Source organism: Patagioenas fasciata, chromosome Z (assembly GCF_037038585.1).
Source record: "Patagioenas fasciata isolate bPatFas1 chromosome Z, bPatFas1.hap1, whole genome shotgun sequence".
NCBI classification, from domain to species: Eukaryota; Metazoa; Chordata; class Aves; order Columbiformes; family Columbidae; genus Patagioenas; species Patagioenas fasciata.
The window spans coordinates 57,788,736-57,896,048 of NC_092560.1; the positions used below are offsets into that span (position 1 = coordinate 57,788,736).

General features: G+C 39.6%; 2 protein-coding genes across 11 annotated transcripts; both read right to left on the bottom strand.

Annotated features, from left to right (window-relative positions):
* Window positions 1-2,766: 2,766 nt before the first annotated feature.
* SETD9 (SET domain containing 9) lies at window positions 2,767-12,920 on the bottom strand. Of its 4 annotated transcripts, none has more exons than XR_010653178.2 (6): window positions 12,701-12,851; window positions 11,615-11,979; window positions 9,746-9,869; window positions 8,523-8,638; window positions 7,055-7,298; window positions 2,767-5,143 (listed from the first exon to the last, which is right to left on the bottom strand). XR_010653178.2 is itself a non-coding variant. In XM_071802674.1 (6 exons), exons 1-6 carry the CDS (start codon window positions 12,903-12,905, stop codon window positions 5,056-5,058), a joined length of 1,014 nt encoding a protein of 337 aa, XP_071658775.1. In that variant the 5' UTR covers window positions 12,906-12,920; the 3' UTR covers window positions 2,767-5,055. The 4 variants fall into 4 exon arrangements, 2 of the variants coding, with proteins under 2 accessions (XP_071658775.1, XP_065717226.1); XM_071802674.1 differs by having other exon boundaries at window positions 7,193-7,298; window positions 11,615-11,982; window positions 12,694-12,920; XM_065861154.2 differs by having other exon boundaries at window positions 7,193-7,298.
* A 2,488-nt stretch (window positions 12,921-15,408) lies between these two features.
* Window positions 15,409-78,168, bottom strand: MAP3K1 (mitogen-activated protein kinase kinase kinase 1). 7 transcript variants are annotated; one of them, XM_071802822.1, is made up of 20 exons: window positions 77,974-78,168; window positions 39,306-39,456; window positions 37,480-37,686; window positions 35,506-35,706; window positions 34,501-34,617; window positions 33,851-33,999; window positions 31,363-31,484; window positions 30,555-30,636; window positions 30,245-30,422; window positions 29,190-29,480; window positions 28,628-28,749; window positions 27,518-27,609; window positions 27,080-27,269; window positions 25,493-26,771; window positions 24,445-24,597; window positions 22,905-23,067; window positions 21,538-21,669; window positions 20,440-20,582; window positions 19,831-19,962; window positions 15,409-18,102 (listed from the first exon to the last, which is right to left on the bottom strand). In XM_071802822.1, exons 2-20 carry the CDS (start codon window positions 39,447-39,449, stop codon window positions 17,953-17,955), a joined length of 4,047 nt encoding a protein of 1,348 aa, XP_071658923.1. In that variant the 5' UTR covers window positions 39,450-39,456; window positions 77,974-78,168; the 3' UTR covers window positions 15,409-17,952. The 7 variants fall into 7 exon arrangements, with proteins under 7 accessions (XP_071658923.1, XP_065716956.1, XP_065716954.1 ...); XM_065860884.2 differs by having other exon boundaries at window positions 77,930-78,168; XM_065860882.2 differs by lacking the exon at window positions 77,974-78,168 and adding an exon at window positions 76,823-77,339.
* Between the last annotated feature and the right edge of the window lie 29,145 nt (window positions 78,169-107,313).

Sequence of the window (107,313 nt, forward strand, 5' to 3'; positions counted from 1 at the left end):
AAATCTTCGATGGGACTTCAGTGTAGCTTCAGAGTAACTCATCACAGGGGTGTATTCACAGCATTCAAACCACATGGTAAGCTGTGTGGCACATGCTCCTCTGGTGTAAGAAAACTTGTCCAAATCCTTAAATCCACATCAAGCCAGGTTCCAGGTGTGAATACAAAAGTTCTGCGTAAGCTATTTGAAATGCTTTTTGTCTTGAGTTTCCTTCCCATCAAGAGAATGAACACTAGTCCTGGACACTGAAAAGCACTTTAAGATCTACATACCGATTCTGCCAAAGGCCAGAATTAGTGCTGTGCTTTCCTAGGCCCAGTGTGCTTTTTTTCCAGTGGCTGGTACAAGAATGCATCAGGCAAATAAATTACTATTTTTTAATAAGCTAGGAGTACAAGCTGATAAACTTGTGAACACCAAAAGCTGTGATTTTTCCCAGTAGTGTAATGAATTTTGCTTCCCCTGAGGTAGATACAGGTGTAACGGTGGCTGATACAAGATGCAAAATAAAATACCTGTTCAAAACTCTCTGGTAACAAGCCACACCTCACCTTTTCCAGTTGTTCAGCGTAAAGATCAGTGTTAGAACAAATCATAATGTCCGCCCCACCTTGTCATTTCTTGTTTTGATGTAACTAATTGGTAGCCTTGTGATGCTGGAGCCTTAAATGAGTATATGTATATATAATGCAAACCTTTCCGTCCAACCCAGTAGTTACTTTAACTATGTACATTTCCATTAATCTCGGGCCACATCCACTTCTGCCACTAGAAAGATGAGCAGCCCCTGGTGCTTGGCTATGTGGTACCCATGTCCTTGTTTTGTCCACAAAATGCAAGAGAGCAAAGACTAGAAGCATAAAAGCCAGCAATCTGTCTGCTAAAACACTTTTTACTAGTTCTTGTATTTCTCTGTAGGGAAAAGTAATTTAGATCTCCCAGTAAATCTTGGCCCTCAGTAACAGGACAGCTCAGCAGAAACGTCTCCGGCTGCTTTCACCCCATGCTCACAGCAGGGTCTGCTGAGCTGTATCGGAAGGAACAGTGCCTCTGAGAGTTTGAGAGCAAGGCGTGCGGGGTAAGCAGCAGCCTTCACACACAGGTACACCTTTCCCGCTCTCTTCCTGTCAGAGTGTGACACAATTTAACCCCAGCTAGCAATCAAAACCATGACAGCTACTTGCTCACTCCCCCTATCCCACTCCCGACTAGGCATGAGCATTGAAAAGGGAGAAACTGTGGATTGAGATAAAAGTAGTTTAATAAAATAACAAAATAATAGTAATTTACTAGTAGCATATATAAAATGAGAATAAAATGTAAGTGATAAGCAATGCAATTCCTCACAAACTCCATCTGTACCAAGCACCCAGTCCTGGGAAGAGGGAGCGCTCTGTTCCGGAACAGCTGATTCTTGGGTAAGAGAAATGGCCAAAAAAGGCAGAAAAGGCCTAGAGGCCAAGTGCAAAATGGCAGAACAGCTTAAGACTGGCCTAAAGGAATTCCTGAACCAAACCAAACCAAAATGGAGCAGAACCTGAATGGGTCTCCCCAGCTGGAAATCCTGACTCTCATGATGCTAATGGCATGCAATATTGTCATTGATCAGGCAGGATGTCAGCCCAGGTCTGTCACATCCATGCCCCATCTAATTCATTCCAAAATCTGAATTTACCATCTGAACAGCAGCAGCTGGCCCTCAGCATTTCCAAATCAATACTGCAGTGACAAGGGTTCCATCCTCCTGCTCCTGCTGAGGAGACACATGGATTCAGCCCAACCTGCCGAGCTCCTCAACCTTTCAGCCCTGTTCAAGCTGGTGCCTGCTATGAGGGGACCCCCCGCACCGGCAGCGCCAGGACGACGACGACACCTACCACTGGGGTAAAGAGTTCAGACAAATCCAGGAAAAACAAGCCTAAAACCCTCTAGTGCAGTGGTGAGCCACTCCATTTTGCTGGGGAGGAAGTAAGATGAAAAAGAACTCGTGGGTGGAGATAAAGACACTTTAATAAAGGAAAAGCAAAGGCTGCATGTGGAAGCAAAGGAAACAAAAATATTTTTTCTCCACTCCCTACCAAGCAGGTGATGTCCAGCCCTTGCCTAGGAAGGTGGGCCTGTGCAGTGGCTGATTGGGAAGACAAATGCCATAATAACAAACACCCCTCCCCTCCTCCTTTCTCACAGCTTTTGCTGCTGAGCGTGACATTGTGCAGTTCGGAACATCTCTTTGGTCAGCCTGTGATGGCTCTCCTGGCTGTGCCCACTCCCAGCCTCTTGCCCAACCCCAGCCTCTTGCCCAACCCCAGCCTACTGGCCTTTGGGCAGGGCGGGTTTGGCCACACAGCACTGACGCTGCAGGAGCACTGCTGGGCAGCAGCCACCACAGGGGTGTGGTACCAGCACCCCAACAGCTACCGGTACCCAGCACAGTGCTGCCAGCTCCCCCCAGCCCGGCTGGTATCGTCACTGGTCCTCAGTGAGCACCCCAGCCCGTACATCACAGCTGGCAACAGATTTAAACATACAATTTATCTCTTCGATTAGCACAGTATTTTCACACCTGTGGACTATGGGTCTGCATCTGGGAGAAGGACTTTACAGATCTCACCTACCAGTAATTGAAACTACCTTAAATTTTATTTTCCTTTCCTTCTTCTACCACTAAGTATATAGCCATATCAAGGCAGAGTTAGCCAGGTAAGTTTCTGTTTTCAGGAAATTCCAATGAAAATTACTTAGGCACATCACCTTACAAGAGAGAGATTGTACGTACTGCAAAAAATAGTTTATTAACAAACAAAAACAGACTGCGTAGAGTGTTACACTGCGTTACTATCAGACTCCACATTACATCTGAAATGCTGTCACAATGCATCCTCCTCTCAGGCACTGGTGGTATCAGTTTGGTGGTAATGAACAAGTAGACAGGGAATTAGGACTTTCACTTATAATGAAGCGACAGGAATCTAAATACAACTCTGATATACCTGAAGCCCTTTCACAGGCTGTAGCACTTCAGCAGACCATTATTTCTACTCTTTGATTCTTCTTCCTCCTGCTCAGTCCCCATGTCATTCTGCTTCTTACTCAGAAGTACCACCAGACTGCACCTCCTCCTGCTGCTTTTTGGCTTTCTACAGGCACCAACCAACAGAAATCACTTGCTACTGCCAGTTGCAGGTGAGGTCTTGCTTTCCCTCGTGCATGAGTGGTTCCTGAAGCAGGCTGTCAGGTTTCAGTATTTATTTCAGTGAGGAGATGCCCATCCCATGCACCCTGTGACAGGCATTCTGCACATCAGCACTGCAATAATCCTCCACTACCCTGCAACATTCACATCCAGGAGGCCACAAGTGCTGTGAAGTAAAACCACTCTCAACAAAATGCGTTGTAAACCTCAGTTCCATAGCTGTCAGACAGGAATACACTTTCAAATCTGGTCATTTAAGAAGTATCAACGTGTATAATGAGACAGCTGAAGTAATCTGTGTTGTCGCATGACAGCATCTCAGCCTGGAGAACATCAACAGCACCTGCCTTCCCTGATGTGCTGAGACCAGTATTCCCCACCGACCATAATATGTGACCTGCTGAGCTGAGCAACACTGCAGGCACCCTGACAATCAGCCTCCTCTTCAGACTAAGAGATGCCCAGTAACCTCCTCCCAGGTGGAGAAGGGCAGAAGGACCAGCTCAGGAGAGAAGGTTTTTCAGAGAGATGGAGGACAAGCATCCTCTTCAGCAGACTGGAGATCACCACCTGCTCTGACCTGTTACCACACAGTGAAGGCACAGGGACTGTCACTGGAAGTTGTGCCCAGCATATTCATACAACTTGTGCTCAGCCACACGCCACCATCCCATAGGTCTATTTAAATCACTCTGAAAAAGCCAGCACTCTCTGGCTGAGGATTCAAATGAATACGAAAGGCTTGGAAGGTGACAAGGTAACACACACACTGAAAAGCTCTGCATTCTGAAAAGGGGACTACAAGTTTCTGCAGCTAAGCAGGACAACACCCTGTTTTCCCCAACACTATCAGATTCCTTAGAGCACACCACTTCCCAGCTCCTCCATTATGCCAACCACAAACTCATCAGGAGGCTTGCTTAGACTTTCGCAGAAAATACTGGGATTTTTCTTTCCCAAGCTGTTTTGCGAGACCCAAATACTGACAAGCTGTCTCTCATTTACTTTCTGAAGGCAGTTTGCAGACAGCAGCAAGACTTAATGTGGGAATGGCTGGCTCTGTTTATGCCAGTAACTAATTAAAAAAAATCGAGGGCACACTCAGCTTGCATTATTTCCTCCAGCTATGCTACAATATTAAGTGCTCTCTTTTTGAGAATAAAAGCTATGAAAGTTGCCATATGCCAGGAAACTTTCACTGAACCACTGCAACTAGGACTGGACAGCACTTCAAGATCCAGACCGTCTTCCCTCCCACCCCAAGACAGGCACAGCTGAAGCAAGTGGCTCAGGGCGGCCTCTTGATGGCAGTGCATCATCCATGCATATCTGAAACAGACATTAACTCTGTTCCAAAAGGCTTCATGAAAAGATTTGGACAACTGGTTACACTGAAATACTCTCTAAAAAAGAGCAGATACCAAAGTGACCAACTCCAGGAAAACCAGAACAAGAACTAGCAACTACTGCTAACTATGAGGATCACCTGAGGAATAGTTCATGAGAGGGAAGTCATTCTTAAAGGGTCCATGAGAACTGAAATGGCAAAATATTAAAACTGAGCCACAGCTACAGACAACTGTGCAAACTAGAAGAACAAATTACATGTCCTGAACTTTGCATTTTATTTTATGAGCTACTGAATGTCTGCAACAGTAGACAGCAGAGAACCTAATGAGGTAAGCAGTTAAATCCCAACCCCTGCCATGAAATGTGCAGCACTTTCAGGGAAATACTAGCCTCCAGCTTCCTTTCTAGATAGTGAAGCTGCAGTCCTCTATTACGTAAAAATGCTCATGAAGCTTGATGTACACACGTGGTGTTTTAATAACACAAGATTTTTCAGTCTTGAATCTGTTAATTCAGTTGACAATAGTATAATAATTAGAAAAAAGTTCTTCTCCTTGCTTGATGTCTCTGAGAGTGACAAGCACTACACACCTCAGGTTGCTGTAAAAGAAGGAAAAACAAAACATGTGGAAGTGAAAAATTACATTTCTCTTTCAACTTTTTAAATTCTTCATGGCAAGGTGCTGAACAATGGCTCTATCTAGATTACTTTTGGGAGTAATATGCATAATGCCTGCCAGGGAGCCTGGAAAACCAACACTGAAATACAAATAGCAATTGCAAGCAAACCCAATATAATTACCAAAAAACACACAGCCTATGTAGGTATGCAAATAATGTTTCTACTCATGCAATTATTCAGAAATGAATTAGTCAAGACAGAGAAAAAGACACTTATACAGACAGGAGGAGAAGCTACAGCAAAGTTTCTGGAGCAGAAATCACTCCTCTAGAGATGTCTACCCACAGGTGTTATTGGCTAAACCCACTCTCAGACAGCTCTGAACTGCAGCAAGAGACCTGCTGGACTGTTTATTGATGAATGAATGCTCCCACAAACCCCAAGCTGAAGTCACTGGCTAGCAAACAGTTTTCTTACAGAGATATTTAGGGACTCATTCCCCTAAATCTCCTTTGAGTAAATGACAACACCCTAAAGCTCAAGTATCTCTTGTAGGAAGAAGAGTCTATTCTTCTGATGCTGATGGATGGGAAAGTGAAGAACAGCATCAACCCAAACAGTCCTCACTACTAAGAAATGTAGTGTGAGGCCACTTTGAAACAAATCAAACAAAAAGATCACAAAGTACTAAGAAGTTTTTTACAAGATATAAAAAGATTCAGAAGTCAGACTACCTATGCTGTTAGCACTGTAAACACCAAAAAAAAGGAAGTAGAAGTAGATGGGATCTTTTGTCTAGTGGATGTACCCTGGCAAAACTTACAACTGAAAAATTGTATTTTCTTGGATAGACTCCACAGAAGACAGCAAAATTCTCCCTTCCTGAAACAGTCCCATGGCTTAGCTCTGCTTACTGCACTTTCACACTTCAAGTACAGTAACCAGGCTTCCTTAAAGTTCAGTCTTTCCTCTTCTTTTATTAGCATTTATTTATCTGTAGATTACAAATCCGCTTTTAACCTTGCCTTGACAAAAGTCTAAGTTTAAGCAGAAAATCTCCTTTTCCCATATGCACCTAACTTTCTCCAATCAAATCTCAGAGTTTTAAAATAGTTCCAGAATTACATTAGAAGTCAAGATGAGCTGCTCTAAAATCCTTACACATCCCCTAGACAAACAGGATTATTTGGCTCCTGAAGGTAGCACCTGGATCAGAAGTGCAACTTCTTTGGTGTGTTAAATTCAGGACCAACATTACAACTTACTTTCTAACAGCTTGACAGTTATTCTTGACTACACCCCAGTACAGGACACTCACTTCCAGACATATCGCCTGTCCTTGTTGTCCATATTGCTCCTTGTCCATATTCGATGGTCACTTTTCACACATTTCCAAACAAAAATCTGAGAAAGTTTTCTAAGTGTTTTAATTTCTATAAGAAATGGATTTTCAGGTCATAATGAGGATGTTGTAATTGCATAGTGTAACTAAAAGTCATATGCCTTTATGCTGCACAGTACTTCATTTGTCTCAATACAAATTAATGTTAGGTTTCTCTTTGCAAATTCACCTGCTTATTCCTCAGATAACCAAAGACATGGAAAACAGAGGAGTAAGAACCCTAAATCTCAACTACCTTGGAAGGGCTTTGACTGGTTAAGGGTTACAAACTACCTTTGAAATACATACTGAAAAACCTCAGTACTGTAATACGAGCAAAACACAACTAGTGTTTTATGTGATTCAGAAGAAGTAAACTACAGTGTAATCACTTCTTGTAAAACTGCATCTTCAGACCTATGTTGATCTCACTTGCAAAGATGTGGAAAAAGGAACAAAAAGACATAGGCATGAAAATCACTTAAAATTTGTCTATTCAAAGAGTTACCTCTTTCATACAGATGTAGACTTCTGTGTAACTCATCTTCATATGGAATTGTATTATTCTTCAACTATGTTTGTTTTTTTATGTACACAGTATGCTTTGTATCATACAAATCTATGAGCTCTTTGATTTGCTGCTAACCTCTCTATATCATGGCTGTAGACGATGTTTGGAAGATACTGCTTCAGCTCTACTGGAAAATACCCCGGCACATCAAACTCCTGATAACACACATTGGCTGCTTTATCTAGAAATAAGGGGGGAAAAAAAAAAACGTTTCTATGATACTGAGAAATTGCATTTAGAAATGTGTAAAAATATCAAATGTATTGCTACAAAAGTACCAGATGTCTCATCAGGCCTGAAAGCCATGCCTGTTAGAAGCTACTACACTCCTCTGAAGTCCTACTTTGAATTTACACACAAGATACACAACCAACTTTAATTCATTCTTATTGCATGAAACTGTATGACTTGATTGTCAACATGAATATGAAGGGGAACAACACCTTGCATAGTGCCAGGGGTAGCTTACAGCATTGCTAAATGCTTTTAAGACATAACATTACCCTTCGCACAAAAAAAAAAGAAAAAAAAAAAAAAGAAAAAAACAGAAAAAAGGAAAAAACTTTTCCTGGTGGCAAAACATGTCATAAATACAGCCAGGGAGGAAATCATCATCTGTCTAGCAGGAAGAACTGAATTTTCTTTACAGTGACATTAGACCTGGAAGAAACAGTTTGTCTCTGTGCTTGTCAATACCTGGTTTGCTACTCAGCAACCTTTCTGGATGCTACTTGGATGCTGGGTGTCTCTAGTGCAATGGACGCTCTGAAAGCCACTTAGTGATTAGGCATGGTAGCATCTGAGCTTTCTGTATCTCATCACCACTCCCATGAGTTCTTTATTCCCCCAAAACTTTAGATGAACACACACTAAATAAATAAATAGTTCCCCTCTTCATGTCCAACAGCTATATCATACCAGCAGTTTTGTAGATTTTGCATATAAACCTATGGAAGTCAAAGTAATAGAATCCAAACTGAGCAGTGATAGAATCTTACTGTATACGTCACTGTGTGTATGGTTTTCTCATCAAGACTGCTGGAACCATACTGGGGAACTTGATCTGCAACTCTGTATACTGCCTCAGGTCCTCTGCTAGATATCCTTTCCCAACATCTCACATTTTGGGATGTGTGCATTTCATTATACATAACAGGAGGCAGACTGAGGAATCTGCAGGAGTCAGTGAGAAAAGCACAAGAATATTTGAAGTGTTGCTGTGCTGAAGGATTTTCGCACCCAGCTGTCACAAAAGGTCTCAGAAACTCTTAATCCCAGAAGTGCTTATCTTGTTTTAAACAGCATTATTGTCCCCCAATATCACTTTCTGATTCTCTGTGTCACCTCCAAAATAAGTTACATCCATAAAGACAAACTCAAGCCTGAAAATTTACCTGGAACTTACCATGTGAGCAGTTGTTGACGTACTGACCCACCGCCAGTGGGTTTTGCAGGGCAGCTGTGAGCCAACTTTCATCACTCATTTGAAATGGGCCAAGTTGATCTCTCCTGCTGCAAGACCTGAAATGACCACTGGCGTTAACATGAATCGCAGCTCTTTCACTTGACAAGTTATCTGTACTTCCTCCTGTAGAAATGGCCACAGTCCCTGGATAAAGTTCCAGTTGCCCAACTTATCTGGGAGACACGACAACATTGGGGCAGGGTGGGGTGTGCAGACCAACACTCTGGTGATACTTTAAAAAGTACATTTAAACTTCCCACCAGAGTGTGGTGTCTTTCAGACTCTGGTGGTAGAAACTGTACAAACCCATCATGTACAATTCCAGAAATGAACACCAACGTTTACCATTACAGAAGTATCAACACGTCTCATTGAGCTCTAAAGATATGAAGGCTCATTACAACCGTCACAAACATAGCAACTTCAAATTCAATCCTGGAATTAAAATCTGGTATTAGTACATACTAACACTCAAATCAGGTATTTAGATAATTTTGCTTATTTTCTTTTCATGTCATATTTAAACACAAGTTGCTAAAAATAATATTTTATGATAAACTAAACCAGTCCAGGCTAGCTGTGTCAGAATAAGTTCAGACGGGACATTAGGAAAAGGTTCTTCACTGAGAGGGTGGCCAGTCACTAGAACAGCCTCCCAGGGAAGTGGTCACGGCACAAAGCCTGTCAGAGTTGAAGGAGTGTCTGCATGATGCTCTTGGTCATATGGTTTAGTTTTGGGTAGTCCTGCAAGGAACAGGGAGTTGGACTTGGTGATCCTTACATGTGCCTTCTAACTTCATCTATTAATAATACTAACAGCAATAATAATTGTTAATAGGGTTACTGCTCCCTTCTTCTAAAGTGCTGCTCATCTGTAGACCAGAACCAGAGTTATCAGATTCACTCTTTTGGTATTAGCAAGTCCAGAAACAGCCTCTGTACATCAAAATGCATCTCACTGGTGCTACAGATTAAGACACAAGTATATAACAGATCACATCCAGCAGCTCTTACCCTTGTACTGTTTGCGTTATGACACAGACATAGGCGAAAAATATTCAAATAAAACTCAACTTAGGGTAAGACAACAGGGAACTGAGACTGTTAGTATCACCATTTTAAATCAGTTGAGTGACACTCCCCTGTTTCTTTTGACTGCTTACCTGTACACTGACCTTGATAGTCCTTTATCATTCCCATCAATAAGGATGCCATCTATGCACCTAAAAATAAAGGGATTGCCAAGGGACTGGAAAAAGATGGGCTCATGCTTTCTGTATACTGTACCTGTTGCAAGACAAATATGATTATTTCAGGAGAAAATCAATTAACTGTCAGAACAGGTTTATGGTATCATTCAGTTCCCTCTGCACAGAAACTCAAGGAAGAGAGTAGCAGAGAACTCCTCTCTCAGTTAATGTCATTAACACTTGCAAACCTACAAGTTTTACACACATCTTCGTGTGATGCAAAAAACATCTACATAAGCTGAGATATTCCAAAGAGATGAGACATTGAAGTAAATAATTAAAGAGAAGGCCAGTGTTCAGTATCCATGTGAGAGGGAAATAAAGCATCACAACGAAGTGACCTGCTTCAGAGAAGAAAATACCAAGTGATGTTTGTCCAGGAAAGCTGTTTCGTTACTATGTCAGGACACTTTGAAAACCACAGAGAGACAACAAGGAACCTGAAACAAGCACTTCACCACTCTGATCAGAGGTTTTGCTTGATACAGGTGAGAAAAAGTGCCAAGCCAAGAACAGACGAATCATTTCAGCAGGCTGTTTCCCAAACCTGACAAGGATTTAAATCAAGACAGGATCTAACTTGCCCTGCGTTCCAAGCACAGAAAAGTGACAGCAGACTGACTGGCTTGCAATTTATTATGACATTGCAGTCTTGCATCCCTCACACCCACTATACCTTTGGCATCCCTCTGCAGAAATCTTTCATTGCAATTTCATGGGCAGGCAGGTGAAGGCCCCACTGACAGGCTGCTCTCAGTGCCAAACAGGCAGAACAATGACCTACCCTCTGCAGCCACCAGCCCCGTGGTTGTCTTTGTATCCTTGAAAAAGGAAAGCATTTCAACAGCTCATCCTCGTTTTCCCAGATGAGCTGCTAGAAGAGGCTCTCAACAAGCCTACACTCACATTTAGTTATGTGCCTGAAATTTGAAGAGAGCTGCAAGGCTCATTCTCTGTGATTGTTATTTGACAATTACTCTGTTTACCAGTCAACGGTAATGGCCAGACACTCCTGACTTGACATAGCAAAACATGCTCCACTGCCCCAGCATTAGGCCTGATCCTGCAACACTGGGCCTGTAAACTAGAGGCCACGTTCAGGGGATGATTCTGGGGACAGATGAAACAGAAACAAACCCAAAGCATTTCAGCAACACTGTCCTAGACTGGTCATACTAACAAAACCACAAATCTTTTCAAGAAATAAGCAAATACAGCTCCAAGAAATGCAGAGGAACAGAGAAGGGCTGATTTTCCAAACATTCTTTACGGAAGAGAGTTCTGCTAAATAAGTGGCTTATTTTCATTCTCCAGTTCATATTTTTACGCTCTGAAAAAGTTCATAGTCTTGTCCGTTGACCTGTGTGGAGATCTCAAAACCCTACTTTTCAGATCCTAATCCAAAACAGACACCCCGAAGAACTGAACTGTATTGTTCACCTACTTGAAATTGCTGACACGTATCTGTGTTTGAAGAATCTGGAACAAGTTTTCTTACAGCTAAAAACTCAGACTTTTGAGTTCTGAAAGGGTTTTTATATATATATATATATAAACAAAATTATCCCATCAGTATAGCTTTGCTTATTTCTAAAAGAACACTAGTCAGTTTACACAGAAATATTCCCATTCACTCTAACTTGTGATTTTGTGAAGGAATGACAAAAATATAATCCATGAAGTAAAAATTAGTGTAAAACTTTGGTATTCTATAATTACAGGGTTAGAAATCACATCTAACTATATCAGGAAAAAACAAAACAAAACAAAACATTTCATTACCAGGATACATAGATACAACTGTCCCTTTTGGTACAAAACCTTTGGTAACAAAAACTCCAGTTCCAGCAGACACCAGCGAACTTCGGTCTCGAGTGATACTGAACCCTAATGTATTAAACAGAACCTCCTCTGGACTAAACACATGTTGACTCTGATGATTACATGACTTTACTTTTGATCTCTTCTGCTCAACAGTCAGTAACTCCAGATATTTACATCTGATGTCTGGAAGTAAGGCCAAAATATGTGCTTGTCTACTGAAGTCATTTATGAACAGGGCTTTAAATATTTTCAGTAGTGTTTCAAAGACATCTTCATCAGAGATAATTTTGTCTTGAGAACTTTCAGGAACATATCGGAGGGTCCTGTAAAGAAAAAAATAATATCTTAAGATTACATTTTTCCTAACTAAAATACAAAAGAGAGATTTTACAACAGCAAGTTATATGCACTGTTGTTTCAAACAAACTCTAAAGAACAACCTTTCATATCTGTCTTACTATAAAACCATTACTTGGTGTATTTACATCAAGGCAAGCAGGTTAAACCCCACTAAGCTCTTGGCAACAAATATATTTAAAGTCAAATATATGGCATTATAGAAGTTTATGAAAAATCTATAGTTCATTACACTTTGAAAGGGCTGAGGATAAATACTATGCTGACTAGGGAGATTCAAATTTATGCTACTTAAAACGTCATATTTAAATCCAAGCACCACTTTTACCTTTAAAAAGAGCAAAGGCATCTTGCAAAAAGCAAACAAACACAAACGAACCTATCTATCTAGTTTTAACGCTTAGGAGTATCAAGGTAAATTTGAGTTTTCCACCAACGAAGTGACATACAAGACTGAAACACCTCCCCGCGACAAACCCGGGCCAGCCCCTGTGGCGCCCCGGCCGCTCCCGAGTCGGGGTCTCGGCCCTGGAGAGAGTTCTCGCCCCGCGCCGGAAAACCCTGCGAGAAACACGTCAGGCGGCACTGGCTGCCGACGCCTCACTACGCCGCAGGGCAGAAAGGACTGTGCGGCGGACCCCTCCCAGACGGCCTCACCGCTGCCCAGGGCCTGCCCCTCCGCCTCACCTGCGCTTGCGGCGGAGGTTGAGGGCCAGCCAGGGCACGAAGCGGTACTTGTACGCGTCCCACCGCCGCCGCAAGGCGCCCAACATGGCGGCGGCCGCCCGGCGCCCCTTCCTCCCCGCTGCCTTCTCTCCAGCGGCGCCCGCGCCACCGGCCCAGCCAGTCTCCGCTCCGGACGCGCGGCCGTATTTGCGTACGGAACTGCCATTGGCCGGTGGGGGTGGGGGTGGGGGACGAGTAGAGCCTGGGGCGCGGAGGGCCGGCTGGGCTCGGGGTCCCGCCGCTGCGGGCGGCGCCTGAGCCTGTGGGTTGAGGCCCGGCTGCGCGCGGTGCGCCTCACGCCACGCGTGAGGTTAAACATCACCTGAAAATGTACATTATTCGTGTTCCTAAGTAGCAGACGCCAACTTAACGTACCATTGCTGTGCGCCTAACATGCATAAAGGTATAATCACCATCCAACTTTTCCAACATATGTTCTTAATTTTTTAAAAATGGATTTTAAAAATCACGATTGTCATCAGTAAAAGTTGTAGAAAAAGTGTATGTATATTAAACCAAAATAAACCAAAGCACGTGTGAGCCCCCAGACCTGACAGTGCTGAAGGGGCTTCCCCAGGCTCAGCAGGTGCCTGAGGCGACATCTTGTCTGTCTAGGGAAATACAGACAGATGGACAGACAGGCAGATGGACCAGTCCTGCTTGACCTGCAGCTGGGCAGAGAGCAGCTTCACACAGCTGAGGAGAGGAGGCAGCTTGCAAACAACAGGATATGTTGCTCATCAATGAAATCGGACTGAAGTGGAGCTGGAAGTTGCTGTTGTTTGGTGTCTGACAGCACACAAAGAGCTGGTCAGCCATAGGTAGGGTAAAGGCAGGGTGTGTTTGCAATGAAAAAAGGGAGAGCTGCAGGCACTGGAAAACTCATGTGACTACTTACATATGTAAATACACACGTATCTCTCTAAATAATGTTGCATGCCCCTTCTGTGTCTGTTAAACACTCTAAAATGGCAAGATCTGAGACGAGAAGGAGACGGAAATATTATCTAGAAGCAGTAGTTGAACTCCGTCTCCTTGGTAATTCTCCATCAAGGAACAATCCCAGCACTATCAGATCACCTTTTCAAAACTATCCTGTGCCAGCCTCTACTGGGGCTGAAGACTGTTAGTGCCTCAGACGATCCACCTCATCAAAGGAACAGATCAATAGCCCTGAGCTGATACCTCTTACATTTCTGCCCACACTTCTGACTAGTGCTTGGCCCTGGTGACCAGGAGACATGAGTTGTGCTTTATATTATCATAAGTGACTGAAGCTTGAAAAATCCAGCCCGCTCAGTTTGCAGCGCTTAGAGCAAACCTAACAAGCCAGGGGAGGGATATATTACAAATGGTGAGCATCTATTGAGCATCTATGACTTGAGTGCATGTGGGGTGGTACCACATTCTACCATGGTCTGTAAAATGAACAACAACAATCTGGTGAAGAATAGCTCAGCAATTGATCTTCAAAAATTAACAAAGGCTCTCATTCTTTACAAGTCACTCAGTTAAGAGATACCAACACAAGGGTAATTTTATCTCCTTTCTCACTGCTCTCCCTTCTCTGCTTGGGAGGGTATCTGCTTCTGTAAAACTTGTTTCTTTGGAGGTTGCTCCTTATCTGCAGTTTTAGTTAAAATCTGCCAATTAAGCCAAAAGTTATTGGGAAAATAAGACAGCACAGCATATATATTTCTCATAAAACCAAAAAATAGTTTTTCTGCCAGTTGGTGAAAGCAGGTGATCTCTGATATCCTTTGTTCCTAAAAGGAAACAATCACACAGTAAGACTCAGGAGTTCTAGAGTAAATCAAATAATGAAAGATATATTACACTCAATTTATTTTTTATTTAATCCTTGTAATGTATTTTGCTTTTTGACATTCCAGTTAGTACATTTTTCTGATTTTAAAAATAAAATATTAGAATTTATCTGAAGACTTCTGCTACCAATTTTTGCTAGTGATTTCTGTGTTCACCTCTATTTGCAGAAAGTCACATAAGTAATGGAAGCTACAAGGAGAGCAATCCTTCAAAATGTACAATTTAGTGGTCACAAAAAAGGCTACAAGACACTTGAATTTTCATCTGTATAAAAACTGATTAATTTTAAAAATATCAAAAAAGTCAGGAGAGGGACAAGAAACTGTGACAAGCCCTAGCTTTGCAATGCATGTTCAGATTGCCTGAATAAGGAAAGGCTTGTGCTGTCTGCTTAAATCACAAACAACAGAATAGCAGATTTAACTTCCAAGATACACCTCAATGGCTGCAGAACCAATCTAACCAAATCAACTTGCCTGCCTTGGTAATTAATAGTTACATTTACAGTAATGCACAATTTAGACATCTAATGTTTGATCTAAGGGCATAAGGCAAGTGCAGTTCATAGACACTGTGCTGTTGTAAGAAAAGTTCCCACTGTTATAAGACATTAAAACAAAAGTGTTTGTTGCTGCCTTTCATCTAAGCATTCTTCATGGATGCACCTAAGATACACATAGACCAGCCTATACTCATTCATATGTGTAATTTAATATTAGAAACTAAGTCTTGATATAAAGTGTTACATATGAAATTGTGTATAAACAATGTAGTGTACCTGAAGTATTTTATTTGCATCAGTAAATCAAACATGTTCAAGTTGCAATAAGCAGAGGACAACATTTGTTCAAAAGCTTTTATTTACTATAAAGACAAAACCCACCAAAAATAGGTACAAATTATACTATATAAAATTGGTTCAATGGGGTAAAAACTTTTAATTAAAATATCTTGATATATTTAAAATAACAAAGGATACAATGAAGCCAAATTTCTTAACCCAGAGATTTCTGCAAAATTTGCTTGCACAGTAAGGTGCTAATAGAAGTTAGCCCTTAAGCCCTGGAAGTCTTAGGAATCAATCACATAGCAAATATAATTTCATTGTGAAAGTGAACTTTGGTAGAAGAAACTCTATAGGACACCTGAGGTAGTAGAAACTGGAATAAACAGCAGTAGACGTTATTTACAACTTAAGTACCAAATAACATTAAGAACACAAAAAAATAATTACACAATACAATTTTCAGTCCAGCTTTGATCCAAAGAAAATAAGAATATTACATCACATCTGCATTTTAAAAACACCACAATTACCAGCAAGCCGAGGGAAATGCAAACAAACTCAAACAAATGCATTTGGACATCTAGAGGCAGTTTGAGTTTGAAATGTGGTAGGCATGGTGATCTACAAAGTAATACTGATTAGCTGAGGTTCATCAGTTTATACAGTTTACATTACTGCCAGAAATAGTGTTTATCTGACAAATGATCTTCCAGTACACAAATTGGCAAGAGTGCATCCTTTAAAGCTTGCACATAGAAAGACTTGGAAACAATCTTATTAGAATGAGAAATTCTAAAGTGGTAAAAAAAAAAAAAAAGTCAAGTACAAAACAGTTAGAGCTACCAAACTTCACATTTCGGTATTATCTTTTTAACTCTTCAAAATCTGCCAGTCTTCCAAAACAAAGGAATGTAAAATTTCCAAAAGAAACATATTCACAACTAATGACACTGCTTTTTTTTTTTTAATTAGTATGAGCAATATCATTCCTGTAAACTTATCTTTAAAATGTTTTATTTCCAATTTGTATTGTACATTTTTAATGTACTATAGCTTATTTGGTTTCTCCTGAGTCTTTGAAAATAACCAATTCTATTTCAGACCAACAATCCAACTGGCTTCTGAAGAGTTAAAACATGAACAGTATTTTTTTTCCAAATGGATTAAACACAATCAGTATTTGATTTAAAAAGATCCCCATTTTTAAAAAAGCAAAAGAAAAGCTGCCATTTTCCTTCAGAATTACATGCATCAGCATCTAAAAACCTGCCTTTAAAATAATTTTAAAAACCTGTTTAAAAAAAAACACACACCTGCTAAAAACACAAGTTTTGCACTAAAGGTGAAGCTTTACTTCACATTTTACTTTATCTTGCTTTTCAAGTCCAAGTTCGTCTCTTATTAAAATAAATACCTTTCTTATGGTAATATTTTTAACATTTTCAAATTAAATTATCACTAATGGCTACAGTAAATAGATGATGTATGGCAGAAGGAAAACAGCAGGTAAAACTTGTTATCAGTAGAGATTGTGACCTCAGTTTTGTTACACAAGCAATGAGATTTGCTTATAGGTGGCACCTGCTCCCACTGACAAAGTCTCCCATAAAGTTTAATGGGAGCTGGGTTTAGGGCCTTTCACATGAAACTTCTCTACATGATTTGCCAGAAGAAATTGCTATATGAAAAGAAGGCTCAACAACTTTTAGCATGATTCAGACTAAGTTGTTTTATGCAGAACAATATATTTTTTCTGTTTTATAATATAATAATACAATATAATAACCTATACTATCAGAGCCTTCAACACTGCTCTGTTGAAGGTGGCATTTATTACAGATCTCCAGAAAATCTGTTTTAAAAACTATCGTGTCAGCAAGATGTTCCATGACACAGTTTGCATCTTTTTCTAAAGACTATTTAAAAATATCCCCATTTTTTCCCTGAAAGTTGAAAATACAATGAAAACAAACTTTAATTTCAAAAGAAATTACACAGCCAGCAGCAAATGGGCAGGGAACCACAAATGCTTGCTCTTGCTTTAAGGAAGGCAAAATGCTTTTGTAAAGTATCCGTCAACATTTGGATTTGTTACTCAGAGAACTCCGTATGATTAAAAGGGACAGATACAGAACTTCCTTTTAACCAGTGCTGAAAACTGACTAATCGCAGAACCCTCTGCTTACATTTACACGATGTGAAATGGAACAGTGATTGCTATATTAAAACAGATCCTGAGCCTCTCAGCTGCTAATACTGCTGAAAAAGTGCTCCAAATAAAATAAAAATCACTTATCTGCTAAATAATTGTGCAGATTAAGGAAAAATGCTTTTGTGTTCACATAAAGCCAGCTGTTTGAAAAGGCACAGTTTACAAATTTCTGCACAAGTTGTGAAATGTTGCATACTGAGCTTAGGTAAAGATCTCGATTTGTAAATCACATGCTTAGGTAAGGTTCTCTCTTGGCCTTAGGTCTTTGATGTATCTGTCATTAAGGCCAGCAGAATAATACAACGTGCTGTGCTTAACTGCACCGCAAAACAGTTATCGTGTATTCAGTAGCATCTTCTTCAGTATACCAGCCTTATATGTAAGTAGCTACCATGTAGTACGGAAGACTGGGTGTTTCAGCAGCTCCCTTGATGGGGGCCTGTCCTGAGGTTGAAGTTCCAAACACCGAAGAGTCACATCTTTCAGGCCAGGAGACAGATGTGTAGGGATTGATGGAGCAGTAGTTGCACTAGCGATCTAAACAAACAGAAAATAACGTTTTAAAAGTCAGTGATTTTTAAGCACCCTGTCTTACCTGAAAAATCTTCCATAAACTCATCATTTTCAGCTCATGAGTTATATTTATGAGCTTTTCTCCATTTAGTGTTCTTTCCTACTGCAGCTGACAATTACATCACTGCTTCAATTTTATAAAATGGGTCTTCAGTTGCCCTTATGCCTCTTTACCGAATAACATAGGTTCTATTGCCTTTCACAGTCCGCCCCTATCCTTGTACTTTTCTCTAAATTTTATTCTCACAGCAAGATTCTGCAGTGATCATCTGGTGAGCAGGGTGTAAGACAAGCTCTTATGTCACACATACAGGTATTCTTTACACAAGTAGTTGCCATCACTGTTAACTGGCGTAAGTCAACATGGAGATACATTAAGCTAAACAACATTACATTATGGTACTTCAAGCTGGGTATGATCTCTTGCATTGTCTGTACTGTATTTCTGTAACCACCCCAAAGAGCAATCTTCCTCAGACACAGATCACTCTCAACTAAGTTAAATTTTATCATCTCTAAACCAAATCAAACAAGAGGCTTGAGAACACTAAGGTAGTACCACCAGATTCACACAGACACAGAACCAAAACAATCACATATCTTATCGCAAATGATTTGTACTTAATTAGAATATAATTAGAACATTAGAACCGAAGGTCAGGGAGACCTTAGTGAAGCTTTTCAGTACTTAAAAGGAGCCTATAAGAAAGATGGGGACACACTTTTTAGCAGGGCCTGTTATGATAGGACAATGGGTAAATGTTTTAAATTAAAGAGGGGAGATTCAGGCTAGATATGATGAAGAATTTTTTTTTTACAATGAAGGTGGTTAAGTATTGGAACCGGTTGCCCAGAGAGGTGGTAGATGACCCATCCCTAGAGACATTCAAGGCCAGGCTGGACAAGGCTCTGAGCAACCTGATCTAGTTGAAGATGTCCCGGCTCATGGCACGGGGATTGGACTAGATGAGCTTTGAAGGTCCCTTCTAACCCAAACTATTCTATGATTCTATATTTGGATACTGTTGTGCTAGTTCTGTTTTGTGGAAACACTTTTTCGACATGCTAGTGAAGACACTAATAATCACTTTCTCCACCTGCGGCAGTATTTCTTCATTCACACCTACAGTTCAACTAGACTTTTAGAATTAAATATACCTAACTGATTTCAGTAAGACACATGAATGCCAAAACAGATGACCTAGAAAAGGGAGGGGCAATGTTCACATATAGCACGGCATAACGGCCAATATCTTTCAGCAAAATCTGAATGTCAAACACCAGGTTTTTACCAAAAGACACTACCCATTATGAAATACGAATATACACACAAATGTTTTATGGTATGTTCTTTTGCTTCCATATTTTACACAATTTTAAGAAAGAATTCAAATCCCAATCTTCTGCATAGAGTCAAGATCAACTCTATTCTCTTCTTTTTTTTTCAGCCTATTACACTATGTATTTATATCTTAGACTTTTTTCTGCATGTTATTGTGTTGGTAGTTTTTTTTTTAACAAGCAAGTACGCTTATGTTGGTATTAGTATTGATTTTGTAGAAGCAGCTCCAATATAAAGAAGAGCTATTGCAACAACCTCTACTACTTGTATACTTTCCTAAAATTCACATTGCTGCATATGAAATTAATCGCCGTCTTTTATAGCATATTGGTAGCATCAAAATACCTCACCTTAAATATCAGGGCAAGATGATTGGAGTGTTTCTCTGCATTCCAGGGAGGTTTAGCACAAGCCATTTCTATAACAACACAGCCAACGCTCCACACATCACAGCTCCTACCATATTGCTGTCCTCTCAGAACCTGAACAGGCAAACAGACCAAAGCTCAGATTATCCACTCCAAAGTGTCATAACTCTAAGTAATTTAGATGAAAAAAAACACATCAGCCAAGGGCATTCTGATTGATACTTCAGGTTAAGAGAGTGATCAGTGATATAAGTGTGATAAGATTAATACAGCTGTAGAGAGCTAGCAAATAAAATTCCTGATGAAAGAACAAAGCAAAATACTTTGTAATAGTTAGCTTTTGACCAAATGGCCATTTGGGCTTTAGTAACAACACTTATGATAGATACATCTTGTAACAAACTACTTAAAACAACTTCAATAGTGAGAAAGAAATCTAATTATCACCATGTTGCAGTCATTTCTGTTCTTTAGGACAAGTATATTGAAAAGGCACTTGAAGCATTTACAGCAATTTTCTGTTATTTGTATGAATTATTTTAAAGAGTTTAAACAAACTTTTTGAAGTAACTTCCAAAACTGGTTTCTTACCTCCGGTGCCATAAATGCAATAGTTCCCAACAACTGTCCCTGAAACTCCCCAGCACCAGTTCCTTTTGATGCCAACCTGGCTGCAGCTCCAAAATCAGCAATTCTTAATCTATGACCTGTGCTGTCAATTAGCAAATTGGCACCTGTCAACAGCATAATAAAAATACTGCTAGTTGGCTTTCTATTAAAGGCAAAAGGATGAACAGACATTCTTCCTCCCTCCACTTCAAAACTATGAATAGGTTGCTGTTCCCCAACCCCAATATCAAGAAAATCTAGAAATCAAGGACAAAGTCTAATAATGTCACATTACGCCTGAATCACACTGCACACAGCTGGAAGCTGTCCAAGAGATTTAGGGAAGCAATCAAACTTTCAAAGTAAGGCAAACACAGGAATCTGGAACAACGTCTGGAAACAGAATAAAGAAAGAAAGCAGTGACCTAAAAGCCTGGAGGTTTTCGTTGCCTGCAGCTCCCTGTGAAATCTAAACTTATTTAATCCTCAGGCAACTTTAAGATGTCTGGAAGAGAATTACAGAACAATTGGAAGTTTTCCTATTTTAAGAAGAAATATCAAAGACAAATATTTGCCATTGCTATTGCTACTTATCTGGATATCTCTCCAGTTCATGGATAGCTATGGTGACATTAAAGGGAAAAGTTTAGTAAGACTAGTATTTCCCAATAACATCCACATTTTGCTCAAACACAGTACAACTGTATTTACGTTCAATTACAATGACGGAAGAAAACAATATTCCTTAACATTATAAACTTGACCTCTTCATGTTGGCTTTCTCACAGATTTTACTATGATTTCAGTATAAACGTTTACATTAATTTAACTAGAAATCTTTAAAGCTATATGGCAACTTCATATTTTATTTAAACAAATTGAGAAAATCAATTTTTCTAAACTATCGTCACAAGTAGCAAATATCCCCAAGTATGCTATGAACATTCTGATTAATTTCAGGAACTAAAGGCTATTAAGACCACTCTTGAAATGCCATCTGAGATAAGAATAGGTGTCAAGCCAAAATAGACACTGCTTTCTAAATACTCCTTTTAAAGAGACTTTCTAAATAATTCTCACCTTTAACATCTCTGTGGATTATCTGATTTTCATGGAGGTAAGAAAGGCCACGTAACAGTTGTTCTGTGTAATTAATAATAACTGATTCTTTGAAGGCTCCATATTTACTTAACAAATGAGCAACTGAACCCCCTAGGAGATTTAAAAAAAAAAAATCATTTTATCAACAATTTTGCTTTGTATTAGTAGAATGCAGAACTGCACTGGAACTCTGTATCGTTATTCCTAATTTATAACTAGATTTTTCCCCACACCAACATTAAGAAGTTTCATAGGCAAAACATAATATACTCAATTACTTAATTACTTTCTACCTGGAAGTATACACATTAAAGACATAAGTCTCCATGCTTCCTAATAATTTTATACTTCCTTAGAAGAATGTACAAGTCCCCTAGTGTACAAAGTACTGTTCCTGAAAAAAATCTACACATATTCATGCATATTTTACATTAATATTTAAGCAGCAGAACACTAGGTTTCTTTGGGACAATAGATACACACAGCCTCTGGTAAGCATTCGCTCTGAGGACTGTAATGTAGTCTTGGTACCATCTAAGTACCAATACATAGAAGCAAGTACACAAATAGGGAAAAGCAGCATCTTACTCTGTTTTCCAAAACCACTACATAGATACTCATGATTCTGGATTTCCACTGTGACTCTGAAAGTATTCTAATATAACTTGGGCTTGAAGAAGGTAAAGGTAAATTCTGACATTTCATTCTGTAAATAATACTAGTTCAGACAAAAAATACTTTAAAAAAGTTAAACACCTTTAGTTTTGAGAAAATATTTTTCTGTACTATTGCTAGTAATAACACTTACTTGGGCTCTGTTTGTTAGGACTCTGGTATTGCTAAGTGGTTTCTGCCAAAGAACATGACTTAAAGTACAATGCTTTCTTGTGTAAGAAAGAAAGAAGTATAAAACACCAAATCTAGTCTTGGTAGTAGGATGGCAACAACATGCAATCCCATTCATAAAATTAAAAAAGAGACTTTTTAAAAAAAGGATAGCAAAGTTATTATTAAAAATAACTTAAGTCACACAGGTACACTGAACATGTAACAGTTTGATGTATTTCCAGCTGAAGTGCCTGTCTCTCCAAATCCTTCTTTAGATTCAGAAACTGAGGAAAAAGTAGTAGAATTTTGTTCAGGGCTCACCAGATAAAAAGAAGTATGTACCAGTAAGGATACTCCTATGATCACTTGAACTGTTCTGTAAGTAGATCTTTATACTGGTTACCAACAGCTATGAAAATATGAATTTGCAAACTGAAGTGACACAAAATACAGCATGAAACTACATAGTTCAAGAGTTAACTTATACTTCCATTTTCTTTGGCACAGTACTTGTTTACCTGCCATCCATTCAATAAAGAGGTTATAGTTGCTCTTCTCACACGTAGCACCCAACATCCGAATAATGTTAGGATGGTTCAGATGACTCATCATCCTTATTTCTTCTCTGAGTGCTTCAACTACCTCTTCTTGCTCAGATGATGTGTTCCTGACATATGTCACCTGTTTTGAAAGATGGTATTCAGATTTACCTTACATAATTACCAGTCCTATAGCTTCCCTTCAGTACAGTAACAAGAACAAGGGTTTTAATCCCTTTTCACCATGTGGAAATATCGCAAGCATTCTTTTACCTCAAGCCCTTTCAGCTGAGAACATATCTCCATGTGAGACAATCAGAGAAAATCAAGAGTGATCTTATGGGAAAATACCAACCAAAAAATCTCTCCAAGTATGGAGTGGGGAAACTTCCCTCTTCGCTCTACTCTGCTCAAACTAGGATTTTTTTTTTCCAGATGTTGAAGAAGATAATGCCTGAAACAGGATTCTGACAGTGTTGTTATTTTTAAGACTTCTACCAGTCTAACCACACTATTTGTTTCATAACTAAATCTCTTATCCCAGATATTCAAAGGAACAGGTGGAAAAAGCAGAGCAGAAGTTCTGTAATGGAACAGGAGCCAACCCTATCTCTGATCCACACTAAATCTGAAATAATGGCATGGTGCAGAGAATTTCCCCTAGGCATCATAATCATCATCATCTCTTCAGGAGTAGCCTAAAGGACTACATGACAGTCCTACTCTTTCAAAAGCAAGGGAATTTTAACAAAGGAATAGCTGATGACATATTCCTTCCCTGATTAAATGTTTTGAACTTGCTTGATTCCATAGGTGTAAGTTAATTCTATAATTAATGAAAAAATATTAGGACTATGATTCTTTCTGTGTTGGCAACACTGATTCAGACCTATGGCACCTTAAGGGTGAAAGATTTACTCACATCTAGAACCTCCAAAAATATTGGGTGAAGCATGTGTGTTTAGGCCACTTCTCAGTCACACTTCTGTATCTATTAATTTAAGTATTAAAAATACTTGTCTCTAAGTCGGCTGTTGATCAGAGGAAACAAGCATCAAACTGTATTTCCTCTGCTTAAACTGTTTCAGGGAAAAAAAACTTGGCAAGTACAAGGAAACTACTTTTAATAGGTACCCTGCAAAGATGGCATCAACTCAGAATCAAGAGATCTGGGCTCTATTCCTAACCCTGTCACTGATTTATGAACTTGATAGAAGTAAAAATGCATTTGGAGAACTATGACAGTAAATGGTCATATAAAAAAAAGTACAGTGTTTTGGTGGGTTTTTTGTTGTGTTGGGTTTTTTTTTAATTTATTTTAAGAATAAGAGAAAGAACTGTAAATATGTTAAGTCTTTATGTGCATGGTATTATGTACTATGTGAGAACGCATTACAGGAAGCAGATGAAGCATGGAACACAAGAAGTCTGTGAGAGCAGAGAGCTTTTATATTTATTATTCCAAAGAAATATTCAATAACAAGCACAATATATTCAAGAAAGTATCTGAGGTATTTACCTGTTTTACAGCCATTAAAGTCCCTGTTCCTACATCTTGAGCTTGGTAACAGGAAGAGAAAGCTCCAAGACCAATCTGCTGACCTTTAAGCCATTCTGCATCTTCCCTGTAATGGTGTTTTGCTTTGGTATGTCCAGGCAGAGTTTCTGGTGTCTGCAAATTAAATTCCAAACCAATTCCATGTTTACTAGCATGCATATATGATGTAGACATTCTGGAAGGTTATGAAATACCCAAGCTTTTATGTCTTTCCTCTCCCTTACAGTCCTTTGTACTGCACATTATAGATGCTTCAGCTGAGACCAGAACACCAGTGTATTCTGTAAATCCATATATTCCTACTGCATGTAAAAACAGAGAGCCTCCTCTATGTTACCACCCAAAGGTGAAAGGCAAGATTTAAGGACATGAATACGAGCAAGACTCTTTTGCTATTCTTGTTCTCGTGTCTAGTCAAGATTTTAGTTAGCACCTACAGTAAAAACAAGCAAAATCATGTTGTTTTATACTTAAGGTATTTCTCCCATTTTATGTTTCACATGTTGTTACCTCATGCACAGGATCACAAATAAAATACTCTTTTTTCTATTACTTTTTCTTGTGCTTTTGTCTATTTGCAAATAAATTTTTTCAGACTTCTAAAGCATCTCACATTTTCTCACTCAAGATGTACTGACAAGAAGATCTCTTTCAACTCTGCCTTATTTTTCAGAAACTAGTTTGGTTTTGCACAATTGCCTGCAAAGTAAATTAGCATTAAGAATCAGTACGGTTCTACTCCTGCTTAATTAAAAACTTTGTTCTCATTCCCGGTTTCCCCACTTCTCTACTTCCTCCTTTGCCATTTTAAAGGCTAGTACATTACATACCTTCTCTAAACTGTTATTAACCCTGAAAGTATTGTGTTAGCACTCTCAACTGGCAGACTCTTTGTACTCCAGCTCTGAGGATAGGGAACTATCCTAACTTTGGAAATACAACAGCACTGCTTTATAAACTCAGTGAACCTCAACTTTCACTTTTACTAAATTCCCATATGTATACTTACATCTTGTTGAATGATTATGATATCTTCACCATTTTCGACCTGTAGTTGGGGAATTATTGGCAGGGCATCTTGAGATGCTGACATTGCCATAGCAATAGCTAAAGCTTCCTCCTCTTCAGCTTCCATCTTTTCCTTGCATTTTTGATTATGATTTACATCATCTTTGTAAGTATCATCATTTTCTGCCCGCTCAGGAGAAAGAACTGCAACTTCAGACTTGAATGTAACTGTGCCGTCACTTGTTGGCATGGACGCCTCTAGTAGGTCCTCAATACTGGAATTGAGCTCTGCATTAACATCCAGTCGGCATTTCTCATCTACAGGTGTGAACACCGTCTCTTCACTTGGTATAACTGCATTGCTACTACTACTGCTATTGCCATCACACTGTGAAATATCATTCAGGTCAAGTGTCATACTGTTTTTTGAGGTTTCTCCCTGCTTGTTCACATCACTTGGGGTGGGTCGTGATGGCTTTGGCCTGTGTATGTGACTGGATGGCAATGGCCTGGCTTGGGTAAAAACTGGAGAAAGTTTATCTGGTTCTTTATTTTCAGAACAATTCCTCTGAAACTGAAGAGAAAGCTTCCGCTGTGTTTGAGGAGAAGGTGAGGGCACTTTGCAGGGAACAAATCCCTGAGGTCTGAGTTTCAAGACATCTGCTACAGTGCCAGCTGGTACAGATGGGTTTGAAGGAGACAGAAGTGCTGGGAATAGTGACTGGGAATGACTGGATGAGGGAGAAGAGTTCAAATACTGACTGTGGGGTTTTCCTTTTGTTTGAATGGCTGGCTTTGGTTGCTCAGTGGTTACTGATGAAACAGGAAGTCCCACAGCAAGGCCAGCCAGCATCTCAGAAATGTCCTCTGGACTGGCACTCAGTTTTTTATCACTTAAACCCTTCCCACTTTTCCCTGATAACTGGACAGTATTGTTAGGAGTATTACTTTCTGTAGCTTCTGGAGAGTTATCTGGTACAGGTAACTGTAAAAAGTCTTCATGTCGACATTCCCCAGAGTGCATTTCTTCCATGCCTAGCTGGATGGCTTCTGCAATTTCCATTTCATCTGCTATCGCCATCAGACGTCGACGCATCCTTGCATAATGAGATGAGCTCGTCACACTCAACATTTCTAACAGCTTTAGAAAAACATGGGGCACTCTTGCCACCATTCTTGCCGCACTCAAAAATACTCTCCGTGATAGTTTACCAACCATTGAGTGTGAATTATCAATTGACTGCAAGGCGAAAGTTAAGAGGGAGAGAAGTTTCTTATACCTAAAAAAAAAGAAAAGAGGTGCTTTATACACTCTTTAACACTAGTTAACTAGTTCCAAGAAAGCCATTTCAAGATACTGTATTTAGCTGTCACTTCTGCAATAGAGACTTATTGCTGCACTGCTTCTCAAATTTGACTCACAGGTCAGAAGATTTTTTAAAAAGGTAACCATTCTCTGTAAAGTAAGTGCACTTTTGCACATAAATATATACACTTTGTTTCCACGAATTACAACAACTATTTTTTTTAAGAAATTACCAATTATGCATTCAGCTACCAAGAATAATAGTCAGTGTAAAGCAAGTACCTGTCTGCGACGGTATCAGACTGTAAAACATCTCCACAGACAATGTGGGGATAAAAGTCACCAGGAAACTCCAACAGAAGTCTGTCTATTAGACAAAGTCGCCCCAGTAGCGCTTGCCAGTTGCTAGATTCAATTTGGGTTCCGAGAATACAATTTAAGACATATTCAACACCACCAATACCAATGGAGCCTATAAAAAAGGTTGACAAAATAAGAGTTAGATATGTTCACACTCTAAATTCTGATCTAAATACAGATCGGAACTGTATCATTCAGAAATACATATTGTGTGCCCAAACTACCCTCCTCCCAAACAGCAAAGAGAAATACTGCTCTCTTCGCCATGTTGGTATCAGGTAAATTCTATATTAGATTTAAAACACTCCAGTATATTTGCTTGTAATTATAATTCAATTACACATGAAGACCTATTATTACCAGATTTAAGTATTTCTCTCCCAACTGCCAGCTCGCCCGCTTGGCCTTTACACATCTCCAATAATGTTGAAACAGAAAGTTGACTTGTTCGACTACAAGAAATTAGAACAAAAAAAAATAACTCTTAGCAGACGCTTTGAAGAAAAAAAAACATTCTAATCATTACATTTCAATAGTCATTCCCTTGAAATTGCACATGGAAAATGCTTTCACATTACTTTATTCCAATATGTTTCTATAATCCTCTACCTATAAGCTAACAATAGTTGACACTTTTTTTTACAAGGATACTTCCAGAAATGTCATGTCTGTCACTAATAAATAAACCCAAAGACAATGTCATTTTGCAACAACAGGCTAAATCCAGGAATCCAATAACGCAAGGAACAGTTCTGTCTCATTTATTCCATCAACATTAGCTATTCTATTGCTACACTATTGCCAGGGCATCTCTAGCTGCACTTTCAGAAGAAATGCTTCTTAGAGACATAAATCAAGCTGGTAGACTTCTGCATCTGGTGTACTGTAGAGGTGAAGAAATGGTTAGTCTGGCAGAACAGAGAAGGTAGCTCAGGACAGGAAGATAAGGCCTACTTAAGCCAGAAATGCCAAGGCCATTCACTCAGAATAGCCATCTCCTAACACTGCACTGTGAAATAAAAGGTAGAAGTGTTATGTTAACACTTCATGACACAGATGTACAACAGGAAACATACATGATCAGTACTTGCTGACTGTTTAAAGGTGAGTCATGAGAATTACATCCAAGCAGTATCAACTGAGGTGGAGGGGATGGCTGACTGTACCTAACATGTTCCTTTACATTAAGGGGGAAAAAAGGCCTTCTGAAAGCAAAGTATCATTTAAGATCTGAAAGTGCTGGAAAAACACAATCAGGTACCTTCAAAACCTATGTCTTTCAGGACAGAAATTTGTTGGTGGCAATTAGACCTTAACAAAAACATGATATATTTATACTTATGATCCACAGATTTTCTTTCACCACCAACTATAAACAGTCTCCTAGATCCACATAAATACTAACAAATGAAGCTTCAAGGCATTTCAGTAACAATCCAAAATGAATCTGAACTCCATAAAACACCATACCTGTTGGCATCTGCACATTTAACTAATATCGTCTCTACAACTGGCTTGAGAAGTCGCTGTAGTTTAGTCCTCTCTGCTAAAGTATGACAGGGGGTATATACCAGCATGGCTCTTAAAGTTTTCTAAGAGAAAGGAAAAAAGCAATACATATGAAATGAAATTAGCCACAATTTTATTTTTTTAAATGGTTGTAAATAGTTTTATATAAATTGCATTTATAATATCAGTGAAATGTTCGAAGGGATAAATACCTTACTACATATTCACTGTTAGAATTAGCCACGTATTCTTTGAGATTGGAAAGAACCTAGTCATACAAGTACTGTTAATACTTAGTGGTGTAGCAAGCATTTCCTTGTACTTGGCCAGTGGAGCCATGCTGTTTCCCTTTGGCTGAGGATTTTGTACATCCCACTTTCAGATAATGGTTACAAGTTAAGTCGGTGGTGTTCAACAAAATAACCAGGATTCCCGACCTAATATATCTCCTCCCTTTCTCTTCCCTTCAAAAATGAAATAACTTCAAAATTGCTAGAATACAATAAGTAAATGAGCTACTTACTAAAGCAGCAACATACACTTTGTAGACAGGGTCAGCACAGACCATAGAGAGCACACTGCAGCAGGATTCCACCACCACATCTCCTGAGATACTGGTCTGAGCTGACCCACTAGCTGCTCCCAGAGCTCCAGCACTTGTGTTGTTTCCATTGCTACTTCCAGAATTTCCAGTGCTTTCACCATTCGCCAGTAATAGGGCACCACTAACATCATGGGAAAGACGTCTAAGTGCCATCTCTCGTATATTCCAGTTTCGAGAAAACAAGCAGCCAACTAACTCCATTCCAAATACCTGTCAAGGAAAAAGTAACATTACAGGAGTCAAACTGAATAATACTGAACCTTAAGTAACTAAGAAGAGCAACAAATCTGCAAAGAAATGTTTCTGGTGAAAAATCACCTTAAGAAGTCTCATAACAAAAATGTGTCACAAGGTACAGTGTCTTAAAAATATTCTGTGGTATAAATGAAATATCATAAGTGATAAGTCATCAGTTCTCCAAAAACTGTTAAGAGAAGTGGGAGGATGACTGTATGGATGGCTTCATTCACTCTGAATTTTAATTATTTCAGCATGCAATTTGTTTCTAGACATCAACGTAAACAACTCTTAAATCAAGACTTGGCTACACCAAGCAAAAATTGCAGCAGAAATATAGGCAATACAAGTTCTCCCACTTTTAATTGTGTGAGCCCTGCTCAACTGAACCCACCTCTAGGCTTCAGAGGTTATTTAGTATGTTCAGCTCCTGCAGCACAACTTGGATAACAGTAAGGATCAACTTTATACTTACGTGACACTTGCACAATCAAAACTAGAGGTAAGAATACTATATTTTATTACATGGACCTTTAATATGAGGCCTGAAATGAAGTCCAAAACTGAAACCCCAGTCAAAACAAGACTGGAAAGCCTTCTCTTCTGATATAATTATTTCCCATAATGAACTATAAAGCTGATGGGATTCAGAATAAATTTCTTGAATCTGACAAATCTAGCAAATAATTTTGAAATCAGTTTTTACATTTGAAGCTTCTTTTACAAACTAAAATTACCTGAATCCATGGCTCAGCTAAATCTTTATAGGCAGAAGGGATCTGCTGGACCCCATAGTGAGTAAGGTTAAAATTGCTATCTTGGGTTCTTCTCTGTGATCCAGCAGTAGATTGTTGCTGAGTTTGTTGCTGAACCACACGGAGAACAGAAGAATCCACAGGGCTTGGCAATTCGTGACTACAGAATAACAACAAATAAAATGGATTAAAAAATGAAACATTCACTGCAGTATATCAGCATATTTAGGAACAATCAACTAAAGGTCCAGAAACAGATGGTTTGTTAAATGCAGACTGAATCGTTGATTACCTGTAGAAATCATGAGATCTCCATTTAGATCTGCAAAGAGGACATATAAGTGGCTCTCTGTTTCTTCTGCATTCTTCTGCCCCTGGAACAGAGAAACAGGACAATAGATACTTCAGTCTTACAATGTATAAAAACAGAAGATAGCATTACTATTTCCACATTTTACTGAAGAATGTCAGTTTCAGGATAAAAGCTTCTGAACTGAGTCCTTTGCAGCAGCCTGATAAATATTGGCACTTAAACATTTTTTGCATGCAGAAATGCTTTGTTGTACATTACAATTACTAGTAAAAGTTATGAACTGAAATGCAGTTCCTTTTGAACCTCAAACATAGGCAATACTTTTTCAAAAGTATCAAAACACAGGAGATGGAATTTTATTTGTTAAAGCAAAGTATAATTATTAATGTACTTTATTTAATGTAGTATGTAAACATATTCCATAATTCACAGTATTATCTTAGCTGATAGTAGATGACTTTCATGTGTCCACATGACAAGTCACAGAGGGACAAAAGTCTGTTTCTAACCTTACTCTAATTGGACAATCTTTTCAAACCTCCAGCCCTGCAGTTAACTTATTTCTCAAAGCATCGAATTACAAACTTGATTCATGAATAACTGATAAAGTAGGGCATATCAGTAGCACTCGAATGACAGAAACTCTCACAAAGAGCTACCAGGCATGACTTAAGAGCAAGTTTCTGTTTTTTTATTTTAAAACACACAAATGAAAACATGCTAAGTTACAATACTTTTGCATATTTAGAGTCACCAGAACTTAACCGGACAAAAGATGACAACGTACATATTGACATGCAGTGGTGGTGTAACTTGTTCCTGCAGCCATCTTCACACACCGTCAGGCTCTCTTCATCCAGCATGCCTAGCAAGCAAATGGGGCACATTTGTTCTTCTTCATCCTTCATACTATAAAAATAGATATTTGTGATTGTAAAAGTGGTATAGCAGAATTCAAAACAGGCTTAAACGGAGAAAAAAAGCTTAACTTCCAGTTTGGAACAGTCACTTCTGAATAATTATAGACTATTAATGAATAATTTTCTTGAACCTTGCACTGAATAAGTAAGCAACAACATTTTTAGAAGCACTGAGTACAGACAACACTTTGTTGAAATGAAAGGGAAAGTCACAAAATGCATGACATCTTTTCAAACTAGGTCAGATACCAATTAGGGACTGAAAGGCCCAGCCTTGGAAACTTACATTTTTTTCCCCTAAGGCTTCTTGAAACAAACCAACCTTCATTTTTTTACTTGTAATTTGGTTTTGAAAAACTAAGAAATTTTTATATACTGAAAGCTACCCACATTTTTTCCATCAGACTCCTTTCAGAGTATTGAGTCACAAGGTAGTCTTTAGCCCATTAGAGGCAACTGTAACTACTATTTGATGAACATATGTAAACCTCAAAAAATTAACAGAAGACAACGCGACTCAATTTTCTGCCACTAACAAACAGAGGCACCAGATTCACATGAACACTAACGTACCTACATGTCACATGTGTATCTAAAAAAAACCCACCTGAACATTTTCCCTGTTTTACATGTTACTTGCATTTTATTTACCCTCACTTTATTTTTTTAATGGATACAACCAGAGATTTTGCCAGAAATAAAATTATTATCTTAAGCAACATGTAGTGAAACCCACAAATTTTAATCTTCTGTAATATTGTTTAAATGTGAAAAGCTCTTGCTATTCATAGCACACATTTAAGAAGAACAAAATTTGTGTGTCTAAATGTTTGCAGGAACCCTGTCTTTGTTCAGGAAGATATTTTTAAAATAAAATCTATTAGTATCTATATTGTTCATAAACAAATATATTCACTTCTGTTTCCTTGTAAATGGTTGACACTACTTTTTGTCCTTGAAAAATCCACAAAAATAAGCTTACAGTAAAAAATTCATTTCCACAGCTTGTGTAAAAACACAAGTATTAATAAAACTTATTTCTGAAGAATTAGTAAATGAAAATTATTTATCTCAAATGAATCCGATGCTCAGTGTTCTCCAGTACTTATATTAATATTACGCAAGATTAGGCTTGCACAAAATAGCAACTTATCTCATTGAACAAGTAACACAAGGAAGTAATCATCAGGTGTACTGGCAAATAACTGAAAAAATCATCCTGTCAAAAAAAGAGAACTAACACAGTAGAGTTCCAGTGAAGCCAACTGTATTAAAAAAAAAAAAAATTCCTACAGAAGGTATCTACATTAAAGGAACTGGCTTGCCAGATAAGTAGTTTCAGAATAGATTATGTATTTAACTGTTTTGTTTATGAACTTTATTTGACAATTTGGAAAAATAAGTAAAAGATGATGGAAAACTAAGGTCAGAATCTGTAAATCAGAATTATAGACCTATCTGAATATATTCATCTAACTATATGGTTACTATCACAAAGTAACATATCAAGGTACTCTGTATGTCAGGTTTCACTTTACACAAAAGAAAGCCTCAGTTTAGGTTGCCTTCTGGGGTTTGACCTCTCCAGAGGATGTCTAGTTCACCCACTAACTAACGCATGCACAAATTACTTGTTTAAAAAGTTAACCAAATCAAGGGAAAGAACATACAAAAGCACTCCAGCAGTAGAAGCTGGGAAAAAACAACCAAACAAAAATCAACAAAACAAACAAAACCCCAAAACAAAGAAACAAATATCACTTACAATTGATAGATAAGGCATATACTGTATAAACTATAAAAATCTTGATAGTTTAAATAGCTTCCTTAAAATAATTTAATCACTCATTTCCCATTAAGTGTCTTTTTTAAAATACATGCTTTCTTATTTTTTTTATGTTTACACAAACAGTGCATCGAACCAAAAATATTTCAGTATATTGTCTGCACAAGCATTTCTCCATAGTAGGACAAGAGAAAAGGAAAAACCATGTTCATTAGTCAACATTTGTACAAGTGCTGTATTTGAACAAATGCATACAAAACAGGTTTCCAAAGTTCATATATGCTTCAAACTTGCACTTATATTCCAGAAGTTTGTTTCTCAAATTCATAAAAGGGTCAAAAAAATTCTTTTCACAACTAAATATTTTTCAAACAGCAGTTACAAAGCAAATATGCCCACTTGGTACCATGGTGACTAACATATGCTTGACTTGATTGTTTGCAAATACAGAGACTTAACATGGCTTGAAATGAAAGAAGTTTTGAACAAGAATGTAGGCGATTCTAAACCTCCAAAATTAGAAGAAAACCACAGAACAAAGCTGTTAATTCCTTTAGAAAAATACTAACCTGTTTTCTGAGCTAGATGTAGAAGTACTAGATGATGACAATGTATGAGAATTTGACATGCGTGAGACAAACTTCTGGATGGTGTTACGAGATGGAGCTTTGATCCTCGAGCTACGCCTACTGTGATATTTCTGGAACAAACTCTCAACCTAACATCAGAAAAAGATAGCAACAGTTGTATTTATGGTATGTGTAGCTTGTAATTAAAAGTACTATTACTGAAGTTTAATTACTGCTAAAAAAAGATCTAGCCACCTTCACAATAATGCATAGCACTTTGCAATAAAAATGTACTTGCTTATTAAAAATAAGTAACAGGTTTAAGTATACACACAATTACTTCTGGATACCCTTAGATCCTTTTTCCTTTCACAGCTCATCAGACAGATAGACAAATTTGAATAAAAAAAAATCCATTACTAGAATCACTCACTAAACTACAGCTCTCTTCTTTTAGTTATGTCTTTTATTTGCAGCTATTTTTTTCCTGCTTGCAGAGCTCTTGAGACAGAATTAAAGATATAATTAAAAACATACATTCTAACTGCTTTCAAAAGCAACAGTCTTCAGCATTTTTAACATAATGTTCTGAAAACATTTATCTGGAGTGTGTTTTAGATCTGCCATTAGTTCTATTAGAAGCTGATTACCTCAAAGTTCTTCAGTGTCTTTCTCCAGAGCATTGGGTCTGAGGGTTCAAGCTGGAACACACGCAGCATAACAAACAGCAGGTGAATACAGAATGTCCCACGGCCACAGCTACAAGTCTGCAAAGAAAAGTATATGCTAAGGCTTTACCGAATTGATAATGACATAGATAATTTTTCCACAATTAAGTGCCTCATAGAACACACACTACCCTCCTCCAAACCAGAAAAAAATAGTTGTTGATGGCAAATATTTCTTATATAAGCATAAATATCTTCTTACATAGCCTTACAGAAAATGTTCATTCCCAAAATAGTATTAATAAATATATTAATATATGGAAAACCAGACAATTATTACACCAGTTTTCAACTGGCTTTTCTTCCCATTTTGTCATTCTTTTAAAATCAACTAAAGTTATGGAATTTATGCATATAATCATCATATATCCATAACAGGACAGCAAACTTAAATGAGATGCTTCTGTTTACTCAAAAACCTAGATGTTCCCCAATGCAGGATCACATTAGTACTATGAATGACTATGAAAAAGATCTTGCTATGGGTATTAATGAAATTACCACACCACTAAAGGAATTAAGTAATGTGCTTGTCATTTATATATGTCCGATGAACACAATAATGTGTTTCAGAGCAAGAAAGTAGGAAAATGAAGTGGTCAAATTTTAGTCAAAATACTAGACATATGTAATTCATAGACAATTCTAAGAATGAGAAATAGATAATAGCAATTACTTTTTCCAAACTAGAGTGGTGGGTTATTTTTTTAAAAAGAAACTTTAGACAAAACTAATACACTTGCTACCTATTTGACAATATACAAGATGATCATTATATTACATAAGAACAGATTACAACTTTTAAACATTACTTTATAGTACCACTGTAATGGATTGGCCATTAACTTGATCTAATTTGTTTTTGAATTCTTCCAAAATTAACTGTAAATTAAAAAATGCTACAGACAACACAAAAAGATTCTCTACCTGAGGCCCAATAAACACTCTGTATTTATTATCAGGGCTGTCTCCTCCAATTAAGAAAGAGTTGGGTCCTATCTGCTGCAGCAGGTACAGCCTGGCTCGCATAACTTTGTTGACACGACGATTTGTTTCCTCAGGGCTGTATGGAGAGAAGCCATCTGGAGATGGGGCTCGTCGAGGTGGTGTTATCCGTCCACTCTGAAACTACATAAGTGGTTCTACCATAAGCACTTCCAGGACAACAGTAAGGCAGCAAGTTTTTTTGGTGGTTAATTTTTTTTTTTGCTGTTGTTTTGGTTTTGTTTTCCAAAAGTGATAGAATAAGACAGTCCCCCAAACCTGAAACTACTACTACCTGCTTAGACTAAACAATTTTAGGAGGATTACTTTTCTCGCATGCCCAGAACTCAAGGGCAGAAGAAAAACTGAAATTTTGTCTGACATTATGACAGAAGAGAGATTCCTTCTATTTGCAAGTGTTCATTGGTTGTCTTACCACATTACTACTGAATTAGCAAGTATAATTCAATGAAAAGATAATCATGGATTTGTGACTCAATACAGGAAATTACATAAGGTTATAATGCTAATATATTTCAGAATTGAAGAAATCCTATGACTTCAGTTTTAAAAAGAGAATAACCAGTCAACAAGGAACAAAAGCTTAAGAAATTCCAGAGGAAAGGAAAAAGGATGCAGCTTCCTCTCCTTCGCACAATTAAAGCAACTTTCAGCTCAGGATGTATTTTTTGTTTTGTTTTGTTTCCCCATGATTGAAAATTCCACGGCCCAAACCTTATCTTAAAACTGTCTTAAACTGAATTCTTTACATTTCTAACATCGAGATGGATTAATGGCTCTGTCCAATTTCAAATCTTCTGCTTTGATTTATATCTGTTTTTAATTTTATGTTTTGATGCAGGTTATAATTGACTCACCGTCCATCAGTTAAGTAAAAGAGAGCCTGAACTTTGAAGGTTTTATATGAAACATTAATATAAAACAAAGTAAAACAATGCAGTAAAAATTCAAAGGCTAAATTAGACAGTTTAGTGGATTTTCGTTTTGTTTTCATTTGGTTGGTTTGGGTTTTTTTTTTTAACCCTTCAGTTCATTTTATCAAGACAAAAAGAGCTGTGCTGCAGTGCTGTAACTTGTGATAGTTGTCCCTAGTTCAAATTTAGAGGAATTGCAGGATGTATTTGAATTCATTTTTGAAGTATCTTCAGAGCAATGAGACAATAAAAGCAGTTAGATCTTATTCTTAACCTAATTACATTGTGAAGCTGTAGACAAGTCAACTGAAGCTTAACTGTGGATGAGCATTTTTATAACAAGCAAACCCACTGGATAGTACGGCTCCAAACTTTATACTCTTGATCTTCTTTAATGAAGCCAGTTACTACTGTTTAAAGTGTCCTATTCCAGATCTTCTCAACTGTAATGACAGAGTTAAGTCTTCTAACAATGAACATCGCCAAACCTTCTCTCATCTGACACAAAGATCAGTTATGGAATAGAGGATCACAAACAGCATACCAGTAAAACACTTCTGCAGAATCTTAAGCCAGTAAACAATCCTATGTCTGACAGAATATACCTGCCTGGAGAACTGACATGCAAAACTACTGGAAAAAAAACCCAAACTACTATCACTCTTTGAGCAAATCAAACAAAGAGTACATACACTTCTTCACAACTACATTATCTATATTTCTTCATTTATTTCATAGAAATAAAAATGAAAAGCAGGACTGAATTAAAAAAAAACCCATGCACCTAAGAGTAGAGAATAAAATTCCACATTTGAGAAATGTAACATGGGATATGCTCTGCATATCTCACTCAAGTGATAGCCCATCATAATCCCTTTGTATCAGCATCTTGCCCTACACAGGGAGAAAATTAATTGCCTCTATAAACAAAAGATTGCAGAATATAGCCAAATTAAAAATTACATCACAGCTTGCAACTTACAGGCACTGGAGATACCCTTTTTCTTCTAACGCCTGGTGATTCAGATTTAACAGTCCTAGAGGATGATGAAGATGAGCTACTAGGAGAAGGACTACGTCTTCCTTTCTGTGCAGGTGAAGAAGCAGTGCTTAGTCCTTCAGACTGGGGCTCTAGAGAGAGTTTGTTCATCTCTGATCCATCTCCTTTCCCAGGAATAGGTTTCACCACCTTGCAGGAGTTAAATTGTGTTAGAATTATGAATTGATCATTTTATGCTAAAGGAAAAAGAAGTAAATCAAAACTTATTTTGTTAGCATTATATAACAAAGCCATTATCCAGACATCTGAAGTTCGCATATTCCCCAGGTTTAATATTAACATCCAGTATCTCATTAATCTATATGCAACACAAAAGCTAGAACCTTTTTTTCCTGTCATTTGTACTGCCAGCCAATTTGATTCTTAAAGTACTTCTGTAATTGTCATTCCTGATATCTCAAAGGACAGCAATTCCCTCATTTGGATAGTATGAGCCAAAGGAATTTTTTTCTACAGGCATTGTCTGCTTATTAAGAGCTGTAACATTGGGTCCATCTGTTATAAACAGTAAGTATCAGGGTCATTATTTCTACAGCACAACATTTGTTGCAAAGTAAAAATTACTTTAAACGTGCAGGCAATGCAGCAAGATTAAGGTGTGCCGCAGCTTCCCAAGTAAAACACCTACACCACATCTGGCATCTGAGCCAAACACTGTGCTGCACTACATGAATTGACACATATGCTCAGAGTGAGTACATACACTTCTAATACAGTGCTTTGTTGCACAAACACTGAATTTTGACACCGAGGTACAGAATATTTCAAAACAGTCTCCATGATGCACATGAAGAGTAAAGCCCCTGGGAACTGAATTAAAAGCAGTCACGGCAGGCAGAGTCAGTTCGAGTTCTACACTTCTCATCCAACTCAAACTATTCCATTATCCAGAAATGCATTTCAGTTTCAGCTGGCTACAGGGATAAGAGGACAACGAGGAGGCTGTGGTCTGGCACTTAGATGCTGCCTAAGAGAATGAAAACCTGCATTTACAGCCTTGACTCAAGCACTGCTCATTTTACTTTAAGAAGTCGTCATATTTAACATATCACAAACCTGAAGTTTCAGAAACCCTTGTTGCTATAGTTTTTAAATATATTGCTATCTGATTATGAAAGTGAACAGAATAAAGGAGAAGTATAAAAAGCAACGCAGCCTTTTTTTTTTTTTAATATACAAAAGCGTTAACCAAAATGCTAACAGAATACTCCAGCATCCAAAGTTTAGCAGTGTTGAGATTTGTGTGAAAAAGTTATTCAGCTTAGGGTTTTTTTTCCTGGTTCTGGTAAGAGTGCAGTTTGCTTTTTCATCCAGCAAAAAAATCCACATAATTCCATTACGATCCATAGAAAACTTTGACATTTCCGAGCTAAGGAAAAGTGAAGCCATGAAACCCCTAAGAATCAAAGGAGTGCAAAGCACCATAGTGCAGTTTTGCACTCAATTTTTTACCTGATGAACAGGAGCTACTTTAGTTGCTGACATTAGAGGGCAGTGTTGTTACAGTATTACTACACAAAAGAGCAGCATGGCTATATGCCTTTTTCTCAAAAATAAAGCTTAATAAATGCGTAGATTTCAGAAAGTCAATGACAGCTTGCTGTTAAACAGCTCATAAAAAATGAACTGTACTGTAATTAAGAGTATGCAAATTACTAAGATAAAGAAGTTTCTGATAGAAAGAAATACAAGGAATTTCTGTTCATAATAGTTGTCACAGATACTGCCTTTCCATCGGTGCCACTTACCACGGGGCCTCTCCTGCTTCTTCTTTCCAGCCATTCATGCTTCCAGGCTGGCATACACGTTGCCTTGAGTTTCTCCCTGATCATGCGCTCTTCTGGGCGGTCATCCATCTTCTGCAACCCCCGGAGGGTTTCTTTATTCTCCATGTCACGACTACAGCAAATAAAAAAATATAATCATAAATACAATATAGTCACAAACACAATTATTTTTAGTTAAAGTGTAATACCACAGCATTATTCAACTTCGTGCCACCCTCTTCAGCTCCTTCTTACAACCCAGCTGCTAAAACATTACTTCCAATTGACTGCAGCAAGCCTTTTAAGAGTTACAACTAATTTGCTAATCTGCCATTTGGAGCAGACCTGTTCTGAGGGCTAGTTCTTTAAAATATGTGTACTGCCTGTAAGACTGGGCACCCAGTAAAAAGCAAAGACTTGGCAAATATCGAACTGATACAAAAATCACCTATGTGTTATGTCATTCACCAAAAGTTCCACAGTGCTGTGATGGTTCATATATACCTCGGCAGTCTAAAGCTTGCAATCTCTACTTTAAAACTATTTAGAAAATTAATATGAATTAATATAAAAAATCTTCCATCTTCACAAGATGCACAAACATGAAACCATGTATGCAGTGCCTCTCCCTATATATGAATTCTTCCTTAAAAAGGAGGACTTGTCAACTAATACACATTAAGTATGATCACACTAGACACCGAAGCCATGAAAGTAAGGCTAGTCATGAGAGTAAGGCTAGTCACCTTCACAGTTGTTTTCTGAGTGACTGATGATGCAAAAGCTCTTCAAGTCAGCTACAATTACAGCAATATTCATAGCAAGTTCATATCTGTAAAATGAAAGTGTAATCCATCTGGGTTTGTACTTTTTTCATTTTTAACCTACAGCAAAGTAGTTGCTTGTGATTGCTGGCAACAACGAAAAAGCAAAAGATACTGTCTGACACTGAAAAACAAATAGGAACAGTCTGGTAGATTTCCTGATTCTGTTGAGCTACCTGCTAAACCACCAAGAAAACCACATTCTTAAGCAGCAGTACATGATCTCCACCCATCTTCTTCAAGTTAGCCGCCTTTAAAAATAAGCAAGCTTGATCAAGCCAGTTCTCAGAATGAAGTTTTATTAACAAAAACAAATATACAAATCACAACTTAAAGTGGAAGATAAGGCTATGCAATAATTTATTTACAGCCACTGCTTTCGTGCATGCAGTCTTCAGCTTCTGAAACATTTAGCTATGCAGTTAAAGCTGTATTTATGTACTGTATGATGACCTACAATATATTCCCTATAATATTAATTGCATTAAGATAATGTTAAAATTACAATTTCTATCTTCATCAGCAATGTATTATTAAGGTTGATTCATCACAAATCCCTGCTTAGAAAAATGAGAAGTTTCCACTGGTAAGAAGGGGTTCTGTTATTTTTTTTTCTCTCTTTGTAGAGACAAAGGAAACAAAATATTCTGAGGCAGGAAATAACTCTTCCTGTTCAGTGCTGAAACGTAATAAGCAGATGGATATTGTAAACAAAATGTATTTTCTTTCAAGCAACATCTAAACCTACTGTTAATAACCAATTTTAGACACTGAGAACTGTGTCTAGCAATTAAAGACTTAAAAAATGTTTATAAATCAAAACACAATCCACCTAAGAATGAATATTTTTGCAGAGGTTAAGTAATAATGCTTCACTTCAAAACTAATACCCATGACATAAAAATATTTTTATCCCAGCACTGAATTCCACACTATTGTTTTCTAAAAAAAGAGAGAACAAAACTAGTGACAGTTCATTTAAAAAAAAAAAAAAAAAAAATAGCAGCAGGTAGATTCCAAATGGAGGATGTGCCTAAAAGTTTAAAATAGGGGAGAACCTGCTGTGTAAAAAGGCTCAACTTTACATTTCTTCCTCAGTCAAAAAAAATACCAGTTCAAAGACAAATCTTTGAGTAACAACAGTACAGCTCTGAAATAATATAGGTACAAGTTAAACATAGTTACCCTGTTTTTTCTATCAGTTATTCCATGGCATGAACCATCTCAGTTGCATGAATACATTGTATACAAGACAGAAAACACTATGCCAGCAGTGAAAGAATGACACAGTAATTCATTTGTTCTTATAACCATGATTAACTTCCCAAGTGATATAAAAAAAGGCTTTTAGAGGCCCTTGGACTTGAATTCATGAACAATGTAATACAACAGTGGAGGCTTCACAATCTGTGCTTGTTCTCTACAAAGCAGAAGCAACTATCTTCCTCTCATGTGACAGCTTAACCGATCCACTCTCGCCCGCACAAAGAACTCTTGTGCTTTCCCTCCACGCAGGTGGGAAAGACCAACTGAGTCTGAAAGCTTTTGCTCAGCACACCATGGTTATCTTCTTGCAAAATTTAAGTATTATGTGTATTTTTATAGAACACAGCATCTGAAGTGCTCAAGAAAACTTCATATTTTAACTCACACTTAGCTAAAATATTTATTAAAAATTCCTATACTGGTGGGCTGGTGGAACAATATTTTTCCTGTGACTGCACAGACCTCCTGAATACTGCAGACACCCTCATTTTGTAGCCCTCATACCTGCCAGATTTTAAATAATTATTTTTTTAATCTAAAGCAAATCTCACCTATTCCAGGCAAGCTGCAGTTTTCCTACATGACAATGGTTGCTACTCTCTGTATCACTGTACCTCAGGCACAAAATAAAAACAATAAATCCCAAGCATACTCCACAAAGGACTTGATCCTGCAGGGTACAGAGCAGTCCTATTTACGAGTCAAGGTGACTATGTCCTTAAGTGATGCTTTACTTGAAGCAGCAGTGACAGGGCAGGGGAAGCTTAGGGTCAGGGTGAAAAACAAACCTCAGAACACGCTACCTTGGACCAGGGAGTCTGATATTTTGCAGCAGCCCACCCTTCTGCTTCACCAGGAAGCAAGGATTTTGCTTTTAAATGTTTCAGCTTTTCATGAATCAAGCAAAGAAGATACAAGGCTTTTTTCCAGATAAATTTTAACTTTTAAACTTTATCCCCCACAATTCTTCTCCACCTCACTCCCCCCGACAGCATTAAGGATCTTTTAAATTAACATCTTGTGCAGTGAAGACAAAATGTCCTTTGTTTCTCTGTCTTAATTTTGAGGACTTGCAAACAGCAATTGAACAGTTAGATTATTAACAACTTGTTCCCTAGTTACTTAGCAAACTTCTGTGAAATGCACAAGCAAGAGTCACCTCTGAATAGCTCAGTGAATTTAAAACTAATTCTCTGCAAGCATTTTTCTTACAAAGACCTTATAATAGTATATGAAAGCTGAATTTTAGCTCCAATTCATTTTCCTGTGCTTCTCAACGTTTTGAAACAGTTACATGTCCTGGCTTCTCTGCTATCTTATTGGGCAAACAGCTCTACCCAATAACCATGCTGCACCTGATTTTATAAACAGCAGGAAAACAGGAAAAAGGCAAGTTCTGAAATAGCAAAGAGCCAATTCACCAAGAAAATGGAAGCTCTGTCTCCTATATCCACAAATACCCAATCATAAGAAAGAACAATCAGCGCATTTAACAACAGGTTGTGAGGAGAAGAACCTGAGGTTTGATGGAAAAGCACTGAATGGGGAAGAATGAATATGGGAGAAATTACATATTTTGCTCAGTGCAAATGCTACACGGTGACAACCAATACCAGGGACAAGCTTAGGAGAGATGTATAAAACTCATTTTGTGGACCTTAAACAAGAATTAAGAATATGAGGACTCAGCTAACTGCAACCCAACCCTCAATGGGTCCAGAGAACACTGGGCTAGTTGGCTGGTCTGCAGGTACTCTAGGAGGAGCACTCAATGTGGGGAACAAGGACAAAAAGAGTTAGCCATTCCCCAAAATGAGGTCAGCTACTAGTGTTTTAGATATCTTCTTGCCACTAACAGTTCCAGTACTGCTCACACTTTCGCTTTTGCCATTAAGTACTTTTAATGGTATCAAGATCAGCAAAAACCAAAACCAAACCAACTAGCCAACAAAATCAGATCAAGATGGGCAAGGCCTGCTTTATCCTCTTACCAGTCTCCCATTCCTTCTCTTCCTGAGCCACAGCTCCTGGCACCTATCATCTAACCATTTGTGTTCATCCCAACAAAGCAAAAGATCAGCTATGACACATTCTAGTAAAATGAAAAATTTGACAGTGAACTTCCTTAAACTAGTACTAAATGGCAGCAACTGCCACTTAAAGACAGCATTAAACATACTACCTCATAGAGACTAATGAATTTGGCTTCCTAAAATAGTTACAGGGATTTTAGCCAAATGTTGTAAGTGTGAAATTAAGTTCTATGCTTCTGTTAGAGTGCCTGACAAACACAAAAGGGAAAACAATAAATCATATTTCATTCAGGCTGAGAGCATTTGGGTTGTTCAGCCTGAAGAAGAGAAGGCTACAGTGAGACCTTATTGTGGCCTTTCAGTACTGAAAAGGGGTCTATAAGAAAGGTGGGGACAGACTTTTTAGCAGGGCCTGATACAATCAGACGATGGGTAATGTTTTTAAACTACAGGAGGGGAGATACAGGCTAGACACGAGGAAAAGAATTTTTACAATGAGGGTGGTGAAACACTGGCACAGGTTGCCCAGAGAGGTGGTAGATGCCCCATCCCTGGGGACATTCAAGGCCAGGCTGGACAGGGCTCTGAGCAACCTGACCTAGTTGCAGATGTCCCTGCTCATTGCAGGGGGTTTGGACTAGATGAGCTTTGAAGGTCCCTTCCAACCCAAACTATTCCATGATTCCTTTTTTTCTAGCTGCCTCAGCTTCTCCAATAGCTCTTCATCATCTTCCCTTGAGAATACTCTAGGTGGTCTCTTCATTTGGCCAACACACCACCCACTGAAGTTCATGAGGAGTATCTATTGAGTAGCACTCAACACCCACTGTTTGCCTTTCACTCACATTAGAAAATTGCTACTTTCTTACATCATTTAGATGTATCACTAACAAGCATTCTGCATTATATTATATATATGTATTACATTATATATATATATATATCTTCTACATATATCTTGAAAAAATATGAATACATTTATATGTTATAAAAATACAGAAAAAGCATAAATGAAACAGAAATATTACACCCTTCAGGTTCCTGTTCATCCTCTACTGCCCAGGGGATCACAGGCTGCAGTGTAAGAGGCACTGTTGGAAAACACCATCAGGTGGCAGCCACTGCACCTTTACTTCAAAGCAGTTTTAGAAGCTAAAACACCCCATTTCTTCCAGCATTTTTCTGTAAAAGGAAAACAAACTTGTACAGAACATGAAAATACAAAAGAAAAACATTTCTGTTACTTGGCTCTAAAATGAGAAGTACTGAGGCTACACCTCTGCTAGTTTGGTAATAATTAATCAATTTCAGTTTGAGACACCTCATCGTCTCTGCCAATAATGTCATTTTATCAAGTATTTTTCCTGAAGATTGGTATGTCAAAGGGTGCATTTTGAAACAGAGTATTTCACTGCTAAACAGGACAATATTCACAACCAAGCACTAACTCTACAGAAGGAGCCATCACCTTCAATGGAACCTCGCAGGCCCTGGTCAAGAAGGATCATCCCCCTCGGTGTGGAAGATTCACATCTCCAAAGACAGATGCCTATATTTTCAGAGGTAAATTAGCTGCCTGGATTTGTCTAGTTAGTATGAAGTCAAATTCCCCTATTCAGTGATTCCATGTTGGCTACTCCTGATAACCACCCTTTCCTCCACAGGCTTAGAGATGACATCCAGAATAAGCTGTTCTACCACCTTTCCAGGGATGGAGGTGAGGCTGACCGGCCTGCAGCTTCTTGGGTCATCCTTATCACCCTTTTTGAAGGCTGTACTGACACTGGCTTTCCTCCAGTCCTCAGGCACCTCTCCTGCTCTCCATGATCTTTCAAAGGTGATGGAGAATGGCTTGGCAATAACATCTGCCAGCTCTCTTGGCACTCATGGGTGCAGTCTCATAGGGGCCCATGGATTTGTGATCCCTGATCCAATCCTCTGTGACCAGGGGAAGGTCTTCCTTTCTTCAGACTTTGCCTCTTACCTCCAGGGTCTTGTATTCCTAAGGGATGGTCTTATCAGTAAAGACTGGAGCAAAGAAGGCATTCAGTAACTCTGCCTTCTAAGCATCCTCCATCACCAGGGCACCCAAGTAATTCAGCAGCAGGCCCACATTTTCCCTAACCTTTCTTTTGCTGCTGATGTACTTGAAGAAGCCCTTCTTGTTCTTGATATCCCTGGCCAGACTTAATTCCAAGTGGACCGTAGCCTTCCTCACCACATCTCTGAATACCCTGACAACGTTGTATTCCTACCAAGTGGTCTGTGCCTTTTTCCACATTCTGTAAACTTCATTCTTCAATTTGAGCTTTTTCAGAAGCTCCTTGCTCATCCATGTAGATCTCTTGCTACTTTGGCTCACAGGGATGCACTGATCTTGAGCCTGGAGGAAGTGATGCTTGAATACTGACCAGCTCTTTTCGACCCTGCTACTTTCCAGAACTCTAATCCATGGGATTCCTTCAAGTAGGACCTTGAAGAAGCCAGAGTTAGCACTCTTGAGCTCCAGGGTTGTAATCAATCCTGCTTATTGCCCTGCTTCCACCACGCAGTTAAATCTCTTTAGCACCAAACTGAGCTTTGGATTCAGATTCTTTAAGCCTGTTATACCTCATAACAGCAGTACTAGGTGAAATGCAACTGGCTAAGATGTAGAAACCATCACATGAGAAGAGGTACAGTCCTTGTTGAGGTAAAAGTCTGCAGCCATGAACAGAAAAATTGAATTATAAGTATGTCAAAACCCAAAACAGAAGTCCTAAAACAAAGTTCTCACTGCAGATTATTTGTACATGTCCATACATTTGGCATAAGAGAACATTCATACTGTTTTAAGTTAGAGTCTATCCTGCTATAAACATGAAATTGCTTATTGCATATTGAATGACTGTCAGGGTAAAATGTCTCCACACGTAATTCACAGGATGAAGAGCTTCTTAGACCATTTAACTCCCCTGTTCCCAACAGAGAAGATCAGATATTTTATAGAAAAAAAAATCATACTTTGAATCAGCTTAAGATAATAGGAATATGCAAGTAAAGCTGTGCATACTATGTTCTACATCTCCAGTTAGAATGGTTGAAATAAGCATACAAAAATTAACTTGGACAGGATAAGCTACATAGATTTTCAAAAGCTAAAACATATTAAATAATTTCTGGAAGAGTTACAAAGAAGAAAGGGAATTTAGACCACTTTGGCACCATCCAAACCAGCAGAATTTTCAGCAGGTACCAAATGTTCCAAGATTGCTGCTGGAAAGAGAATCTAGCAGTTCTCTCAGTAAAATATCATTATAAAAATGAACAATATAGGAAAGAAAAAAAAAAAACAAAAAAAATCAGAGTCTTACAAACATGTTATTTCTAGCCAAGAAACAACATATTCTAAAATTTAAGTCTTAATGACTGGTTAGGCAATATATGGCATTTAAGTCAAATGGAGAATCAAAATTATTCTTTCCAAAACAAGTAAGTCTTTCAATAATTTAAAGCTAAATTCAAAAAGTTATAAAACCCAACATACTCTGGCCTTAAGGGAGACCAGAGACCCAGAAAGAAGCTTAACAAGTTTGCTCTTGTTATTTTCTGAAGAATGATTTTACCACCATGCTTCTGCGATAAAAACCACTATTTCTTACCAGGGTTATATTTGTTTTAGGTTACACTAGTGACAATTGTAGCAAATTATTATTGTCATCTACTAGTTGTACTGAAGAAGCAGTTAGGAGTCATGAGGCAAGATCCTAGTATTCCAATTATCGCAATTTGTTTTTTTAGTTACGTTTCTTGTCTGTGTCTGGTTTTGTTATTTGGTAGCGATCTTCTCTAAGCTTATGCTTAAATATATGGGCAAGAAATACGCAAAGAAGAAAAAAAAACCCACAATCTGAGTTACACTGGCAATTAATATGATTTCTTATGATACAGGAATAATAAGCTGTACTAAATAAGTACTACAAGTTGCTAAAGAGTCTTGCTCACTGACACTCAGAGAACTAATTCAAAAACATCCTCATCCTATCAAAACTCATGCAAATTCTGTATTTTGCTCCAAAAGACAAAGAGGACAAAACATTTCCACATATATTTCTGTCTCTGCCATAAAAAGCTTCCCTTGGGTGCAGAAATAAAGCACAAAACTCCTTGCAAGCCTATTTTGAGCAACTGCTAGGTGAAGAAACAGAAACCTATAGCAATCCATCAGAATCCTTCACCCACTTATAGCGGATGCATAGAGCACAGCGCATTTTCTGTGAGCAGAAAGTCACAGGTGAACTGGCTCTCACCATGAAGACCCAGACTTAGGATCTTTAGTTCCTTAACGCTCACACATATAACACCACTGTACGTACACAGCATGCTCTGGGCTGTGCCTCCCTGGACAACAAGACCTTTCGCTGATATCTGTCTACTAATCTAGCCACAGGCCAAGCATACAGTAACTACACCCACTTTAACAATGGCAGTTACTATTACAAATGTTTATTTTTGTAAGATAACAACAAGCTAGTATGAAAAAAAACCAAAACCAACAAAAAAACAAAACGTCAGGAAAAGGCATTCAAAACTTCTGCAAGCATTTGGCTAAAAACGGTTATAGTTTCAGTAACTCCTATTTCAGCTTCTTTAAAATCCATAGTTGAAAGAGAAAATAACCGCAGGAATCTTATCTGATGAGGAGTGGAGTATTTAGTGAAGTAAATTTAAAAAAAAATAATAAAAAATAATCAATGTAGCAAAAAAAAATCCATCATAACCAGTTCTGTGATAACAAAGCAAAGAAACTAATTACTGGACAGCAAGTAAATGGACTACTCCTTACCAAAAAATACACAATTTTTTCTTATCATCCTCAGTGTATTTCTGAGATTTTCTTTTAAAACTTTGTTGCACTCTTATCTCACAACAATGTACTAAGTTTTAAATTTATAGCAAGGCATCCTTCTTTAGAAATGTAGTTCTTGACACTAATTACCAATTACATACTGCCACAGTAAAAATGCAGTGAGCTCACATCCCTTTGATACGGGTCTAGATAAAGGAAAAGGGATACCTTCACTGTTTGCTTAAAAATTAACATAAAAATTGCAGACACATTCGCAAAGCAGTGTGAAAATGTAACATGAGAGAAACATCACTTTAGAAGACCTCCAGCTTGTCACCAGTGATTTGAAGAAAGACACAATGTCCTGTGTGAACAGAGTTTGATCAGAAAGGCTTTGCATTCAAGTTTCAGTACAGTCATTCCCTCCCAGGCTCCTAAGCACAATGTATTATCCTGTAAGCAAGCACCTGGGAAAAACAATTTCATATCCATGGACACCTCACAATAAAAAATAAAAAAAACACTACACATATCTAGTAAGATGCATTAGCATGGAATTATATAGCTAGATATTACACTTATGGAAAAGGAATAGTCTAATTTAATCAAGACATACTGTGCAACAGCAACTGGAAACAGTATTAAGCATTTATACAGTATCTGAGAGGGGTTGTAAATAGTAAGAGCATTAAGGGACAGTTGGACATACTTTTTCCTATTTGTGAAACAATCTTAACAAATGGAACAAGCAAATTAATTTATTTTTATCTCACGAGATATGTGGTCCTCCTAAGTCCCAGTTCCTGAAAGAATATCACTATTTCACATAAAGGGTAAAGTCTTAGTTTAAACGAGACACTGGCAGTGAATAAAGATGCCTTCATTGCCTTCAGATTTCAGTTAGGACACTGATTTCCAACAGACTACTGTCAACCTTCAGCAGGCTTTGTGGGCCATCAAGTACTCTGTCATCTCAGTATGTACAGCTCAACATGTCAGCTCCGTGCATACCACTTTGACCACATTCCTGAGTTCTCCAGACCAATGGCTTCAGTAATCATTACATGGAAACTAGCAAGTGAAAAATAAATTTTTTTAAAAAGCAAACCTAAACTTCGTGCAAAAAGTCATCAGATAAAATTCTGAATTCCAATCAAGTAAATTCTATGGAGGAGCTGAGCGTGGTGCCATTCAGCAGCCTACTACAAAATACTTTGGCTACTTCTCATTTCTTGGATTTATTTTTTTTACAATTAAACAGCAATTTTTTATTCCAGGATAGCACTTTCTAGGATTCCCATGCCTGCCAGCTACAAGAAACCTTTTCCTTCCATCAAGATTGTGTAGAGTGTTTGTTTTGTAAAACTTTGTAAAACTGTACTGATTACGCCACCACAACGCTTTGAACACTGAAAGCAATTCTGTACCTAAGGAAGTATGGAAAGATGAAAAGACACGACAAACAGGAAAAAAATAAACCACACTGTGGAACAACCTCAAATTTACACTGATACTCGCCCATCTCCCACTATCGTATTATTCAAACATTCTGGTATATGTATTTACATGGTAGTTGGAACAAACCTGTCTCTAACCTCATGTTGGACTTTGAGGCCCCAGAATACATCGAAAATAAGTAATAATGTTTAAAAGTAAGTCATGAACTCCAGATCATGCCAACTGTATCTAAGTTTCACAGAACGATGGCTGATTTATTTCTGCTGTTAAAAATCCCTTTGAAGTGGAACGGAGGAAAGTTTTCCAGAACTGGAGAGTTAATCTTTCACTGTGCTTTCTAATCAGCAGCACAACTGAATAAGAGAATAATTCCAATTCATAACTCCACTCTGAGATCTCTTCCCCAAGGTAACTGCACATGTTTCAGCTGGGAAGGAGTTACAAAAGTAACCCAAATTTTCATATACTGTTGTTAAACAAAATCAGAATAGCTAAATTTATCAATGTCATCTTTTCATTGATCCAAAAGAATCAGGGAAGGAGGAAAAAAAAAACAAAACGTGTGAGAACCACAAAATTCATTAACAGGAATAAGCACAGGCAATCATGGTATGCAAGTTTTAGGGACGTACAAGGCAGTTTGAAAAACTATAAAAGTAAAACAGGTCAAACTGTAAAAAAAAATCTTAAAAATACTTATTTCAAAAATATCAACAGCAGCACTTGAGTAGTTTTATTTATTGGCATGGATAGGTATCACCTTAAAGTGACTTGTAAGAAAGTTTTTTTCACACAAGCTCAAAAAGAAATGACCATTGTCTTCAAAGAGGCAGACTTACATTTTTGAAGCTGCAAAATAAGCACAATTGAAAAAAAAAAAAGCATTTACTTGCTTACTGAGAGAACCATACTCAACAGCATTGGTTATAAGGTAAGCACCAAAGGTATTTTTCGGTGGGATGTATGCAAAGTATATCTGCAAGACAATTATCTGGAGTATGGGAATATAGAGATATATGTATACTTCAGGCAGAGGAGATGTTTTCAATGGCACTGACCTCTTTCACACAACAGATTCCCTTAAAAAAAGGAATTTAAGAAATGGAATTACAATAATCCACTTAAAATTCAAGTTGGGCTTTATTTGGCACTTATTTTAAATATTTTAAACTGACGATCATCAGAGAAAGAATAGAGTATTTAGTACTTTACAAGTGCACGATGTCAGATCTTTCTTTTCACCTGTCTGCACAAACTTCTTACTTCAGCAGAAACTGACTGTCAGCATTCAAGCTAATAGGTTCTGATATTCTGTACATTGTTGACCAGCTAAGATACCAGTTACTATTTAAGGTTAGTGATATCTACTTTTCCTCAATCACACAGGGCCTACAACTACTCAGACCTTCTTTGAGGTAGCTGATGGAATAAGCCTGGGGGCTCAGCCAGCAATCAAGGGAAGTTTGGTTAGGAACTGCCATGCAGTTCCTCCATGCCAAAGGACCCTGAAATGTATAGATAGGAAGCAATTATTAACCATTTGTACAGTACCTTTAACCACTGCTTCAGCTGAGATAGCAGCACTCAGTGAAGTACATGGTTTCAAAGAAAAAAAAAAAAAAAAACACCACCACACAAGTGTACTTTCAGATTTTTAAATTGCTCTCCCACATAACCCAAAAAACAAAGATTGTGTTTGTTCTGCAACACTATACACTAGGCTTTTGTGGACTACTCGTGTAAGCTTATCAATGAACTCCTCAAACATCCATCTTCTGTCCACAACTGTGTCCTGCCTCTACAAATCAAGTCTGAAGTTCAATGGAGCAATTCTCAGGAATACTGACACTATCAATAAGCTTACATTAAGAAACCTAAAATAATAATAACAAGGCCCTATTCATGAATATTCCTCATTTTTTTGTTTGTTTTTTTCTTTTTTTTTTTTTAACAGAATTTGTGAAATATACTAAGCTATAAATCATGTAGAAATGTGTAGACCCTTGATTCAGAAGTGCCTACCCTAGAAAATAAAAAAATAGAGTCAAATATCAATATCTACTTTTTTCTTTTAAGGTGTCTTCCATCACTATGCAGATTTGGAAACTCATAGCATAACTTATGTGGCTGCATTTCATTCATTTGTATTCAACCACTGAATTTTTTAACATAGAAGTCCACTGCCAACAACATACTAAACTGAAAGGACTTCCTTGTCCCAACCATTATTCTTCTACATTTCACAGCATGCCTCCCTAAAAAAAAATCACTCGCCCAAGTGCTACCATCCTGAATCCATCCGAAATAAGATTCCAAATATTTCACCCATATTCCTCTGCTTCCTAGTCATCACTACCACCAGCATCTGATTAACAAGAACAATCACTATTAGTAATTAGTGACTATGATTCAGGCAGCAGTGGAATTGAAAATGCTTTTGCATTTAAAACAGCAAGAGAAACTTCAGTCCTGAATTGCAGAGATTTTATTTAAATTATCCCTGCATCCTTTTATTTTTGTAAAGTGAAGAAATATCAGAGCTTAGATTTTCAGCTTCACATGTATTAGCATTGTCCTTGGATTTTTTTTTTTTTTTTTTCTAGGAAAGGTCTTACACGGCAACTCAAAGCTATATGGGAAAAGCACAAAAACTGTGCCAGTCCCTGCTATGAGCGTCTCATTCATGAAGGGTTCATAAAGTGAATGTACTTCATGTCAAATTTTGCTGCTGCCAATCCATTGAACATTTTAAAAATCCACACATTAAACAGAGCACCTGCTACACAAAGCCCCATGTACAGGACATTATTTCCGTAGCTCTGTCAAGTTTGAAAAGCACTACAGAAGAACTGTGGATGCTGCTGCAAGCATGTCGCATGAATCCCTTCCTACAAGGACACTTTAATACTGTTTTAATGGACAGATGTATTTTACATATTACCTGTATCTGGCAACATATTAAGTTATAACACTGTCCTCTAACGATGTTGGATTTCAGATAGTTTCAATACAATTAATTCACAATCAATGGTGTAATGATGAAAGGTAGGAAAATGTCTCGCTTACAGCCACGCTTACCTGCTCTAGAGAGAGACAGCAGAATTGCAGCCCTCGTCTCCTGGAGCAGACCGGTTTTCAGCTTCACACCTACTGCTGTCAGTCAGTATGACCAATGTCACACAAAAAAAGAGCACTGGGTGGAATGTGCACAAAAGCAGTCAAACGAAAAGTCCCTACGACTGTAAAATGCCTTCCTTAAATTGAGTTCAAGTACTAATCAGAAAACACAGTTACAGCAGCGGGTAGCAGGCTCTTTAGACTCAAGAGACTGCTCTGCTCCCCCTTCCAGGCAGGAGGCAGAGTTCGAGATGATATACTGCAGGCACAGAGCTAGCTACTACATGAAAGCAGCAGATTTAAAACCGAAACTTCAGTTGAAAGTTCTGGTTTTTACGCACTTCAGTCCAAAATAACAGCTTCCTGATGACAATTTTTAAATCTAACTTCCTAAAGTTCAATTTATCAAGAAATATTAATGTTATGTCATTAATAAAAACAGTCCTATGCAATTATTCTTTCAAAATTTGTCATGCGTGAACACAAGATACGTTTTCCCTAGTTAACTCAATTAAGTAGAAATGTATGATTTTAACTCAAAAATAAAGGTAGAGCTGACGATTTTATCTTTAGCATTCAGCTAAAGGATGTCTCATACAACGAAAGGGAATTGGACACTCCAAGTCTACTCTACAGGCCAGAGCTGAACTAATCATAAAACTGAAAAATCAGAAGTCCTGCATTTTTTTGCAACATCGATCAGCTCACAGCAGGCTGCAATGAAGTTCTAAAACCTTCCAGTCTACTTGCAGTATGTGACAGAGATAGTAAGTCATTTCAGCAATACAATGTAGTCTTTAAAAAAGTGGAATTGAATCCCTGGCAGTTATATCAAATCGAAGGTCAGAGAGAACATTTGTAAAACCGGAGGTACAGAGAGATTACTGAAAATTTATTCAATGGGACAACATAGAAAAAGTAAATATTGCAAGTTTTGTTTCTTTACTAAGTAGCTTTCAAAAATTTATGAGGAACAAAAGGCAAAAAAGCCAAAACAGTTTATCAGAGTGTTCATCTGAATGCAAACCCACTTACGCAAGGTATCCAATTTTCATTTCTTATCATTCCCCCATTTGCCATTCCACATCCACTGAAGAAAAGTTACTGATGCTGTGGATAATTTTAAGTTTTTCATTTTGGTCATGCACCTAAATCTCAGCCATAAAAACTTCAATTTACAGGTAAAGATGCTTCTAAGCATGAAAAAATACACTGCATATTTAAATAATAATAATAAAACAGTGAAGCATCCATAACAAGTTTATATGCAAGTACAATCTTGTTTTTGCAGCTAAACTACTCTTAGAACAAGTACTAACATTAGAACTAGAGTGATAACAAGCCTAGAAACACAATGAGGTAATTTAAATACCTAGGCTATGAATACCTAGGCTCCAGCTATATATGCCACTAGAGAGGAGGAGACCAGAAGCTAACCTAGCTTGGGTAGGTAACCTGTTGAAACAGTTCCATGCACCATCTTCCCAGTAGCTATGTCAGTTTGAGGAATTCCTATTCCCCGCATTGATTATTCATTTCTAGTCCTCCTTACTGATGTGGATCTAACTTTAAAAAACCCAACCAAACAAAACCAAAAAACTCCACAAACCACCAAAAAAAAAAAACCCAAAACATCAAAAAACCCTAACAAACAAAAATACCAAACTAACCCAAAATCAAAACAACCACCACCAATGCCCAACAAACCACCAGCAAAAACAACCCAACTTCATGTGTTTTGAGACCTGAAGTTGGAGAGGAAAAAATGGTAAACTTGAACTGGATTAGATCTCCAACCCAATTCATAACACGGTCTCATGACAATTTCACAGGAAAAAAAGACAGGATGGCATTTGTGATGAACTTTCATCAGTCTTCTGTGACTGATAGTGAGGTCTTCCAGTGCCACAGTACACATGCACTGTGATACAGATTTATTCCAGTGGAGAAGCAGCTCCAAATACAACAATATAATCTACCACACTGCAGACTACAGTTCCATAGGATGAAGACGGTTTTGTTATGAAAATTAAGCTCCAGGATCACAGAATCCTTGTGTTTGGTAAAGCCCTTTAAGATCATCAACACCAGCTGTTAATCTAACACTGCCAAGTCCATCACTAAGATGTCCCTAAGAACCTCATCTTTCAAACACCTGCAGGGATGGTGACCCTGGACAGTCTGTTCCAATGCCTGAAAACCCTTTCTGTAAAGAAATCTTTCCTCATAACCAATCTGAACCTCCCCTCACACAACCTGAGGCCATTTCCTCTTGTCCTACCACTTGCTACTTTGCAGAAGAGACTAACACCCTCTATGCTACAACCTCCTTCCAGGTAGTTGCAGAGAGCGATAAGGTCTCCCCTCAGCCTCCTTTTCTCCAGGCTAAACAGCCCCAGTTCCCTCAGCCGCTGCTCATCAGACTCATGCTCCAGACCCCTCAACAGCTTTGTTGCCCTTCTCCGCACTCTCTCCAGCATCTCTGTGTCCTTCTTATGATGAGGAGCCCAAAACTGAACACAGGGTTCAAGGTGGGGACTCACCAGTGCTGGGTACAGTGGCACTATCACTTCTCTAGTTCTGCTGGACACCCTATTCCTGCTACAAGCCAGGATGCTGTTGGCCATTTTGGTCACCTGGGCACACTGCTGGCTCATGTTAAGCCACTGTCAATCAACACCTCCAGATCCCTCTCTGCCAGGCAGCTTTCCAGCCACTCTTCCTCGAGCCTGTAGCACTGCCTGGGGTTGTTGGGACCCAAGTGCAGGACCTGGCACTTGGCCTTGTTGAACCTCATACAACTGATCTCAGCCCAATGATTCAATGGGTCCAGATCCCTCTGTATCGGCTTCCTACCCTCCAACTGATTAACATTCCCACCCAACTTGGTGTCATCTGCAAAGTCACTGACGGTGCACTCAATCCCCTCATCCAGATAACTGATAAAGAGATTAAACAGAACCGACCCCAATACTGAGCCCTGGGGAACACCACTCGTGACCGGCCACCAACTGGATTTGGCTCCATTCACCACAACTCTTCGGGCCCAGCCATCCAGACAGTTCTTCACCCAGTGAAGAGTATGCCTGTCCAGGCCATGAGCTGCAGCTTCTCCAGGAGAATGCTATGGGATACAGTGCTGAAGGCTTTACTGAAGTCCAAGTAAACAACATCCACAGCCTTGTCAAGTAGGAACTACAGCCCCCAAAATCTGAAGTTTATTCTCATTCAACCTGAATTTACTCAGCAAGACAGCCAGGGTCACGACTTGCAGCCATGACATTAGATGTACTGGAAAGCTTAACACAGTCTACCACTCTACAGGATCTCCTCGTAAGAGCATCTTTATAAGATCAAATCAGAAGTCCACCTAGCCCAGTATCCTATGTCAAACACAAACTACTTATGCTGTGGTACAACCACTGGAACAACAAGATGACAGCTGAAATTAACTATACTAATATACAAAGTTATGTTAGATACATGTTAGAGGTAAATGCACATTGTTTATTCCAATTTATATGCCACTCTTGTGTACAAATCTAGGTCAGGGAACAAAACCCACTGTCAGAAATTGGAAAAATTGAAGGCCCAATAACTTAAAAAAAAAATTCCCATAAGGACAAATGCACAACCCTTGATGTTCTCCCTTTCCTTTAAAATCCTGAGGCAATTTTTAAAATATTGTAATAATAAAATCTGCTTTGTAGATAAGTCAAAAAGGAGGATGCTACTTGGCTGCCTTCTCATGTATTGAGAAAACTAATTGGGTCATAAAGTACAGGTTTTGCTTTTTTTTTTTTTTTTTTTTGCTATGAATAAGTTTATCTTAAGGTGTTTCACTTCCCTGGTAGAAGACATTGCATGTCCTTGATTACATGTCACTATATCATCATTAACACACAAGATACAAGATTGATACAAGAAACCCCACTGTTTCATTGTTTAGAAAATCTTACACCAGAAATACCATTATATACAACTGCATTTAAACTACAAAACCAAAGTAATTCTCCCAGTGCAGAGAACTACAGACTCAAATACATATTACCATGAGTTACACAGACAGCATTCCCTAGCAATATGTGTAATCTAACACCTTAGCTTTCCTTAAAATTTCTTTCCCCTTTAGGAAGGGAAGTGGATGAGGAGGCAGAGAAATCATACTTAAGGTTAGAAGATCTGATACCACCATAAAATGCTTTATTTATTCAACAAGTAAGTTTCACTCAGATCAAACTGGCAGACAGAAAACCCCAGATGACCTACCTGACCTTCTGGTGAGGGAAGAAGGAGAAATTGTACAACTACAGTTTATGTTAAAACTCTAAAAGAAGCTGTGCATGCCAGCAGACATTCAACAAACAGATGTCAGTGTTACCACATAGATACAGCCCAGGAGGAGAGAGGAAGGAAGGAAAGCTCCATTTCATGGAAGCTTTCCCTGTAGTAACTATACTAGCAATAAATTCTTACAAATAAGGGTGGATTACACCGTGGCTTGTTAAAAATTGATCTGTAAGTCATGCTAAACAAACCAGAAGATTATTGTCAATTACCACAAACTATCAAAAAAGAGTGTTCAGTTAGATCAGTTTCTTCACAAACAGTGAAGCTAAAACGGAAACACTGTGTGTTTGTATCTTTGAACATATTCTTAGGCATCTCAGCAGTTCTTCCTGCACTGGGCATTGAAGTTTCTGACAAAGCATAAGAAGCCTGTTAACTTTCTGCTTTGCAAAACTATCAAAGCAACTGTCACTTTATCAACATTTAACAGGCAGACAGGAACAGCTTACTGTACCCTAGATGTTGACAGTGTTTCATTAGCAACTTAAAACGGTACTTCTGCTATGAAGTTGACAACAGAATTAAAGATGAACAAAAACAAAAAGCAACCTCAAATTCCTGAAGGCATCAACAACAAAAAAGCTCTCCCCGAGGCCTACTCAGAAAAAGACCAGACAGTAGTCACGAAATGCATTTCATGCTCTCTCTGAAACATAGATACAAAAAGGACAGAAATTTCAATACACATTAAGGTACATTTGCCATAACACAGACAACACGAAGAGAAAGATATGCACTAATGGACATTAAAGGCTTCGTAAGGACTCCTTCCCTTGCAAAAGTGGGGATTGAAAGAATGTTCTGCAGAAGTCAGCTGCATGCTTTCAGTTTCTCTTATCAGTCTAAGAGAAGACCCTTTTTACCGTTGTCGAATGCAAAAATCTCAGTAAAACGGGAGGCAGAAATCAGGAAAACAGACATTATTTTCAAGTGCTGTTCTAACATCTGAGCACATTTTATGATGCAATTTCTATTCTACAGATCGTTACATTCAAAAAACCAAAATGGTTGGACAATGCAGAAATACAGCTGTTTGTTTTAACAATTATAAGAAGGGAAATGTGTGTCTGACAAAGACTTACGTTACTTCTGCATTGAATTGTTATGAATAGCACAGTACACAGTTGACTCAATTTAAAATACACAATAGTTAAATAAACTTACTAGATATGATCAGCACAGTCTGAATTTTACTACATGATCTGTCACAATTCAGCTTCTTAGAAGATTTGTTTAAGTAATAAACAATTTACTATGATAAAGCTGTTAAGAATACAACTTTGTGCTGGAGATCAGGACTTAGCTTCCTTGCAATGAAGAATACACACACTGGGACCTTTCTGCTTCAAATCCACAGCAAACTAATCTTTCTCTATGGATTCAGCTGCAGCAGCTAAGTGGAAAAAAAAAAAAAAGTACAAGACACTCATCACTTGCAATTTATCTCAGAAGACTTTTCCAGAAATATTTTTAAAAATTCAGCTAGGAACAACAAACTCAGATCTGCCTTGTTTTTAGGGAGAGTTGAGTTGATACACAGTTCACAAATGCAAATATTTCTCTTATAAAATTATTCTTTTGCAGCAAAAGAAATCGTGTGTCATTCACTTCTAAGACATCTTGTTGAAAATGCTACAGTAAAGGAAACTTTAGCTAATTTGGGAAATTTTACTAAGTAGCAGCTGGCTGTTCCATTTGCAATTTACCAGCTCCAGTTTCACAGTGCAATAGGACAGTATACCCTATTCTCTCCTCAGTCCAGGCACAATAAGCAAAGAAACACATCTATGTAACAGCACGAATTTAAGAGCTGCTTTCTTCTCAGTAAGAACATTGAACATGAAATCTAGCCCATGCATTAAAGCATTACCAACAAAAATTATTATTAGTGTGTGAAGCAAAGTTAGTTACCTGGATTTTTTATTTTAGTTTATTCAATCGAAAAAACCATAGATTTTCTCCCTTATGAAGGACAATAGAATTCAAATGTGTGAGAACAATAAGCAAAAGTGTCTATGCCTGATTTGACACAATGCACAAGTGCCACTAGTGTCTGGAGGAGCGGTGGTGTGGGGAAGGAACAGTTGTCCTTGTCTGAATCTTTTTCTGCTTTCATATACTCGCCAGTTAATGCAACTATAAGCAAACAAGATGATATTGCAACGTATATCCCTTCAGTGCCTCACAAATTAATTTGACCATTTAAAGCAAGGCTTTTAGTGTAAAACATACTGAAACATACTGTTAACTTGCCATCAGATCAAAAGTCATTAAAGGTGTGCTGGTAATTAATGGCAGCCCCACAAAGCCATCAAGCAATTCTATCTAAGCAAGCAAGCAAATAATTAACACTAAATCTGGAAAAAAAGAAAAATTGCAAACAAAAGAAGTCTTGAAACAATACCAGAGAAAGTTAAAAGAAATCACCAATACCTTTTCCCTACCCTCACTTCAAAAAATACCCTGCAACAACCCAAACTATATATTCCTTCATTGCACTTGATTCCATGTACTCAAGTATCTCATAATTGTTATTTGTGTCACAGAGGTAGGCGCCCAAGTTTGCTGACAAACTCCTTGCTTATTTACAGGTAACAAAATAAATTGAGACAGAAGACTGAAACACTGTTTTTCCAGGAAGTGCTGAAAATCAGGCATGAAAATGATCCTTTGCAGTATTTAGAAATTTCTGTGAAGTAATTCCTGATATAGGAAATGATGCCATACTATCATAATTATTATACTGTTCCTCATTTCCACAAGCTCAAACTGCTCTATGTGGCAATATTTCACTTGTGAAGCCAACCTATGAGGCAGGCTTGAAAGGCATCCTTACTTCTGCTGGATCCAAAATTTTCCCAGCTGACACTGACTATGTTGTTGCTACGGTGCAACAGAGATCTGCTTCAACTTTTTCCCCTTCCATTTGGGTTAAAACACTTCAAATTTTTCTTTTTTTTTTTTTTTTTTTAAGAGTCAATACTAGATCAAACCTATGGAACAAGTTTAAATTCTAACTTCTATATTTGTTTCCCCACTTCTTTTAGCCATTACTCATTGGAAGTGGCTTTCAGATTTCTCACTTCATAGTAAATCCTGTGTAGTATTTTTTAATGCCAGTGTATCTAGGACACCTTCCTAACTCACATACGAAACACAGTGTAAATGGTTGTCTGATGGAAAATTTCATACCAATCTACAGGTTAAGATTTGTGCATCTGCAATGAACGCAAACTGCAAAGTTCTATAATTTCTCTGATTTTAAAATCTTAAGAAAATATCCCAGAAAATAATAAAACTAAGCACTTCACAAGACCTCCTTGGTAGTAGATACTATTCAAAAATATGTCTTCAGTTTAAGGAACTTTGAACAACAGTATTAGACCCAGACATGGGTGCAATTAAGGAAGAATAGGTCCTTTATTTTTTAATCACATCTTTGAAAGGCATATATGTAATTTTGCACCTACAAGAACAGCATTGTTGAAGTTAGCATTCTTTGAGTGTCAGTGCTTTCAGGAAAAAACATCAAAATAAGAAACCCACTTCCCAAAGTCTGGTACAGAACTTAATTACAGAAATATTTTTTTCCTTAACTTTCACCCTACTGTTCAATGCAGTGAAGAACAACAAATGTAAAATACTTGAAACATACGTGTACAAAGGCAAACCCAGAAAAATAGGCCATAAATGAAAATGCTGAACCAGCTCCAGAGTTTCAGACCTGCCTCTGTTCCTCCCCACATCCCACTGTCAGACACAAGTCCCTGCCAATGCAGTCTATGGGTTTTGAGGCTGGCTGAAACACCACCTTCTCTTGCAAAAGGCCCCAAAGCCTGACTGCTTGCACGTGTTGCCATTTTACCTTAGGACTAAGCTAGAAGAGTTTCTCAGTCACTTCACAACACTAAATTCACTAATTGAGATACTCTCCCTGTACTGTACTTTTAACAGGAATTTCTGAAATGAACACATACATTCCTGCAGCAAGTTTTTACTACAATTTATTACTAGTTTCTCATGAAAATTTTCCAGTAGTTTTGAACAATATGATGCCCAAGAATAAGAAAGGCACTAAGTCAATCTGTACCGTCAGGTGTGTCTTAATATAGTTTCTGGAACTTTTCCAGTTCATTTTATTTCAGTAGTCTAAGGGAAGGTTAACCTAACACTGAGTGAATCTTGTATTTCTGTTTAAAACCACCTAATAATTTCCTCATGCAACAACAAATTCTGGTCCATTAAAATGATGACCTTAAAGCTTAGTGGTTTTCAAATTGGTGGATAAAGCACCAACTAGTGTCTCTTCAAAAACATTTACCAAAAAAACATCTCAAGCCAGTTACATACTTTAAGAACAGTAAAATTTTGGCATTATTCTTGGAAAATTCTTAACCACTTCTAAATTCAAATTAATAATGCAAGTAACATTTAATATTGTGCACTCAATCCTAAAAGACAGAATATGCCACATTACTTTGAGCAAGCTGGATGATAAACAGAGTCTTCTGTTAATTTGTATCCACTGCCAGCTTCAGAAAAAGAGGGCATTACATTCCTGAAGAAGGTGAAAGACTACCAGTGACTGCTGTTCTGGATTGCTCTACTCTGTGCCTTCCCTTTACTAAAGCTTCCCAATTCCTATGGAAGTACCCACAGGAGAAATTTGGTTTTCTAAGAAACACTAAGCCTCCCAAAGCAGTTACCAAACGTAGGCATCACATTTAAGTAACTAATTCTATCTCTCAGCTATATTTAAAATCCAACCTTCACTTTCTGTATGAGAGATTCTAATCAAAGAGGGCACAGTGCATAAAAAGAACAGAATATGTGTTCATCATCAGAAAACACATAAATCAAATACCAACAAACCAGAACTATCAATTGAAATTTTAAAGAAATTTGAGTAACTTGAAGGGTTTTCTGTATAAACATTCAGACATAATTATAACAACCTAGAAAGCAGCAAAAGAACACATTTGGAAACTCCACGATTAAAAACAACAGTGAATAAGAGCTATGACAGTTACTTTGGGGGAAAAAAAAAACCTACAATGAATAAGAATCCAACTGGATAAGAAAAAAATGAAGAAGCTGCTAGCTAGAAGCTTTGATATGGTTTGTAAGCCTATTCAAGTTCCGGTGTGTACTTAAGGCACAGGTGAGGACTGACTCACCTAATGCTTTTTGGTTTTTGGATTTGCTGAAGCACAACTCATTTCTGTTTGAACTGATTTCTGTAATTCTCTGTACACTAAATTAGGCTAGAGTACTTTCACATAGTAAAAAAACCCTAAACTTCAGCAGCTCAAGACCATCCTTTGTAGCTTTATCTATTTTTTTCCTTCTGAAGCAAGTTATTAGTTGCTTGCTCTCCGTACTAGACTCATTCTACCAATTTAAAATTTTAAAACTGATTTCATTTATTTGCAAGCAGCTATAACTGACTCAAAAAATGGCAAAATGAAAATTAAGAGCTATAGTAATTATCTTCAAGAACACTAATTCTCAATGGGAAAGCTCAAATTGTCAGATCTGCCCTATAAAGTTTTCTTCCAAAAGCTTCACAGGTGTTTTTTGCAGAAACAGTCACAAGAGAAACCTCAACAGGCTGTCTGTTGTCCACACCTCCATAATCTATCAGAGCATTTAATATCAGAGTACACATAAAAATCAGCAGTAACCTAAAACAGAGTGGGTCTTATTTTTTTTAAGCAACACATTTGAAAATAAGAAACACAAAACACAAGCCAGGACTGTGACTCGTAGCTGTAATAACCACTCTAGTAATGAAACAGACAAAAATGGTAGGAAATAAAAGTGCAAGGTTTCACCGAACCAACTTCAGAAAGCAGGTATTATTCCTCCCTGTTACAGAGGAAATATCTTTCACCCAAAGGAAATCAATAACAACAACTGAATCTGAAGTCATTCCCTGAGGTGCTACCACGTAAGCTTTTACTCATCAGCAGTGCTTCAGCATATGGAAGGATAAAGCAGTAACAAATTAAACATAATCGCCAAGCAGCCTGAGCAAAGTGGCAGCTGTACCAGTTCATAGTCCCACTTGTGACTACTCTGCTGTGTTGTGACTCTACTGAATAGACTTTCAACCATAGTTAAAAAAAACCGTGTTAACATGGCATAGTACAAATCCACACCAGAATTTGATTATTACAAATTCATAGCATAATTTAGGTTGGAAAAGACCTTTAAGATCATCAAGTCCAACTGTTAACCTAACACTGCCAAGTCCACCACTAAACCATGTCCCACAGCACCACATCTACACATCTTAAATACCTGCAGGGACAGTGACCCCACCACTTCCCTGGACAGCCTGTTTCAATGCCTGACAACCCTTTCTGAAAAGAAATTCTTCCTAATATCCAATCTCAACCTTCCCTCACACAACTTGCGTCCCTTTCCTCTTGTTCTGTCACTTGTTACTTTGTAGAAGAGACCAACATGCTCCATATGCTACAACCTCCTTTCAGGTAGTTGCAGAGAGCGATAAGGTCTCCCCTCAGCCTCCTTTTCTCCAGGCTAAACAGCCCCAGTTCCCTCAGCCGCTGCTCATCAGACTCATGCTCCAGACCCCTCAACAGCTTTGCTGCCCTTCTCTGCGCTCTCTCCAGCATCTCTGTGTCCTTCTTATGATGAGGAGCCCAAAACTGAACACAGGATTCAAGGTGGGGACACACCAGTGCTGAGTACAGTGGCACTATCACTTCTCTAGTCCTGCTGGCCACACTATTCCTGGTATAAGCCAGGATGCTGTTGGCCATTTTGGCCACCTGGGCACACTGCTGGCTCATGTTCAGCCACTGTCAATCAACACCCCCAGATCCCTCTCTGCCAGGCAGCTTTCCAGACACTCTTCCCCAAGCCTGTAGTGCTGCCTGGGGTTGTTGGGACCCAAGTGCAGGACCCCAGCACTTGGCCTTGTTGAATCTCATACAATTGGCCTCAGCCCATAGATTCATGGTGTCAAAGGCTTTACTCAAGTCTAAGTACATAATATCCACAGCCTCATCCACTGAGCAGGTCTCCTTGTCATAGAAGGAGATCAGGCTGGTCAAGCAGGACCTGCCTTTCACAAACCCATGCATAACCCAATGTCACTTCCTCTACTTTGCTACACAACATAAGTTTTTTAGGCTTTATAAGAACAAAAAAGTGAGAAAAGAAATCTATGCCTCTTACAACTCTGTAAGGTGCTCTAGTTTAATGGCATAGTGACACATTAAGAGATTACTGAAATAATCTTATGTCAAATCAATGTGTGATCAGATGTCTCACAAGTTTAACTACATCATCAAAACACTTGTGCAAATATGCTGATTTTAAGGTCAAGGAAAAGTATGCTATTCTGAAAGACCTTTACAAGACAAATACCTAAGAAAGGAGGATATAAAAAAAATTGCTTTAACACACAGATGAGTGCCTTATTAAATGTGAATAAAATATTCAAACATTAAGCAAACATTTGTGATCACTACAGATGTCAGACTTATTTTACTTCTTACCATGACAGCCTGTATCACAGAAGCAGTCTCTCAAAAATGAAATATTAACTGAGAAAGTATTCTCACTTCTTTAAACAAGTGTGTAAGTGCTTTTCAAATTGCTATGAAACTATAGCACATATATAAAAGACCAGAAATAAAAGTAGTTTCCAGGAAACACTGGTGGAACTACGGTTTGGGAAAAGTCTGTGTCTGAAACAAGCCATGCCCTTGTGTCTTACTAATGGACTCTTTATGGAAACACTTTTCTCAACAAGTCATCTTACACCAAGTACTGGCCTGGCTGTGAACTAGAAGCTGAAGACTGATGTCATCCATTGAATTAATTGCTACACTAACCAGACAGGCAATCTGTGACTAGGGTGATGGAGCCTCAAGTCCATGCAGATGTTCGAAGGAAGACACACCATTGAACTGTAGCTGGAAGAAGGCTGACTTAAGCCCTGGCTGCATAGGACCAGTAAAGAACACACTGTCATGTAATCCCATCCTGAAAAACTGAAGGCACCTGCATAGTAAGCTTCATTCATATTTCTAACAACAAATACTATGTGAACTTTCAGACAACATGATGCAAACTGTATCTCTTTGAACACTGCAGACAACACTTTCAGAAGACAGCTTTCTCATATACTTTCTTAATATGTCCAGGTTAATCACTAGCCAGACAGCCACACATCTACACAAAGTTAGAAGCAAGTTGCTGTATGAATATGGAATACCACAGTTCTCAGTTTTTACACCCTGACTGCCCATTGGCAGCTTCTGAAAGACTGATGTAGTTAAAATGAAAGAGCTAAACATTTTAAATCCTGTAATTATAGATTATTTTAGTGACTGCAAACAAGTATACATTAACCCAACAAACTCTTATCAAAAGTCACCATGGTAAGAACCAGCTACACTAACTGCTTCCATTGTAAGAGCCAGATTTATCCCCTCCCAGTTATAAAAACATGCCATTTATTTGAACATGGAAAGGGAGTAACAGTGCTAGACCCTTATTGTCTCATTTCCCATTTCCTTTTAGGTATCAAAATGCAGACCTTGCCATAAAAAGGCTCAGGAATGCAATGAAGCACACATTGGGCCTTCAGGAATAAAAATGAGATGTTGGTTCTTTGAAGGTAACTTAGCAGTAGAAAGAGCAAGGTCTACATAATATTTTTTGTTTTCCAAAAGTGGCTATAAAGAAATCTGAGGAAAGATTGCACAGACTGACTACTACTGACACATGCCAAAACCTCACCCATTTGTAACTACAATGAGAATTTTGACTGCATTTATGTTTACCCACTAATTATTTGTGGTTTCAAGAAAACAAAAAAACCCCAAAAAACTAAAAACTAAAATTTCATTTAAGGTAAAATCCATACGCCTGTTTTATGCCTCCACCAAATCATACAATGTATTTGTCATGTTTGCTGCACAATAAAGTGTTTTGAAATCCAGAGACAGTGTCTTCTCCCCCAGAGATTAACTGAAAATACTTATGCAAGTGGTCCTTTCTTAAGGTAGCAGCTCCCATAACACAAGCTGTGTTCTCCCCACAGAGGGGAGACAAAGCACAGCTGGTCTCAACTAGTAAAACCAGTAGAGTTCTTTCGCAGAGGTGACAAGCTTTCACAGATCTGAAAATGCCGCAGTTGCATAAATCGGTCCTCTATCTTCTTTTGGCTTTGTACCAGTCCTGTTTACCTACTTACTACCTGTGCAAATCAGGGGGATGTGTAGCCCCTTTGGCTCTATGAACAGAGAAATTTAATGTACATTTTGTACCAATGGTAAGAAAAAGAAAATGAATTTGTTCAGCAGTCTTTCACTTAGAAACATGAATAGAAACAGAGCTGAAGTATTTCCCAATAAGCCAGAAGAGGCAAACTGGGTATTTTTTCAAAATCTTATGGCTCCTTAAGTACAGCTATTTATACTTAAGAAGGTCCTACGTATATTAAAGAATTTAAAAAAAAAAAAAAAGAAAAAAGGAAAAACAATCATATTCTTACTTTTGACAACTTTTATTTCACTCTCACATCCTTTGAATCAGGGTTTTAATCATGACAGAAACTCGCTGTTTTTAGATATTTCACAAATCACCATGCACCAAAACACTATCAGCACGGCCTATGCAGAAGCAACAAAATAGTGCTAAACACGTGGATGCAGCCATTCTGTTAGAACCAGGAGGTCTTGCAGTTTGTAACACATATTACACTACCAGATCTTGCATCCTTCTTTTTCCTCGGCTCTACAGGTACCTGCTGCCTGAAGCACCAGAGATGGTCCATCTCACTAACCTTATGAGTCCCACACCAAGTTTTATGTAGCTGAGAGCCACAAGATGCACAGAACTTACCTACTCATCATGAATACAACAGGTTTTATGCCAGCATCACCTTGCTGCCTGTAGCCTTACAGAGCTGAGAAGCAGAGAAACTTCACTCAGAACTCTACAGGAGTCACATGTGGGCATAGTGGCAACTGGGGGTCCTGATTTTCCTTTGAATTGGGATTCATGTTTCGAATGAAACCCATATTAGAGAAGTCTCACCTACTCAGTGATAAACCTTGCCTTATTTCAACCTAATTTGCCAATACCACAAATGGGATTAGATATACAAGAAGTGAACACTTGCTGACAAAGAACACCAGTAAAGCCTACAAGGCTTCACCATCGCATATGGTTTTTACAACAGGTTCACTCACAAGATCAAAACCTGTATTTTTGTTTAAGTCCCAGCTATTTATGATTATTTACATCTCAGCTACTTAAGCACATGTACTTTGAAGACAATGGAAATACTTATGCACACAAAGCTAAGCTGCTGCCTGAATATAAATGCTTTTTTTAAAAAAAATAATTTTTTTCAATTCAGAAGAAGTCAGAGACCCATTTTGATGATACTCCTATGGAACTTTGTCTACGTGGTGGAAGCTGGCAGATTTCCTGCTAGTTCCTCTTGCTAGCTCCTCGGCAGTCAACCCTGCGGGCTGAAAGAAAGCCAAAAGCCTATAAGTTCTGGCTGTGCTCTCCCTTGCAGTCTTGATTCCCAGGGTCTACAAGTGCCCTGCCCTGGCACAGGACCTATATTCCCTTTGCAGTCAATTTAAAAATACAGGAATGGCCGATTTCTAAATGCTAAAGCAACTGTCCTCTGTTTGGCTTCACTGGGCATCCTCACTAGTGGCAGAACTGTAAAATACTGCCACAAACATGAAGCTCAGAGCAGGTAAGAACAAGCTAACAGGAGAGCATATTAATTTTCTGCTTAGGTACTATGGAGAATGATATACTTCAGCATATTTACCCAGACAAGATGGTCTACTACTGTACCCAAACACGCTGGAACTTAAACATATGCTTAAAAGACAAAACTGAAGACAAATTAGCTCTATTCCTCTTACCATTCACACATATAACTTTGTAAAAATCTAATATATACTTCAAAATTTTCAATGTAAGTAATGTAATATCAAGACTAAGTATAATTATACTCCAAATGAGTTCAGAAATATGAACATTAAATAATTTCATTAGTTTAATACCATTAATCAGACAAAATAGAGGGAAGATTTGGTTTAAAACAGTACCTTTCTCAGAAAAGGCAAAGTTTTATAAAGGTTTGTGATATTATTAGTAAACTTACATTATACACAGAATGCCAAAAGCAGCAGCCAAGGGAAGTTACTGATACTGATATATTTGTTGCAGACATTTGAATCAGATAGAGACCTTCCTAATGGACATCCTATAGAGCAACTTTCAGCTCAAAGCCTTCCAACATTTGTTTTTCCCTTCAGAGGCTTCCAGCTTCCACTGCAGAAAAAAAAAAACAGAATTTGCAGGAGAGTTTAGGACTGCATTCTGCAAGCTCTGATGTCTTTATTGAACAGAAAAAAAGGTTGGCCTGAGAAATTATTTTGGGTTGAAATGACAAGCACCGCAGGTACAAAGAAACACTTCACATTTATTTTACTGATCTGTTACTTTCTAACCTTTTCCCCTATGTTTTCCTTTCCCAAGGGAGTCCCTTCTGGCTTTGAACTACCTAAACAAGGAAAAAGCTTTATAAGAATGGAATCCTTCACTACCAACAAGAAAGCTGACATGACTGACAACAGTAACCACTGTGAATGGAGGCATGCTGACCTGCACTGGAAGCCAAATGCAGCGTCCAGGCATTACAACACTGTAACCCACTGCAGCAATTCTAAATTGCCCTGTATCACCTCAGCCAAATGCTTTGCCAAGTGTTAATATCTCTCCTCACTCAGCTTGCTGAGAGGGTACCATCATATGCTGGTTTACAATCCTGAACATATCCATACATTAAATCACCTTACAACTTTGCACAGACAGAAGACATCTTAGTTTAATCCAAAACATTGTATTAACTCAGTTCCCTGATGGGCATTACCTGCCGGCTTTCCATAGAAAAAGGCAGTCTGAGTGCCATGTCAATATTTGGAATGACACAAAATAGATCAGTCACCTAGTATTTTCTGCATGAGTTTGGCACAACACATCTCTAAGACGACAGCCCTGCAGACTGCCTGCGTCCCTCTCCGCCAGAGATCGGCGTGGCTTGGGGAGTTTCATCTCATGCCTTCTTGTACACAAGGCTGGGGGAGGGGAGGAAGGGAGCTCCTTCTCCTCCCTCTTCCTGTAACACTGTCTTAAAACAAATACAGACAACAATCTGCATGTCTTTGAGATTTCATCCCCCACGTACCCCACTCTTCCTCCCAATAGCCTCCGGGAGGGATAAGAGACAAGGAACTGCAACTCAGAGCAAGTTCTTGCTAGGGGAAGGAACTGCAACTCAGTCTTAGAAAGACGTTTGAAGAAGCTGTAAACAAGCAGAACATACTAGTGCAGGAGAGCATGGCTTGCACCTTGGAGGTTCAAAGAGAAAGGTGGTTCTGCTGGTTGCAATGACCTTGCCAGAGCCAGCCAGCTGCCACTGCAGGGCAGGCAGCGAAGAGCCTGGCTGAGCTTTCTGGCCACTACAGGACAAACGCATTCTGCACTTACTATGGAAAACCTTATCAAAACCCCCACTGCCTGGCACTTCCTACTGGCTGGGGCACCCGATTGGTCTGCAGAGATTGGGTAATCTGCTGAGTTGAGCTGTTCATTACAAATAAATAGAGAACCTACAGTTAAAAACTCAACAAATCAATGTCTGTTATATATTTGCAGAATATATATATATATATATATATATTTTCTGGAACTATATGCAGACAGTACTGAAATAAGTTTTTAAAAATAAACTTATGCATATTAATATAGTTTTAAGAGAAATCCCATCCAGCACCACTCCATTTAAAAAACAGCTGTTCACTTTTCCATTTCAAGTCTGAACTGCCTAAGAGTTTTACACAACTATAGGAGTCATTGTGTATGTCTTATTTATGTAAATAATCCAACTAAATTAATAAGGAATACAGATCCTTTTCAAATTCTTAGGAACACAATTGCACTGTTTCAGTGAGTTTCCATGCTGGTCACAACCACCATATTTTCTTACATTAGGCAAACAAGTGTTTAGTTATAGGATAGGCACCAGCAGATGCATTTACTTTAGTGAAATAACAAACATTCCAGATGTATTTTATGGGAACATTTAAGCTACTGATTACATATCTGGTGGTAAAGTTAAAATGTGCAACAAGAGAGGAAAAAAATATGAAAGTAATATTAGTACCATACCTAACAACTCCGTGGTCTAAAACCACGGAAGAAGTCAAAAAAAAAAAAATTATGAACTGGGAAAACTGTCACTGATTACACATGAATTTTCAAAGTACACATTCAGCAACCAGAAATTAAGGTACTGTCATAATTGAAAGCAATTAGAATACTGTCTTAACTATTACAAGAAGCAAACATTTGCCTGCTAGACTGTATTAATCTGACAAGCTCAAACTCTACGTGAACTGCAAACTGGAGGTCACTGCAATTTTCACCACACATTTCAGATACTTGCATTCTGTATGCCTCTCCAGATGCAGAACAATTAAATATTACCTGAAGACAAAAAGGAGACCCTATTATCCACCGGGCTTTGAAGCTTCCCTTTGAAACAATACAAAGAATTACTAAAATAAAACTCTGTAATCATGTATTGGCAGTAGAAAGGGATAGCACTGACAATTTGTTTAAAGAAACTCAACTGTTTCTCAGTTTGGTCTGATCAAGAGTTATATTTTTTTCTTCAACACGTAAAATATTTACACCGAGCTCTTCCAGTATGTAAAATGAACAATCCTGAAGATACAAGCACAGCAGCCACACAGGACATAGAAAAAAATCCCCTGGGTGTATTTGACAGAAATAACTAGTGAAATGAAATGCATACCCATGGGCCAAAACAAGGAGTATTAGTTGCATGCCTTTGAGGGTTAACTACCAGCTCACAAAAGGGCCTGACAATCATTGCTGACAGCTGAGCAAAGACTCACTTCAGTTTGCTCAAAAAGCAAGATGAGTGGATGCTCAAGAAGAGGATGAAAAAGAGATCAGAAAACAAGATGTCAGATGTGGTCAGATGTCAGTGTGGTCTAGCAGATGCAGCTCATTTTTCCAGCACTCTAAACCCACCTTCCACACGAGGCTGGGTAAGTTACAAGGAGTTACGGTACCAACAGCAGCGTGAAATTTATTGACGAGAGATACTAGGGAATAATTGAAGTCACCTGGCATAATAGGTACATTAGCAGCCGTTCCACTACAAATTATAATATTAGGACAAGAGAGATGAGAACTAACAGTATTATGTTATATTTCCATGAATGATGGGAACAGTTTACACTTCAGGGACACAAAAAAAATTATGCAGACAGTGGGAAACAAAGGTAGACTGACCTGAATTCCAGTTTAATCTCATAGCAGAGAAACGGGAATATTCAATGTCATGCTAAGTAAAAAATACCCCACCAAAACACCACACTTTTTCAAACACCTTCAAATCCTTAGTCATCAGATGCTGAGCACTATCAAAAAACTGGACATTTCTGAGCAAAATTAAGAGGGAATGATGGCTCTAACAGCTTTTATTAAGACAACTTGAAAAGTGTTTCATCAGTTTCCAGACAGAAGGTAAACAAATCCTAATTTCAAATGACTCAAATAAACAGAGGTGCTGTTTTTTCAGGACATTTTTCATTCAAGACCCAACAAAACTGACCTTCAAAAAAACCCCCCAAGCCAAACAAAAACCCAACCAACAACAAAAACAAAACAAAAAAAAAAAAAAAAAAAACACCAAAAAAAACCACACCACACCCAAACCAACAAAACAGAACTCAACCATATTCTAAAGAAAACTTCAAAATGCACAAACCAAGAAACAAACAAAAATTCCAAAACACACAACCCCCTCCCACCCACCAACACATCTTATAGGAAAAAAATAATCAAGAGTGTTCACCACTGAGCAGGATTGTCCAGTTTCACAGCGTGGTGACACAGGAAATCGGAAGCGTTGTGCAGGCAACACTCAGCCTCTGGGTAAACATAAAAATGGAGGGAAGTAACAGAAAGCAACTTTCCACTTAACCAGGTTCTCCTACTCACCCACAGACAATTAATGAAGCCTTCTTAAAGGCTTTCTGTCCACTTTGCCTCAGGCAAAAGAATGAACTGTAATTCTAGAGTTTTAAGTGAGAGCAAATAAAGAGAGGCAACCCTTGGGTCTTTGCAAAGAATCCTCTGAGAACACCAAAATTAGCATTAGAAAAATTAGAACTCAAACCAGATCTGTTCTCTTATCACCACTGCTGCTGAAAACTAGCTTTACAAGTTGGTTTAAAGAACAGCTACAAGGCAATGTATAATTTATATCTTACACAAGCCCAAGCCAAGTTTCGCCAATACTGGAAGCCAGCAAAAGCCAACAGGAGCAGCAGCATTCCCACAGCCACCCCACCCTCAGCGCCTGGTCCCACTCTCGTCTCACACTGTCCTGCACCCAGCTGCACTGTTACCTTTACTCCAACCTCAAACCACAACTGATGCATTAGCACACTGAAAGATCCCTTGAAGGTCAAATCCATCACACGGAAATGAAAAACTGATGTTCATATCTTGCACTCAACATGTTGGAGCTTTGGGCAAGGCATGATTGCACATGCCCACACACAGGTATCGCACTGTGCCGAGACTCCATTGAGTGACAGTGGAGACTGAACCTTCAGTATCACTAAATCCCACGAGACAGAAAGCTCCAGATTAGTTAGTTACAATCTATTTACTTTGCCTAGGAACAAAGAAACTGCCATGCCAGATCAGACTATTTAAGCAGAACCCTACCACTTCTAACAACTAAGAGTGATAAAAATCAGACACTGTAGAGGGTGACCCTCTCCCAAACGTACTCTGAATACGCACAGCACAGTAGAGGTAGAAGGTGAATTTTCTCTCACAGAAGCATCCAGCTCAAACTGGAAGCAGAAAATTTGGTGGCTTATTTAAGCAGCAAGTTTAAAATGTCCAGCATTATGGACTTAGTTAAAACACATAAAATGATATTTTACCTTAGCTAAGAATAGTCAAGGTCAACAACAAGCTATATTTTTTTCCCCTCAGCTATATTTTGACAAGATTAAGAGAGAAAATGGTCATCATTTCAGATGAAAAAAAATAAAAAGAGCAAGTCAAATCCTGGCCACGCTGTGCTTTCACTGTTCCCACCCAGCCCTGCACTCCATTAAAGCACTCGTGCCCTTCTGTGAAAGTCACCAAACAAAGGTGCTACAAATTGATAAGCAGAGGTAAAACTGATGAGCTTTTGCTAATATGCTAGTACTATACACTAATATGCACATAGTCAAAACTTCATTTTCACAGCTCATCTTTGGTGTCTCTAGCAGGAGCCAAGCAGCAACTGCAGAAAATGCAGCATAAATATCTACAAAAAGTTTTCTTGCAGCTGAAGTATCTGACAAGTCTTCCATATCTAGTAGATACATTTTCAAACAATTTTCAAGCAAGCCACACACCACGTCATTACTGAATGCAGAGGAGATGAACAGCAGCATTTCCTGCTTTTTATTTTTATAAAAACAGGGTAACGGTAGTAGAACTAATCCTGTATTTGGGGATGCAATAAGTCACCTACATCAATTTCGGACACAAATAAACATCACTTAAAGGGTCTGAATATTTTAAAATAACATTTTTAAGGTCATAGAGAAGAAGGGGTGTTTTGCCTTCATGGATTTCCCCAATGTAACAAGAAATTATACTACAGTTACCACTGAATCACTATTTGGATCTTTTTATATAAACCAAATCAATATACTGTCAGTACAGATATGAGATAAGAGGTCTGAAGCGCTTTATGTTGAAGCTGCATTTCCTAGTAAAACAACTCCCTCCTCCTTCTCTTCCCGTGATATAAAAAGATAGCTTGTAACGTTCAGCGCTTTTAAAGAAAATATTTGTTCTACTGCCATGACAAGCTGAATGCTTGAGAGATTAAAGAAAAAAAAGTAATATTTACATTTAGGACTTAACAGCAGAGTCAGTTTCCCTTCTCAGCTTCATTATGATGCTCATGCAGGTCTTCCAGCATAAACAGAAAGTCTGTTCTAAAATAAAGTAACTGTAACACCAAAGAGACTGATAGGGGGCCTTCAGAGCAAGCACAGTATCTTTTGACTAACAGTAGACCCTTACAGGAAAGCACAACTACCGTATTTTAAAACAAAACAGAAAACTTCCATGTAATACATTATTTTGATTATGACCCTCAGTTTGACTCTTAATAAAAGTCTGGGCAACAGCTGCATGCACAAACTTAATGTGTAATATGCTGTCTCTCAGATACAAATTAACCTCCCTCCTTTGGCTAGGACAAGTCAATTAATATTACAATAAGGTCAGCGAGGCATTTAAAGTTCTTCATACAGCCTGACAAAGTAGTACTTTGTCTAACATCTATTCACTGGTAACACAAGAGATACTCTACATGAGTATTTATCTTATATTTCTGGAGAACAATCACTATCAATGCTGCTATGTATTTTCAAATTACAAATTCAAAGTAGACTATCTCACTAAAATACTAAACAGAAAAGCACTTAGCATTTAGTATTTTCTATGATTTATTAACATTCCTAGTCGAACGTCAGCAAGCATTTAGGATAAGGTTTTTAACTTCTACACACACTCAAAACACTGACTTACCCAAATGCAGGTACTTAAAAGTAAGCAAAACTGTCCATGTGAAAGGAAAAAAAATTCCACAGCTGCTCTGTCATTGCTGCTGTGGGACTGACTAGCAAGGATGGACTCAGTGTTTCAGCACTGATGTGACATGCATTGACCTTCCTGAACCTCTCATACTGACCCTAACTCCTGCTTGCTATCACCATGAGACTCTGAGTTCCTTTAAACGTGTTCCAACACTGAGTCTTTATTTTCCTTGAAAGCCACGAAACTGGTTACAACTGTACTATGAGATGCAGTACATTATAATTTTATTACTCGATAGAGACAAAGATGGTGCTGAATCATAAAAAGATCAGTTACTCACTAAAATTCATACATTATTCCCCCTTCAAAACACTGAAGGTTTCCCACTAATCCTTTTGTAAGTAGAGAGGCATTTCTTATCTGTTAGAACCACACCATATCAAGTATTTTTACACTGCCCTAGAAATAGACCAAAATCCATCTGAACTGCTGAGAATTCATACAAACAGGACATTGGTCTAGAGATCAGTTCTTATTACAGTAGTCCCAAGATAAGGCAATCTTTAGAAAATATCCTCGAGGTTTAGTTGACATAAGACACAACTAAAAAGAATACATGTCATCTGTCCAAACTGGAGCTTGATTTCTTAGGAGGTTTAAGTAATTAGCCAAACTGTAAGGTGGCATTCAAATAGGTCCTTGTCAGTTAATCCTAAATCCTTAAACTACATAGTCCACATCATATAAAAACTTACAAGAAATCCATATGAAATTGTCAACTTCACAACAAAATGACACCATCACTACTGCAGCACCTTCCCACATACATACCAGTCAGACATTGCAAGTGCACATTTAAGCTAAAATGTGCTCTGAAGCACTTAAACTGTTTCATAATGGATGTGAGTTCACTGTCATCCCGAATACTTCTACACATGTCAAAAAGGCAGAATATGGGCAGTTCTCTAAAACTTCAAGAAGGTAGACTTATCAAACAATACAAACGGAAGGCAAATATTGGCTACAAACAGTAGGGCACTAAATGAAACCACTGAAATACGTCACCTAGAGACTAAAGCACCAAAAAGTTACTTTCTCTCGGAAAGAAAGAAGGTTTATGCTTGAAAGCCTTTCTGCGCCCTTACTAAGAATCAAAGAAAACAGTCCCACGCTATCACTATGCTGCAAATTGGACTTAGACTTCGTAAAGTCCTTTTTTAATGCAAAACACAAGCAAAACAAACAAACAAAAGCACAACAAAAAACCCCCACAGCTCAGTTCTGTGCAGCAAACTGCGAGGACGGTGCAGGAGGCGCCCGGAGAGCCCCCGCGGCAGACGCACAGCCGCCCGGAGCGCGGCGCGGCCCGCGCCCTGCCCCGCACCGCCGAGCTGCGGGCAGTGACACCGGGCTCCGCTCGCCCCGACACCCACCGGCGCACACACCCGCCCCCCGCCACCAACTCACACTTCAAAGCCCTTCGGGACTCGGGCAGAAGTTAAACACAAAAGCACCCCCCGCAAACGCACCCGCCACCCCCCGCGGCTTGGCTCCCGCGCAGTTCGACTCGCTGACAGCTGCAGACGGCCGGCGGGACAGCCCGGTCCGGCCCGGCGGCCGCCCGTCCCTCACCAGGTGCCCCCGCGCCCCGGGGGAAGGCGACAGCCGAGGGCTGCCTGCCGCGCCCGAGCCCTGCGCTCCGAGGGCGGCTCCCGCCACCCCCGCATCCGCTGCCGGCCCGCGGCGAGGCGGCGTCCGGGCGCCCACGACGGGGAGCAAAGCACCGGAGACCACCCCGAGCCCTCCCCGCGGGAACAGCCACGCCGCCGCTGTCACTCGCCACAGCCCAGCGTCGAGCCCCACACGTCCCCCATCCCGGCACTCCCTCACCTCGCGGGGGGGGACGGCTCCATCCTCCGCTCCGCGGCGGGGTCCGTCCCCGCCGGGCTCCCCGCCGGCAGCGGCTCCAGAAGCTCGGCGCAGCGGCTGGGAGAGGCAGCCGGGCTGGCGGGGCTGGAGCGCGGCGGCCTGGGCAGGTACTGGAGCAGCAGCGTCTCGGGGGGCTCCGGAGAGGAGGAGGAGGCGGCGGCCGGGGCGGCGGCGAGGAAGAGGGGCGCCTCGGGCAGCCGGTCCAGCTCCACGCTCCGCACTTTGCGCAGCTGCTTCCGTCTCCAGTCAGAGCGCTGCTCCCGGCAGTCGCCGCCCGCCTCCCGCAGGAGCCCCTCACCGCTGCCGGCGACGCTCCCCGAGACCGCGCCACCCTTTGGGCTCCCGCAGGCGGCGGCGGCCGCCTCCGCGCCGCTGCCCGAGGGTAATCCCGACGACGAGGTGCGATTCCCCGCCGCCGCCGCCATTTTCTCTGGCGGGTCACATCGGGCTCCCGAGGATCGCGGGGAGCCAGCGCTCCAACCCACTGCGGAAACGGCGCTGCCTGCGCAAACGGCGTAGGGGGGGGGGGGGGGAGCGGGCGCGGATTGGTGGTGGCGGGCGGCGCGGGGCGGGGCGGCCGACTGTAGGTGCAGCGGGGCGGGGCCGAGCGGCGCCCCGCCCCGCCCGCCCCCGCGCAGGTGTTGGCGGTCGGAAGGAGCGGCGCCCGCGCGCCAGGGGCAGGGCCGGGCTCGGCCGCCCGCGAACCGACGGGCCGGGCAGCGCCGCACCCGGGAGTGCGGAGGCGCCAAGCGGGGAGGGCGTCCCCGCCCCCGCCCCCACACGACCCTTCCCACGTGTGGGGTAGCAGCGGGTGCTCCGGCGGCCCCGGGGCGGGGGACCGCGGCCACTGCTCGGTGAGGAGCTGAGGCGCGGGGGAGCGCTTCCCGAAACTGGGGCCGGCCTCGGGCTGCGCCGCGCCCCAGCTTGCAGCACCCCGTTTGTGCGCCCCCTCTCTCCAGCACCCTCAAAACTTCCCCAGTCGATGTCTTCCCTGGGAACCGGCCGAGGGGCGCACGATGCCCGCGCTGCAGCGAGTCGCTGAGCAGCCGCTGCTGTGCCCAAGCCTACCTGCTCATTCCGAGATTTGTAGGAAATCAAATGCACATCCTTGCCTGCAGCTTTCACGCCTCGTTCCCTGGGCTGCCCTCACTTGGCAGGCGCCGCTTCACCGGTCTGCGGGTACTTCTCCATGTCTGTAACTACTTAGAAGCACTAATGTCTGGTCTGAGCACACCCGTTTCCATACGCGCATACGTTCAGATTATAGCCTGCCACATACACCTAGCGCTGCGGCTGTTTCCCAAGAGACTGGGAGCGAGCAGAGAGGCAGGAGACATCACATGACCAGAACCTTGGGGAGGGCCAAGTAAAATTTACTCTTGGTCTAGATTTCCATTCGATCACAAGTGGGTGGTTTTTCTTTCAACCTCGGAGCTGCAGAGAAGGGACTTTATATCCTGCAAGAACAAAAGGGTGTACGTTACTGTCAAAAAGGTGTTTTGCTGGCGCTAAACAAACCTACCTATTTGAACGCTGATTGAGATGAAAGGAGAACTGTATGTTGCCGTGTGTACCAGGTTGCTTTCAGGATGGTATGATTTTGGATATGTTGGATGCCACACAGTTCAAAGTATCCAGTCTGAATATTTTAGGCTCACTTATCAGAATTTGCTATGTATCCCCCAACTATAATGTTACTAAGCATCTCAACAATGATTATTAGCGTGGTCACTTTGCTGGCGTCACTGCTTTGGTCTGAAGCACTGAGTGAGAAGTACCTCCTAACAGAAGCAGATTCCTCTTTATATATGTGGATCAGACACTGATGTAAACGTAAGGTCTTTGCTGAAGGATGTGATAGCAGATTGGAAGAGTTCTTTCCCTCCAGACTTGCTAGAGAAAAGCCTGAGGGGACCGTTTGTATTCCATAAAGGTGCAGAATAGCATTAGTATGCACATGCCCTCAAGGTCACACCAAGTGAATCACTTAGGTCACAGGTGTCAAACACATGGCTCATGGGCCAGATCTGGCCACCCTCCTTGTTCTATCCAACCCAGCACTTACCTGCTGGCAGTGTCCCTTGTCCCCAGGCTCCTGCCAGCGCTGGTCACGCGTGCAGCATGTGTGACACGCGTTGCGCTGCAGGAGCAGAACAGCGGGAGCTGCGACTGTAGCTAAAGGAGAGCAGTGAGCCTGTGTGAGAAGAGTAACAGGTGACACTGATGGGGGACACCAGTAACTGTCTCGGAGCATTGAAAGATGAGAAAGACAAAAAATTAGTTGGAGGGGTAAGGAAGGGGGAAGGGGAATGGTGGAATAAAGAGAAAGTTCCTCATGGAGCGTGACAAAAGGAGAATTATCAGTAGGCATGTCCACCCCCAAAGGAACATTCTCCTTATTCCACCATGGAAGAATGAGAGTGTTCGTGCTGGGGAATGGCATTAAGGATAGTGTTGCTGTCCAAGGAATTGGCAATGGGGGAATAAGGAGAATGTTACTGGGATAGATGGAGAAGGAGAATTGATGCAGAAAGAGTGGCTGCAGTTTCTGGAGGGGGAGGGTTGAAGGAAAGGTGAGCTTGTGTGAGAGGACCTGACTATCATTTAACCTGGTCCCTAAGGACATCTTGGTCTTTTACTTAGGTGGCACACTATACCGTCTTTGGTGAAATAATTTGAATCCCAATGTGTCCAGTAAGAGAAAGACTGATGCAGAAGGAAGGCAATGTAATGATAGATGGGAAAGTGAATAAATATTTGTGTTTCAAGGAGAAAAAACAGTATGTCTGTTGTGTTATGAGACAGAGTCGGTGATAAAGGAGTATATTGGACATAACTGAGTGGCAAACACAAGGCTCACGGGCCAAATCCTAAAATTACATTCGGCCCTTTGAAGGCAACTGTGAGGCTGATGTGGCCTCCAGTGAAAATGAGTTTGACACCCCTGACTTAGGTAGTCTGTCAACAAGCCAAGCTCATGTTTTTCAGTGAAGGATGCTGTGAGGAAGTCAGCTGAGTGAATTGTCACCTTGTAAGCAGGGTCCTTTTGGGATGAGCAGGTGATGTAAATATCCTCTTGTAATGTGCAAGACAGGGATGTACATTTAAAGAGAAATTAATTCTGATTTTCCTAAAGATGGTATTTGATGCTTATTTAAAGCCTCTACTATAAATTAGGGACAATATACTGGAAGATTCCTAAACCAAGCCTTGTTGTCAAAATGAGGATGTTACTACATGCGGGGAAGAACAGAGCAAAGTATGTGCTCTGTAGAAGTGGCATGAGATCAGCTGCATGCAAATACTGAAATAGATGGCTGAAACTAACTCAAATTACTACTGTTTGTTGGCAGTGCAACCTGCGTGTACACAGGATCCTCTTGTCTTCAAAATAAAAGAAACACACTATTATGTCTCTATTAAATATTTTCAAATATTCTCCTCTGCCATAAATAACATACACAGAAAAAAAACCCCAAACACACCAACAAAACAAACAAGCAAGCAAATCCAACCCTATGCTTTTAAAGTATTCTAGACAGAAAGAAGAAACCAACCAAACAAACAAATAAACAAAAAACAACCTGAAACAAACAAAAGAAACAACCAAGCAAAACCCACCCAGTTTTAAGAATTTACTAAAAACTTATCACATGGAGGAGGAATACAGCTTTGAATAGCAATTAAGTAGAAAAGGATACAGAGAAGAAAAAGTAAATCACTAGTAAATCTAGGAGGTAAGAGTTTGTGAACATCCTTTTGGGCTGACAGAATCATAGGGGACACTTCTCCCAGAGTGCCAAAGCTACAACAAAGCTTAAATGAGAGAGAAACTTGGGAAATTCAAGGCAAAATGTCAGAGTGGCTATGAGGTACTGAGGAATCTGTGTGTGAACTGAGGTGAAATGCTTGCTGGAAAGCAGCTAAGAACAGGGCAAAACATGAAATCCACAGATGGTGGAAGGCACCAGAGTAAGAAATAATTAAGTGCAGACAAGTGCTGTCACCATCCCTGTTAAGGCACAACTTTGCCTTTTTAGTAAGGCCAGCACTATCAAGGTTTTGAGTTACTTTTGGATAAAATGGGAAGTGGAAAAACCTCACTATTTAGTCAATGAAGAATACATGGCATGCATTATAAGGGCTGTCTATCACCTTATTATTGGCTGAAATTCAACTGTAATAAATTACATTTCATCTGCGATCCTTATATTCACCTTATTGTTTCAAATGGACATTTCTCCACTTTGCTGTGACTAGGTCAGCACAGTGGCAAACACACCTCATTCCAGAGCACCAGCTAATGTGAGTTGACCTGATTGTAAAAAGCACAAAATTTACTGAAGAATTCAGAAAAATACTCAGTTACCTCTTGCACATATAATTTCTCAGTCTGTCTAGAATACAGGTCTGGAGGGTAACATGAGACTTTCAGCAGTTTTCACTGGGCCTGTTTCCCCTAAGTCACAAGTAGCAGCACCCAGGGTTTGTTATGAAACAGAAGCCTTTGGCCTCAAATTAACATCGTGCAACATTTGGAACATCAACTGTTGTACACAAAGAAACTTCTGTTAGGGAACACAATAAGTTTTTGCAAGCCAAGGAGTTTCCTTGTTGCACAAAACCTGTAACAGTGTCATGAATAACCAACAATTTTCAACATGCTAGAGATAGGAATCTGCCATGCCCGTGAATACATAACCTAGGCATCATCGTCCGCAAACAGAATAAATACAAGAGATAATGCAGTCTGTAGCTTCTGGTCTTGACTAAACATGCAATAAGTGCTTTAATACTGTATACAAGCTAGATTCTCCCGGTCTTGTTCTTCTGTGTAGAAAGACTTATCCCCGTACTGATCTTCCGTTCCTTCTTTCTGTTGTGAGAAAGGGAAAGCAAACCTGCTCCTAAGCCATAATCACTTCCTGTTTACTCCTCCATGTAATGGAGAAGTCAAGGCACCAAATGAAGACACAGAGTTTAAGGTTATTTTCATTCTTTTTTCCTAGGATGTGCTGAAAATCTGCTGGTGTCTCTGTTGGAAATCCTTTGCTGTCTTGCTGCTGCTCAGTTCTAACTTTATAGAACAGCATAACAGGTGTACGTTTTAGAAGTAATTACACCTCAGAAAAGCATGATACCATATCACTTTTTAGGAGAGAAAACCAAAGTAAAGCAGGAATCTGTTACATGGAGTTTTGCGGGTTTAGTTCAGACACTGTGAATGTCTAGTCTGGCTGTTTTTAAGTATTTTTCTTACTAGTTTACCCATTAATTTCAGCATTGATTTCCATAGAAAATGTGTTTAAATATTTCTTCCCTCACATTTCAGTTCACACAGAACTGAACTCTTATTAGAAATGTATTTTCGAGCCACAAAGCTTAAGATTACCTCTTGACCTAGGTGTCAGACACATTATATAAGAGGTGTACTTAAACCTCCTTTTTCTGACGAAGCATGTAAGAACGGTTCTCTGTTTCTTTTTAAGAACAAACAATACTGATGTTTCTTCTAACAGCCCTTTATGGTCTAGTCACATTCATCACAGTTAATCAGTTTTGTTTCTGTAGCATTTATTGGTGAGCTAAGGAACATTTTGGTCTATCCACCAAATGGTTGAAAGCAAAAAGGTGATCTGTCCCCACAGTTTGCAAGTATGAAAGATACAAGAAATGGAGTGATCTGCAAGCTAAATTGCAATCCTCATACAGTGGAAGTCTATCTCCTGCCTTGATTTTTTTTTTTCTTTTTTTGGTCATTTGTTTGTACATCTTGCTTTAACTATTAAGATCAGTTCAATTTGTGACCTCTGGTAGTCTCTAATTTGGATATTCTTCTTGACTGTGCTACAGAGGATTTTTCTTGCCTCGGATAAGTCGCCATCCTTTCGTGGCTCAATTTTTCCCAACTGTAACTGGGTAACAAATATGCTTATCTATCTCAGGCCTGACACAAGGCTGAGGGCTTTTATATTTTTGAGTTTCCAGGTGAACCCTTGCTCTAGGGAAGAATAGTGAGCAAGACCTCTTAAAATTCTTCTTGCACATCACTTATGAAGTGTAACCAGAATTGTTGCAGGTATCAGCTCTTTTTCTTACATTCTTCCAGATTACTAAATTAAAAACATAGCTCTCACCTAGATCAGCAGTGACATGTGTGGTAAGCACCACTGTCTGCTGCCTCTCCAGGGGAAGGGAACTGTACCATTTCAGACTCAGGAGACCAACAGTAGCTTAGTTTTCCTTTACCCTACTGCTACCACTGACTGTTACATCACTTTCAGACCAGAAAAAGGCACAAGCATAAGCACAGCTGTTGATAAACTGTGGAAGCTTTTCTCCACTGGAAGCTAGAGTCTTCCAAACTACAAGGGAACAGATTCAAGAGTTTAATTCTTAGTTTTGTCTTTAAGGACAATGTAGCAACATGCTGAAAGGGAGTGTGAAGGGTCAGATGGAAGAAGGACCACTTCCTCACTCCCACCAAAGAGGACCCCACAGTTATTCTTTTCCTCTACCTGTTGTTCTGTTATCCTGCCAGCAGCAGAATCATGCAGTGCCAACAATAAACTGCAGTTACTAGAGGACAGTAACATGACAACAGCATAAACATTCAACCATCACCAAATATAAAAGCAAGGCTAAGTTTTGTTGATGTGTCTCAGCATGGCTGTGGGCTGCAAACCAACAGCCTCTCATGATCAGCATATCCAGCACATACCACACAAGCTATGTGAGAATCCTGGAGGAGCAGACAAGAGCAACATAGTTTGACAGCTACCTCTGGATAACTGCCTCCCTAAATAATCACTAGGGCAAGGAACTGGCAAGAACTCCCTCCACGGATGACGCTAGTGTCTTTCTCCAGAGCTGGGCATATCTGATTAATCATTTCTGGGTGTAGCCATGGCAGCCAGCCTGGCACATTATCTCCCTTCTTTTTATTTCTATTCATCCCACCCTGCCCCTTTAGGAATAATGTCTGTATGCTTTCATTCACGATGGGTAGCAGTGGTGGCGGTGGTGTTCCTCTTCCTAAATCTAGCAGGCAGACCCTGTCAAGGTCCTCACAGCTGTCAGAAGGAATAAGAAAACTCAACAGTGACATTAGTGCCTAGTTCATCATACGATCACTTAATGTCAAGCCTGTTAATTGCATGGCACCGTGGCAGAAGCGAATCAAATAGCTTTTTGCTGCAGTGATGCTGGGAAGTCCACAGATCTTAGAATCATAGAATTATTTTCATTGGAAGAGACCCTTAAGATCACTGAGTCCAACCACAACCTAAACCTAGTACCAAACCATGTCCCTAAGAGCCTCATTTCTACAGCTTTTAAACACTTCCAGGGATGGTGACTTAACTACTTCCCTGGGCCGCCCATTTTAGCTCTTTTCAAACCCTTTCCGTGAATAAATTTTTCCTCATGTCCTATCTAAACCTCCCTTGGCACAACTTGAGGCCATTTCCTCTTGTCCTATCACTTGCTACTTGGGAGAAGAGACTAACACCCTCCATGCTACAACCTGCTTTTAGGTAGTTGTAGACAGCGATAAGGTCTCCCCTCAGCCTCCTTTTCTCCAGGCTAAACAGCCCCAGTTCCCTTAACCACTCCTCATAAGACTTGTCCTCCAGACCCCTCACCAGCTTTGTTACCCTCCTCTGAACTCTCTCCAGCACCTCAATGTCTGTCTTGTAGTGAGAGGCCCAAAACTGAACACAGGATTTAAGGTAGGGACTCAACCAGCACTGAGTACAGTGGAACAATCACTTCTCTAGTCCAAATCACTTCTCTAGCCCGAATTCCTTTTTGGTCATTCTCAGGTGCTTCTGTGGTATCTAACACATCTATAACCTTTGTGTCTCTTCTGTCACATGGCTCTCCGTCCCCTCTCTCCACTCAGATAGCAGACCTTGCTAGCCTTGCTAGCACCCCATGCTAGCATGCTGGCATGCCACCCTTAGGTTTGCCTCTGCTGTGCCTGATTTTCTCCCCTTCCCCTTTCAAATCTAGTCTTAAGCTCTTTCAATGAGCCCTGGTATGTCCTGCCCAAGGACTCTTTTTCCCCTTTGAAACAGGTGCATCCAATCTGTCCCCAGCAGGCCAAGTGTCATGTAAATTGACCCATGATCAAAAAACCTCAAATTCTGCCGGGGACACCAGTTGCCAGGTATTGATCTGATGGGTCTTCCTGTATCTTTCCTCATCATACCCTGCAACTGGAGGGACAGAGAAGAACACCACTTTTGATTCCAGTCCATTAACCAATTGTCCCAAGGCCCTGAAATCCCTCTTGATTGCCTTTGAATTTCACTTTTCAGTCTCATCATGGCCTATCTGAAAAATTAGTAGAGGGTATATATCTGAGGACCTGACCAGGGCAGGAAGTTTTCATATCTTTAACCCTGTCTCTAGGGAGGCAGCAGGCTTCCCTCAGAAGTGCGTCTGGTCTGCATATAGAGCCTTTTGTTCCCTTTAGAAGGTAGTCTCCTATGATCATGCCCCGTCTTTTTTTCTTAACAATGGCTGTTTCAATGGAGGGTAAAGGCTGACTTCTTCTCTGTGGCACCTCCAACTGAGTTGAACCACCTTCCTCAATATTGTTGTTTGGTTCCAGCTGTAGAGCCTCATGCCTGTTGTGCAAGGGAACCTGGGAAGGTGGAGTAGTCACAGCAGAGACCCTTCTCCTCTGGCCCAGGTAGAAGCATGCTGCAATTGCCCCTGATCCCTTGAGTTACTATGTTCCAATGTGCAGAGAGAGGGTAGGGAGTCCTCTGTACTGTGTGCCTGGTCTACCTGCTGGGCTTGCCTTACGGTGTGATTCCACTGGTCTTGAAAATAGTTATGGGACCTTTTATGTCCAAACAGTCAGATCTTTATCATACCCACCTTTTTAGAAAAGGCTGCATCATTTTTTTCCTAAGCTCTTCAATTTAGGTTATTCCCTCCAGTAACTACAGTAGGTGCAACACTACTTGTCTGTATGTCAGTGACTGTCCTGCAAATGGTGTTTCCAAAGCCACTTCATCACAGTGTCCCAAGCTGTCATCCGAACTAAACATCCTCCAAAGCCAGGTCATGTGGACATGAGTAGTAGGCATTTGCCTATCCTGAGACAAAATATTTTAAACATTGTATTGCCCCAACAGGATTCTCTTCTGCTCATACATAAGTAAATAAGAGCCCAGGAGTGTTTCCCTCGTAGTTTTTGGAAAAAGAAATCTTGCACTGGAGAATTCTGAGAAAAGTAACTTCTCAGTCTTACTGTATGGTTGGAATTAAAACCAAACTTACCTTTATACTGCATGAGCAGTTGGCTCCAAAATACAATGAAAGAAAATGTATATTTGAAAAACAAGTTCCTTACATTTTCTTGAGATCTGATTTACTTATAAAAAGGTATTTCAAAAAATATTCTATCTACTTCTTGAATTTGGTTGCTGTTAATTTGTCATTCATAGGGTTCTTGCTGTTCTGTATCACAGCTTCCTTTGCTACACTCAGTTCATTTACATTTTTATTATGTTCATAGAGACTAATAAATCTCAACTATCAATAAATCATCACTAAATAAATCCTCTGCTTTCTGCATACTTACCTTTATTCTCTTAGATATTGAAATAACATAAAATAGATGTTGTATTAATTGATAATCCTTGACATTTGAAAAGTTAATTTGCATATAATATAAACACATGTATACTATACATATATATATTATATATATATGCAGCTTCTTTCTTAGATTGGTTTTATATTTCACTATTTTATTTTTGATCATTTCATCCTGCTGATGTAACCTGCAAACCTTGTCAGGGTACAGAACTGAGCTGACTTTACGTGCTCTACGTGTTTTCACTATGAAAGGCCTTGAGAAGCAAAGAATGACCTTGACAGATTATGTTTGTGTGGATTTGGGAAAGGGCATTAGTTTAATGCTTGCCAAGGCAGGATATATGATTTACTTTGACAGATTGCCTATCTTCCTTGTTCTTTGTGGTTTAAGCCAAAACTTTTCAGATTTTGAACAAAGGCTTGCAAGTCCCAAGAGCATAAGTGACCACTTACTTTTGGAGGTATTAACCACACCAGCCACTGCCAGTGAGTTGTATAACTGCTTTTCAAGGACAGTGCCTTAATAAAGTTAATCGTACACAATACTAACAGTGCAAGTCGGATCACTTCAAAAATACATATCACTATTTTCTCTTGAATTTCATTAACAAGTGAACACCACTGAGCTGCTGCTATTAGTTTCCCATCCTCTAGACAGAGGATTTTCAGATTATTTTATTTACAAATGTTAACACAAATTTCATTATATTAACTTCATTAGTTAGTCTCTGACATCTTAATCATAAAGCTGCATGTATTGTCTGCTTTATGTTGAAAAGAACAATCTTCCTTTTAATTTCTATCCAAGATAAGAATGTGTATTAGCACATTTACACATTAGTCACAAAAGTCTTGAGATTATAACTCTTTGTTTGCTCTGTTTAGCCAGAACAAAAGATCCTTCTGAGAACAGTAATGTACCTTTCAGTCTACAGTAAGAACTACTGCAGGCCCCTTTCTAATACCTTCTTTCACCTTCTGGATCATACCCATGTATACTTTCAGTATACAGAGATACCAAATGTAAAAATAAAATGCTGAGTGAATAAGCTAAATAATGAAAATAGCACCTCCCCTTATTTTTCAGTTCCTAAAGCCAAAACTTTTGGAGTTATTTCAAAATTCCTTTGTATATTCTAGCTCCTCATATTTACAATGAATTGTGATGATATATTCCTTCTTTTTCACAGAGAACTCAGATTTATTTGTGTTTAGTTCAGTGGAAGCACTTACACAAAACTGCAGCAACATTAAATTTTAAGTATGAGGAAAGCCGAGCCGTCCATGTCAGTTAAGCTACAGGCAGAGATTCAACTCATTAAACTCTAACAAAAAGTACTTTCGCTTTGTATATTAAAACAACTTCATAGTTCAGATTAATCCTTTATTCTTTTATACTGTCAGTTAGATTTTAATAGAGTAGATTGCTATTCACTGCACCACTAATCAGTACATAACTGTCTTCTTACCCTGACTAGTAGAGTCATGTCCTTTTCCACATTTCCAAAAATCCCCCCAGATTTTTAAAATTCAACTTAATTTTTGGGAATCTTCTGTCTCAACAGAGTGGTCAGATGTATACTTCTACAGAGTACTATACACGTCCACCAGAATCTTCTCTTTCAGATTTTGAAGGATTTGGGATAGTATATCCATTAGTACATGAGAGTCTAGATATCATAGAACATCACAGCTCTTCTTTTCACCATTCTGAATTATCCAGTGTTTGAAGGAAGCTCAAAAGCATCAGAATAGTATAACTTGAGAAAGTTACGAAGGAAGAATGTGGCAAATTGGAAATGCCTGCAGAAAGACGAAAATCCTATTTTTTAAACCCAGAATTTCCCATCACATGAGTGGTATAAACAACTTATTTCTGTCAAAAATTAAACAGGATTATTTCTCAGGGGGATTGGACTAGATGATCTTTTGAGGTCTCTTCCAATCCCTAACATTCTGTGATTCTGTGTATTAATCAGTCAATGAGTGCAAAATTCTTTGTACAGTGTTTTTTTCCCTTAAATTTCTCTTTAGTTCTTATTTTTTGTTCTAAAGCCATTACTCATAAGAGCATATTAGAAAGATATGTAACATAAACCTCTGCCTCCTTCCTCCTTCCTTTTTTTTTTTTTAAAGTACTGAAAGAAGAGAACCTAAATTCCGGTGCATTTTGATGATGTCATGAAAGCCAAAGTTGTGGCTATAAAAAGAAAATGTTTCTATTTCTCCTTCCCCCAACAAAGCAAGTCATAAATAGCTACAATTTGGAATAATAAAGTTTCATATATGAGACTTATATGAGCTTTATAAACCTGTCAATTAATTTGTTTAATATTAAAACCAACAGTGGATTTGATGTCAGATATGTGTTACAGAATGATGTGAGGGTGTTTATAATTTGTGTTGGTACATGGAAAGGCATTCCAACCACCTTATTTTAGCAACTGTATCGCACCAAAGACAACAAAAGCTTTCCTAAGATTGAAGTGTATGATGCTTTCAAAGCAGGTTCATTATGAATATTTGGAAGGTCATAGGTCTGAATTCCACTGGTGTCTTGCATTCTAGTCTTGCTGCAGAAGATGGGAAAGTATGAATGAAAATTTTGCTAGTAATCCCAGGCTTACGGTCTGATTTTCTGAGTGCTTTGGCGTTCATTGCTCTAAAAGAGGATGTATGGAAGCATCAAAATTACAGAGAAGAAGAGGGGAGGGGAGGGGAGGGGCAGGGCGGAGAAGGGAACGGAAGGGAACGGAAGGGAAGGGAAGGGAAGGGAAGGGAAGGGAAGGGAAGGGAAGGGAAGGGAAGGGAAGGGAAGGGAAGGGAAGGGAAGGGAAGGGAAGGGAAGGGAAGGGAAGGGAAGGGAAGGGAAGGGAAGGGAAGAGAAGAGAAGAGAAGAGAAGAGAAGAGAAGAGAAGAGAAGAGAAGAGAAGAGAAGAGAAGAGAAGAGAAGAGAAGAGAAGAGAAGAGAAGAGAAGAGAAGAGAAGAGAAGAGAAGAGAAGAGAAGAGAAGAGAAGAGAAGAGAAGAGAAGAGAAGAGAAGAGAAGAGAAGAGAAGAGAAGAGAAGAGAAGAGAAGAGAAGAGAAGAGAAGAGAAGAGAAGAGAAGAGAAGAGAAGAGAAGAGAAGAGAAGAGAAGAGAAGAGAGAAGAGAAGAAAAAAAAATCTGTCCACATCTCCTTTGCAATCTCAGCTAAGCTTTTGTAGAGCACTAGTTATGACCCAGATGGCTCTACTCCAGTGAGAAGGATGCTGTTACCATTCCTTCCCTGGGCCCAGTGAAAGCAATGAAGTCCTCAGTTGCCCAGAGCCCAACTTTAAGGGTTCTGGATCTTGTCCTTATGAGAAGTTCAAGTTTAGAAGAACCTCTTAAAAAATGAATGTTGTTTTCATTCAAATGAGACAAAGATAAATCAAAATATTGTGTGTCATCTTCCCACATGTCTAATGAAAGGTGTGTGGCATATTGTGTTAGTACTGATATGAAGATCTCTTTAAGCAAAGCACTAATTGCAAGATAAAGTGTCAAGGTTGCCCCACAAATTTAACATGGTAATTCTCTGAATATCCAGACTTTATTTGTGTAACAGCAATTCCTTAAGCACAGGCAAGTGAAGGAGCTTACCATTACACAGAAAACTCGTGGCCTAAGATGGAAGTGAAATCAAATGAGACCACCTGCTCTGGTCACTAGGCACAGGCACATCTCGCTGTGGAAAGAGAAAGAACATACGGGGCTTCCATCTCATGGCTTGGGCTTCCTGTTTGCCTCAGCAACGAATGTTTTGAAGAGAGAGATCTAGTGCTCTCTTCAGTGCTTCTTACTTTCCATGCCATTGATTGCAGTTAAGATAGGCTGGCTGGATACTGTGTCTCTTGGATTCAAGCATTAAAATACTCTTACCAGAATCCTTACAGACTCATCTAAAGCAGAATGTGTTGAACTCTCTTTGCTGCAAACACATGTACTTCTTCCACAAACTAACAGAAAATTATCCAGGATTCAATTAATTCATCTAAGCCATTGCATTTTATGTTACTTATTCCCTTTGCTTCTTACAGTCAAAAACCTCCACACTAATATTTTTAAGATCTAATAGTTTTTGTTAATATGAGTCAGATAAGGGGGGTTGGGGTAGCATGATAGTGAATCACACAACTTTTTTGCACTTTCAGAACATGCACAGAAATTACAACTCCTATCACAAGACACATTGGACAATGGACATGGTTCAATTTGCACTAGGTCCAGGTAGCAGAAACCATGAGAAAGGGGTTAGGAAGTCTGCAGAGTAAGGAGGCTGTGGTGGCCACACCCTCCTCTTTGCCTGCATCGGGATCAGAAAAAGCAAACTGAGCTGGCCAAGAATGAGTTGATTCAGCATGCTCTGCTGAAGAGCCTCTTAAGCTGTTCCAGACACAACTATGAGGAAGGATGACAGTGACAACACCATTGATCCTTCAGGCTAAGGCCCCCCACCCTGATTTGGACTTCTGCCAAAATGAATCATCACTACTTTAAACATACTAGGAAGTCCATGTCTGGCACAGGTTGCTCTTTCGTTCCTTTTAATTGTTGTCTGTGGCTGCGTGATCTACTGAAAGTCGCAAGTATGGTTTATATGGCAGTACAGAATAATGTGTGGCTGAACATTGGGTAAAAGGGCTGGATCTCATTTGCTATTACATTTGTATAGCGTGATCCCAAGTTAAAGCAGGAGGAGGTGGAAGGTACTGAGAACTGGTTGCAAATGAAATGCTTGCTTCTAAGAGTTTTGCTCTGCGCTACTTGACGTACAAATATACTCCGTTTACCTTGTAGTTACTACTTCTGGCTTTTTCTTTGGTCTTGTTTGTACCACATAAATGGCAATGATTTACCGAATCACTTTTTAAATCAGAGCAGTTCTCTTGTATGAAGACTGGGATCTCCTCTGAGTAATTCCCAGAGATAAGATCTTTTATTTAGTATGAGCAAAGTCTCTCATTTAGTTATTTTTGTTAACAGATCTCAAAGCACTTTTTATAAAGTAGGTCACTGCCATTTACTCTGTTTTGCAGATGGGGAACAGATGAAATAATTTGCCTGCTGTGGGCAAGTAGAAGACTGGGAATAAAACCCCATGTCTGCCCAATTCAGTGTTTCAGCCACAAAGCCACATGGGGTTTTCAAGTTTTCCTGCCATTAATGTGCTTTGAGGATCACATTTCTGCTAACCTTGTAATGATGTACCAGTGATTTCATGGTAATCACAATCAACTTGAAAAAAATACAAAATAATAGGTCTTATTTGATGGACTTAAAAGTGGTTTTTATGCAATGTTAGCTCCCAACAGAGCCTACATCTCTTAGAACTTACTTTTTGCCATGCAAAAATATTGGAAGCATCTGTAACATGTCTAGAGTCTCTCTTCCTCCATCAAAGTCGGGCCACAGAAAATTCACTCCAAAGTTATGGTCACATGATAAATAAACCATCTAACAGCCAAAATACAGTGCTATAGTGAAATCTAAATCAGCCAAAGAATGAGCTAACAAAAAATTTAACAAGGAACAAGAAGCGATAAAAATTATTATATTGAATATTGTATTGAAACACCACCTCATTTTCCATCCAGCCTTCAGGATGCAGAGAGAAGCTTAGCTTATGTTTTCAGTAAGGCTGTCATAACACTGACCTACCAGGTAGTGGGCTGGTGGTGGATTAAACGTTCTACCTCTGTCACTGAAACCTGAGGGACATCGTGACACCTCCGACCTTGGAGATTTCAAAGGCTCAGACAACACTACAACTGACCTGATTTAATGCTGGCAACAGTCTTGCTTTGAGCAGAAGTTGGACTAGAGAATCTCTAAAGAGCCCTTTCAAACAACGTTTCAACAGTCCTACAATTTTAAACTCAGTGTGAATGTAACGGATCTTGCATTTGCATTGGCCTGGAGCATATGGAAAAAAAGCATGAAAATGGATGAGATCTTACAGCATTGCCATGTTAGTAAAATTCTTCATGTCAGAAAAACAGAAGTACTTCATTTTCTGTGGTACACTGTCTGTTCTGGAAGGAGAGGAATTAATCAGGGTTTAAATATTAGCAAATTTGTGTTATGTATAAGGAGATGCTAAAGCTGTTTATTATTAGGTAGCAGTCATTAACAGTTTAACAGACGAACAAGGAGGGGAGTTTATGGTATGAACGATACTTAGCTCTTTTCTGGATTCTGGTATTTGTCTTTCCCTTTGCAAGAAAAGGGAGAAAATTGCAGACTGGCATAGGTATTGTGATCTGTAACCTTTTAATTTGTCTGATCTTTTTGCCCAGTACTTCTAGAGGCTACTAACTTGCAAGAAGAATAAGATGATGGGAAAGCTACCACAGTCTCATATTATTAACAGTGCCTTAATTGGGAAGACATTTACTTCTTTTGTCACAGGGAAAAAAACAATGCAAGACAAGTACAAATATTCATGCTATATGCTAGTTACGGCGTAGCTAATCTGAAGCTACCATTTTCACGTATATACTATTCATTACTGCTAATTAGAGCCAGCCAGAGAGTTAGGGAACCATTTTCTACCTAGAAATGTAATTGCATCTCAAACAGTGTCCAGCATATAGTTATTTGGCTAAATTTTGTTTGGGTAAAGAAGCCCCTTAAGTACTCTGACAATACCCAGCTCTGCTGTTTTCTATATTTTTTTTCCTACATATTTTAAATTATTTATTTCATATTATAACATATAAATTGATCATATAGCAGTTAGACCTAAAACAAAATGTCTTATCAGAGCAAAATGTATGCGTTGATTTCAGCTGAACTTTTTTCCTCAGATTTTTCTTTTGGAATTTTAATTTTTATTTCAAAGGAAAGACAGATTTTGAAATAAACAAGTTCTGTCAATGGACTGCTGTGCTCAGAACTATTACTACTGACATTTGCAGGATTCTGGAGAGCACTTACAGAAAAATGAAATCTTGTCTTCCTTTAAGTCACTGGGAGTTTCTACTCTGACTGCAGTGGCAAAATTTCGGTAGAAGTACTGTTTTTTAAACAAACGAGGTGCTCATGTTCAAGGTCTTTCTTTGGGGACACCTAAAATATATTTGATTTCAGACATTTATATATATCATTGTACAACTGTGAACAACATTGGTATATTGCTGAGTTTTCCCAGAGCAGTTGATGATGAACGTTTGCTGGAGCATCAATAAGGTAGAATTAAGATGGACATTTATCAAAACTATCAAAGTTATTTTGCTTATAGTGAAATTTAGTGGAACTTATTGTCTCCTGCTAAGGTCATGCACAGAATAGTAACTTACTAGAAGAAATACACGTAAATCAAGAAAAAATCAGAAGAAGACAGGATCAACAAGAATACATTACAGTTCTTGTTAAGCATGGATTCATTGTGGTTATTTCAGAACTCTAGAAATCACCACTTTAGATATAGAAAAGCAGAGAGATGCTAGGATGCTAGGAAGACATATTCAAAGTTATGGGGATTTCTCTCTTGTTCCCTTTTTTGTTTTTGTTGTTGTTGTTTTTCTGTCCTGAAAAACAAAATAATGTACATAGCAACCGATACATATATTTTTTAAGATGTTAAGGATCCTGCTGATTTTTGTTGCTACAAATATAATATGTCATCATTTTACATAACTGTTCACAGTATAGTGAAATGAAGAACAGCCAACAAGCTGTCAGCTCATAAATCTGACATGACTTGATACATCAAGAAAAATGGATATGCAATGAATTAAGTGAAATTTCTAGTTCAGTCATCTTGTTTTATTGGAAAGTCTGAAAGTTCAAAGTGCTTTCAGAAGGGTAGAGTATGTGCAGGCTTTGTGGTACTGTATATTTAAAGAAGAATGCAGCACAGGAAATTAAGATATACATGTGGAAAATCTTGCTGCAAACAAAAATTTGCAGGAGTAGGCCATGGATTTCTAACTGTTCACATTTAATGTTTCCTAAAATGTTGGTATATGAAGAAATCTCTTTCAGTGCTTTGTTTTAAATTAAATAAACTTACATTTCTTATTAATCTCTTTAGTTTGTTTTCTTTTTATACACAGTGATTTCCTTTTCACCACATAAAAACCAGAAAGTTTTGGGACAATAAACCTCTGAACACTGGCACTGGAGAATACATTTATTCTCCTTTTATAGCCTTCTGAATCATGAGTTGTGTTACACTCAAATCCTGCACTCTGGTCCGGGTTATCTCTGTGTCCAAACTGAATTCCCATTGCACGTGACTAGTCTGTTGGGAGCAGATCTGTTCAAAACTTTACCCAACTTCTGAGCCCAGCAGCTTGGGTTCAGCATCATGAAAGTTTCTGTCCCTACAGTTGTGTCTATTCTGTTTCTTGGATGGCTTGCCTAAACCAAATTGTACCATGACCGTGCTTAAAAAGCCAACCACCTCTGCCAAGAGCACTGACTCCTGGCTGAGGCTGGTGACTCTAATATGGCAGTTTGATCCATTTGCTGCAAATACATGTATGTAGTTGCTATCTACAGGGAGATATGCCATGTTGTCCCCACCCTGAAGATGTCATGTTCTGTCAGATGGCCCTACAAGCATTCTCATCCTCATGATAGTTCTTCCCAGTGCAAACCTCACTGGTGCCCATGGCACATGAGCATGAAGGACAGGAACTGCAAGAGATCCTGGTGCGATCATGCACCAGTAGAATTCAGGAGAGAAGTTGAAGGGCCGGGGCTTGGGGAACCTGGGATTTTTATGGAGCTCTGCATAGACTTACCCACCAGGGAGGGACTGTCCCTGCACATATTGATACCCATCTCTGTCTGCTGTGGCTGGCTTTGGCAGCCACACGAGGGAAATTTTGATGGGCAGGGTTTGAAAGCAACTGAGAGCAGGATATGCTGGCATGGAGTGTGTTAAGCAGCCAGGTCCCTTCCCTCTGAAGAGATATGAGCTAACATAGGTTGGCAAAAGGGCTGGACACAGCCCAACTTGCCCTGCAACAGAGCAGTGGGACACTGCAACATCACTCTCCTTTCTGTCCAAACCACTTCTAAAGCTCCTTCTACCCAACCACAGTAACCAGTAAACAAAGGTAAGAAACAAAGAATCTACTTGCATTTTAGGAGTCAGTCACATATGAACCGTGTGTGCAGAGTTTTAACAGTCCAGTGGCAGAGCCTTCAAGATTGGAAGCCTGGTTTCTTCCCTAATATCTGAACCATGTAAATAAAGGCTGTGACTACATGCTTTTAAACATAGATCAAAGTCTTACTGACTTGAAGTTGTGATGCACAAAAGAATTACTTTTTCTGGGATTGGAACATCAAAGACATTGAAGAAGGCAATTCAGATGACTGTCACTGCAGCACTGTTTGTATTTGTGACTTTTAATCTTTCCCTCTGTAAAGAACGAGACAACAATCCAGTTTAATATCTGCAAAGAAATCACTGTACCTGTGTGCTCTGTAGTGATAGCCAATCCTCTGGCTGTGGCAGCAGCAGAATGCTAATGGCTAGCACAGCTCACTGCAAATCATGGACAGGTCCTTGTTACAAATGTACTGATAGCTACAAACCTGCCCCACTGCAGGCCTAGGACAATGGCAGTGACAGCAAAGCACAACATGCTTCCTTTTGCTTTGGGAAGCCAAGCAACACAGGCAGCCACTTGCCAGGTGAATAGCAACAGCCCGAAAACATGTTTTCCAGCAGCAGCTCCCCTTCTTTGGGGTTTCAACTTAGTAATATGGTCCCCCAGTCACTTAAGTCTGTTTCCATCACCTGAGCTATCCTGTCTGTCTCCCAGAAGGTGGCAAAACCCAAGTGATCTCATGTGTTGCTGAGAAAAAATTTAAGAAAGCTTTAAGATTTCAATACTTTAAGATTTATCAATTATACCTCATATCAAGGTCTTGCAATTATAGTCAGAGATGAGTGTTAGTCTTATATCTGTCTTGATGGCAATGATATGAAAATGTATTTTTGCAGCAACCTCCCTCCTCCCTAATTTTCCAGCAATATTTAAAAGGAAATGTAAACTAATAGCAATGCCTGTGGCCAAGGCAGACTAGCTTGTCTGTTGCCTCAGCATTGTGAAACTCATGTTGTGAAAGAGTAACTGAAGGAAGCCTAGCCCAAAACACAAAAGAAGCAATTTGTGCTACTGACTTGAGAAAGAAAACTATCCAGACACTTTAAAATTAAGTAACACACTGGGATCTTTTAACTTATTTTTGTAATTATTGCCAACCACATTCTGATTTCAAATCTTCATGCTATACAAAACTGCCAGCAGTGAAACTTGGCAGGGAATTAGTGGCTGAGAAAGACAGAGAAAATGAATCACGATCATGTGGATACAATGCTGCACATAGTTAGCCCTAGAAGTTGAATATTTTGTAAATGCAGGGTAGCTATGCAAAATTTCAGTATACTTGCAATTACAATGTCTTCATATATTTTAACAACCTATAACATAAGAACAGTTCTACCAAAGTAATTTTGGAGATCAAAATTCAAGGGTCTGAAAGGGAATATGCATTATAGAGTCTCTTAGAGCAATCAATATCTAGTAAGTAATGTGAAAAGGAAGCTTCCTGAGTTTAGACAAGCTGAACCACTTTCAACATGGATTAAACTGGTTTAAAGGTATGCACACTCTGGGTCTACACTACTTAAAATTGAGCCAGTTTTAGAGTCTATTAAGATCTATATGATCGGTACAAACACTTGTCAGCTGAGTGTTTTCTCTCTCCCAGAAGTGTAAAATGAGGGCAAAACACGCTTTTAAAAACATGTGAGAATGAAGCTGTGTCTAGATATGATACTTTCTTCACTGTATGTAAGAAATGATCAAGGGGTTGATAATGTATCCTGTACCCACACAAATCACTCAAGACTGCCCACTTAGAATAATCAACATATCTTTAGTATCATATTCTTCTAAAAGAAAATGGAAGATTATTAACAATAGAGAGGTAAGTTTTCTTTTGATTTCACTTATTTTACCATTTAAAGCTCTGTAATTTTTATGACCTATTCAGAAAGTCCATGGAAATATGCCCTCTAACACTTGTAATAAGAAGAAGAGGAAAAAAATTAAAAACATTCCATGCATGGATTTAAATTACTATTTGTTTTCTTCTTTTGTAGCTTCATGCGGAGGTAGTGAATTAAGTAAACTGTGAGATAAAAGTGGCTGACCATGTCTGAAAACAAAAAGTAAAAGATATTGGTCATTTTGCAAATTATTAGATTGACTTAGAATAATTAGATCAGCTAGAATAATTTCTACTTCAACTATGGGGTAGATTATAGCAGTAATTTAAAAAGACTACTGTCTGATTTCTAAGTGCCAATCTTCCATTTCTTAAGGGCTGCATATCCTCATCACCACTGCTACATTGCTGACAGTCTCAGGGTAAGGAATGATTGTCTGTAGAGATCATCTTTCTAAATGAGAGGTCAAGAGACTTCCAGGGCAGGAAATGATTGCAACAGTAGCGCTGTATTCAGAAATTTGTACTATTGTCATGTAAACTGTGATGTACTGCTTAGATAAGGAAACTTCATAGTTGCTCCAGTCACCTACAAAGTAGTGCTTGTATTAAATAATGAAACGGCTTTAACGAGAAGCGATTTGGAACCCAATTTAAATTGTTTATTTTCTGCCGAGCCATGTATGGCTCTTTTTAGCATAGTAGGGAAAGTTTCAGGATTGATGCACCTCTCTTCAACCTGTTTCTCATTGTAATATTTACCCCAACAGAAAATGGACAGAATAATTATCTTCATGTCCAGAAAAAAGAAAATAATCAAAGAAAGGCTTCCCCCACCCGCCCCTAGGAAAGCACTTGAAAACCCTTTCTTTTTGAGGTAGTTTGATGTACAAGAAAACGTAATGTTCAGGGAAAGGAATTTTTAATTTATATAAGATCAGACTCTTCTTACGGTATGTTGCTGCTACACAGCATGTGGTGCCTTGTCTGAACTCTATTGTTAGACCATATTGGCTTCAGCTCTGCCCCTCTATAATATACCAAATACTATTAGAGGCAGAGTGACAGATTAAGGAATATCTGTCTCCATTACAAGGTTTGGAATAAAATTAGCATTGGAATGAACGTGAAAACATATTCCTATGGCACTTACATTAAAGACAGAGGAAGGTTATTTTTCCTTTAAAAGCATAAAGTAACACACGTTAGAAGGCAGCAATGTTTAATCTAACTTGAAGGGTTTTTAGTATTAATGGGTTTGTACAAGGTGGAACATACTTTCTTGGACTCAAAAACAGAATACAAAATTCAGAATCTTTGATTTGGCCAAGATTTATTTTGCTAAATACTACAGATGGCTTACAAAAAGTTTTATCACTGCCTGATGTTGTTGGGATGAACTAAATTAGCAGGTGCTCATGGCAATATCTGTACTGGAATACCTCCTGATGTCCCACTGTTTGAGGAACATTGGATAGGTTACTGACTGGCCATGGAAGCTGCCATAATGTATAACAGTTACTTAGGAAGTACTAACTATATAAACATGTGCAGACTTTAACACAACCCTGAAAAAACTTTAGGATTATTTGTGAATCAGTTATGTGACTTAGATCATCAGGTCCTGAAGGAGTCCAGAGCATGTTGTATCTGGATCTCTTTAACATGATTTGAAGGCTCTGTGACTGGTTGGAATTCCAGTGCAACAGGCTATTTTATCTTGTAGGAAACTCATCACTCTCAGCAGCTTGAACCTGCTCTGCTGAAAGCACCACTGAGGATTTCAGATGTGCCTGTGCGTGGCATGCTACCCACAGCTGTGAGCCAAGGGCAACGGAGTCGCTCTCCTGGACTTTGACTTACCTGATGTACATGCGTGACTAAGCATCATTAATATTTTAGTTCGTTTGGAGTAAAACCATATCACAGTATCACAGTATGTTTGGGATTGGAAGGGACCTCAAAAGATCATCTAGTCCAATCCCCCTGCTGGAGCAGGAACGCCTAGGTGAGGTCGCACAGGAATGTGTCCAGGCGGGCTTTGAATGTCTCCAGGGAAGGAGACTCCACAACCTCCCTGGGTAGCCTGTTCCAGTGCTCTGTTACCCTCACTGAGAAGAAGTTCTTTCTCAAATTTAAGCGGAACCTCTTGTGTTCCAGCTTGATCCCATTGCCCCTTGTCCTATCATTGTTTGCCACTGAGAAGAGCCTGACTCCATCCTCGTGGCACTCACCCTTTATATATTTATAAACATTAATAAGGTCACCCCTCAGTCTCCTCTTCTCCAAACTAAAGAGCCCCAGCTCCCTCAGCCTTTCTTCATAAGGGAGATGCTCCAATCCCTTAATCATCTTTGTTGCCCTACGCTGGACCCTCTCCAGCAGTTCCCTGTCCTTCTTGAACTGAGGGGCCCGGAACTGGACACAATATTCCAGATGGGGTCTCACCAGGGCGGAGTAGAGGGGAAGGAGGACCTCTCTCGATCTACTGACCACCCCCCTTGTAATACACCCAAGGATGCCATTAGCCTTCCTGGCCACAAGGGCACAGTGCTGGCTCATGGTCATCCTGTTGTCCACCAGGACCCCCAGGTCCCTTTCCCCTACACTGCTCTCTAATAGGTCATGCCCCAACCTATACTGGAACTTGGGATTGTCCCTGCCCAGATGCAGGACTCTACACTTTCCCTTGTTAAATTCCATCAGGTTATCCGCCGCCCAACTCTCCAGCCTGTCCAGGTCCCGCTGGATGGCGGCACAGCCTTCTGGCGTGTCAGCCACTCCTCCCAGCTTAGTGTCATCAGCAAACTTGCTGATAGTACACTCAATTCCCTCGTCTAAATCATTAATGAATATATTGAATAATATTGGCCCCAGTACTGACCCCTGAGGCACTCCACTAGATACTGGCCTCCAACTGGACTCCGCACCATTGACCACCACTCTCTGGCTTCTCTCTTTAAGCCAGTTTGCAACCCACCTCACTACTCTATCGTCTAGACCACACCTCCTCAATTTAGCTGTGAGGATGCTGTGAGGGACTGTGTCAAAGGCTTTACTGAAGTCAAGGTAGACCACATCCACCGCTCTGCCATCATCCATCCACCTTGTTACATTCTCATAAAAGGCTATGAGGTTGGTCAAGCATGACTTACCCTTGGTAAAGCCATGCTGACTGCCCCTAATGACCCTCTTATCCCTGATGTGCATTGAGATGACACCAAGGATAAGCTGTTCCATTACTTTCCCAGGGACAGAGGTGAGGCTGACCGGTCTATAATTACCCGGGTCCTCCTTCTTGCCCTTTTTAAAGACTGGAGTGACATTTGCTTTCCTCCAATCCTCGGGCACCTCTCCCGTTTCCCAAGACTTGGCAAAAATGATGGATAGCGGTCCAGCAATGACCTCAGCCAGCTCCCTCAGCACCCGCGGATGCATCCCATCTGGACCCATGGATTTATGGACGTCCAGACTACTTAATTGTTCCCTAACCCAGTCCTCATCGACTAAAGCAAACTCCTCCATTAACCTGGCTTCATCTGGGGTCTCAGGGGTACAGGGTTCCCCAGGACAGCCTCCAGCGGAGTAGACAGAGACAAAGAAGGCATTCAGCAATTCTGCCTTCTCTGTGTCTTCTGCCACCAGGGCACCCACCTCATTCATCAGTGGGCCTACATTGCCTCTGGTATTAGTTTTATCTGCTATGTATTTGAAAAAGGTCTTCTTGATGTCCTTGACCCCTCTCGCCAGCTGTAATTCTAAGGAGGCCTTGGCTATCCTAGCTGCCTTCCTGCATCCTCTAACAGCAGCCTTATATTCCTCCCAAGTGGCCAGTCCCTGCTTCCATGACCTGTAAACTCGCCTCTTCTGCTTGAGCATACCCAACAGATCCCTATTCAACCACGCAGGCCTTCTGGCTCCCTTCCTCGACTTCCTACGTGTGGGGATGCTCTGATCCTGAGCATGGAAGAAGCAATCTCTGAATGCAATCCAGCTCTCTTGGGCCCCTTTTCCTTCAAGCAGTCTTGCCCATGGGATTTCCCCCAGCAATTGCTTGAAAAGGCCGAAAATAGCCCTGCCAAAGTCCAGGGTTGCAATTCTACTTGCTATTCTGTTCCTGCCACACGAGATGCTGAACTCCACCATCTCGTGGTCACTGCAACCCAGGCAGCCCTCGACCTTTACTGCTTCGACCAGACCCTCTTTGTTAGTGAGGATGAGATCCAGCAGTGCACCTCTCCTGGTCGGCTCCTCTGCCATCTGCATGAGGAAGTTATCATCAATGCACTGGAGGAACCTCCTGGACTGTGGCTGGCTGGCTGAACGGTCCTTCCAGCAAACATCAGGGAAGTTAAAATCACCCACAACAACCAGGGCCTGTGACTGTGAGGCCACTCTCAGCTGCACATAGAAGGCCTCATCAACTTCCTCAGTCTGATCTGGTGGCCTGTAATAGACACCTACAACCGTATCACCCCTGCCAGCCTGTCCCTTGATCCTGACCCATACACTCTCAACTCGTTCCTCATCCGCTCCTGGGCAGAATTTAGTACATTGCAGTTGCTCTCTCACATAGAGAGCAACTCCACCACCACGCCTGGCTGGCCTGTCTTTCCTGAAAAGGGCGTAGCCATCCATGACCACATTCCAGTCATGTGAACTGTCCCACCACGTTTCTGTAATTGCCACCAGATCATAATCTCCCGACCGAACATAGGATTCTAACTCCTCCTGCTTATTCCCCTGCTGCGCGCATTGGTGTACAGGCATTTCAGGGAGCGAGCAGAGCACACCAATTTCTTCCTAGGGGCACAGGAAGCCACCCGGTCCTCATCTGTTTTAGAATGCTGCCCCACTGGGGCAAGCCCAACTACAACCCCATCCCCCTTCGAGCCTAGTTTAAAGCTCTCCGAATGAGCCCAGCTAATTCCTGCCCCAGCATCCTTTTGCCTCTGCGAGATAAGCCTTTCCTGCATAACACTGTCCGGACTGGAGTCTTATAAAACCAGCCATTATCAAAAAAACCAAAGCCCTGCCTGTAGCACCAGTCTTGGAGCCAACGATTTAGAGATTGAATTTTCCCATTCCACCCCACATCGTCACTTGAAGAGGGAAGGAGTGAAGAGAAGATCACTTGAGCCCCTGAATCTTTCACCATCCTTCCCAAGACCTTGAAGTCATTCTTCATTCCCCTCAGACTACGGGAAGCAACTTCCTCCCCATCTGTCTGGAAGACCATCAGCGGGTAGTAGTCTGTCGGGTGCACCAGTCTGGGGAGCTCTCTAGCAATATCCTTGATCCGGGTTCCAGGTAGACTACAGACTTCCCTAAGATGAGGGTCAGCCCTGCATATTGGGCCCTCTGTTCCTTTCAGAACGGAATTTCCTATTACAATCACCCTTCTATCTTTCTTATCAGAGGTAGTTTCCTATTACAATCACCCTTCTATCTTTCTTATCAGAGGTAGTCTTCAGTTGTGTAGTCAACCGCCTCTTCCTATGTGATCTTGTAGGCAGGCTTGGCACCACCTCCTCACCTACCTCTTCTTCAAGATCCAGGGCCTCAAACCTATTACGGAGGGGCACCTGGGGAGGCAAATCAGGCAGGGAGTGGGGCTGCCTGTGATGCATTTGCATTTCAATATATACAATGACAGAAAAAAATCTGGAGTAAAGTCTATTACACAGTTACACTTCAGTTTGTATTCTTGCAGGCTTGTGGACATGAACTCTGTAAAATTTGATCCAAGATGTGCATGATCATACACTTTTGTGCATCTACAAGGCTGTAGCAAGGGTACCATGCACATTTACTAGAACGTTGTGCACTGATCACAGGGAAGATGGGGTGGCCCTTAAAACCGAACACTTACACTGAGCTCTAGGATTGCACATCTGTGCTGTGTCCTGTTCTTGTTCTGCCCTTAGACAAGAAGTTACCCCAGGGCTTTCCTTGCCCTTAACCACTCAGGACTGAATCAATACTTACAGGAGAAAGAAAAGGAGAAAACACAGCACAGATAAATGCAACTTTTAGGCAATAAAATGTTGAGAGAGAAAAGCAAAAATACATAACTGGAGATAGAAAGAGGGTAGATCAAAGGTTCCGAATCTTATCTTTTGTAAGTGAACGTATCCTATCTCTGCATGGTTTGAACCCGTGTACAGTGATCACAAACATATGCTTACAAAATTCAGAGTGTTGTTTACCTGCACTTTGGGGAGCAAATTTGAAACCAGCAAAAGAGAAAAGTGAGGAAGAAGACAAAAAAATGTATCATATTCATACCTATTGTATATTTACTAGTTTCCTTTGATCAGACAGTGCAGTTTAAAGTGTTAAACAATTTAATTTCCAGAATTAAGTAGGTCATTGATTGAATTAATTGATCATTGTGCATTATTTTTAAACTGTGGTAAGAACTCATAGAAAGCCTTTTAAAAATGTTAGTGCTGGCAGAAACTTTTTTAATATAAGCACTAGCATTAAAAGCCATAAGCACTACAAAACACGTAGTGAATAATCCTTATGATTAATTATAAATATTTTATCATATGAGAAAACAATATAATCTACTGAGGATGTCAAAATATGAAAGGCTTATATGTTGTCACATTTCATTTAGTATCATGTTCTTTGACAAAAATGATCTACTCAGCTCTTACAGCAGGAAATTTTATAGTCTGAGTATCCCAGGCAGGAATCTCTTCTAATCTCAGTGTCCTGCTGCGGAAACTTTACTACTTGTGTTTCTTCAGATCAGTCCTCTACATTATTACATTAATTTAGAGACCACTGGTGTTATGAGAAGCACAGTAGTAATTCTATATTAATAGAAATTATAACTTGCAGCCTTTTTAAAATATCTGCAAGATAACCAGCCCCACAAAATGGAGACAGCCTTGCGTTTGTCTCTTTGAGATTATTTGTCTGTTATAAAACAAGAAACAGAGTTCACACTCATCCTGTGCTTTCAGTACCTAAATGAAGTGCCTCTAAAGCAACCAGGATAAAATAAAGCTGCATGACCAATAACAGAAATGACATGTCGCTAAAAGGTCACCATATGTTACTATTTTGTGCACTTCCAAAAGCAACATTACAGTCTTTACAGGATGAAAAATAGAGAAATTTGTTTGGCTTTCAAAATGCCATTTTCAAGTCCTCACCCACTAAAGAAATCAAAATTTTAAATTACTACAGTAGGGCATCATGTTTGCCTTTTAGTTGACAGCTCTTTGTCAGACAATAGCTAGAAAATGTTCTGACAACTTGAAATCGCCAATGAGAGGAAAACAACAGCCTGACATCTGTTTCTATCTCTGGAATTTCTGATTTGAGAAAAACTGCTTTTGCAGCTCTCTAGTTTCAGACCACTGGCTCCTGGAGTGCTGTTCCCTGCTACATTCCGAGGAATGAGGGGTCACATGAAAACGCATCAGACCAAAGCCGAAAATCTGTAGTTTCCTAAAAAAAAAAAAAAAATCCAAATGTCTCTTATTTGATCTGATATTAGACATTATGCTAGACCTTTTAGGGGGCCATGCCTGGAGCGGAAAGGGATGCCTGGCCTCAGGGCAACGATTGGGTCACTGGCAAATGTGACCCAGGGCCACATCTAGAGAAGAAATGAAATTAGGACATTATCTGGCTCTGGAGTACAGCTGAACGGATGAGCTGCTAGGAAGTGAACAAGTACTAATAATTATTTATGAGTGATTCTTGTAATTAGGTAAAAACAATAGCCTGTAGTCCCCTTGAAACTCATTCGGGGGAGGCCCGGTTTTGTACACAGTATGGAATAATTGAAAGGCACACAAAATAGGATTGTAAGACTTTGTATCCTGTGGAAAGAAAGGTAAATCCCAGGTGAGAGACTGCTGTTGACTCTTTGGTGCTCAGTGGGAGGTGCTCAGATGTACTTTTCAGTCATTATCAGCCATAACAACATTTTTGGCTGCCAAATCGCTGGCTCCACAGATGCTTTCCAGCACATCCAGGCACCAAACTATTGGCAGCTCTACAGCCTGATCAGACTCAGGGAATGAGATTACAAGGCAAGGCATGAAGCTCTACGCTATATCTGTCCTCCCTTCCCATGCATATCCTGGACTGCTTGAGCTCATCTTTAGTGTCAAATGTGCTGCTGCAGCCTTCCCTGAAGGTAACTGAGGCCTGACCAAGGTTTGATCCGTATCTGAAAGGCCATATGACTTAGGATTTTCAAATACATGTTTACATTCATGCGCCTAAATCCATATATAGCAATTAAATAAGTAGCCTGATTTTTAGAAATGAATTAATTTTATCTTTGCGTTGCTCACAGTCCGTATCCCCTAAGATGCACATCTTATAGAAGAGCCTGTTTTTTACAATAACTCTGTTGCAAAAGTTTGTAGATTCTTTTTCAAGTGTTTTGCTCACTACTAAAGAGCTAGTTGAGATTGTGCATCACAAGAAAATCCATGAACCTTTGGTTCAACTGAGGCCTGCAATACCACTTTGATTCAATTATCTTAAAATGTTAATATGAGCTAATCTGTTCAGTCCAAGCATATGCGGGCATATACAACTGGATGGTCATTTGCATTTCTCTGTCCTGCAGACAGAAACTGTGAGGTTACATAATTTATAGCTTTTCCTTCTGACCAAGTATATTTAAAACAGAGGTAAGGACAGAATTAGCTAATTTACCGTTACTAAAAGGTCCACTCTGCGTATTTACTTGCATAAAAGCTATCCATTAAAATGCAGTTTATTTTCATTAACTGACAAAATAAGCTTCATAAAATTAGAGAACAAAATAAGTGACGAGAGTTTATACTCGCTAGCCAGCAAGGAACTGATAATCCTGGTACCTTCTTTGAAATAGAGTCAAGGGTTCATAGTAGATTTACAGGAGATGAATGTCATTATTTGCTTTATTGTGCTGCTCAAGGGCTCCAGCTGAGATGTGAGTCCCACTGTGCTACCAGAAACAGTGGGACAATCCCTGCCCCAAAGCATTTTCCATCTCAATTGCAAAGGTACAGGGACTGGGATGGTGTGTGCTCCTCCTGCTAAATCCTTGGTTCCCTGGGGGCATCACAGGGTGGTCGAGCTGAGCTTCCCCGTGTCCTTCTTTGTCCAGCTGACTAACAGGACCCAGTGGTCTGGACGCTCACGCTAATGCTTCATCTCTGCCGATCAGGCTTTTGAGGAGTCTGACCAATCAAGCACTTCAGTTCGCTGCTTTGTCTCTCCAGGCAAATGATAGCTGACTCTCACAGTACATTAAGTGGCTCAAGAAATACACAAATCAAACAACAACTTCTTTTATATATTTACAAAATGGGTTCAGCACTCTGAGATCAGGATCTCTACTGACCAGAGGGTTTGGGTTCCTTTTTCTCTCATGGACTTTCAGAACACAATTTGTCTCCTAAAATATGCGGTATCGCTAATCTTTTCTTCCTTTAAGAAATTACCTGCCTTTCATTATCCTAAATCTTCAGGTGAGTCATTAAGCTCATCAGCTGTTTTGTCCCTTCGTTACTTCTCCAGAGAAGTTCAGACTTAAATTTCATTTGTCTTGAGCCATTTCTTTAAACGAGGTTGTTGACATGTGAAGAAAGATCTAATAACTACTCACTTTTCATGTATCCACTCAGTATGTACCCTAGATCGTTTCCATGTGACACTGAAGCATCTACATCAGGAATCAAAAGAAGCTTTCCAGCAGTTATTTGTGAGAACAGAGCAAGCTGGGCTCACATAAGGACACATTTTACAATAAATAGTCCAGCTCATTGCACTTTTACTTTGGATCTCTCTATTGAAATTTATTATCCTACTAAAAT

Coding starts and splice junctions, on each gene's coding strand:
- MAP3K1 (XM_065860882.2), bottom strand. CDS start 77,286: ATGGCGGCGGCGGCGGGGAATCGCACCTCGTCGTCGGGATTACCCTCG. Junction 35,707..37,479: donor AAAGGGTATCTCCAGTGCCT/GTAAGTTGCAAG, acceptor CCACTTATGTAG/TTTCAGAGTGGACGGATAAC. Junction 27,270..27,517: donor GAGAGAAATACTTAAATCTG/GTAATAATAGGT, acceptor CCTTTTTTATAG/GCTCCATTGGTATTGGTGGT.
- SETD9 (XM_071802674.1), bottom strand. CDS start 12,905: ATGGCAGTTCCGTACGCAAATACGGCCGCGCGTCCGGAGCGGAGACTG. Junction 11,983..12,693: donor GCCGCAAGCGCAGGTGAGGC/GGAGGGGCAGGC, acceptor TTTTTTTCTTTA/CAGGACCCTCCGATATGTTC. Junction 8,639..9,745: donor CTATCAAGGTCAGTGTACAG/GTAAGCAGTCAA, acceptor TGGTCATTTCAG/GTCTTGCAGCAGGAGAGATC.